The 116,415-nt window shown below is 41.7% G+C and overlaps 1 protein-coding gene across 1 annotated transcript; it reads left to right on the forward strand.

Moving 5' to 3' along the window:
* The first annotated feature begins 12,054 nt into the window (after window positions 1-12,054).
* LANCL3 (LanC like family member 3) lies at window positions 12,055-106,873 on the forward strand. The gene is made up of 5 exons (XM_058713149.1): window positions 12,055-12,918; window positions 88,637-88,760; window positions 91,991-92,188; window positions 98,662-98,869; window positions 105,732-106,873. Exons 1-5 carry the CDS (start codon window positions 12,346-12,348, stop codon window positions 105,889-105,891), a joined length of 1,263 nt encoding a protein of 420 aa, XP_058569132.1. The 5' UTR covers window positions 12,055-12,345; the 3' UTR covers window positions 105,892-106,873.
* The last annotated feature ends 9,542 nt before the right edge of the window (window positions 106,874-116,415 follow it).

The raw sequence follows: 116,415 nt of genomic DNA on the forward strand, positions 1-116,415 counted from the left end.
TGAACTCCCTCAGCTTTTATTTATCTGGGAAATTCATTTAATTTTAAATGGTGGTGTGGCAAAAAATAAAAAATAAAAAAAAAATAAAGGGAACATTTTGCCAGATAGAGTATTCTTGTTTGGCAGCTTTTTCTTTCAGCACTTTGCACTCCTGGACTGCAAGGTTTCTGCTGAGAAATCCACTGATATTCTTATAGGGTTCCCTTGCATGTGATGAGCCACTTTTTTTCTTGCTGCTTTCAAAACTTTGTCTTTGACTTTTGATAATCTCATTATAATGTATCTCAGTTTGAAATCCTTTAGTTTCCTCTTATTTTGTATCTGTTGGGCTTCCTGAATTTGGAAGTTCATTTTCTTACCCATTATTTGTGAAGTTTTCAGTCATTATATCTTGAAATAAGCTTTCTGCCCTTTTCTCTCTCTCTCTCTCTTCTCCTCCTAGGACTCTAGTAAAACACAGATTGGTCCTTTTTTTGATGTCCCGTAATTTCTTTAGGTTTTCTTCACCTTTTTTTTTTCCTCATTTGACTGGATAATTTCAAATAATCTTTTCTTCAAATTTGCAAGTTCTTTCTTATGCTTGTTCATGTCTGGTGTTGAATCTAAGGAACTTTTCAATTCAATTATTGCATTCTTCAGATTCAAAATTTTTGTTTGCTTTTTTTATATTTTCTATTTGTTGAACTTCTCATTTTGTTCATTCATGATTTCCTGAGATCCTTGACCATCCTTATGACAGCTGTTTTGAATTCTTTGGCACGTAATTCATATACCTTTGTTTCTTTAGGGTCAGTTCCTGGAGATATGTTTTGTTCCTTTGGGCCGTTTTCCCTTGTTTCTTTATGTTCCTTATAACTTTGTGTTGGTATTTGCACATTTGAAAAAATAGTCAACTCTCTCATTCCTTACAGACTGACTTCATAACAGAGAAATACCTTCACCAATCAGCTGAGCTAGAGATTCTGGGGGCCTCTAACCCTTTTTTTGTGATGTTTTCTTGGATTTGTGCATGTAGATTCCTAGAGAGATTTTTTTTTTCCAGGAGCTTGTAATCTCTTGCTCCCTCTGGTGTATATCTTCTATACTGTTGGTCCTCTGAAGCAGCAGCATGTTGCCCAGCTCTTTTTTTGTTCTCTGCAGCCCCAAGGCATCTAGAGTATGTATGCCAGTTCCTGTCTGTTTTCGGAGACAAGTGAGACGGAAATGCCAGAATGTCACATGCATACTCCACTCCACTCCTCTCCAACTGAGGGAGAGGCCACCAAACTATATTAGCCTTTGTCTGCTGGGCCATGGGCCTTCTCGAACAGCAGCATGCCACACAGTTCCTTTTTGTTCATAGTGGCCCTGAGGCATCTAGTGTATGCTGGGCCCATCCACACTCTGAGATAGGCAAGGTAGAAGCCAGTCCCTCAGGGAGCCCCCCAAAATCCAGAATGGTGGAGACATGTTCCAGTCTTCTCTTCCCCCACTAAAAGAGAGGCTGCTGAGTTATGTCATCTCTGTCTATTGTACTGTAGTTCCCTAGGGCTTTAGCATGCTCCAGCTCATTTTTGTTCTCAGCAACCTCCAGGCACCTAGACTATGCCAGTTTCCCATCAGTGTTCCAAGACAGGTGAAACAGAAGCCAGTCCCTTGGGCAGGCTCCTAAAAGTCAGAATGTTGGATGTATGGTTTAGTCTTCTCTTTCACTTCCTAGGTAAACCTGGAGCTAGGAGTTTGCTGCATATTGCGTGGCACTGTGCCAGGGAGAGGGGCTGTGGCCAGAGCGTACCACAAATGCTCCTATGGACTTCAGTGTCACTGGTTTCATGCTTGTCCTTGGGTGCAAAAACCTCTTAACTGGCTTTCTGAGTTCTCACACGGGGAATTGGTTCATATATTGTTGTGGAATCTATTTCCCTGGGAGGGAGGAAGGTCTGGGGCTTCTATTCTAGTATCTTATTGACATCACTCTGTATCTGTGAGTCTTTTAATAGGTGAGAGAAATTACTGTGCCTAAGTTTTAACATATTTTTCTTCTTAAGCAGCTAAATCTAATCCTAATGGATGCAGATAGATGCCTACTTTAGGTGGTAGGTAATATTATACAAAGTCTTAAAGCCTTATAAACATAGGATGATATAAATCTAAGATTCAAAGTATTTTTCTTCTCACAAATATTTTATGAAAAAGAAGTTTAAAAGAACAATGAAAATACATAAAAGTGCAGTTCTCAGGAAAGCAAATCCTCCTCTTTGATTTATTTTTGTTTTTACCCATAGGAAAACAATGGCTCTCATGCTGTTTTGGTTAATTAGGAAGAAAAGAACAGACATCCAGATGTTAATCCTTTAGCCAGCCTCAAACTCCACATTTTTTTGTGGGGTGGGGGGAGGGTCTGGATACTTAGTCTGCACCACAAACCAGAAGGAGCTTATACTAGATAAATGGCTTCATTTTATTTATATTTAATCATTTGGTAAATGAAATAAAGCCCTTATAAGAGATAATAGACCTCAGATTTAAAAATAAATATTGAGACTAGATAAATATCTCTGCTTTTTCATGACATTTATCTGGCAGCAAGAACCTATTAGACTGTCATGATGTTCTATTCCATTGACTGATCTTCGGGCTCCCTTTTATAGAAGGCCAATCTTTTGGATGCCTTTACACTCATCATTTATATGTACTTACCTACTTATCTCTCCTGAATCCACTAGTATTCTATATCTGAATTCCAATTTTGTATGTCTCAGGCAAAACACAAAATCCAAATGCACAGTGGTTTTGACAAAAAGAGGCTAGGTGTCACCATCTGAATAAAAACCAATTTTACCGAGTAGTGGTGGCCTAGAGCTTCAGTTATGTGAAGGTTCTAGTTGTGAATTTCAAGTAACTATGGTAAGCTACTTACCTGCATGTTAAATACAGAGATAACATTAACAACTTTCTGAAACATCTTAATTGAAAGAGAAAATATAATTAAGAGACTGAATAGACTTACTTTTTTCTTTTTTCACTAAGTTTGGGTTGTACAACTTCTAGCCAAGAATAAACTGAATTTCTCTGTCAGTCTTTTCCGAAGTAGTTCAAATAACCAAAGCAACCAAAGACATCTTAGGGTTGTTTCAAAGTTGTGAGAGTTTGGGGAAGTAGGGAGAAAGTTTGAAAAGCTTCCATTGTACTTAAAAGATTGAAAACCAATGAGTCAAACATCCCCCTCATACAGCGCCCGCTTATCCTCCTTTGCACATCTGCTCTCCTCCATGGCTTTATGTCATATGTTTTTACTTTCCTGCCTACTCTTAGCCCTGCAGAACCAGATAGCTTTCAAAAAGATTAATTTTATTCTGTCTTATGCATCAGCAACAAAATTTGTCAACTTGAATCTTTATTATTAGCAATCACATCAAAGCTGAAAAAACACAGCATGATTTCTTTTTCTACCTTAGAAGTTGAATTTGTCACACTAAAAAAAAAAAAAGAAATCTTTAGGCTTCTAAATGGAACATGTTTGACTTAGGAATCATTGAGAAAGAATAGGCAGGCAGAACAAATAAACAAACAAACCCTCCCCCAGCAACTCTTTTCTAAGGAGAATCAACTTAGAAAAAGAGGAAGATACAAGAGGTTAGGTGGTAATCAGGCAGCAGGAACCCACTTCTTGAAGCAACTGCATGCAGAATAATAATGATTTTGGACAAATGCTAACATTTATTCAGAGCTAGACATCAAGATAAACCCTTTATAGGCATTATCCTAACCATCCTATGAGACAGGTTCTCTTATTGTCACCAACTTATAGATAAGAGAACTGATGGTAAGGAAAGTTAAATTACTTTCTCAAAGTCACACAGTAAGATTTGGTGGAGCAGGAATTTGACATCAGGTCTCATTTCAACACCTCCACTCATTCATTGCTGAAGAGCTGTTCTCAGTCAGTTCTTGTTCTCAACCATTCCTCCAAACATGACTTCTAACAACCTTTCTAAACATTTTTCTTGCTTCCCTCCCTGCCTACCCAACTTCTCTAAACAAGTCAAAGCAAACTACTTTAAATTATCAAAAACCCCAATTAGTCCAGACTCCTTTCTTTTGTGACAGACACCCACTTGAGCAAAAGGAACATATGGGATCCCATAACTAAACAGTTCTCCAGGTGAAGCCAGGCACAGGTGTACCAACAGTGTCATTAGGTCACACTTTTGATCTATGGCCCACTTTTTATCTACTGCTTTCCTCAGTGTGGCTTTAGGCTCAGCCTGCATTCTCCTTGCATTCATAGCATGGCCACAAGCAGCTGTAAATTTAATCCTACTTTGGCAATCCCAGCTTTCCCGATGGTTCTAGCCTCCCATAATTGCTTCTCTGTGGGCAGGCCTAGGATATATGCTCACCCTTGGGGACACGGGAATGGCTTAGCTCCCTTCAAACTACATGTTATGGGAATGAGGGATGGCTGTTTCTCAAAGGAAACTCAACATATTACGGTATCATTGATTAAAGAAGGGAATGGAAGCTGGGTTGGCAAGCACAACAGACCTTGCTCTGAAGTCTAGCTGCATGCCTTTTCCCATATTTTCACTATATGAACCCATTTCCAAAGCTTACTCTCCACCTCTCTCATAAGACTGAAAGCCATACTCAAAAGTTTTAAAACTGAATTATCCACTGGTCTCCTTCTCATACCTCATATCTGTTCTACTACCTATGTCCTTTGACCTGGTGTACAGCACCTCCATTGGCCCAATTGGCCAGAGCAGAAACCAGCCATAATCACTGATTTTCTTTCATTTTTCTTCCTTACTCCCACATCCAGTCAGTCACCAAAGCCTGTAAATCCTACCTGCTTAATATATCATGACTCCTTCTAAGTCTCTCCATCCTTCCTGCAACTGACCTAGCTCAGATTTCCTCACTTCTTGATTATTCGGCTTATCATTCTGATAAATCTTCCACTTTTCAAATATAGCCTATAAATTCCTAGAAAAAAAATCGTTCTTTTTTTAAAATTGTTTTTATGTTTGTTTATTTTTGAGAGTATGCACATGAGAGCAGGGGAGGGGCAGAGAAAGAGGGAGACAGAGGATCAGAAGCAGGCTCTGTGCTGGGCTCAAACTCACAAACTGTGAGATCACGACCTGAGCCAAAGTCAGATGCTTAACCAACTGAGCCACCCAGGCACCCCAAAAATTGATCTTTCTAAAGCACAGATATGATCCCATCACTCCTCCTTCCAATCATTCAGTGACTCCCTATTGTATGACTGCCATGGTCCCCAGTTTCCTCATTGTTAGAGGAAAGGATTAAATTGATGATTTCTTGGATCTTTTCAGCTTCACTATTCTGTTCATCTTTGCTAACCCAAAGCACTTAGCTTTCTTTGGTTATCTGGTAATGGATTTTTCTGCCTTTTGGACTATAGGCTAGGACCCCAGTTCTTTCTGGATATCACTCTTAATTATATCTCATGAGAATGCTGGGCCAAGTTATATTGAGAAGTCATTTCACATTGAGGACAACTGGAAAAGTGTGAGCGTGAGAATTCCAGAGTCATAATCAGTTATCAATTATCTAAGACATATCTGATCTTTTAACTACCACTTCTGCGTTCATGCAAATGTTTAGCAATTTTATCAGAGAAAAACTCTATATTTCTAACATCAGAACTTCTTTCAACAATAAGAACTATAGATGTAGAAGTAGAAATATTTTTTATCACAAGACAAAAAGCAGGAGTATTAATTAATACATTATTCATTACCAGGTCATATTTGACACCTGTTGAACTATACCACCATAGGGGTTCTCAATCACTCCTCTCCTCCTAATCCTGAATATTAGAGGAAACCTTAAAAATGACTACATGGGGGCGCTTGGGTGGCTCAGTCGGTTAAGGTCCGACTTCAGCTCAGGTCATGATTTCGCGGTCCGTGAGTTCAAGCCCTGCATCAGGCTCTGTGCTGACTGCTCAGAGCCTGGAGCCTGTTTCAGATTCTGTGTCTCCCTCTCTCTCTGACCCTCCCCTGTTCATGCTCTGTCTCTGTCTCAAAAATAAATAAACGTTAAAAAAATTAAAAAAAAATGACTACATGTAGGAAACTGTTAAAATTTTCAAGTTAAAAAATTTACTCTGGCCAAAGGAACACCCCTATCTTCACTTGCCAATTTAAGGTAACTTTACAGAGATTCATCAGTTTAAAATAGAAGCATTTGTGTTTTAGTACTGCCCTGCACAGCAATAATTGATTATAGTGCATTCTAATCACATATCCACACACATACATTATAGTACCCAACGGTATAATTGACACGTATTTTTCTCATATCCAGTAAGGTAGGGTGTACATTATTACTTGTTCTTGACCAATGTGACTGATCACACTGGGCTGTCCCTCCTTCAGATAGAGTGATAGGTGACAGTTTACTTACTTGTGCCTGGTTCCTAATCTGCCATTACATTGTGTACTGGCAATCATGTTTGACATACAATAGCTAAAAAATGCTTAAAATGGATAATGCTGGATGTAGAGAAAAAGAGACAAGAAAGAAAATCAAATCTCATGTTAAAAATGCACATTTTTTAGGGCTGCTTGTAAGAGGAGCACTATCGAGAAATTGATCAAGAAAGCAGACAGCAAAGCTTAGCCATGAATTAGGGATTGGTGGAAGTTTTTGACATTAAGAAGGGTATCACAGACATCAATAAATACTTACTGTGCAAATATTGTGTGCCAGGCATTAATCTAGGTGCTGGGGATAAAGCAGGGAACAGAGACAGAAATTCTTGTCCTTCTGGGGATTACATTCTAGTAGAGGGAGAGATACAATAAACAACATAAATCAGTAAAAATATATAGTTAGTAGATACTAATGGTTGGAGCAAAGGGCTGTAATTTACACGATAAGTTATAGGGGTGCCTGGGTGGCTTAGCTGGTTAAGCATTGACTTTGGCTCAGGTCATGATCTCAAGGTTTTTGAGTTCCAGTCCCACACAGGGCTCTCTGCTGTGAGCACAGAGCCTGATTTGGATATTCTCTCTCTCTCTCTCTCTCTCTCTCTCTCTCTCTCTGCTCCTCTCCTGCTCATGCTCTACCTCTCTCTCAAAAATAAATCAACATTAAAAAATTTTAAATAATAAGTTGCAGAAGACTTCATTAACAGAGAGGTGAAGGGGCAAGTATATCTTTTGAAGAGAATTCCAGGAAAAGAAAACTGCAAAGAAAACTTTCAAAGTTTAGACTCGTACTAGTTAGTAGGTTTGAGGGCTATCAAGGCAGCCAGTGCGGCTGGAACTGAAGGAACAAGGGGAAGAAGAATAAGAGGGTAAGTCAGAGAAGTAACAAGGGACAGATGGCAGTGGACCTTTTGGGCTGTCATACAGGCTCTGGAGTTTACTTTGAGGGACGGGTACAACATTGACATCAATCAGAAGATAGGATCTGACTTGTATTATTCCAGCTGCTATTTTGAGAAGGGGCTCTAGGGGGCAAAAGAACAGAAGCAGAAGTCTCTAAGGTTTAGGTAGCTGAAAAATCAGAGATGCATTTCCAAAGAGAAAGTAGTATAATGACTAGACATAGCATTGACTCAGTTATCTAAACCATTTCCATGATGCACCCTTTGAGCAAAACTTTGGAAAACTTTCCGAAATTTTTTTTAATGTTAATTTATTTTTGGAACAGACAGAGAGAGACAGAGAGCGAGCAGGGGAGGGGCAGAGAGGAGACACAGAATCTGAAGCAGGCTGCAGGCTCCAAGCCGTCAGCACAGCTGACAGGGCTCGAGTCCATGAACCCCAAGATCATGACCTGAGCCAAAGTTGGCTGCTCAACCAACTGAGCCACCTAAGCACCCCATCCGAAAGTGTTTTTAAGGTGGTTTATACCCTAAGATGTACTAAACTTTAAGTGTTGAGATCTGACAGTTATAAAATTACTGATGTTTTTTCATATTCACCCTTAGACGGCAATGATTTGCATAAGATAAACCCTTTGATTTTAATATTTTCTTTCTGGATAGTTCTGCATCATTTTTATGTGATTTTCTTGACAAACCCACTAAAACTATTTTTCCATCCAGAGTTTTGCATAATCTGAATAAGGAAATCCTGAGGAAGCACTAGGAACTGGGCAATTCAGCAAGATCACAGAAACCATGTGTTGGGAGCTGCTCGTCAGCAAATGCTGCCAGAGATTCTGTAAAGATCGGGACAAATCTCGCAGATAAGGGCAAAATAATTGTCTTTGGCAAGATTTTGTATAGGCTGCATATTTCTTTGTGGGGTCACCGCTACTTCTAAAGAACCCAACTCAAATTATTATTTTGGGACACAATTTTCTGTGTGCCTGAATATTTCCTGTCTCCCTGTCCAGAGTTCCCCCAAATATTCCTCTCCCTAACTATCTGCTGCCCTGTTGCATGAGCACTATTGATTACAGGGGACTTTATGGCATTGGACAATGGGAAGCTAGCAAGATACTCTGGTTACCATTGCCGCATAACAAATTACCCTAAAACTTGGCAGCTTAAAACAACTATTTTATTTTGCTCCTACTATTGTGGGCCAGGAATTCTGGAAGGGCTTGGGATGGTGGTTCTCATGGAGCTTCTGTCATCTGAAGGTTCAACTAGACTGCACATCCAAGGTAGCTCACTCACCTAGGGTGGCTGGCAACCCTGGAACCTGTAAGTGGCCTCTTCATGTTATCTGCGCTTCCTCACAACATGGCAGCCTCAGAATAGTCAGATTCTTACAAGGCAGTTCAAGGCTCCAAATAGGAGTGCTCCAACACAGAAGATGGAAGCTGCATCTTTTTTTTTTTCAGCTTTGGATGTCATGTAGTATAGTTTCCATCACATTCTGTGATGGAATCTACACACTCAGATTCAAGAAGAGGGGGCACATACCCTACCTCCTAATGAAAGGAATGGCAGGGTCACATTGCAGAGGAGCACATGGCAGAGGAGATGTTGCTAAGGGCCATATCTGGAAGATGTAACCTCCGACACAGAGTTAGTAAAACCAGATTGTGTGAAGTCACTGGAAAGTGTACCGGCCACCAGACCGTGGAGAGACAAAGAAAGGAGGTAGAAACTGCAGAATGTTTACATTCTTACATTCATAACAGCAAAAAGGAGCCAAGAAAACAATGGGGGGGGGGTTAATCAAATCAGGGTAAACTTTCAATAAAGGCTTCATTCTGCATTCTATACTCCAGGTTACCTTGCTATGATGCTCTCATAGTAATTCGTTTACCATTTCACAAACTATTATTGAGTGCCCACTACATGTGCCAAGGACTGTTGTAGGCTCTTGGTGCATATGAGTAAATCAATGTAACAAAAAGCCGTATGCTCATGGAGAGTGTTTTCTAGTGGAGTCATGATATGAAAATAAAAACTACTGCTTACAAATCAAGTAAGTGGCAATTGGAGGCAAGGCCTCATGTGGCCTAAAGAGCTAGCTCTACCCTGAAGGATGCCCTGGACTGAAGTTTTGCCGGGTACAACAGACCAAGTGGTGAGGTCTTTGGGAAAGACATTTGTAGGTAAAAGGGTTAATGTGTCCTGTGAGTTTAAGAGGACTTCCGGATGCCACTAGCTTCCTGCTTCTCCCAAATCATGCTGTTTCACATCCATCTTGTGCCCTTTGTTCTACTTGTTGGCATCACTGTCCAAACACCTAGGAACCCCAACACTTCACCCCACCCTGTAAACACACCCGTTGTCATGTACTTTGGAGTTCCATACAGACACCCTGTATTTTTCATGTGATTTGCTAATAAATTAAGGCAGGTAAGAATGTGCCAGTCCTAAGACCAGACCTAAAGAAGTCTTGCATGTTTTCACTTGTGCTCTTGCCCCGGTGCCACTGCCATGTAGGCATGCTGGGGTTGGCTGGAGGATGAGAGACATGTGAACTAGACAGAGCCCAGTTACACCAATCACCCCAGGCAACAGCCAGCCCGCCCCCAGACACATGAACGAGCCCAGCCAAAATCCCAGATGCATGAGCAATGAACTTATTGTTACAGGCTGTAAGAGCTTGTGGTTGCTTGCCATGCAGCATTTTGGGGCAACAGAGGAGGTGATGCAACTGGGAAAAGGCAGAGCTCCCTCTCGTGGAGGTCTGCTTACAGTTCTATTTTGAAGTCAGGCAGCACGAATCCCTGCCATTGCTGCCGGGATGTATAAAAGGATAATCAAAGTCAAAGTTAACAGAGTTGCCTCTAGATTCATGGCAAGGGGGAAGCGTGGAGAAATGAAGTGGAATAAGGCTTCATTTCTGCCTGTGAAGGTTTTCATTTTATGTCTCCTTGTCTGAAGGAACGAAAGTCACTCCTAAATGCTTCCTACGCCTGAGGGATGAGGAAGAAGCCCCACGGAGAAACTGAACATTCCAGTTGCTTCTTTGATACCTTTAACTCCGCAAGCTCCCTGCCTAAAAGTGGACTTAGCTTTTTTATTGTTATAATTAAAAATAAAACCTGTTGGGGCGCCTGGGTGGCTCAGTGGGTTAAGTAGCCCACTTTGGCTTAGGTCATGATCTTTTGGTTCGGGAGTTCAAGCCTTGAGTCAGGCTCTGTGCTGACAGCTCAGAGCCTGGAGCCTGCTTCCGATTCTGTGTCTCCCTCTCTCACTGCCCCTCCCCTGCTCATGCTCTGTCTCTCAAAAATGAATACACGGTAAAAAAAAATTTTTTTTAATAAATAAAAATAAAACCTGTTTTGGCAGCGTTTTATAGGATGGATGGAGGCCATACCATCCACTGTGTGGACGCGTCAGTCCTGGCAGTAATCCTGGCACACAGAGCTCCTTTTCCAGAATGCATCAAGCAAGGACAGAGGGCCAGGCCATTTAATCTCTGCTTCCAGATCATTGTGACAATGAGCACTTTTGAGGAAAAAATTGCCTCCAAACAAAAACTGGCCTTTCAAGTAAGTTGCTCTCCCCACAAAGTGTCAGGAACGTTTCTACCAGTACCGGGAGACACTTATTCTTTTGTGTCCTGCACAGTCCCTATCCAAATGCAAATACCCCTGGGAGAGGAAACCTTTGGCCTTCACTTGTCAACACTTTGGGAAAGGAAGATTTTAAAACAGCTGAGCAAAAGAAAGGCAACTTGTTTGTGTAAGTGCTCATCTTCTTTCTCAGCGGACTACAAGCTCCAAGAGGCCTAGGACCATCTCTACATTGTTTATCCATCTAGTTCCACAGTCCAGGACACATAGGAGACCCTCAATGACGCCTGGTGGAAGGAGAGCAGGAGGGAAGAAACACAGGGAGGAAGGGAGGAAAGAGGTACCTAAGAACACGCAGAAAAGGGTGAAAAGGCCTAATTCAGATTCTCCCGCAGCATTTGCCTTTATATCACCTAGTTACTGACGCTTACTATGCATGCATGGGAAGGAGGGGTCTCTAGAGTAGGAGAAAGACAGAACCCCCCCTCTCTTACCTTAGCCTGGTGTGGGTCTTTGCATTTTTACTCCTGTACGCTCCGAGAAAGGCCACGCGACAACCAAGGCCAACGGGGTTTTCCTATGGGGGCCTTCCACCGATTCCATGCTTGAAACGTGATGGCCCCAGCCTTTGGGATTGAAACATTCAGAATGAGAACTCCAAAGTGACCAAGATGAAAAAACAACTTTCAGGAGGGCGCTCCGTTTTTTCCTAGTTCCCCCCCTCCCCCAGCTCAGTGGCTTCTCAACCTTTACTGTGCGTGTGAATCACCTGGGCTCCTCCTAAATATGCTGATTTTGATTCAATAGGTTTGGGACGAAGTCTGAGCATTTTTAACACGCTCCCAGGTGGTGCCGATCTGCTGACTCGAGGACCACGCTTTGAGTATACTGGGGACTCGAGGTCTTTCACCTCCACCGCCAGGTGCGTGTGTACGCCCAGCCTCAGCGTTCCGGATCCGTGTCCCGCGCGTCCCTGGCCTTCCGCCGGGAAGGGAGGAGCCGGGGGCGGAGCGGGAGGAGTGGCGCGGGCCCCGCGTGGGTCCTGCCGGAGATCACCTCGGCCCCTTGGAGAGGCGGCCGAGCTGCGGCGGCGCAGGAGGGGGCGGGTTCGGCGAGGGCGCGGCCTCTCGGAGGGGGGCGTACGACGCGCATCCCCCGCGGCCGCCTGGGCCACTCGGGAGCTTCGCGGCAGCCGGGTGCCCCACTTGGCAACCCGCTCCGTGCTTCTTCCTCGCGCCCGCCTCCTCTTGTCACCTCCCGTCTCAGCCTCCTTGCTCCATCCCCGCCGCATCAACCGCCGGCCGAGCGCCTCCGAGAGCCAGAGGTGGTGCGCGGGGCTGCAGGGCGCGCCCTCAGGCGGACCTCGGCCCGGCATTGGGGGGCACGGGCGGCAGCATGGACACCAAGCGCTGCTTCGCCAACCGCTTCGATGACTACCAGGGCAGTCTGCTGGCGGGCCAGTGCGAGGAGGCGGTGGCGCCCTTGGTCACCGCCACCATCGAGCGCATCCTTCAGGAGCTGCCCCCGCTCGGGGGCGGCCCTGAGGCCCGGGGGGCGGCGGCCGCGGCCAGCAGCTGCCAGGGAGGGCTGTACGGCGGCGTGGCCGGGGTGGCCTACATGCTCTACCACGTCTCGCAGAGCCCGCTCTTTGCCGGGGCCCGGGAGCGCTACCTGCGCTCGGCCAAGCGCCTCATAGACGCGTGCGCCCGCGCGGAGGAGTGGGGCGAGCCGGACGCCGACACCCGCGCCGCCTTCCTGCTTGGGGGAGCGGGCGTGTATGCCGTGGCCACGCTCGTGTACCACGCCCTGGGACGGTCCGACTACGTGCAGCCGTTGGGCAAGTTCCGGGCTCTGTGCGCCGTCTGCGCGCCGGTCTCCTTCCTGGAGTGCGGCTCCGACGAGCTGTTCGTGGGCCGCGCGGGCTACCTGTGCGCCGCGCTGGTGCTCAAGCAGAAACTCGCCCAGGAGGTAAGAGGCAGCCCCGGCCGCGGGGGGGCGCTCGCCGCCGGCCCGGCCCTTCCCGGGACTCCTGGCGGCGGGAGCAGCGCTCCCTGGCTCTTGGTCACTCTGGCGCTGTCATTTCCTTAGTCTACAGAGGTTCATCTCCGGTGTTTGTCTTCCCTTCTCTCTCCTTCAGTCTCTCATTTGTTGGGATTCCGCGCCTCTGCGCTTTGTTCGTGTTTTGCGCCGAATGCGGTGGCCTCCCCAGGTGCCTCTTTGCTCAACAGCTTCAGGGAGGCCCTTTGAAGTGAGAAAAGAAAAACTCGAAAATGAAAGGGATATCCCTTTCTTTGACCCTCCTGCCAAAAAAGCTGAAGCACCCTCGAACCTTAAGAGGGCTAGCAAAGTACTGGAAGTTTTGGGGGCTGGATATGCTATCATTGTTTGTATCGCTAACGTGGAGGTAAATTGCTTTGGCGACCGATCTCCCCCATTCCCTGCGCCCCGGGTCTGTAATTCAGAATTCCTGCCCAGCTGCGGGTCTCCTGTGCTTACTGTTTGCTTACTATTCAGTTCATCTAAGGGCTCTTTGAAAATGTATATCTGATGGGGCTGTCCTCTTTTAAATACATAAATGCAAACAGAATTCTACCCCATTATAATAGAATGTGCATTTTTTTCATTTTAAAACGCGTAGTTAGGATTGTCAAGACAACAGCATACTTGACAGGGCAGGTTTTCTTAATGAAATAGCTTTGCAGTGGCTTCTTGAAGTGAATTAGATCTCACAACTACATATGGGTTTTTTTTTTTCTGGATCCACTTTGAATACAGCATGTAACTATTAGAAAAGAATGTGCCAGTTCCTGTGGTGTAGGGGGAAAAAAATCCTCCAAAGGATCATAGTAACTAGAACGGAAAGAGGCATTTCATTCATAATCCACTGGAGCCAAATATTGTTTTAGGGAGGAAGTGACACATTTAACTTTATTTGGGTGAAACAGGCGTTTGAAGAAAACTTAAAGGTGCACAGAGTGTTTTAAAAGTGTAATTAGATAACTTCCAAGATAACAGGAAGACTTGATATTTTTTTGTTTATTTATAGCAGGTGAGGTTGATCCAAGTGAGAAAAAAAATCACTAAAGACTGTGCACTGTGCTAGCAGGGCAGCAAAGATCTGTGTGACAAAGTTGTCTTGAAATAGTTCACTCTGCTTCTGAGTCACTGTTATCTGCTAGCAGTTCCCTAAGGGCCCTTCCAATTGTATGAAACCTTTCGGAAGGCCACGGGGCTATTTACATATCATTTGCATCACATTTGCATCTGCGCCTCAGACCTTGCAGTCTGGTGGTAGGCAATTTTCAAATTCGTTTTTTGCTTCTTTCCTTTGCATGCCTTGGGGCCTTCTCTCCAGAATGGAGTGACAGAGTGGGAGACCCATCAGGTCATACAGGTGGAAACAGACCAACAAGGACTCCTTGCCCCAAAACTGGTGACCCAGGGCCAGTCTGAAACGCTGATCCAAAAAGACATTTATTAAGACCTCTCTTCTGCCTTCCTGCCAAGCCAGATGTATCTTTTTATACTAATCAATTTGAGGTGCTTTGGCCCCTGCTCCCAGGAGATAGAACAAGCTCTGAGGGTTAACATATACACACACACACACACACACACACACACACACACAAGCGCGCGCTCTTAACCTGAGCAAGGAAGCCAGTCTCCGTGCCAGCCTCAGCTGCAGTAATCTGAGAAATTCAGGCTTGAAAGGTGCAGGGCAGGGGCTAAGCATGCCTGGCTTGAAGCCCTTATGAGGGGAAAATAGAAATCTTCTGTCCCATCCCCACTCGCGCGTCCTAGCCAGCATATGGCTTTGCCCTCAGTAGATGATCCATAAACCTTGATTAAATTGAGTTGCGGACTTCTGTCATTTCTCTCTAAAGAATCTGTTCTTCTATCCTGGGTTTCCTTCTTTTCAATGTCATTTATATGCACTTTCCTCTGGCAGTTCCCTCAGTTCTCACCCTAGTCTAGATCCTCCCCACACTACTTGGCACAGCCCTGGCACCTAATAAATAGTTGAACAAATGAATCCCCATTTACTAGGATTAGTGCAGTGTACTCTGGGCTGGATTCTCTCAAGAAATTGCATGTACCTCTGAGAAACCAATCTTAAAAGTACTTCATCATGTTATTTCGCCATTCAACATCCTGCGGTGGCTCCCTATTACCTTTTCTCCAGTGGCTTCTCATCTTTTTTAGAGCTAAGACACTTAAAATGGCTGACAGGGTCCCACATGATCTCGCCCCCCTGCATACCTCTTCCACTTTTGCTCACTCTGCTTCGACCACACTGGCCTTCTTGCTGTTTCAGGCATTTATTGTCTCATGATATTTGTACTCGCTGTTCCCTTTGCGTGGAATACTCTTCCCCTAGCTATTTTTATAGCTAGCTCTCTGACCTTGTATAGGTCATTCCCTCATCAGTGAGGCTTTCCCTGTTCACCCTGCTTAAAACTGCAACCTCGTCCCCTGATTTCTGCCCTTTTCTTGTTTCATTTTGTTTATGTTCTTTCCCAATTAGAATATAAGCTCCGTAAGTGTGGAGAGTTTTTGTATTATTGCTATATTCCCATATTAAGGTGGCGCCTGGTACATATTTAGTTACCTCAACTTTTCTTCTGGTATTATTGCAAATATTGTTTACTCTGTGGCTTGCTTTGCCACTCATTTTTGATGGTGACCCATTTATCAATATTTTCCTTTATGGTGGTGGCTTTTGGTGTTCCATTGATAGGAATCCTTTCCTACCACCAAGGTCTCAGCAAATCTGTGTTGACTGAATAAGTGAATACTGGTCTGTTAGAAATTTTTTTGGCGTAACCTTTAGACCAGTGTTTGTTGAACTTTAATGTTCAGAGGAATCACCTGCAGATCCTGTCAATAAAATACAGACTGATTCAGCAGGCCTGGCATTGGACCTGAGATTCGGCATTTCTACCAGGTCCCAGGTGCTCCTGCTGGTCCAGGGACCACGCTTCGAATAGCAAGGCAGTCCAGTGCTGCATAGGTTTTGGCGTTATATCAGTCATGCCTGCTAAGAGATAGCATAAGATACCTTTCTCTGAAGCTTGATCTATTTTTTTTAAGGTTGTAGTTGAGAATACTGATTACTGTCTCCTATCATGCTCTTGTTGTAAGGATCCACAAGGGGAATTTCTCTCAGTACTTAGACACAGGAATAGTTGTGCTCTTCCTGGAAATTGATTGAATTTTTTAATTTTCAGAATATGTCACATAACTGACATGTTCCTCGCTTGATGGTGGCTACTGGGAGGCATATGGCAAGAATTGTCCACATAAGCTTGGGTAAAGTGCCTCATCACATGTACTTTTGTATGCTAGTGTTTACCCAGGGGTTTATAATTTTTTTCTTAGTTTACCCTTTTCTGAATTTTCTTTCTTACATTTGATTTTATTGTTGGCTTTTATAAGATTCAGAGAGAAGAAAAAAATGTGTGTATATGCATGTAGGGAAAGACAGCAAAAGGAAGTGTCACTCTTACCAGGTAAGATATTTTTGTTCAATTTAGCTCTCCTGGAAATACTCAAGGGAAGTAGCTTTGATGGTTTGTTAGGCAGATATCCTTGAGTGATGGGACACTAAAGTCCTGTGAAATCACACCATAAAAATTTGTACTGGGTCCACTATGCTTTCCAGATTGGTGAAAATGTAGCAGGGAAAGGGAAGTTAGAAAAAAACGGTGGAGGGATAAAGGGAAGGCCTAGGGGCCACAGTTAAAATAATTTTGCCACTGGAGACCTTGGACAAATAATTTGACATCTCTGAGCCTCAATTTCCTTACTTGTAAAATGGATAAATGATAGCTTCGTCATTAACTTATTCTGTCGTTTATTCCTTCATTCCGTGAATGTCAGGTTTCTACATGTTCCAGGCACCTTGCTGGATGCCAGGAGTTAGTAGTGAACAAAAATCAATGTAATTATGTTATCGCAAGTGCTCTGAAAGAACTTAACAGAAAATAACTGGGGGCGGGGCAGGAGAGGGGAGGGGTGCTGCTTGGCAGACATTAGCCAGGAAGATTTCTCTGTGGAGGCGATGTCCTGGCTCATCACTGAAGCATGAGAATGAAGTGGCTGCTTTAAGAGCAGGCATTCCATGCAGAGGAGACAGCAAGGACGAAGTCCCCAAGGTGGGAATCCGCTTGGAGATTTCACAGAAATGGAAGGCTGCCAGCATAGTGGGAGCAGAGCGAACAAGGACTAGAGGGATGGGAGAGCTCCAGACCAGGTAGGGGTGGGGAGCAGGGTCAAATCAGATCCTGCAGGGCCAGGTCAGTCAGGAGTTAGCACATGCTTCAGGTGTAAACGGTAATGTCTGTATCTTCGTTACCTTTGAAAAAGATCTCCCTAGTTTTCTGTATGGATAGTGGATTGAACAGTATTAAGAACAGTCATAAAGGGGACTGGTTACAGGGGTCCAAACCCCTTTTGTGCCAAGGACTCCTTTATAAATTTGGTGAAGCCTTAGCATTTTAGATGGATAAAATTAACACGTAGGACTACAAAGGAAACCAATTACATTGACATCCAGTTACCAAAACATTTTTAAAATTGTGATGCAGTAGCGTATGTGTTTCTTTATTAGCACATTAAATAACAATATTTTGCAGCAAGCCTAAGGATTGTGGTACCTTTGAAACAGTGATGAGGGTCAACGATGTTTCGAGCTGCCTTCAACAGCTGCGGTGTGACAGGAATATATCTGTGATTTTATAGGTGGCAGAGTCACAAGTACTTTGGTAGTTTGTGGTCTTCATTTGTAACGAAAAAAAATGCTAAATTGTTTAAATGGGATTTGAGAAAACCCAGATGTGATTTTATTTCCCCAACCAAAGGGAACTGTTCGGGAAGTTGCTGTGGTGACTCACTTTATGTAAAGTGCCTAGTGTAGTGCTGGGTGTATAGTAGCTGTTTAATGAAATCAATGTTACTCCCTCTCGTGTCTACTAACAGAAAATCGAAAGTGATTCTGAATAGCCCATAGAAAATTACACGCAGTAATTTGAAGGAATCTATCTTCTTGCCATGATTTAAAAATATATATATGTATATTGCTGGATTGTTAATTGGGTCCTTGGCTCACTCCTAAGGCAGGTGGTTGGCAGCTGTGTAAGTGGGGATGCTTTTAGCTGCAGATAATAGAATGTCCAGTAAAAAGTGATCTAAATAATGGAGACATTTATTACCTCACTTTCTTGTTTTTTAATTTTTTTTAACATTTTATTTTTTTGAGAGAGAGAGAGAGAGAGAGCGAGCATGATCAAGGGAGGGGCAGAGAGAGAGGGAGACACAAATCCGAATCAGGCTCCAGGCTCTGAGCTGTCAGCACAGAGCCCGAAGCGGGGCTCAAACTCACGAACCGAGAGATCATGACCTGAGCCGAAGTCAGATGCTTAACCGAGTGAGCCACCCAGGCGCCCCTATTATCTCACTTTCTAAAGGGTGTCAAGCTAGGCCATTTCAGATTGGTCCAGCAACTGGAGAAAGTCATCAGAACTCCAGCCCTTTCCAACCTTTTTCTCTGCAGTTCTCAGCGTCTGAGCTATCTCTCTAGGGTTGTAAGATAGTTACTATCATTCCAAACATTATGTTCCCTTACACCTGAAGTAGAAAGGAAGGATCTGAGGCTTTTTTCTTTTTTCTTTTTTTTTTCATTGTATAAAACGTTTTATACTTGAAGAATTTCCCTTCTGTCTCATTGTCCAGCACTGGCCACTTCTGGTTTCAGGGGAGGCTGGGAAGACTAGTGTCCTCCATTTCTAACTTCTGTCATTGGATGAAAGTTCTGACCAGAAAGAAGAAAGGCAAGGGAAATGGCTGTTGAGTGGTTACCAAAATGTCTACCTCTTGACACCCCTCGGCAAGGTCTGTCTTATCACCTCCCGCTTCCTTGGCTATTGTGGATAGTGTTGTAGTGAACATGGGGATGCATGCATCTTTTTGAGACCCTGTTTTCATTTCCTTTGGATAAATACCTAAAAGTGGAATTGCTTGATCGTCTGGTAGTTCTATTTTTAGTTTTTTGAAGCACCTGTTTTCCATACTGACTGTATCAATTCACATTCTCACCAACAATGCACAAGGGTTTCCTTTTCTCCACATCCTTGCCAACACTTGTTGTTTCTTGTCTTTCTGATAATAGCCATTCTAACAGGGGTGAGGTAAGATACCATAGTGGTTTTGATTTGCATCTCCCTGATGATTAATGATGTTGAGCACGTTTTCATGTACCCATTTTGGCTATTGGTATGTCTTCTTCGGAAAAATGTCTATGCAATTCCTCTGCCCATTTTTAAATCAAGTTTATTGAATTGCTAGGAGCTGTTTATATATTTTGGGTATTAACTCCTTCTTCAACATATGGTTTGCAGATATTCTATTCCATAGGTTGCCTTTTCATTTTGTTGATGATTTCCTTTGCTGTGCAGAAGCTTTTCAGTTTGATAGAGTCCCACTTACTGATTTTTGCTTTTGTTGCTAGTGCTTTTGGTGTCGTATCCAGAAAATCATTGCCAACACCAATGTCAAGGAGCTTTTTCTTTCTTTCATGTTTTACAGCTTCAGGTCTTTTGTTTAAGTCTTTAATCCATTTTGAGTTAGTTTTTTTTATTTTTTTATTTTTTTATTTTTGGGACAGAAAGAGACAGAGCATGAACGGGGGAGGGGCAGAGAGAGAGGGAGACACAGAATCGGAAACAGGCTCCAGGCTCCGAGCCATCAGCCCAGAGCCTGACGCGGGGCTCGAACTCACGGACCGCGAGATCGTGACCTGGCTGAAGTCGGACGCTTAACCGACTGCGCCACCCAGGCGCCCCTTGAGTTAGTTTTTATGAGTGGTGTAAGATAGAAGTCCAGTTTCATTCTTCTGCATGTGGTTATTCAGTTTTCCTAGCACCATGTATTGAAGAAACTATCCTTTCTCCATTGAATAGTCTTGTTCCCATGTCCGATATTAGTTGACCATGTATGTGTGAATTTTTTCTGGGCTTTTGATTCTGTTTCGTTGGTCTGTATGTCTGTTTTTATGCCAGTACCAGACTCTTCTGATTACCATAGCTTCATAATCAGGAAGTGTGATGCTTCCAGCAGTGTTGTTCTTCCTCAAGATTGCTTTGGCTATTTAGGGTCTTTTGTGATTTCATATGTATTTTAGGATTCTGTTTTTTAGTACCATGTTGACTAGCAGTGGTGAGCATGAGCACCCTTGTGTCTTGTTCCTGATCTTAGAAGAAAAGCATTCAACCTTTTATCATTGAGTATGATGTTAGCTGTGGGCTTCTCTTATATGGCCTTTATTATGTTGAGGTATGTTCCTTCTATACCTAGTTTGTTGAGAGTTTTTATCATAACTGGATGTTGAATTTTGTCAACTGCTTTTTTTCTGCATCTGTTGAGATAATTGTTTGATTTTTGTGTCCTATTAACGTGCTCTATCACATTTATTGATTAGCATGTGTTGAACCATCCTTGCATCCCAGGGATGAATCTCTTTTGGTTATGTTGTATGATCCTTTTGATGTGTTGTTGAATTTCGTTTTCTAGTATTCTGTCGCAAATGTTTGCATCTTTATTCATTAGGGATATTGGACTGTAGTGTCTTTATCTGGCTTTGGTATCAGGGTAATATTCCTTCTTTTCAGTTTTTTGAAAGTGTTCAGGAAGGACTGATGTTAATTATTTTTTAATCAGCTTGGTTGAATTCTTTAGAACCAGTTGGTCCTGGCCTTTATTTGATGGAGGTTTTCAATTACTGATTCCATCTCCTTACTCCTTATTGGTTTGTTCAGATTTTCTATTTTTTCATGATTCAGTCTTGGTAGATTGTATGTTTCTGTGATTTCATCCATTTCTTCTAGATTGTCCATTTTGTTGGTGTATAATTGTTCACAGTAGTCTCTTATCCTTTGTATTTGGGTGGTGTCATTTATAATGTCTCTTTCTTTCCGATTTTATTTATTGGAGTCTTCTCTTTTTCCTTGGTCTAGCTAAAGGTTTGCCAGTTTTGTTTATCTTTTCAAAAAAACAATTCTTAGTTGATCTTTTCTGTTGTATTCCTAGTGTCAGTTTTGTTTCAGCTCTAAACTTTATCACTTCCTTCCCTCTAACTTTGGGCTTTGTTTTTTTTCTTCTTTCTCTAATTCCTGGAGGTTAGATTGTTTGAGATCTTTTCCCCCCTGGTTTTTCTTAAAAATTATTACTGTCCTCTGGGCATCTGTGTGGCTCAGTCGGTTAAGTGTCTGACTTTGGCTCAGGTCATGTTCTCATGGTTTGTGAGTTCAAGCCCCATGTCAGGCTCTGTGCCGACAGCTTAGAGCCTGGAGCCTGCTTCGCGTTCTGTGTCTCCCTGTCTCTCTGCCCCTCCCCGACTTGTGCTCTGCCTCTCTCTCTCTCAAAAGTAAATACACATTAAAAAAAATATTACTGTCCTCATACTCACAAGGTAAAACCAAACAATTAGAGGATACAGAAGGATACATAACAAAATGAACATCATTGTTAATGATTTTTTCTTTTTTAGACACATTCAATGTAAAATACCTATATCTTTATCCATCTACACAAATGATCATATTATATATATTCTAGAGTTTATTTTCTTAACGTACCTTGGACATCTTTACACATGACTGCATAGAGAGAGGTCTCATTCTTTATACTGGTTTGATTACATGGCTATACCATAATATAACCATTATTGATGGACATGAAATGGATTTAAGTTTTTTTATTTTTTTGCTGTCGAAACCAATGCTGTAAAGAACATACACAGATAACAAGCATCTATACATACACGATACTTACATGTAATGTGCACCTACATACATGTCTTTTTATACATGTATCTTTGCCTTCCGTTGTGCATGTAGGTTAAAATTTTTAAAACACAATTGCTCAGAGTTTACAGATACTTTTCATTTGCTAGAGATTATCAGAGCTGCTTTCCAGAAAGATTTCATCAATTTCCTTTCCCTCCGTGAGTGTTTGGGAGTGCTGGTGTTTTCCTCATTATTTTTGACGTTGGGTTTTATCAGACTTTTAGTCTATGACAGACTGATGGGTGGAAAATGAGGATGGAAGTTTCTAGGGTAGAAAATGAGTCCCCTTATTGTTCCCTTCGACCCCCACCAAACAGAATACATAGGCAAGATTTCACTCAGTCTGGATGTGAGTGGTCTCTGTTTGTAAGCAGCTGTGTACTGCACCCCACATCAGCAAACCCCTGAAGTCTGGCTCGATATGACGGCAAGTTGGGGAATGTGGATTTTTGTAGGCTGAGTCCAGTTCCTAATCGCCTGATCACAGACTGCCTAGGAAGTGGGGCACTTCTGTGGATTATAGCTTAGATCTTTTGTTACTCTTGAGCCAGAACCCTGTAACTGCTAAAAGGATGTAAGAACAGTGATGGATCACTTACTGCTTATGCTGTTGTAAGCACTTTACATATTTTATGTTATTTTATACTATCAGCAATGTTATGACTTAGGTACCATTACACTCTCCATCGTACCCAGTCAGGAACCTGAGGCACAGAGAAGTTGTGGAAGTTGTTCCAGGTTACACAGCTGGTCAGCGGCAGAAATAGGGTTCTACCCTCTACAGGCTGATTATCAAATCTGTGCTATCAATTAGTGCTTCTCACACTTTATTTTTTTATTATTTTTATTTTAGAGCCCAAATCTAGAGGGAAGAGAGAGAGAATATCTTAAGCAGGCTCCACACTCAGCTCTGAGCCTGATGCAGGGCTTGATCCCACAACCCTGGGATCATGACCTGAGTAGAAATCAAGAGTCAGACACTCCACCGACTGAGCCACCCAGGCGCCCCTTTGTTGTGCAGACTTTCATGTGCACACAGATCTCCTGGGGATCTTGTTAAAAATCAAGTTTTGATTCAGCAGGTCTGGGGTAAGGCCCTAGATACTGCATCTCTATCAGGCTCCCAGGTGGTATTGCTGCTGGCTCATTAAGCAGACTTGAGGAAAAGCTCCAACTCACTGTTTTTCTTCCAATTTTATGGGATTGCCTATGAACAGATTTGACCGAGTCCCCCAAAACTTCATGATTTTCATCATTTGTCTTTTGTACTGAAGATGATTTCCATAAATGCCAGAATATTAGCTTTTCAGTTCGCAGTTAATGCTTAAGGAAAAATACCCTGCCTTGGCCCATCCCCTTGCAGGTTTAAGGACTCTGTTAACATCTGTGAATGAATGCATGGATTTCCTTTTTTTTTTTTTTTCTGGTAATTATACTTTCATACTATTTTCTTAGAATTCCTTTAAAGGCTCAAATAGACCAAATTCCAGCAGTTTTAAATTATTTCATAGTAATAGAAAAGATACTTTATTACAACATTTCCAGATGAGATAGAAAATATGATCTTGATGCTCATGGAACCACTCCCATTTTAGAACCATCCAATGTAATTTACCCATGTGATGTATTGCTGCCCTACTCTAGTTCACATGGAAAATGCTAGACCTTTTCCTGTTTATTTTTTACGATACAGTGATTTAACAAACCTCAGTAATGCAGATTTCCTTAGATAGAATTTATTCTTAGCTTTCATCTATTAATCCACATGCCACTAAAACCTAAAATTTCCGTTTGTATTGTAATTATTTGGCAAGAGCATGGTTTGTAATTTTCTTATTAATGAATACATTGGGGAAAATGTGCACAGTAAAAATTCTTTTAAATGTATTGAATTATTCATTTGGCCAATAACTTAACCTCTCTGTTCTCTGAGGAGGTTGTTTCTATGGAATTTCACTATATTGATTGGCCTCTGAATGTGAAAGTGATAGATTGTATTAATTTTTTATTAACTTGGCTGTTTTCATTCTTGCTGGTTAATTTAATGAGTGATGTTTGTCATGTGACTGGCTCCTACAAAACACACAGTAGATTTCTTTTGAGTGTCAGGGAGTTCCTTTAATATCTCCACATGGTGATGGTCTCTTGGCAAACTGGCCAACAATCCATGATGTGGTCAAGTTAGTGTTTTTCTTCATGATTCACTTGTACTGACTGATCTCTGACCTGTATTCATTAATTAAGTACACCTCGGATGTGTGGTTTGTCCCAGAGAAAAAAAACATGTTCTCGTGCATTATTTGTATATGTCTAAGTCCACTTATCTTCTCCTAATTGTTTTCTTTATGGATTTAGTTACTAGGGAAACCTACCAAGTTAACAGACTCATTACTCTTGGGGTGCTAGTCACTTGGACAAATTAAATTTTCAGGAAGTTATTTGATCCATCTTTTAGCAAGCTGAACAAAGAATTTGTTCTGTGTAAGATCATATTTCCTTTTCTGAATAGCTTTACCCATTCAACAGCCCAAAAATATAGGACTTTGACACATTCAAGTGCGAGTATTGCTACCTGGCCCATAAAGAAGCTGTTTCTCAGATGAGAGGCAGTCTTACATACTTCATGGGTGAGAACATCATCTAAATTAGAGGTGGCAAAACAAATATTGGTCATAGCACTATGTGCAGTTACCTGTCACTGTGCCCATCTGCTGGCTCCATTGCTTTGCATGGAATGTATTTCCCTGTGCTCAGTGGTGTGTTGAAATCTAGTGTCCATGGCAACTAAAACACATTACCAGTCTCAAAGCAAGCACTGTGGGGACCAGCTGAATCTCCACTTATACAATGACTTTAGGAGGGAGCTACATTCCTAGCAGACTTTACAGCTATCTAAGGCTGAATAGATCCAGTGCTCAACCAGAAAGGAAGTATTATTCTCATGCACGTTCCAAAAATATAATCTTACTATTTGAAATGTTCTTTTCTTCATGAAGCAAAGAGAAGTGCACATGCATCACGAATCACAACTGCTGAAGTAGGTTGGTCTCTCAATGAAGGCATTAGAACATAGTGGTCAAGGGCAGCCCTTTCAGAGTCCAATAGCTGTGGGATTGAAGCCTGGCTCCACCACAGTACTTGGTTGATCTTAGCCAAGTTTCTTTGAGCCTGAATTTCCTCATCTGCAAAATGCGATCCAAGCAGCACTCACCTTGCAGGTATGTTATGAAGATCCATGGCGGGGGGCACCTGGGTGGCTCAGTAGGTTAAGCATCCAACTCTTGATTTGGGGCTCAGTTCATGATCTCAGGGTCATGAGATTGACCTCTGTGGTGGGCTCCATGCTGAGAATTCCCCGCCCCCACTCTCTGCCTTTCTCCTGTACTCACTGGCTCATCTCCCCCTTCTCTCTCTCTCTCTCTCTCTCTCTCTCTCAAAAAGATCCACTGAGAATGTGCATGTAATATGCTTAGAGGGTCTGTTAGGCACAGAGTAAAGACTGTAAGTCAGCCATTATTAGTATTTTGAGTATTATCATCATCATTGTGAAGTGATACTCTGTGTTGGCTAAATAACATAGGTATGCTTTTTGGACATTGAGCCAGTCTGTCTAATATTCCCTGTGGTGGCATTCAGAGCCGCTGTGCCCCTCCTCCCCCGCCCCCAGTCACAGCAACAGACCTTTGAGATCTTCATACAGAGGCCATAAAGGGCTGGAGGGATATCTCTGCCATGCCATGCAGGATTAAGCTGAGCAGCTCAGAGAAATTGTGTGTCAAAGTAAATTGAGTGGCTGGTCATCACCCCTAAGACCCGAACTTATGTGTGCTGCCCTCTGCACTTTACTTTCTCTGGGAAAAGGGCTGTCCTTTTCTTAAAATTTCAGGCTCTTTGTGGACTTATTCTAGGAATTGGCTTTCTTGTGTCTCTGATGTGTACTCCTCAGAGTAAATCACCTAATTGGCTTTCATCGAGTGGAAATTGCTATGCAAGTGATGTTGGAATATTTCTTGGTCTGTTCCCCTAGAATCTGAGTAGCAGATTCAGGGAACTCTCTCTTGCTCTTAAGTTCTCTTCTTCTAAAGATCATTTGCTTGCATGGCACTAATTCAGAATTTGAGACGAATTTCAATAGTTGAATCTGGTGAAGTGACATCAAATGAGTTTCCTCAGCAAATGTTCCAGATCGTATATATTTGGTAGCTTGTTTCAGAAAAGGATTAATACAATTAAGGATTCTTTCAAGTGTTTCTTAAGCTTCTGGGCCCAGAAATTACGTTTTTCTTGCATTAATGCACTTTTCTATTTGCGTTTCAACACCACATCACATAGGCTCACTGTCAATTCTACGAACTTAAATCAACCTTTTTCTCCTTAGCTCCCAACTCCTGTTTATATTCATTTATAACATAGTCTTAATATTTACATTGCTCTAAGAATAAAAGTATGACTTCCTCCTATCCCTGATCATCGAGTGGTTATGTATGTTCATTAGTGGTGCTTACAATCTTCACTACTACCAACTGGCTCTAGGTCTTGGACTTCATCTTTATGGAGGTCTGTTATATTTTTCTCTGATCTGTGGCCTTAGGTCAGTATTTCTCACATTGAGCATGTATTAGCACCCCTGGAGGGCGTGTTCTAACACACATGGTTGGGCTCCATCCCACTTTCTGATTCTGTAGGTCTGGAGTAGGGCCTGAGACTTTGCACTGTTAACAACTTCTAGATGCTGCTGCTCATTTGGAGACCACATATTTAGAACCACCGCCTTAGACTATTCCCATAACCTTGAGCAGACCTCTCAGAAATGTGGGAACTAGGTGAAGGCGTAGGGTGATAGCACCCCAAACCTTTAATCACGACCAGAAAATAACCCAAGGACAGGACTTACTATATGACAGGCACTGTGATCAGCATATTTTATCCATTTTAGGGGAAAAAAAATATGACTGAGGGAGGTTCAGTAACTTGCCTGTCATCACACAGCTGGTAAAGTTGTTGAACCCATGTTTGTCTGACTGTAGAGCTACTTCACTTCCAGGGCTTTAAGTCAGGTAAGACTTGTGCATGTTTTTCTACTGAAGAGGAGAGTGAGTTGTACCCAAACATTTGGAAGAATAGACTCTACGAAGCTGAAGTTGTTACTGAAGTTTAACTTAGAATTGAATAAAAATGGGGGCGCCTGGATGGCTCAGTCGGTTAAGCGTCCGACTTCGGCTCAGGTCATGATCTCGCAGTCCATGAGTTCGAGCCCCGCATCGGGCTCTGTGCTGAAAGCTCAGAGCCTGGAGCCTGTTTCGGATTCTGTGTCTCCCTCTCTCTCTGACCCTCCCCCGTTCATGCTCTGTCTCTCTCTGTCTCAAAAATAAATACATGTTAAAAAAAATTTTTTTTTAAGAATTGAATAAAAATGGCAGTACAAGAAGGTGTTCTACAATTGTCACAAACTTCCAGAAGCCTCAGCTTTCTGGAACACTAGAAAGGTTCAGGAATGGGAGGTTCTCAAAACCCATGGTGGTAGTGTGGGGGCTTGAGTCAGGTCTGAAATAGAACTAGCTGCAAGTAGCATAGCATGGTTAGATCTCTGGATCCTTTCCCAAACCCAAGCAACTAGATTATGGTCTTGGGCTAGTTCTCCAAGAGCTGACTCTGGGATGTAGATTGATGTGGAAGTGCTTCATCAAGAAAGTGTGTCTAGGAGAATCTAGCATGGGGGGGAATGGGGGGTGAGAGTGAAGGACAGGAAGCCAAGCAAAGGTGTGATTTAGCTTAAGTCCCAGCTCTGTCTCCTCCTGTAGAGGAGCTCTGAAGTGTAAGTTACATCACAGAGTTTGTCCTGATTAGAGGCCCACTCTTAAACCAGAAATTCACTGCAGCTGGGGATGTGGGCTGGAATCTTCACAGGTATGTCCATTCTGTTGGCATATGGCCAATGTGGCTCTTGTAGCCTAAAAGTTGAACCCTGGAAGAAGGCTGCAGGTGAGGGTTGTTAGAAGCAAAACACGTGGACCCTGGGGGCGGGGGTGGATTCATAGATTCAGTGGAAAGGATCTGAGGGGATCTGGTAGGAACACACAGTTCCAGACCTCAGTAGAAGGCTTGATATTCACGTTCTTGACAGATTGAATTAGAGAACTCTAGGCTTTGAGGCCCAGGTCACAGTCAAGGGCAGAGATGAGGTACTTCACTGAAAATAGCAACATTACATGCTGAATGGTGAGACATCTCCCCTGCCCCCCACAACACGCACGCACACACACACACACACACCCTAGCCTCTTCCTTAACCCCCAGAACACTAGGAGACATGCCCACCAAGTGGCAGACTGAAGGAGGGCTTATGGTTGTCAAATAGATTCAGCAAAAAAGAACCACAGATATTGGCATCTGTAGATGTATCCCCTCCCAATGACAAAGCAGTTACACTGCCTTGTCACCCTACAGTAAATCCCACCAATTGGCTCTCATTCTTCCCCATCCAGAGTTCCCAGTTAGCTTTTTAGGTTGAGGCTCTTAAATAGAACCTGTCAGAAGACCTTTGAAGAAAGCATCTGATGTGAAAGACAGTGATCATAACAGGAAAACCAAACTTGGAGTAAATAGTTAATATTGGGAGCAGAAGAAAATTTCCTGAGTGCCCAAATCTATAATTAATACTGTCAGAGAGGAAAGCGATCACATGTATGAAGTAAAGGCAGGATGTTATTGAAAGCAGTATTCAGAGGACAGAAAAAAAACTCTTTGAAATTAAAAATATGATCGCAGAAGTAAAAATAATTCAGTAGAAAGAGTAGAATATTAAATTGGGGAAATGTTCCTTAAAGTTCAGCCAAAAGACAATGAGATTGATAAAAAGAGCAAAGACTGATTAGAGGAAGTCCAGCCTCTGTCTAGTAGTCCCAATAAAATAGAACAAAGTAAATGAAAGGGAAAGATGATGAAAAAGACTCAAAAATAGTTTCAAGTGCAAGACCTGAGTTGTCAGATTTAAGGGGCCCGACAACATGTTGAATGGAAAAAGAAGAAAGAGCTGCTTTTTTTAAAAATGTAATTTATTGTCAAATTGGCTAACATACAGTGTGAAAAGTGTGCTCTTATTTTCGGGGGTAGATTCCCATGGTTCATTGCTTACATACAACTACCCAGTGCTCATCCCAACAGGTGTTCTCCTCAATGTCCATCACCCATTTTCCCCTCTCCCCCATCCCCCCCATCCACCTTCATATGGTTCTCTGTATTTAAGAGTCTCTTATGGTTTGCCTCCTCCCCTCTGTGTTTGTAACTGTTTTTTTCCCCTTCTCTTCCCCCCATGATAAAGAAGAAAGAGATTCTAAAGACTTCGAAGGAGAAAAAAACAAAACTGGTTCTGTAAAAGGATTAGCATTGGGCTTTGAATAGCAATTGAGGAAGCTACAAGACAATGGAGCAAGGCCTCCAAAATTCACAGAGAAAATTACTTATCAGCCAGAATTCTATAGCAGCCAAAATGATCAAGTGTGAGAGTAGAAAAAAAAACATTTGCAAGGTCTCAAAAACAATTAAAATATTTTTTCTTTCAAAAGCAATTTTTTTTCTTTCAAAAACATAAGACCTAAGTACTCTAGGCTCACAGAATATATGTTAAAAGAATTTAGAGGCCAGAGGTTCCAAATAAACCAGCCACCATCTGGAACACTGCAACAAATTTTTAACTGGTAAAAAAAAAAAATATTTTTGATCCATTGCAAAGGAGGACTGAACCAAGAAATAGGACAATATGGGAATCTCAAAACCTGGAGCCCCGATGCAGGTGGAATCATAGGAAGCTCCCAGAGTGATGGTAAAGACAGCCCAAGATGACAGCTGGGCTTGAAGGCAGCCAGTGAGTACTGAAGCAGGGCTAGAGCTGGAATGTTGACAAGAGGGGGAAAAATTAGGTGGCCTACCTGATGTGTTTCCATATACCTAAGGGAGTTTTGTAGGTCAGTTGGAAAGTTCGGGCATGAATTTGTTACAGGCAGAAAACCCAACAACAATAGAAAAAGAAAAGACCATTATTAACCCTGAGGTGGGACCAAGTAGGAGAAAAGAAATGGTAATCACTGTACCTAGTTTTGCTCAGTGAGTGTCGATTGAACCAAATATTGTTTTGGCAAAAAATGTAATAAAACTATTTTGGGTGTTTGAGAAAGGAAATGTATGTATGGAGAGATAAGAGAGCTAAATCTTCACCTTCCATGTTAGGAGATTAATAGCACCTAAAATGGAAAATTCAGGAAATAGCTGTATAAGAAGAAATATGAAGATAAATAGGTAGCAAAAATACAGGTAAGTGTTTGAAGTTTTTGCCTCAGAGGAGCAGAATATGGATGGAGAGGGGCGGGGCAGGAGCCTGCTAACTCCTTTTTAAAGCAATGCACGTGTATTCTTTTTTTTTTTTTTTTTGAGAACTCTCAATACCAAGAAAATAACTCTTTTTAAAATTAACCTTGTGTTTTGAGTTGTGATCTCTCCATATTCTGTTCTGTTCTTCACATTTATGCTGTTCCTGCTCAGTGATTCAAAAATGTGCTGAGAGACCATTTATGGAATGTTACCTAGTAACCGAAATAATGTCATTTATAGGTAAATTTCGTCAACAAATATTTCCTCGTCAAAAATCTGGCTTGATCTATCCCTTATATCCTTAGAAGTCCTACTAAATTAAGAAATAATGGTATTTCATTAGTTTGAATGGTCAAATAGCTTTGTGTCCGTTAAAATCTTCATGTGGTTCATGGGGCGCCTGGGTGGCGCAGTCGGTTAAGCGTCCGACTTCAGCCAGGTCACGATCTCGCGGTCCATGAGTTCGAGCCCCGCGTCAGGCTCTGGGCTGATGGCTCGGAGCCTGGAGCCTGTTTCCGATTCTGTGTCTCCCTCTCTCTCTGCCCCTCCCCCGTTCATGCTCTGTCTCTCTCTGTCCCAAAAAAAATGAATAAAAAACGTTGAAAAAAAAAAAAATCTTCATGTGGTTCAATTTAAATAGTCGTGCCTTCCTTAAGCCTAAAGTATTGGCTTTATTAAGGACCAGAGCTACATTTGAGCTTGTATCCAGGAAGGAGGAGGAGAGAGCCCAGTTAAAATAATTACAAGTGAAAAGATGATTAGAATATGATAAAGACTGGTTGAAACACTTATGTAAAGCAGAACAAGAATAAAGTGCTTCCAAGTCATTGCAACCAATAGTAACTAATAATTATATAGACCATTAAGTCTGCTCAGTACTTTTCACATAAGCTATCCCATTTAGTTCTCACAATATCTCTTTAAGTTAGGTATTATTACTACTACCATTTTCAGAATAGAAAACATTGCAGAGAGGTTAAGTAGACTTCTCAAGGATATAAGGTTGATAAGTAGGATAAAGATAACATTTCCAAGTCCAATACTTTTGATAGGAACCAACCACTTGGAAAGAGACAAGAGATATAATCAGAGTTTACCTATAGGACTTGCGGCTCCCAATAGATAATGGACTGAATCTAGTCTGGAACTCATGTTCTCCTCTGAGGTCATTGTCTGCTGCTGTGGGCTGGCGGTACCATTAATGATGTTAAAATTCCCCATTCCCTAAATATACTAATCACTGTTCACTGAATGGCAGATCATCATTTCCATTCATGGAGAGAACCCTTGAAGGAGTTGGCAGAGCCCCTAAATCGGCCCTGGGGATCCAGGACTGAATTAGTTGCTCATTCCCACCCCCGGTTCCTCACAGCAGCTTGAAAAGTCAGAGACAGGAGGTGTCTGGAAGGCGTTCAGGTGCCAGTGAGACGTGCCCAAATAGAGCATAGTCCAAGAACTGGTAGTATGATGTTGAAGACCAGCATGGACAATAACGGGTGAGGATGGAACGTAGATGGCAAATTGTGAGATAAATCATCCCTAGCGGAAAGTTTCTAACACCACATTTGTTATTTTTCTGAGTTTCTTTTGTTATTTTTCTCACAAGCCCTTTTTCTTAATCATTCCCTTTCCGTGGCATGTCTGGCTGCCCTTTTGGGTGTACCGTTCACTGCACATTTCATGTTTGTTTTCATCTTACACGTTTCCGAGGGAACCTTCCCTGCAGCATACCTGGGGCAACTCCGAGCCGTTAATCTCCACTCCCTTCTTTCTACTACTGAGCCGAATAATAAGCACAATCCTGGCAAACAGAGGATTCTTAATACTTATTTACTGAAGGAAGGAAGTAATGCAGACGAAATGTTTTTAATTTCATAAAAGTAATAACCTCCTTTATTTGAAGCTTAGGAAGGAAGAACCCATGTTTTAAAAGCAGCTCTTACCTAAATGTGTTGTAGCTTTTATGGGTCTGACAGCAGAGCCACTTAGGATTAAATATTTGATGGACAGGATACTTGGTTACTCGTGAATATTGTCATATTTTCTCTCACAATCAGCTTTGTGACAGCCAGAGGATGGTAAAATTCTACCACTTTCACATTACAAAATGAGAAATTTACCCAGCTTGTGACAGTTCGGAATGATCCACTTCGGCATTTCTGGGCTGACACATAGTACTCTCTGATTGTTAACATTAGAGAGACCTTTTAGGAAACTATAATTTTGGACTTGTACAGTACCTGACATCTAAAAAGGTTTCTCTTTTGCTTTTTAAAATAATCTACTTTTATATTCATGTGGGCGATAAAACCTTCTGTATGTTTCTCAACCTTTATCTCCCCCTGTTATAAGTTTGCTTTGTGCTTGGTAACCACTGACAGATGTAGACACCTGATCAGCTATTAGAATGTCTTTTTTGTTTGTTTTGAAGGACTTAAGCTTTTCCTGTAAAGAAGAAAATAACTTACAGCAGAGAACTGTCACTTTAATTGCATATGAAAATACTGTTACTTAAGCAGTTGTTAAATATTTATGAACCATGTATGTATAAGAGTGGAAGAGTGCAGGCACTTTCTGTAAGTATACTTTTACTATAGCTGAGAAATGAATGCCTCATCAAATCCTTGCATAGTGAATCAACAGATAGCTGAAGAGATCATTGAATCTGAGAAATTAGAAGGAAATAGGAACCTGATTTTTTATACAGCATCCTATGACTTAATATTTCTCTTCAGCTTTGTGTGAGCTTTTAATGAGCAAGATGGTACCCGGTACGGCACAGCTGTTTCTGATTTCTGCTGTTGAATATAGACCAACGTGTAACTAACTCCCCATCAGCATTCGCAGCAGAGAAAAACCCTCAGCTCTTCCTCTTGGTGCTTGCGACTTCTTAGAGATTCTAAGTAAAATTGTGTCAAAATGGCTCTTGGGTATATATCTAGGAATAAAATTTCTCAGTCAAATGGTAACTTTAACATTTTATGAAACTGACAGCCTGTTTTTCTAAAGCAGCCGCACCATTTTCTATCAACACCAGCAATGTATGAGGGTTCTAGGTTCTCTACAGTCTTGCTAACACTTGTTATTATCAGATTTTTTTTTGGTAGCCACGTCAAGTGGGTGTGAAGTGATATATAATTGTGGCTTTGATATATATTTTCCTGGTGACTGTGATTTTAAACATCTTTTCATCTGCTTATTGGCCATTTGCAAATCTTTGGAGAAATGTCTTTTGGCCCGTTTTTAATTTGTAATTGAATTATTTTTTATTAGCGAGTTGTAAAAGTTGTTACATATGTTTGTGTTGTATATATATGTATATACATACATATGTATATATATATTTTTTTTTTTTTTTGAGGGAGTGTCAGCGCATGACCATGGGAAGGGCAGAGGGAGGGAGAGAATCTTAAGCAGGCTCCATGACCAGTGCAGAGCCTGATGTGGGGCTAGATCTCATGACCATGACATCATGACTGTGAGATTGTGACCTGAGCCAAAATCAAGAGTCAGACGCTTGACCAACTGAGCCACATAGGCCCCCTGATTATATATTTTGAATACAAATACCTCATCAGAAATAGGATTTGCAAATATGTTCTCCCATTGTGTGGGTTGTCTTTTAACTGTATTGATGAAGCACAGAAGTTTTAATTTTATAGAGCCCAATGTATCTACTTTTTCATTTGTCACTTGTGCTTTTGGTGTTCTAAGATGAATACCTTGAGTTCACGATGCTCCCCATTTTTTTGATATCGGGGCTTCTCTACCTTGGCTGCACATTGGAATCACCTGGGGAACTTAAAAATTCCTGAAGCTCAGGCTGTGCTCTAGAACAATTAAATGAGACTCTCCTGGAGTGGGGCCTAGGCATCAATAGTTTTATAGTTCCACAGGTGATTCCAGTGTGCAACCAAGGTAGAGAACCAGGGCTCTGTATCCCTCTGGGATCGGAATGGACATACAATACCTTTTGTATCACTTCATATTGCTTATCCTTTCTTTTACATTTGCCATTTAGTTATTTCTCTGTGTTACATTCTAGGCAACCTCTTCAAATCTATCTTCCAGTTCACCCGTTCTCTTGAGCAACATTTCACCTGTTTCGCCCATCCATTCAGTTTTATGTATGTCAATTTTGTTTTTCTTTTTTGTAAGTTCCAGGTGAGCCTTTCTTAAGATTTCATGTTGCTTGTTAAGTTTTGTGATTTTACTTTTTTTTAGAGTTTTTTTTTCTATTTTATTTTATTGATATAATTTAATGTCAAACTGGCTAACATACAGTGTGTAAAATGTGCTCTTGGTTCCTGGGATAGATTCCCATGGTTCATTGCTTATATACAACACCCAGTGCTCCCAGCAATAGCACTACGTGGAGCTTTTTTTTTTTTTTTTTAAAGTTTATTTATTTAGCGTGAGAGAGAAAGAATGTGAGAGTAGGGCAGGAGCAGAAAGAGGAGGAGAAAGAGAATCCCAAGCAGACTCCGTGCTATCCACACTGAGCTCCATCTTATGAACTGTGAGATCATGACCTGAGCTGAAATCAAGAGTCTGATGCTCAACCGACTGAGCCACCCAGGAGCCCCAACCTTTTTATGGAGCATTTAATGCATTGTTTGGTATATAGTATCCGTTAATTTAACTATTGGAAATCTTTGGTGGTCTAATTTTCTTGTTTGTTGTTTCTGCATATTGTCACTCGTGGTGGCTTGTTTCCTTGGGTTTTTACTCTTTTACCATGCACACATATTTGGTTGATTTTAATAAGTGGTGCCTAAACAGGATGCTTTCTTACAGAGATTTGTGTTTGTTCTTTCTGGGATTCAGGAATACCCCCAGCCTGGAACCACTTTGGCCTTTTTCCTGAGTTCCCAGCTTAATACAAGAGATATCAACATTTGCCCTCAGGGCAACCTTCCCTTGCTTATCACATATACTTCAGCTCATGTTTTTTGTTTTGTTTCACATTTTTAAGGGGGACCTTGGGATTTCCCCTTATTGTATTTGAGCCTAACTATGTATTGGTAAATAGGTCTTGTGAAGGATATACAGTATTAAATCGATTATAAGACTTTGCCATTTATATGATGCATTTTTCTCATGTACCAGTGAGAAAGAGCAAAAACAGTCCATTAAACTGACACAATACTTTTTTATTTCTTAAAGAGTTCTTTTTAGAGTCATTTTAACATTGACTTTTATCATAGATCACTCTTGTGTACATCTAGAAAAATATAAGCAAAATAAATTTGTTACGGTATTCATAAAACTTTCTCACATTCACACTCCAACAGGTCTGAATTGCTATCTCCTTTGACTCGCTGATGTCTGTGATTTTTCAGCAAATACAGTCCCCTGTGCCATCAAAAGCATTGCAATGCAACATTTCTTAAAAGAGTGTTCTACTGGCATTTTTTTCCAAATAGTTGACATCCATTTTGGATGTTTTGATGCACATGCACAGACCACGTGAGCCAAGTCCTACTGCCTCCAGACAGAGAGTGATTTGGAGATACATTCTGATTTCAGAGATGTTAAAATGTAGAAAATAGGTGCATCTTAGAATTGATGAAATTACGTTGTTCCTTTATTAAAAGGAAAGGCCTTTCTGAGTATTTAGACCAGTGCCACTCAAAGAGTATCTTGTAGGCCAGTGCCATTCTGCAAATGTGTTACTGGTCTAAAAGGGTATAAGTACAGAAATTGAGAGTAAGCACTTAGGGACTTCTTTAGTAATTACACCAAAAACTTTTGTCGGTTGGATCTAATAATAAAAAAAAATGGACTTGTATTTAATATGTATTGTAATTTAATTTTCTGGCAGTGGATCAGTATGTTATTTTTTTAATTTTTAATTTTTTTAAATGTTTTATTTTTTTTAATTTTTTACATTTATTTATTTTTGATAGGCAGAGAGAGACAGAGCACAAGTGGGGGAGGGGCAGAGAGAGAGAAGGAGACACAGAATCCAAAGCAGGCTCCAGGCTCCAGGCTCCAGGCTCCAGGCTCCCAGCTGTCAGTACAGAGCCCAATGCGGGGCTCGAACTCACAAATTGCGAGATCATGACCAGAGCTGAAGTTGGACGCTTAACTGACTGAGCCACCCAGGCACCCCAAATGTTTTATTTATTTTTGAGAGAGGGAGACAGAGTGCAAGCAGGGGAAGGGTAGAGAGAGGGAGACACAGAATCCGAAGCTGGCTCCAGGCTCTGAGCTGTCAGCACAGAGCCTGATGCGAGACTCAAACGCACGAACCGTGAGATCATGACCTGAGCCATAGTCGGACACTTAACCAACTGAGCCACCCAGGCACCGACGTATGTTACTTTAGAAATAGAAAAGCAAAATCGGTCCTTCACCACTGATACTCTGAATGGCATTGATCTTAATAGTTCTCAAAGTTTAGCTTCCAGCAAAATCACCTGGAGAGCTTGTTAAAAGACAAGTCTCTGTGCCTTGGGTTAAGTGTGGGATGGGATGTGAGAATTTGTAATTCTACCAAGTTCCCAGTTGATGCTGCTGCTGCTGCTGCTCTAGGAACCTCACTTCCGGAAACACTGCCTTGGACCACCACACTGCTAGAAGCAGAAATATTTCCAGCTCGGTTTATAGGGCAAGAAATCCTGATGTTCTCTTGGAAAATGCCTGCTTCCGGTGAACACTCTTAATGAATTTAAAATAAGCTCTCTCAACTCGAGTTTCATCTCCTTTCCTTGATACACTGTCAAGAACACCACTGACTTGCAGGGCTGACACAATCCATGGAGGCTGCGGGGTACATGTGATTTTATTTGATTAGATGATCACACTCTTAGTAGAGCAAAATGTGCCTTTTACTTTTTAAGCAAAGTGGTACCATGATTTGGGTGTACATAAGCTCCCAGTTCTTAAATAATGCTGCGGACGATCTGTCAAAGCATTCTAGGGTCTGACCAAGTAGCACAAGTGCCTAGGATAACCCTTCGTGGTGGCATAGTGGCATAAACCAGACAGCACACCAGGCTTCTGGGATATTTGTGTTGCTCTGTTGAAGTGACAGGAGGAAGCATCTTTATGAGACGCCTGTCTTGCATATCCACAGCATAGCTCCTGGCAACAAGTGTCATCTTGAAGAATGTGTATTAACCTTAGAGACCTTGATAAATGACCTTTTAGGGGAAAATTAATATCTTCAGACCAGTTGAATATATTAATCATTGGTGCCATGGGCAGAGTAAATTTTTTTTCTGGCTGCCATGGCAAATACTATAAATTTTTGCAGTGTCCACAGGCAACATTTATGGCCCACTGAATGTTAGACGCTGCCTGCCATTCGCTGGCATGGGAATACTTTACATCCCCTGAGTTCTGGTGTTGTAACATGCTAGCAACGTTCTTAGAGTTTTAAACCAGTGTTTCTCCAACTTCGATGCATCTGAATCACCTAGATAACCTATTAAAGATCTAGGACAGGACCTGAGATTCTGCACTTCGTAGAAGCTTCCAGTGATGCCATTGTTCCTGCTCTGAAGACCACACTTTGAGTGGCAAGATGCTAAACGCTTTTGAACCACCTCCTTTCAGAAGGGTACCCCTTCTTTCAAACTAGCAAGTGGGGTCCTGGCATAGCTCTTCACCCAGAACGTTAGCCTCCTCACCCAAACTAGTCATTGCCCACATCCTTCTGTTCACTTAGAACATTCTGCTTACTCTGTGGACAGTCTTCTCATCAGGAGCCACTCCTTTTATGTCTGTGTCCTTTAAGGTCTTTTTGCTTTGGTCATTAAAGATGTCAACTTTATTCCCATCAGAAAATGCTGTTGAGCCAAGAGTTGTGATGAGTGTCACCCTGAAGGTAACCCCACAGCATCATATCCAAGGAACAAACCCCCAAGTCCCAAGGAGAAGTGTAGGATGCAGGCTGTGTGCTGTGCCACCTGATGACGTCCTCAGAAGGCTATAGTTTTCACGTGCAAATCCAACTTAGTGATCAGTGGTGCATGGAAGTGAGTACCGCTTTAATAACATATTTTCATTGCTTGCTTTGGTCTTGAGGGGGGAATAGAAGTGATGAGAAGAGATATTATTAGAGTCTATGTGCAGCCATTGCTCACTGTGAGGCCCTCGTATGCTTCTGTTCCCAAGGAGCAAAGGACAGTATTCTAACAGGGATTATCTCAAACAAGGAAATCTACTCAGATCTGAACGTGAAAGCTGGATTCCTCTCCTGGCGGAATGTATCGGTGATGCATTTAGTTGTGGTAGCAAACCTGACTCACGGTGGCTTAGGCAGATGGGGTTTTTATTCTACCATGCAAACAAGTCTGCAGTTAGGTGGCTGCTGGCATGCGTGCGAGAGTTGGTGGCATACCTCTTTGCCTTTCCCACCTGAAGGTTGCAGGGTCTGTGGTGAAGCTCCAGATACAATGTCTGTGTTCAAGGCAGGAAGCAGAGGGAAGGCTGTCCTATGTCTGGACCCACCAGGGAAGCAAAATCTGTCCACGAAATCTCCAGCAAATTTCCCCGTCTGTCTGTTGACCAGAACTGTTGGCATGGCCACACAGAGGGGCCTGGGAAAGCTCGCGTTTATCTGGGCCACCTTAAAAGCTGTTGGGGTTCTGTTAGGGGGAAACAGACATTGGGTAGGCAACTAACCATATGCCATACCTAACGTAACCAGAAGCAAAATTTTTCTGCCCTCTGTGACTAAACTTTGTTCTTTTCTTAGAATCCGATATTCATTACTAGGAAATAGGGGAAGTGTATGCTGGGGGGAGGCTTGGTACAGGGAAGAAGCAGCCTTTCGACACCCAAACTTGATTCCTTCTGAGTCAGATACATATGCACATTGGGTTTTGAAGGAACAAATTACACCTAAAATTGAAAGGAATGGTAAATGGACATTGTGCACACAAAGTAGCTTGGAAATTCAAAAACAGAATTTCCAAAGTCATAAATATGGCAGTACCCCTTATCCTACACTTTTATTAGCAAGTTCAAGTATTAAACAGCTTGTGTTGTCAGCTTAATGAATCCCTAATGACTCTGAAAGAAAACCTTGTACTATTAATTATAATTAGAATGCCTCTTGGGACCCTTCAAGATTCACTTCTTGATAAGGAGCAATCAATAAGGTGTTTGGATAAAGAATAAAGCAACCTGGAACATGAAAATTGTGAGAGTATATTCCTTTTAAAAATGTTCCTTGGACACTGATTCTTAAATAATAAACATCTTACCAGTGATGTTACTGTGTTTGCTGTTGATTTTTAGACAACATTTTGTATCAAGTAGAGTTAATTAGACCTGTGTGAGATTATGATTTTCCACACTTTTGAGCTGGGTAACTGCCTTTTCCCCCCTCTCCTTCTTCATTTAACCTTATTAAAATAATTTAGTTGCTAGAAGTTAACTCTTCTTTTGAAGATGAAGAAAAATGCAATTTTGGGGAGAGGGCGATGTATTTCTCTTGATTAAAAACATGGTGCGTATGGTCAAGATCAGGCTTTTCAGGTTGGCTTTGTAACATTTTGAAGGTGATTGCCTTGTTTAATCCCCTTTCTCCGTGCTTTCTGGCTCTGAATTAGCTCAGACATTTTTGTCTGTAGCCTGGTCACTGGATGAAAGGGAATGATGATTTCTGTCTTGTGCAGATTTTAGAATTTGGAGGAGAATAGTGAAATAAAAGGCAACGTTTAATTTTATTTTACTCATCTAGAGGAAATAGAAGTGTTTCACAGGCTCCTGTACAAAGTCTGGCAAGAGATGGTGATTGTGAAAAGATATGGGTGGGGCCTCCTTTACTCTGTCTCGAATCCGGAGATTAGTTCTTAGAGAGAATTCCCTTTCCTGCTTCCAAAAAGAGTATAAAATAGTTCGTGTCCAGGTCTAAAGGAGGGGCAGGGTCTCGGTAGGATTATGTGGCGGAGATAGAACAAAGGAGAATTTCAGAGTTTTTCATGTACTCCTCTGAGTGAATGAACAAGACTCCAGGTCTCTGGGAGCTATGAACAGTGGGAGGCTGGGCTCTAATTTCACATCACATTGGCTCATCTGCCCTTTTGACATACTTGTAAGTGTTACCCCCTCTTTCGTGTTTGCACAGAACTTGGAAACTGCTTCCACCATGGCACTTGGCACTTTGGGTCCTGAGCGGTGCCAGGGCTGAGAGCTCCTCGTGGGCAGACCCAAGAACTCAAACTCTAGGGGGCAAGGAGTCTGTGCTGTCTTATTTTCTGTCTTCCTTGGCACCAAATAAATAGATGCATGAATGGGGACGCCTGGGTGGCTCAGTCAGCTGAGTGTCCGATTTCAGCTCAGGTCATGATCGTGGTTTGTGGATTTGAGTCCTGCGTCAGGCTCTGCGCTGAGAGCTCAGAGCCTGGAGCCTGCTTCAGATTCTGTGTCTCCCTTTCTCTCTGTCCCCACCTGCTCGCTTGCGCGCGCGCTCTCTATCTCTCTCTCTCTCTCTCAAAAATAAACATTAAAAAATTAAAAAAATAAATAGATGCATGAATGCAGAACTCCACTGTGATTGTTAGTTTTTATGTCATTTTATGATCCACATTTTCATTGGAAAGTCGGGCCTGCTTTCACTGTACTTATTCAACTTGTTTTGAGAGAATTCTCGGTATGACTTTGAAGGGTACTTGAAATATCTTGACCTTTTCTTTTCAGAGCACAGTGATTAGAGGGGATACCTTGTGCAGCAGTCAAGGGAAAAAATGGAGTTGAAGAGAATGAAAAAGGCGTTGAGGTTGATGGGCACGGACACATTCAGGTTTTGAATTAACCTTACACGTTGCCGCCTAAGAAACATGCAGTAAAATGGGCAGCTCTGTTGTTCTTGGGAGATGAAAATATTCTCTCAGCTCTGCACAACGAGGCTGTAACATTGAAATGCTGCCAGCCTCCCCACCGGGCAGCCTGCCCACGCTTCACCCAGGCACTGAGTTCTTTCTCAGCTGCTCTGGCGTCTGTGCCCTTCCTGCCGTTCCCTGCTTTGCCAAAGGCCAGCCTCCCTGAGCCATGCGAGAATCTGCCCTTTGTTGTACTTGAGCAGAGATCGTTTCCAACGTTTCAATTGCTCTTCCCCTGGCCAGCCAGAGAGAGAGAAGCAGTGTGACAGCTGTTGGACTCCAAAGTCCAAATGGAAGGGCTTTTGGAAGTTAAGCATCCCATCCTGGACGTGAGTGGCCTCCCTCCAGGTCCTCCTGGCTTCAAAGTGGTAGTCGGGTGGGCCTTTGTCCTAAGCGATACTACGAGAGATTCCGCAGTGCTTTTAGCAGTGGAGCTCCTGTTCTGAGTCATCTGGAGAATTCTTTCAGAGACACTCAAGCTTGGGCACGTGTGTCAGTTACCAATGCAAAACAAAACTACTTCACAACTTAGTGGTTTCTGTTTCGTTTCGTTTGTTATTGCTCCCCAGTCTATCTGACAGTTCTGATCTGGGCTGCACTCGGCTGATGGTGCTGATATATCTGGAGTTAGCCGAAAACATGTATGTACTCTGATATATCTGGAGTTAGCAGCTAGAACTGGCTGGTGGGGGATGGCTTCACCTGTGTGCCTTTCTGTTGGCTGGAGCTATAGGGGTGACTGGATTCCAGGAGTGGGAGTAGAAACATGCGAGGCCTCTTGAGGCTTAGGGTCGAAAGTGGTGCTTCATCACTTCCGCTGCGCGTTGACTAAAGCAGGTCAACCGGTCACATGACCGGTCCACTTTCAAAAGGTAGACTGTTGGACTCCCTTCCCCCATTGCTGAGAGGAACTACAAAGGAAAATTGCAAGGGCGTGGATGCAGAGAGGGAAAGGCTTGGTGTCAGGCTTTGTAGTCTGTCACAGTGTGTGATAAGAGAGGCAGCGTGAAGCAGTGTGTTGCGCCTGCATGTGTGGATGTGGTTTCTAAGGCTTCTAGACTTCTGGGAGGCACAGGCAGGTGTGTGTGACAGAGAGGGTGTGGGGCAGGTGCTGAGTTTTCCACACACCCCCACAACCCCTTTTCCCTTAACAGGTCTCATTGAGGCTGCCACAGGTAATCACAAATACCTTTCTTCACCTCACAGGTATCGGACCCTTGATCCCTCTGCCCCTCTACATGGCCAGTGCGAGGTATTAAATGTATATAACTGCAAGGTGAGGCCTGAATGATGCGGTGGTGCTCAGTGACGTGCCTTTGCTGCTCACATGAAAAACAAAAAAGAGATAGCAGGTTTTTGTTTTTTTAGAAAAAGTATCTCTAGTTTTAATTTTTTTTTAATTTTAATTTATTTTCAAAGAGTGAACACAAGTAGGGAAGAGGGGCAGAGGGGGAGAAAGAAAATCCCAAGCAGGCTCCACACTAAGCGCATGGCCTGGTGTGGGGCTCGATCCTATGACCCTGGGTTCATGACCTGAGCCGAAATCAAGAGTCAGATGCTCAACCACCTGAGCCACCCAGGCACCCCTGGATAGCAATTATTAATCCCAATTATTAAGCTATTATATGGTGCTTTGGACATAATTCTTACCTTAAGATTGAAATACAGTGACTCAACACCTGAGATTTTCCTTCTCAGACCAATATAAATGCACATCCCACTTAATTAGCTATGCACATCCCTGGTGTGTGTATTTTTGTATATTCACCTCACCCTTGACTTCCTCTTAGCTATCCTACTCTAATTTTTATTTCTGTTACCCTCATGATGGCCTATGAGGCCCTGTATAATGGGCATCCTCCCTTCCTGGCCTCACCTCTCTGACCTCATCTCCTCCCTCCCTCCCCCGGCTATCACTACTGTAGACACACCAGCCTCCTTCTGTTTCTCAAACACCTGGGCACACTGCCATGTCAGGGTCTTTGTGTGAGCTGTACCCTCATCTAGAAAGTTCTTCTCTCACACATCACTTTGGTTAATATCCTTACCTCCTTCAGGTCTTTGATTAGATGCCACCTTTTCAATGAAACCTACACTGACCCTCCCGTTCAATACAGTATGCTCAGCCCCTTCACCACAACATCCAATCCTCCTTCCCTGCTCTACATTTTCTTCTTTCCTTAACACCAAGCACCTTGTAGTACACTAGATAATTCAGCCATCTATAGTATTAATTGCATAGTGTCTGAACTTCCTCCTCTTGGGTGTTGGGCATCCCCAAGACCACCCCAGGACCAATGATTCACTGGGAAAACTCAGAGGACTCAGTGTAATAGTTATAACCATGGCTATGATATATTGTAGCAAAAGGACACAAAGCAAAATCAGCAAAGAGAAAAGGGGCCTGGAGTGAAGTCTGGAGGGGGAAACTGGATGCAAGTTTCCAAGGATCCTCTCTCAGTCGATCCAAAGGACATGCTTAATTTCCCTAGCAGAGAGTTGTGACAACACGTGTGAAGTGTTGCCCATCAGGGAAGCCCATTAGAGACCAAGCGCCCAGGGTTTTCACTAGGGGCTGGTCATGTAGGCACGCTCTTCCTGGCATGTCCCCAAACTCTAGCCTCCCAGAAGGAAAGCAAGTGTTCCCAAATAAACTGTATTGCTTGCTTGCACAAATAGTTTAGGCAGAGCAAGACACTCTTACTAGTCCTGGGAATGGTTGCCCAGAAATCCAAGTTCCCAAACGCCAAATGAGGGCCAGTCTTGGAAGCAGTCCTTTCTAATGATGGCAGTCTCAGGCCTGCTGTGATAACTCTTCTGTCCACACCATGCAAGAATATGAGCTCCTTGAGGACAGAGATCTTTGTTTTGTTCCATAATGTATCCCCTGGAACAGTGTTTGACACATAGTAAGTGCTCAATAAATCTTTACCAAATGAAGAGATGGAACCCAGACGCTTGAGTGGACTTTCTCTCCTGATGTACCCTAGTGAGGCTTTACCCGAACCGGCCGATGCCTATAATCCCACCCAAGGCAACTCCCTGTCCGGGAGGCTTGAAATACACTGAGCTTCCACATCCTAATCGAATTCTCTTGTTTCACATGTAAGTCCATCTCCTCCACAAAGTGTCATTCTTATGATGGGCTCCTGCAGCATAGGAGCTGGAAAGGACCTTTTCCCCCCACGAGTCCATCTGTGCAGGAGCAATGCGTGCAAAGCAGCCTGGTTAGTTGCTTAGTGAAGACGCTGGTCTCTTGATCCCATTTTGCCCCTTTAACCACATCTGCTTTTTTTCGGTAGCACAGTGCTAAGTAAATGTTATATTGTCCTCAAACATTGTTAGCTGGTTTGGACAAAACAGTGGCCCGGGTTGACCATTTGACTTGTGTCCAGCTGTGACATTTATGCAAGTAATGTCTTAGTTTCTTCTCTTAATGTTTATCCTTAAACGCAGAAGTGCCACGTTAAAGGACTTTTCCCCCCACACCATATACGTATCCTTGCTTTTCTGTGTTTCCAGATCCCGAAACCATTTTTCACTGTGACTCTGTAAGCTCTGTAGTTTACCTATTATCACAGACTCTTCAGGTAAAAACCTCATTTTTCATTTCCCGTTCCCTCAGTAATAGAAAGATTAAGCTAATTTCAAAACTACTTGTGTCAGGATTTCATCCCACCTGAAAAATCTATTTCATCAGAAGCTTGCTTGTCACATTCCGAAGTTTGACAAATGGATGGAATGAATCATTTCTTGAGATTCAGCAAGAGGCTCCCAGCCCACGTTCTGTGTCTCCACTTAGGATTGGTCTCGGCTCAGAAATACCGAACTGAATTTATTAGCAGGAAAAGATGAAAGGTTTTCAAAAGGAGTATCATGGTACCCTCTTGCCATATAAATCGTACGTAACATTTGCTATCAAAATTAAGTTTTGATATTATTGCAAGAATGTGTTGAAATACCATTCCTACTGAGAGAATATGCCAGGTTGGCATCTTAATAACAATCCTACCGAATGCTGAGTCACTTTTGTACAGGAAAATATTCTTCTGAATGGAAGGGGAATTATGAATCTATTTTTAGGACAAATAAAAAATAATTGCACATCAAGGTTCCTGGACTGATCAGATGAATTAATATTTCTGGCTAAGAAATGATAAATTCTGAGGGAGATAAACTGTCAAGGAGCATTCACCAGCAACTTTAACAAATGACTTGATCTTGACAGAAACGTTTTAAATACTGCTTCTAGCTGTTTAAAGTATTTAGTCATTTTGACAAGATTGGGTTAGCCTTATCCTGAAACTTTAAAAAATCTGACATGAAAAAGAAATGGAATCATATGCCATGACATTACAGTACTTGGCTAGTGCTCTTGAAGGCAGTGACCTTGTTACTTTCTACAAGTGGTAAGGACCTTAAAAGAAGTTCTGTCCCAAGTTCTTCATTCTAAAGGTGAGAAAACTGAGGTCTGGAGAGGTGCAGTGTCTTGACGAAGGCCACACAGTAAACTAATAGCAGAGTACAGAACAGGACTCAGGTCCTTTCAATTTCAGGTAACTGTACCATTCTGATCCAATTTTATGTTCTAAAGCAGTGGTTCTCACAACCCAGCAGGCCTCCAAATCACCTGGAGGGCTTGTTCATACACAGGTTGCTGGGCCTACTACAGAGTATCTATTTCCAGAGGTCTGGGCTAGGGGCAGGGAATTTGTATTTTTGTCAAGTTCTCAGGTGATGTTTGATGGTCCTGATGCCGTGACCATACTTGGAGGACCACTGAGTTAAGCGGTAGAGGGAATGGTCAGGAAACTAAGAATAAATGCAAAATTTTCTTGGGGTCGGGGCGGGGTGGGGGGGGGGGGGAGAGGAATGATCGATTTTAGCTAGTCCGGAGTATCTTTTTACTCAGACAATGGAAGATCTGTTAGTAATTTTATTTTTCTCATTGCACTTGTAATTATTATTAAATAAGGTTTCTACTGTTTGCACAAATAGCTGGTAAATTGCTTACCTGACTTAGAATTATGATGCACTGGGTGCCTGGATAATGGGTGAAAGGGACCATAGGAAACCAATGCCAAGGAAAAGAAAATACCTAAGATCTATCTTAAAATATGGAATGATGGCTAATTGTAAACAACTCTTCAGAATCTAAGTCCTCACCAGGAAATCCTCAAATTGTCTTTATTCATGTTGAATATTCACATTCATGTCGGAAAAAAGAGAGCCAGAAGTGATGACTGAAAACAAACAAAATCAGGTAATTGAGTTGACAGAGGGAATTGAACTTAAAGCAGAAATTGGATCAAATTGCCAGAAATGCGCTTTAGGTGTTCCTCGGTGCTACAGAATGGGAAGTCTTCCGAATATTAAGATTAAATCTAAAAACTACATTCGCTCAATAGATTCTAAGACACATCTTTTCATTAACAAAGGTTCTTTACTTATTTCCTGTTTTTATCTTTTTGTTGCTATTCATTAGCTAGTTAGATTTAAATGGATGCTTTATAATATATTGAGACAAAATCAATTTTGGTGGTAGCATCCTTCCCTCCCACCTTCTTCCAGAAACCTTCTCCCTGCCAAAAAGAAACACATATTTCTCTGCCCAGAATCCCCCTTTATTGTCCCTCTAACCTTCCTTGAGTGGGTAAAAATTACTCCTTGCTGACCTAGAGGCTAAATCAAGGTTTGGGGAGAAGGGGAGAGAAAAGAGAGCGGGGGGTGGAAAGGAAACCAAGCAGATTCTGGGACTTAAGAAATCTTTGGTGTATAAAATGTTCTGAAGCAGCTGGAATGGACAAAGGGATTGGAGAATGGGGAAGGGGTTTGAGGAAGTATTACTGAGGGTTATGAATGGATTTCTATTATTGTACTTTGAAAGACAAGTAAAGAAAGGAGCTGCTTTTTGATGATCTGTAGCTGCCAAAAGAGACGTGGCTCCAGGATTGGACCACATGGGTCCTTGGATTTATTAGGTTTACCCAAAGTACCTAAGACTCAATCTCTGCTCTAATAAAATTTGTTTGCAAGAGGGAATCCAGGGAATCCACAGAAAATTAGGTTTCCAAGGAAACTGGCCTGGACAGGATGAGGGGAACACTATGCCTGTCTCTTGGCTGACAAATATTTACAGTCACGTGGAAGCTCTTGGCTCTTGGCGAGATGGGAAGCTTTCCCTATTGCTCTAGCAGAACTGGTGAAAGAGGTAGAGGTCTGGAGGTCCAGGAGAACACTTGAGACTGCAAGCTTCAGAATGGGGAAGATCTACTCTGGCTTTCAAAAAAGGGTTTTGATTAAACACTCTGAGTTAGCTTTCCATTCTTGGGAAACTATATCAGTTATCTACTGCTGCCTAACAAACTGCCTCACGAGACTCAGTAGTTCAGAACAATAATCATTTGTTTTGCTCAAAAATCCGAAATTTGGGTAGGGTTCATCTCAGTAGAGATGGCTTGTTTGTTCTGTTATCAGCTGGGAGGGCTCAACTTCGGACTAAGGGAACCATTATTCAAGATGGCGCACTCACAGGGGTGGCAAGTTGGTGCTGGTTGTCTCTTGGGAGCTCATCTGGCGTTGGGAGCCTTGGTTCCTCTCCACATTGGCCTTTCCACAGACTGACTGCCTGGGCTTTCTTACACCATGGTGGCTGGATTAAGTGAGCACCCTGAGAATATGGCAGAAGTGCATGGCTGTTCATGAACTAGCCTTGGGTGTCATATAGCGTCACTGCTAAAGTACTCTGTTGGTCAGAGCAGTCACAGTGGGCATTGAGGCTCAAGGGGAAGGGGAATGAAAAGGTTCTGGAAAAGCATGTGGATGGGCTGTTGTGGACATTTCTGGGTAATGTAGCCTGCCACACAGGGGAACCTGAGACATGCTTTAGGCTTTAAATTAGTGTCTCCCTATTTCTCATCTTGTTTCTTTCCCCCCTTTTATCCCTGTAGACAGAATGCTTGGCCCTTACTAATAGTCTAATCCCAGAAACCGCCCCATTTTTTTTCTTGCATCTTTGTTTTAGAAGCCAGTTTTGGCCATTTTTAAATATTTTGGGCCACAGACCTGGAAAGGAGAGAATAAAAAAGAATTCAACAGGAAAAGCAGAAGTCGCAAGTGTTCATCAGTGGCTTTGCCAGCCAGCAGAGCCCCTCCTCACATGCCAAGAGGTCCATCAATTTGAGAACTTCACCTATAGTTGCCACTATATTTATTGTAAACACTCCTTGTCTTAGTTCAGGTTCCCCTAAAGTATACCCTGAGACAAGGATTTGGGAACAAGTAGTTTACATGGGAGGTGATCCCAAGAAGCATAGTGAGGGAGTACAAAGTGAGGTCAAGGGGAGAAAACCAACAAACTGTGTGATGATAAGCAGGTTACTTGTAGGCAGCTGGGGCACAATGCAATGGGGACCTTTCAGAGCTGGTGTAGAAACACACCCTAGCGTTGTCCCTTAGGAGGAGTGAGGAATGTGGCGTGTTTGTCTACCAGTTCCTGTCCCTTATTAGTTGGGTGCATTAACTCTAACACCTCCAGCCTACCCCATGTCCAGACCAAACACACCCATAAAGCCAGGGAAAGGCTTCAGGCAAAGAGCACTAGTCTTTACACGATCTCCCAGATGATCTGGCTGCTTCAGTCCAAGACAGAGAAACAGAGTGCTGGATGCCAAGTAGTTTTCTCCCCTCTTACCAGCGACCGCCCTGTCCCTTGGCCATCTCCTCTGCTCCGTGGCTGTGGCCTTGTCTTTATCGTCTCCCATCCCAAACCATGGTTTGAGATGTGTTTGCTTACCTGTCTTACCATGATTTGTGTTCTATTCCATCCTTCTCGTGGATATAGACCTAGTCGTCATTTTAAGCATGAGGATAGGCCCTGCGGTCCCCTTCTGATGTGGGAAATTTGAGAGTTCCCTAAATGGGCCAGGTCAAAGTAACAGTAGTTCTAGATAGAGGGTGCAGGAATTGAAGGAAAAGACTGTGTTTTTAAGCCCGTGTTTAACGATGGGGCTCCCAGACCACCAGCATAACTGGCTGTGAGTTCATACCGGAGGGCAGTTAACTGAGGAGCCTCACTGCATAGGCTTTGGATCGAGTGCCCGTGTTTGAATCTCAGAGCTACTCACTCGTGTGTTCCTAGGCAAGTTACTGGAGCCTTCTGTGCCTTATTTTCCTCATCTGCAAAGTGTGTCATAGGATTGTTTTGTGGATTAGATGAGATAGGACATGAAATGCATTTAAAATGATGCCCAGCAATCACTAAGCATTCAGTAACGTTGTTGTTTTTTTATTCTGGCCCATATCTCAGACCTAGTGAATCATAATCTCTGAGGATGGAGCCTGGAAACCTGAATTTCCCACCAGCCCCTGAAGTTTGAACACCACTGCTCCAGGCTGAGAGGTAGAGAGAGATCAGGTGATGTCAAGACAAGATTGATTAGCACAGTAACACCTCATTTCCCTAGAAGCTTTGGGAAATGAGGAGTTTCCTGTGAGTTCTCCAGATGGCTGATACTTTTCTCTTGCTTTAAACACGCAGTCTTAAAAGTTAAAGCTTGATGTGTTATTCATTCCGAAGTCTAAATTCTATTACATGCTTACGCAGAGAATTCTGTAAATAGTAATGTTGTAGCAATATTTTGGGGGTGACTCAACTTCATCAGACAGCCAGGCAGATAGTAAATATGTACTGACCACTGTGCTATGTCCCTTTGTTGTAGCAGGTACCGGGGATACAATGACAGGCAGGACCAAATCCCTGCCCTCAAAATGCTCACTGTATAGTGGAGGAGAGGGCTGGCAATGGCAATGATACCGTGAGAGACGTGATAGACCAGAAGGTTGTTTTGAGCTTTATCACAAGGATGTCCTAAAGGCTAATGAAGTGGGAAGGTCTGTGGCCCTCACGCTGGGTCATCTGAGTGCTTGGACCTGCTGGTGGACAACTCCTGCATCCCTGCCTTATTGTCAGTTGACACTCTTTGCTCTGTCACTTTGTCTGCCTTCAAATGATGTTCCCGTCCTCATCTAATGCACTGCTTCTAATCTGCTATGAGGTGGAAACCAGATACCTTAAACTTGCTGGAGTGTAGACCTCTCAGAAAGGCCTTCTCTGACCTTGCCATCGAAAATAGCATGCCCCATCCCCCCCGCCCCGCTCCCACCCCCCACCCCCCCACACACACACTGCAGCCCCCTTACCCTGCTTGATTCTTCTTCGTGGTATTTATCACAATCCCAACCTGATGACCTATCACACGTATTTGTTTATGTTCTGTGGTGTGCATTTTCACTAGAATATAAGTGCCATGAGGGCAGGGGCCCTGTCAGTTTAGTGCACTTCTGTATCCAGCACCTAGAACATGGCCAGGCTCAGACGAGGCCTTCGGTAAATACTTCTTGAGTGAGTAATAATAGCAAGTGAGTTTTTCTTTATTAAGGTATACCTTGCATACAGTAAAGTGTGCCCATCTTCCGTATTCAACTCCGTGACCAGTGTCTACATGTGCACACGTTATAATGCCACCCAGACCAAGATACAGAGCATTTCCAGCACCCACCCAGCAGGCTCCCTCAGGCCCCTCCCAGTCAGTGCCTTCTCTAAAAGATAACAGCTCTACTACATTCTCTCACCATTGACTGTTTTTCTCCATTCTTGACTTTCATATAAATGTAGTCATGTAGCTTGTGCTTCTAATGTGTCAGCCTTCTCAACATTATGTCTGTGAGATTCACCCATGTTGCTAAGTGTAGTGGCAGTTCATGCTGTATTTCATTGCTCGTGATATTCAGAATAAATTTATTGCAATATATTTAACCTGGTCGGCTCACATGAGGGTTGTTTCCAGGTTTGGCTGATAGGGAAAATGAGTTTGAGGAATGGTCCTTGCAAAGTTTTGAGCAAAGGCCATAGGTTTTATGGCAGTTGTTTTGGATGGTTTCCTCCTTACCCTATTTGTCAGTCCTACGTTTGTGCATCTGTCCCCTTTTCCCCTCCTACTTCAAGATTCTGATTTCTGCTTGGACCTGTGATGAACGTCTAGTACTAAATCACATCTGCGAAACCTCCAGTTGGCCTGGTAGAGAAAAAGCCACATTTCTGGTGGTTCATCCCAAGACATAGAAACAGAATGCTGATGATCCCTTCTGATAGCCTTCTCTTTCTCTGTCTTTTGTCCTTGATCCTTGTTCACTTTCTGCTGATTCCTTCCACTAACTGGGGGCACCTTTGGGCCTGATGTGTTTTATAGCAGTGTGTCTCAACCATGGCTGCACGTTATAACCACTTGGGGAACTTTAAAAATAATACCCATGCCTGAGCTTTACTCCAAAGCAATTAAATCTGTATCTCTGAGAGTAGAGCCTGGGTTTTAGATTTTTGGAAAAGCTCTCCAGACGATTCTCAGGCAGCCAAGTTTAAGAACCATTGCAGGACACACCTTGTCCTAGGAAATAGTGTAGATGTATAGCATCAGGTGAGCCCCTTTCCCCCAGTCGGGCAGAAGCGACTTGTTTCCACAAAACTTACCAGATCGTGCTCTTGTGAATGCTGTTCCCTTTATAAATCTTGGGGAGCAACATAGGAGAACTTCTTAAAAATGAGGAAGCCAAGGAACGTGGCTTTTTCTTCCACTATATTAGCCACTCCATGGTGTCCAGAGCAGTCTTAACTCAAGTTTGGCTCGTGAATTATAATTTAGATCAATCGTTTAAACTCCAGGCTGTGGCATGGATGCCTTGACTACCATTGAATGGGTGCTTCAGAAAGACTGTTACTGTGATTTTTTTTTTTTAAATGAGTATCATCTGTAAACAGAATTAGTACCAATAGGTCCTAAGTGTCATGAGGTCAAGGTCTAGTTTTAAATCCTGTTTCCTGACAACACCCAACAGTATATTGTCCACTACAGCTAATATTTACCAAGTACTTTCTATTTATTTACTGCCCTCAGCATTTACAACTCAATCCTCACTGTAACAATAGTCTTACTGAATACTTCTGTGCTGTGTCCTTTTATAAGCTCTTCACGCATATTCATTCATTTACTTTTCTCAACAGAGAGTTGTTTTTTTTTTATTATCCCTATTTTACAGGTTAGGAAACAGAGGTAGAAATTGGTTAAGTGCTGTTTTAAAGAGTCACAGATAGTAACTGGTAGAGCTAGGATTCAGGCAGTTTGAGCTCAAGAGACTGTTTTCTTTCTCTGTTTTTGGTTGTTTGTTTAACATATTTATGAAATTTGTCCAAAAACGTGGATTGAAGAAAAAAAATTACATTAAGAAGGACCTTGGAAACTCAGCCTGTGATTTAGAGACGTTTAGATTTATTTTAATTCCAGTATTGTTAACATAGTATGAGTTTCAGTTGTACAAAACTTCCATACAGCATACCCAGTGTTCATCACACTGAGTGCATCCTTAATCTCCATCACCGATCCCACTCATCCCCCTGCCCACCTCCCCTCTGGTAACCATCAGTTTGTTCTCTGTAAAGAGTCTGCTTCTTGGTTTCTCTCTCTCTCTCTCTCTCTCTCTCTCTCTCTCTCTCTCTTTTGTTTGCTCATTTGTTTCTTAAAACCTGCATATGAGTGAAATCATATTGTACTTCTTTCTCTGGATGACTTATTTCACTTAACATTATACTCTCTAGCTCCATCCATGTCATTGCAGATGGCAAGATTTCATTCTTTTTGATGACTAATATTCTTGTGTGTGTGTGTATGTATGTGTGTGTGTCTATGTGTGTGTGTATGTATATGTATACACACACACACACCACATCTTCTTTATTCATCAGTTGATGGACACTGGACTGCTTCCATAATCTGGCTATTGTAAGTAATGTACCCCTATAGATATAGGGGTACATGTGCCCCTTTGAATTCGCGTTTTTGTGGTTTTTGTGTGAATATCCAGTCATGTGATTACTGGATCTTAGGGTAGTTCTATTTTTAACTTTTTGAGGAGCCTCCATATTGTTTTCCACAGTGCCTGCACCAGTTTGCATTCCCACCAACAGTGCACAAGAGTTCTTTTTTGTCCCCATCCTTGCCAACACTTGTTGTTTCTTGTGATTTTGATTTTAGCCTCTGATAGGTGTGAGGTGATAGCTCATTTTAGTTTTGTTGTTCCTTTCCTTGATGATGAGTGATGTTGAACAAACAGTCCTAAAATTAATGTGGAATCACAAAAAAAGCTCAAATAGCCAAAGCCATTTTGAAAAAGAAAAGCAAAGCTGGAGGTATCACGATTGCAGACTTCTAGTTATGTTACAAAGCTGCAGTAATCACAACAGTATGGGACTGGCACAAAAATAGACACATAGATCAATAGAACAGGATAGAAAACCTAGAAACGAACCCACAGTTTTATGGTCAACTAATCTTCGATAAAGTAGGAAAGAATATCCAGTGGGAAAAAGGCAGTCTCTTCAACAAATGGTATGGGGAAAACTGGTCAGCTACACGCAAAAGAATGAAACTAGACCACTTTCTTACACCATACACAAAAATTCAAAATAGGCTAAGGGACTAAATGTGAGACCTGAAACCATAAAAATCGTAGAAGAGAGCTCAGGCAGAAATGTCTTGGACATTGGCCCCAGCAACATTTTTCTAGATATGTCTCCCGAAGCAAGGGAATCAAAAGCAAAAATGAACTATTGGGGCTACATCAAAATAAAAGCTTCTGTACAGTGAAGGAAACAGTCAACAAAACTAAAAGGCAACTTAGTGGATGGGAGAAAATGTTTGCAAATGACATATCCAGTAAAGGGTTAGTATTCAAAATATATGAAGAACTGATATAACTCAACACCCAAAAAACAAACAATCCAATTAAAAATTGGGCAGAAGACACGAACAGACAGTCTCCAGAGACTGTTTTCTTTATCCAGTGCTTGTCAAATTTTAACATGCATAGAAATCAGTTGGGGATCTTGTTAAAATGCAGATTCTGGGGGCGCCTGGGTGGCTCAGTCGGTTAAGCGGCCGGCTTCGGCTCAGGTCATGATCTTGCGGTCCGTGAGCTCGAGCCCCGCGTCGGGCTCTGTGCTGACGGCTCAGAGCCTGGAGCCTGTTTCGGATTCTGTGTCTCCCTCTTCCTCTGACCCTCCCCTGTTCATTCTCTCTCTCTCTCTCTCTCTCTCTCTCTCTCTCTCTCTCTCTGTCTCAAAAATAAATAAATGTTAAAAAAAAATGCAGATTCTGGCTCACTCGATCTGGGGTGGTGGCTAAAATTCCACAGTTCTTACAAACTCCCAGTGGTGTTGATGCTGCAGGTTCATGGTCCACACTTTGAGGAGCAAGGACATACTCTATGAGATCATTTCTATTACTGTCTCCATTTTCAGGTGATCACTCTGAGGCTCAGAGATGATAGTGGTTTCACCAGCTTAGCAAATACACAGTGAAGCTGTAATTAGAATTCACACAGTGGGTTCTCAAAGGTGATTGTTAACCACTGAGCTGGGGTATTCAGTAAGTGGTTCTTGAATGAATAAGTAAACTGACGTTGGGTGCTGGCTCCAACAGATCACCCCTGTAAATTCAGAGGCTAGAATGTATTAAATAGAGCCCAGGTAATTTGTCTTATGTCGGTACTTTTTAAAACTTGGAAATGAATCTATCAGCTTTTATCTTGACTACATTTTCTTCGTACGGCCCAAACAGGTCAGTTCACCACTTCCCTGTTAACAAAGAGGAAACAGCACAACAAATTTTCATTGGGGATATCTTTCTGTGGGACTTTTTAATTTTTTTTACCATTGACTTTGCTTTTGAAAAAGTGACATAAACCTGGCATCCTGCTGACAGGAATATTTCTTATTCAACTGTCTGAATGGCTTTATCCATTCAAAAATAATGCTGTTATTTAAGGTTTGGTCATCAGCAAAGAGATTATTTTCCACTTTGTGGATGAAAGGAAATATTTCCTTCAGTAGCCTTGGCCCCCACACTCAGTGCAATTGTGTGGTGGATGAGATTCAGGCTCCCCCCACCCACCCCCCGCCGACTCTGTCCTAACACCATAGATTTTCTTCTTCATGAGGGGCCTTCTGAGAACCAGGCCCATCAGAAAACAAAATAAGAATCAAATTTAATGTTCCTTGCGACGATTTAACCATTACAGGTTCCAGGAAGAACTCTCTCTGCACTCCCACCATTCTGGATAATGTTTTCTAACCAGATAATGCATATATGTGACAAAGAGGTTTTGCCTGGAGGCAAATTTATTTACTTATTAGATTATTTTAAGTGGCACTTCTAGGCTCAGAGAACCAGAGGGAACAAAGCGTATAATATAAAATTGATAACTCCTAAAAATACGTGACCTCAAGCAACAGAAACCGGGTGAAGTTCTAGCATCTCTACATTGTAATGGGGTCCAGGGTTAAGAAAAGGACTCTTGACTGCATTTTACTGACTAGAATTCTGAACCTGGGCAGAAATGTCAGTTGAGGCAGTAACTTGTCTCATATTTATCACTGTTGGGAATAAGAAAGGTTAGGAAGCTGTATTCACTTCACTCATTCACTCCAGTTACTCCGTAAAGCTTGTAAGCTAGGTACTCTGGAGGTACCAAGGAGCATGAAACATGATCCCTGCCCTCAAGGAGTTTACAGAGTTACTGGGGATACAATACAAAAAGAGGTTAACAGAGGGTGTGTGACAAGGATAATAGAAATAGTATTCCGTGTCTTACAGCAGTGCTTCCTCAAACGGTGGTCCTGGACCGCACATCTCCATCATTTGAGAACTTGTTTGAGATGCATATTCTTGAGCCCCACCCCAGAACCACTGAATCAGATGCTCTGTGGTTGGGGCTGAGGGATCTGCATTTCTAACAAGATCCTAAGGTGATTTATATGCCCATTGAAAAAAAGAAAAGCTGTTTTTAATGCTCAACATTTCCTAATCATCTGAGAAATGCAAATCCAAACTATAATGAGATGTCACCCCCCCCCCACACACACACACACACCTCACATTCTAGTCACAATGGCTGGAATCGAAAAGACAAGAAACACCCAGTGTTGGAGAGGATGTGGAGAAAAAGGAACACTCATGCACTGTTGGTGGGAATGTAAACTGGTGTAGCCACTGTGGAAAACAGTATAGAGGTTCCTCCAGAAATTAAAAAAAAAAAAAAACTACCATATGATCCAGTAATTTCACTACTGGGTATTTACCCAAAGAAAACCAAAACACTGATTTGAAAAGATATATGCATGCTATATTTATTGCAGTATTATTTTACAATAGCCATGTTATTAGAAGCAACTTAAGTATCCATCGATAGACAAATGTATAAAGAAGATGTATATATGTGTGTGTACATGTATTGTGTGTGTGTATATATATATACACACACACATATATATATGTATGTATAACGAAACATAACTCAGCCATAAATAAGGATGAGATCTTGGCATTTGCAATAGCATGGATGGGGCTAGAGGGTATAATCCTGGGTGAAAGAAGTCAGGCTGAGAAAGACGAATACATGTGATTTTGTTCATATGTGGAATCTAAAAAACGAATAAACAGAAACACACCCATAAATACAGAGAACAAACTGGTGGTTGCTAGAGGGGAGGGCATGGGGGGGATGGGCAAAATGGGTGAAGGGGAGAGGGAGGTACAGGCTTCCAGTTATGGAATGAATAAGTCATGGAGATGAAAGGCACAGCATAAGAAGTGTAGTAAATGATGTCATAAAGCATTGTACAGTGACAGACGGTAGCTACCCTTGTGGTGAGCATAATATGGAGACTTGTCAAATCACTCTTGTACCCATGAAACTAAGGTAACATTGTGTGTCAATTAAAAATTTTAGAAGCACTGTTTTAAAAGACCACTTCTATCAGAGGAGGAACACATTAAGGTCTTGTCCTCATGGGCCTATAATTTAAGAGAGAAATAAAATTTGAATATGAATAATCAAATGTGATAAGGAACATTAACAGCTGTGACTGTAGGCACAAAGAAGATGGAAGTCGAGAAAAATTTTGCCTGGTTGGCATGTGGAGAGATCTCTCCGTGTTTCCTGGAAGAGGCTTGGGAGGATGGGCAACCTATGTTAGGAGAGCATTTGGCTATTACAGATAACCTGATTGGCAGTGAATTGAAGACGAGGGTTTCTTACACAAGAAGTAGTCTGGAGGTGGGTGGCCTCCAGTGCTGATTCAGGTATTCAAGGATGTCAGGGTTCAGGGTTTTAAATTAAGGTATAATTACCAGATAACTTTTTTAGGTGTACACCATGAGGATCTAAATTGGTATATATTTCAAAATGGTCATGATAAGTCCAGTTTATATCCATCATCATACAGAGTTACAATTTTTTCCTTGTGATAATTTTTTAAGATTTACTTTATTAGCAAAGCTTTCAAGTATACAATACAGTATTATTAACTATAGATGCCATGCTGTATGTTACATCTCCATGACTTACTTATTTTACAACTGAAGGTTTGTAGATTTGACGCCCTTCACCCATTTTGCCCACTTCCCATACCCTACTTCTGACAACTACTATTCTGTCTCTGTATCTGCTTTTTGTTTTTGTTTTTTAGGGGGTGGTGGTTAAAGATTCTACATATAAGTGAGATCACATGATATTTTTCTCTTATTTCACTTAGCATACTATATCCCCAAGGTGCATCTTGTTGCAAAAGTGTAGGTCTCTTTTTTTTCCCCTTGTGATCCCAAGATGGCTGTTCTAGCTGAGAATCACATCCTTATTCAACTGTATTCAAATGCAAGAAGCTGGGGTTTGGGTGTGGGGGAGATGGGACAAAGAATTCTCCTGATTTCCTATCAAGGAGGCAACTGCTTCCTTGGGCTTCTCAACCAACCTCCCCTTTGCCTCATTGACCAGAATTGGGGCCTATGACCACCCTCACCAGGGGCTGGTCTACCTTCTATGGTGTTTAGGAGTTCTAGCTCAATATTAAAGTAGAATTGGACTTCTTTTTGCGGGGAACAAGTATTTTTAAGTGGCAAAGCTTTTGGGTAGTCCAGCAACACCCTGTGGCACAGGAGAACATTAGTTGGTGGAATCCGGAGTAAAGGCATTCCCAGGAGAGGGAAAGACATTAAGGCAAGGAGGGCCAAGTGTGTATGAAGAATGGTAACTAGATAAGCTTCACTGAAGGGGTCTTACAAAGGCATTTCAAGGCATTTATCTTTAATCTGTGGAACCCTTTGTTTAATTGGAATCATATGTGGCAACCCTATTCGGAAAGGAGAGAAAAAGAGAAAAGTGTGGCTGCTTTGGTCAGAAGTAGGATGGGAGACTGGAGCCAGCCTGCTCAGCCTCTGGCCTACTCCAGCTGAGAGCTCCGCTCCCCCCCCCCCACCTTTTTTTTTTTTTTTAAACTGAGATGTAATTGACATACAGCGCTATATAAGTTTAAGGTATACAGATAAGGGTTTGACTTACATATATTGTGAAATGATTACCATGGTAACTGTAGTTAACATCATCTCATGTAGATACAGAAAAAAAAAAAGGAAAAAATGTGTTTTTTTTCCCCTTGTGGTGAGAACTTTTAGGATCTATTCTCTTAGCAACTTGCAAATATACCATATAGCGGTGTTAACTCTAGTGATCATGTTGTACCAAAAGGGCTTTTTGAAGGCCAAACTGAAGAACAATGCCCCAGACACTGCTACTTTGACCCTACCACACCCAGGGTTCTCTGGGGCCCTCTGTCTCCTTGGAGGAGGAGGCCATGATGCATTCAGCGAGGTCACCATTTGGCCTCAGGCTGGAACTTCACAGGTATCTATGCAAAATATAGCGACCCAGGCTGGGGATGTGTATTTAATGGTATTGCTCTTTGCAAATACCACAGGTGGCCCTGCACCTCTCAATCCTATTCCTGATACTGAATCGCTACAACAGAAGTTAAGGAGAACATCATGGGAAAACAACCAGTGGAAGGGGAGTACTATTCCTTGTAAGAAGTGCTTCTGCTCACCTCTTGCCTTTACCACCCTGTATTCATTTCCTAGGGCTGTTGTAACAAAGTACCATGAACTTGGCTTTATAAACAACAGAAATTTATTGCCTCATAGTTCAGGAATCCAGAGTCTAAGATCAAGGCATCAACAGAGTTGTTTCCTTCTGATGGCTGTGAGGTCTGATCTGTTCCAAGCCCTTCCCCTACCTTCTGGTGGTTTGCTGCCAGTCCTTGGCATTGCTTGGCCCCACAGATCTCTACCTTTATCTTCACGTGGTGTATTCCCTCTGTGCCTTCACACTGTCTTCCCCGTGTGCATGCCTGTGTCCAAATTTCCACTTACTGTGCAGACACGGTCATGGTGGATCGAGACCCACCCTGGTGGCCGCAACTTAATCATCCATTTCTATATAAGGTCACATTCACAGGTACTGGGGGTTAGGACTTCAAACATCTCTTTTTGGAGGGATACAGTTTAACCTGTAACACATCCCATATTCCAGACCTTCCACTTCTCTTTCTCTGGGGACTCTCCCTCCCCTTCTTGATCCCGGTGGCCACAGTCCAGTCATTTATTCTTATACCCATGGAATTTACTAGGGAAGGTGGGCTCTTGCAAGGAATATTTCATCCTCTTCTGTTTGAAGAGATAATTGTGTAAGATTAATGCATGAAAAGAGACACTGGGGCTAAATTATATACCTATATTCAATCTTGTGCATGGGATCCTAACTTTGAATTAAAAAAAAAAGTAGAACCGAAAGACTCAATAATTATAATTATTACCACTATTATCATTTATAGAGTGCTTTCACACAGATTCTTATTTGGAACTACGTTCCTTTCTGCCAATGATGAAAATCCCCTTTTCCCATCCACTTTTACTCTATAATAAGTTATCCTCGAGAGTATTTTCTGACAGGATTGTCTGCAGAAAACCCTTTACTTAGAGATGTAACCGGATCTGCCTAAATTTAGCAGAGTTCATGCAACACTGAGTTGAAGCCCAAGTAAGGGAAAATGGAGAGAGATAGTAAATGAGACACTGAAGAAATAAAAAGTGGAATTAAAAAAATCATTATTCTTTTTTTTTTTTTAAAGGGCACTGACACGGGATTAAAATTTGGCTGAGCCATTTTTAGATTATATGGTTCTATTTGGTAACGTACGTTATTATTAAATCTTGAAACTTGCTAATTAAATACTAGTTATTAGTGACAAAATCTGCCCTTGATCAAGGAAGCAAAAAGGAGAACTTACTCTGCAGCCTGTGGTCTCTGCACTTTCTTGCATTCAACCGTGTTGTCAGATGCTCTGACCATTTCCTCTTACTCAGTGGAGATTTCCTGCCATTCCATTTTTCCTGGAAATGGAAGACAGCTGAACAGAACCTCCATTCACCCCTCCCTGTACTCAGACTCTCATTGTGTCATTAAGTCTTCTCTCTCTTTTACCCCAGTCTATCAACACACTCCGTTCATTTCTCTTCTTCAGAGTACTTTAAGCATGACACTTGGCCATTGCTCACACTGTCATTCCCACCTAGAATGCTTTTCCCTCTTCATTTATATATCCCTTCTTCTGTCAAGATTTAGCCAAGGAGAGAGCTCTGGAGCAAATAGAAAAAGGCATAAAATAGGGATGTCTTCAGGGTGCCTGTGTGGCTCAGTCACTTCAGTGTCTGACTTCAGCTGGGGTTCATGACCTCCCAGTTCATGGGTTGGGCCCCCATGTTGGGCCCCATATCGGGTTGCACGCTGGCAGTGTGGAGCCTGCTTGGTTTTCTCTCTTTCCCTCTCTGTCTGCCCCTCCCCTGCTTGTGCTGTCTCTCAAAAAAAAAAAAAACCAACTTAGAAAATGGAGGGGGGGGGGCGCCTGGGTGGCTCAGTCTGTTAAGCCTCCCACTTTAGCTTGGGTCATGATCTCATGGTTCATGAGTTTGAGCCCCACATTGGGCTCTGCACTGACAGGATGAAGCCTGCTTGGGATCTTCTGTCTCCCTCTCTCTCTGCCTGCCTCTCTCTGTCTCTCTTTCACTCAAAATAAATAAATGTTAAAAAAAAAAATGGGGATGCCTCCAGAAAGGCAAGTAAACAGATCCTTAGGTGACACAGCTTGGTTGCCTTCTCTTTTTCTCTGTAGCCCTCCTATTCAGCCATGCCTGAAGTGCTCATCATTATTGACCAGTTGGAGTTTTCTGGAACTCTGCTCTCCTAAGACCCAGCTAACTGCTCGGGTGAAATACAGAGTGTGGGAGTCTGCAAAGGATGACAGTCTAAGGCAAAGGAGCAGATGACTCTTGAGGTGTCTGATGTGGAACGATCACTACAACCAACAGGAGCACACATGTAGATTTGGGTACTACTTGGGCTACTGGAGGATAGAATCCTTCCTAAAAAAAAGAGGAGGCAGATATTTGGGCCTGTGATGGAGTCAGTGATTTCATCCCCCCACTTCCCATCAGGTCTAGGGAAATGAACACTATCTCCAGTCTCCCTAGACCACTTTGGTGGTCTCACTGAAGCTAGGACACGTTGATCTTCTTGCCTGGCCTGTGCGGATCTTAATTGCTGGTGGCCCCACGTCCAGAACCACAAATCCCAGCATTATTATGGCTCTCTTACTTTCCACTGCCACTGGGAATTTGCAAATGGGGCCAAGACTGTAGGAATAACCATGAGACCATGGCCAATATGGACAGATTTAGCTATATTCCCTATACCTTTAGACCAGTGACAATAGCTGTTGAAATGTGACAAATGAGCTTTTGTGTCCAGAACAATCATTTGGATCCTTGGTTATTCTTTAACATCGAACCCCACATGCCTGACTTAAAGGAGTGTCCTTGTCAAAGCTGAGAGGCCCTTGCCATCATGTGCACTCTTCTAGTACATTCCTGGAATGACCCAAAAGGCTGAGGAGGTGACGGCAAACTCTTAGCTCACAACTTTCTAATGCTGATCCCCACCACTCACAACCTTGTTTCTGTCACATCAGTCACTCCCCCATCTCATTTAAATCCAGATTAAGGAAAGCTTTTAATACAAGATTTCAACATTTCTAAATTAGACCGAGCTGGCTTTAGATATCTCAGTAACAAGTACTTTTGTCTTTTTCCTCTCCGTTATTTTGCTCCTCAGACGATGTCTGCAGCTCTGGTAGGTATTTGCATAGCCCTCAGCCTCTCGTCCAGTTATACATCCTTTGAGGTCATGCGCTGTGTCTCTTATTATTTTTGTAGAGATGCTACACAGGGCTTGATACTGCTTTTGCAGAACATGCATATACTGTTGCTTGACAAATAAATTTAAGATATCTGGTTGATTCTGAAGATCAGTTATGTAGTCTCTCTCTAGCTGTAGGCATTAAGTTCCACAAAACCCCTCTGCTGAAGGAATTTCTGGGTGAAGGTCACCTTCATGGTGGATCGATAGCAGCCTATAACAAATATTTTCACATTCCCTGAAATCAAACATTAAAAGCAGCTTTCTAAACGGAATACCAATAACATTTTATCACCTTAAATTAGTATTTGGTGGGTTTTTTTCTATTTACCTCAGCTCACTTGAGAACTATGTTTTTGTCCCTCCAATGTCAATAAAGTGATTTGTTTCAATTTGTTGCAGAAAATACTCATTTGTTAAGACAGCTTTGGACCGAGTCTAGTCCTATGTCCAGAATTTCTGATTTTATGACTTGAAATTGTTGACTTTGAACTATCCCAGCAATAGGGAGGCACTTGGAAACTTGAGATGGGAAAAGTGATCGTGGTGTGGATCCAGCTCAAACCCTGTCCCCACTCCCCCCTTCACTGCCTTACCACGTGATAACAGATGATCAGCCGAGGGGAGGAAGGGAGGGTCCTGGTCCTTGGACCCATAGTTCAGGCCAAAGCCGTCCTATCAGCTCCTCTCACACTTGTCTCTCAGGTGCCCCATGAGGATGGTTTACAGTTCGGAGGCCTAGGCTGATTCTCCTCTTCCTTTGTCTTCCCCAAGACATCCTTGCCAAGCTTCTGCTCCTCTTTACCATCTGTTTTACCTCCTGCTTCTCAGTTCCCTCTTTATTCGAGGAGCCCCCCCCCCCCCGAACAGCATTGACCTCCCAATAAGAATTTCCTAATATCATACTTCTTAGAGCAGTGAAGAGGTGTCATAATTCTATGTATGGAAAAGGAACTTCAGTTGGAGGGAAACCTGTGTAGTCATAAAGGAGAGTTTATGTTAAGTGTGTAGACCTTGTACAAGTCCTCACCCTGCTTCTTTGGTCTGAAAGCAGGAGAGGTTCCCTGTTGCCTCTGTGTCCTTTCCCAAACAGAGTGTGATACTGGAGATCGTGCAAAAATATGGGCTTTGGGTCAAATATTTTCTTTGCAAACTCTAACCCATTCTTGGAGATTCATACTGTGCCGAGAAATCGTATGTTGGGGGGAAAACAAACCTTTTTTAACCTAATATTTAGGTTATCTCATATATGCTTTAAGTTTATTTTGAGAGAGTGAGAGAGAGCATGAGTGGGGGAGGGACAGAGAGAGAGAGAGAGAGAGAGGGAGTGAGTGAGAGAACCCCAAGCAGGCTCCGTGCTCTCAGTACAGAGCCCGATGTGGGGCCCGAACTCACGAACCATGAGATCATGATCTGAGCCAAAATCAAGAGGTGGGTGCTCAACTGACTAAGCCACCCATGCACCCCAGTTATCTCAAATATTTAACTGCAAGGGCCAGGACCCTCCCTTTCTCCCCTCTGCTGATCATCTGTTATCACATGGTAAGGCAGAATTTTGGAAGCACGTGGGTAACACATGAATTGCACACTTCTGCATGGCTTCCAGGCCTGCTGCAAAGTGGACTGAGCTTCTCTGTTCAACCTGAATGTTCTCTCTCTGTCTTTAACAGCATGGGGCGCTATTCCACTGGTGTCCGTTTTCTCAATTTGCTGGCACTCCACCTCTGTGCCTTTGCTCACGCTATTTTACTTACCTGGATACTCTTACCTTTAGGCATAGCTTATGTTCCAAATCCTGTGTAAAGCCTTCTCTGGCTTCTTTTTTCTCCAAATGCCGGGAACTTTGCCTTCAGTACTGCATCAATTAAAACCCAACTTTGTCTCCACAACAAAACTGTACATTCCCATAAGGCATGCCCATATCACATCCAACTGCACTATTTCTCCTTAGCTGCTTTTAAGGATGTAAGAAATGCACTAAATGCCTCGTCATTGATTGACAGGTGATGAGGATATTCATTTGACCATGGAAGTAGCACCTTTTAATAGGCAGGTTTTGTGCTGTCTTCTGTTGTTTTGATTTTTTGGGGGTTTGTTTTGTTTTGTTTTTTACATTGAGTGCACTTTCCTTACCCACGTACAGTGGAGCTATTCTGCATTTACCCCCAAAAAGGCCCCCCACACACTTCCATTGTATTTTAAGGAGAATGATTGTTAGGGGTTTTTTCACCCAATTTGACAGAAGGGATTGCTTTCAAATTTCATAATGGCTCAGTGCCTCAGAAACACTTTAATCCTCCTGGACCAGTCATGCCATAGGTGTGACTCGAGGGTCTTTTCCCTTCGGCCTCTCTGCAGAAGATGAGCCATGAAGATAATGCAGACCTCATCTTTCCTGTGTCCTGTTATGTAAATAACCGTACCTCCCTTACTGACTGAAAAACTGTCATTAGTTTCGTTTTCAGGTCATTCTCTGTTACTGAATGAAATTCAATAGTCCTTGAAGAGTCAGCCTTCCACAGTCTAATCACTAGATCATTGTTAAAAAAAGTTTTTGCATTGATTTTTCTAGAGTAATAGGAAGGTTATTAGGCTTTCTTTTCCCTGTGAACCTTTAGGGACTGTTCAGTTATTCCATTTATCTGTATTAACTAGACTTTCATTTTAAAAAGTATTGCATGCATTTGGTACACACACACACACACACACACACACACACACCCAAGTGTAAAAGGGGGTGTATAAAATGAGAGAAAAGTCTTCCTCTCATCTCAGACTGCCAGTCTCCAGTTCTCATCCCCAGGTGCAAACAGTGTTACCTCTTTCTTGTGAATCTTCCCAGAAATACTCTGAACATCTCCACACAGATGGATGTGTGAGTAGAGGATGCTACGAACATTGACATACACCCTACTTTTTAAAAACTTATTTATTTATTTTGAGAGATAGAGAATCCCAAGCAGGCTCTGTGCTCTCAGTGCAGAACCCAACCTGGGGCTCGAACTCATGAACTGTGAGATTATGAGCTGAGCCAAAATCCAGAGTTGGACGCTTAATTGACCGAGCCACCCAGGTGCCCCATGCACCCTACTGTTTTAATCCAACCATGTATGTTGAAGAACTTTTCATGTTAACACATACAGATCTACTTTGTACCTTTCGTGGCTCAACAGTATTTCATTGTATGTGTGGTACCACACTTCACTAACTGTACCCTCTTAACAGGCATTTTGGTCGTTTCTAGTCTTTTGCCTTTGCATATAGTGGTGTAGTGTATTATACCTATATCTTTGCACGCCTATAGCTAAGACAGTTTTTCCCCAATGTTTTATTTTTTCCAGTTTTATTGAGATATAATTGACACACATCACAGTATTAGTGTAGGATATACAGGGGTGCCTCGGTGGCCTAGTTGGTTAAGTGTCTGACTTCAGCTCAGGTCATAATCTCGCAGTTTGTGAGTTCAAGCCCTGCATTGGGCTCTGGGCTGACAGTTTATAGCCTGCTTCGGATCCTCTGTCTCCCTCTCTCTCTGACTCTCCTCTACTCGCGTGTGCGTGTTCTCACTCTCTCTCAAAAATAAACATTTTAAAAATTAGAATATACAGTATAGTAGTTTGACTTACATATACTGTGACGTGATTATCACAATGTTTAATTAGCATCCGTCATGTCTTATTGATACAAGAAAAAGAATAAAAAAAGAAAAAAGAATTTTCTCTGTCTTAAGAGCTCTTAGGATTTACTCACTTAACAACTGTCCTGTATATCCTACAGCAGTGTTAGCTATAGTCGTTACACTGCACATTTCATCCCTAGTACTTATTTATCTTCTAACCCCCTTCCTCCAGGTCCCCCACACCCTCCTCTGGTAACCACAAATCTGATCCCCTTTTCTATGGAGTTTGTGGGGGGGGGTTGTTTTTTTGCAGGGTGGGGGTTACATTCCACATGTAAGTGAAATCACACAGCATTTATCTCTATCTGACTTACTCCCATAGCTTAATACTCTCAAGGTCCACCCATGTTGTCACAAATGGCAGGATTTCCTTGATTTTTACGGCTGAATAATATTCCGGTGTCTATACCATATACCACAACTTCTTTACTATTCATCTGTCAGTGGACTTTTAGGTTGTCTCTGTGCGCTAAGACAGTTTTTGATCAGTGTTGCCAAATTCCCTTTCAGAGAGGTATCACGTATTTACCTCCCGCCTCGGTAGCGTATGGAGTGCTTGTCTCCCCGCCAGTTACCTATGCTATAAATTTATTTACTCGTTCCTGCCACTCTGCTAGATTAAAAATGGTATCTAATTATAATTTGCATCTTTCTAATTGGAAGATAATTTCTGCATAAGTTGGAAGTCTTTTGCATATCATTATATGCAGATTCCTTTTTTATGTCCTTTTCTGTTTTTCCTTTGAATTGTTGCTCTTTCTCGGTTTGTAAAATTTAAAATATTAGTATCGTCTGTCGTATATTTGGCAACGTCTATGAAATACTTCCTATGCATTTTCTTCTACCACTTTTATGATTACTTTCTAAGTATTTAAGTATCTTATCCATCTGGAAAGTATTATAAGCAATGATTGCCAAAAAAATTCTATGTACATCATCACAAGTTCCAGGAGAACAGAGGCAGAGGTTTTTATTAGCTGTTGCACACCTAGTGTCTGACACCTGTATTTAGTATCAGCTGTGGCCACAATATAACGGTAGCACATTTCTGGCATTTTCTTTGTTCTTATCGACTGTCTCTGACCTGAAGTTCATTTTCTTTGTTCTTCTTATCAAAAGATTTCTCTGACCTGAAGTTTAGGAGAGTAAGTGTTCATACCACACTTTATTGAGGTATTAACAGTTGGGCAGCAACAGTATAGGTAATGGTGGCGGCGAGGGAGTCATTGTCAACCTTGTCTCTATTGCTTCCTCCTTCAGAGTGCGCAGGGCTGGGGGTACCCTAACAAGTGTATCAGCCTACATATAGCACCTTCTTGGCATTGCCATGTGAGGATTGGTCCCGTTTGAACTGCCTCTGGAGGAGAACCCACTCTACCATATAGCAGTCAAACTGAGTGCACTGGGGAGAAAGGGCTGTCCTAGTAGATTCTTTGGAATGCTCTTAGTAACTACCTGGGAGTACCATGTGCAGATACCCCTGGGTAGTCACAAATGGAAGTTCACTTCTACCATTAGCTTCGAGTCTGGACTTGATAGCCAGGTAGGGCTGGGTAAATTTCAACACACTATTATTTAAAAATACGCAACAGGCACCTTTAAATCTCAGTGGGTTGCGACAACGAACATTGGTTTGTCCTCACTCGTGGGGTGGTTCCGTGTGGGTTCCGGTTGGCTCCATGTGTGTCCTCATTCTGTTGGGGTTATTGGTTGCCTGGAGGGTGATCTCATGGCACGAGCAGAAGTGCAAAAGGGCAAGCCAAATCATGCCACCATACTGGGCTCACCAAGATCAAGTTGAAGGGACTTCCACGTAGCTTCTGCCTATGTATAGATAGAACACAACATAGGGTACTAGTAAAGATAATGGACTTTGGAGCCTGACACCACTGGGATGGCAGATATTGTTGAATGGCTATTCACAAACCCTTTATCTCCTTTTTCTTCCAGGATGGTGGACCCTCGTCTCCACAGTAGAGGCTCATAATGTCAGATACTTTTCCAGCCTCGCTTGTAGTGTAGGAAGCCATGTTACATGCTTCTGGCCAATGAGACATCAGGAGAGTTCTTCTGCCCCTGGGAAATTACTTTCCTGTTTGAGTAAGCCATTTCTCAATACCCTAGTATTCTCATCTGCAGGCAGGGGCTAGCTATAGTTCGCATTGTTGTATTATTAGTCCAATTTACTTTGTAACAAACAATCCCAAATTTCAGCAGCCTACAATAACAAATACTGATTTTTCTTGCGGATGATCTGCAGGAGGTGGAGTGGATCTGCTTCAGGCTATGGGTAGGGTTCAGCCCAACTCCATGTATTTCAGGACAAGACAAACTACAGGAGCATGTGTGAAGCTTCTACTACGTCACTAAGATCCCTTTGACCAAAGCAGTTCACCTGGCCAAGCGCATCAGTAGGACAGGGAAATATGCCCCACCCACCATGAGAAATACTGCAGTTACATAACAAAGGTATGGATGTATAATCCTACTACAATAGAACAAGGATTTAGAACAAGAATCCAACCTTCCCCCCTTCTTAGGTGTGTGAGCATAGACAAATCACTAGTTTCTGAGAACCTTAGTTTCCTCATCTCAGGATGGCACGGGGCTCTTTTCTCTGGGAGGCTGTGAAGGTTAAAGGTAAACCATGTGCTACAGGAGGCCCTTAGCCAAAGTTAGCCCAGCCCCCCCCCACCCCCCCCACCAAACTCAGTTTATGAAATGGGTTCCTCCCAGAACACAAGTGTATGATTGAATGCTGGTGTTCCATGAGGTTGATGCATGGATGAGAAGTCACCAAAACAAAAAGCTCCCTGAGGGAGGCAGCAAAGTGTTCACTCGTTAAATAAACATTCATTGAACCCCTGAAGTCATTATCTCAAGGTCATTGTCATGCTTTCATGCTTCAGTAAACTGTAACTTTTTCTTTTTCTTTTCTTTTTTTTTTTTGTGCGAGGTGAGGGGGGCAAATGACCCTTCACTGCCTCTGACAAGAACATATGACCATTGTAATTCAGGGTTGATTTTGGCCGTTTCATAGGCTCCCTCTGCTGGAGTAAAACGGCATCTTTTTTTCTTAAGATGAAGTCCCTTTCCCTTTAATTGAAAGCAAATGTAATAAGCAATTTGCTGCATCGCTCGACTGGCTTTTCATATAGTGTTTCTGCTGCCATGTCCTAAATTTACCTGCCACAGAGCTGTAACACCAACCGGCGCTTCTTGCCTTTTCAAAACAGAGCCTTACAGAAACCACTGATTTTAAAGAATTTGCCAGAAATGTGAATTGTTAATAATCAGGTTCGGATTTCCTGTGAGTAATGCCCTTGTTACTTCCATTCTAACCTTCTCAGTTCTAGAACATCTGGGAGTATTATGGGAAGGCTGTGACGGGCCTATTTGGAGGTGCTTGCTAAAAGGAAATTAGCCTGAGTCACCAGGTTCATTATGTAGGTAGACTATAATTTTCTAGAGAAAAAGTGAGGATTGATGCAAAACCAACACCTTCCCTGGCAGGGGTAGCCACCCTGTCTTGGGACACGCATGTTTTCAGGGCTATCAAAATGAGATTTTATGTGACTTTATTTTTAGGAAGCCATTATTCATTGCTTAATGTTTACAGAGTTTCACTTTATTTCTGGCTTGGCAGTGTGCCAAATAGGCTCCTTTGCCTTTGTCACCTCTTTATCTTTTTAGAGTCACTTTGGGGATTTAAATGATGTAGTAGGGTATTCAGTGAGTTCTGAATTGATTGATTAAAAGCAGCTTCTATGTGGTGGTGTAGAGGGGAGTCTTACAGTAGATGCTGACTCTAACGTACAGGAGGTGGTTTTGGCACATCCATTGCTACCGTAGCCCAAACCAGTGTTCCCTTACAGCTTTGAAACCCAAAGTATGGTCTGGCATCACGTGTGGACAGATTGGTTAAAAACGTAAAATATCAAGCCTTATCCCAGACCTGCTGAATCTGACTCTGCACCTGTCAAGATCTCCAGGGGATTCTTATGCACATTAAAATTTGAGGAGCACTGGGGCGCCTGGGTGGCGCAGTCGGTTAAGCGTCCGACTTCAGCCAGGTCACGATCTCGCGGTCTGTGAGTTCGAGCCCCGCGTCGGGCTCTGGGCTGATGGCTCGGAGCCTGGAGCCTGTTTCCAATTCTGTGTGTCTCCCTCTCTCTCTGCCCCTTCCCCGTTCATGCTCTGTCTCTCTCTGTCCCAAAAAAAAAAAAAAAAAAAAAAAAAAAAAATTTGAGGAGCACTGGCCTAGAGTAAGGGGAAATCGCACAGTAATGCCACCCCTGAGGTATGCAAGATAGTGCTGGCACCTCAGAATCGGCCATAGCCAGAGACAACCTTACTCCTGCACTCCACTGAGGTCTGTGACTAACACCCACGGGCCTGGAGCCAGCTCCGCTCACTAGCTCTATAGTGCCGGGCAGTGAGCCCACAACCCCTGCCCTGCAGTCAGCATTTACTGTCCTTGTTGATTGGTGCTTGCAGACTTTGACCTCATGGACTCTGACTTCCGGGACCTACCCCTCTCCCTTCCACTGACTTAGCTGACTTTCCTAGTGATTTATCACAGGTCTTCTTTGGCCCAAACTCCTACTTCCCAGCTGGGATGTCGCCAGGCCTAAGTGATGACACATGTTGTTGTTGAAACCGTATTAAAAGACCCCATGAGTCATCAACTAAACCCTTAAATTAGTCATAACTTTAAAAATCTCTGACGATCGAAATTCAACTTGAAGTACCTTACTTTTAAAAGAGGGGCACCAATAGGGATCACATACCATGCCATGATGTCTGGGATATTCCTGCTCCAAATGCATACCTCGAATCTGATCATGAGGAACACTGTGCACATCCTAATTGAGGGATATGCAATAAAATAAATTGCTTGTACTCTTTAAAAATGTCAAAGTCAAGAAAGACAAAGGCTGAGGATCTGTTCCAGATAATGAAGTCTAAAGGACATGACAGTCAATGCAATGTGTGATTCTGGATTGGATCCTGTAACAGGAAAAAAAAAATCCTTAAGGGGAATTATGTGGGAGTATTAGAAAAATTTACACATGGGCTGTAGATTAATAGCATTGTATCAGTGTTCGATTTCGTGATTTTGCTAGTTACACTGTGGTCAGATAAGAGAATGTCCTTGTTTATGGGAAATATACACTCAAGTACTTTTTTTTTTTTAATGTTTTTTTTTTTTTTTTTTTTTTTTTATTTTTGGGACAGAGAGAGACAGAGCATGAACGGGGGAGGGGCAGAGAGAGAGGGAGACACAGAATCGGAAACAGGCTCCAGGCTCCGAGCCATCAGCCCAGAGCCTGACGCGGGGCTCGAACTCACGGACCGCGAGATCGTGACCTGGCTGAAGTCGGACGCTTAACCGACTGCGCCACCCAGGCGCCCCTACACTCAAGTACTTTGAGGTAAAGGGGCATCATCTCTGCAACTTACTCTAAAGTGCCCCCTCAAGAAACAGAACGAAAAAGCAAACATGACAAAATGTTAACAAAACATGACTGCGCATAAATAGTATATGTGAAATTTTGTACTATTCTCATAATCTTTTGGAATTCTCTACTAAAAGTTTACAAAAATAAAAGGGAGTTTTACCAACAGAATACTGGGGGACTTCACAGAATTAAAGGAAGATATGTAAGACTCGGGGCAGCACGGGTACCTTCAGAACCAGAGGTGAAGACTTGATGCCAGCGGAGCAAACTCTGATCTGGACCACCTTCTTTAACAGGGTAATGGAAACCTGGAAATTCAGAGTAAGAAAAGGGCTTTTAAGGTCCTTTAATATCTCCCATTTCATGGATGAGAAAACCGAGATCCAGACAGCAAAAGTGTCTCGCCCAAGGATTGGCAGAAAATTAACAATTGCCAACTGCAGGCATTTACAACTCCTTTTCTTATTGGTTGATAAATGGATCCCTAAAGTTTGTGCTTCTCCTCATACTTTTAAGTTAGAACACGTTGAAGCAAGAACAAGAATAACATAAATGAAACTTGCACTGTATGTGAATTTATGTTCTATGAACAAACATCTAAACAAGATTCCCCCTCACGTGTTTAACCTCTCCCCCCAATTTTACCTTTAAATGTGTTTATGATATTTAAACATAAAAAGCAGTGGTAATAGTCTTTTAACACATTTTATTTATATGTCAAAATCAGCCAGAAGATTTGAATTTCTCCACTTATCATGTGGGTGAGTACATTCTGTCCTTTTCCATGGCATTTTTCTCACCTCATAGAATACGTCATCTTCCGGTTGAAAAATAACACTAATCTAGACTCGGTTCTTGGAAATGTCCCCGTGATTTGGAGAAACTCTGATTGCAGTCCATTTGGAAAGGATAATCTCAGGCATGTAGGGACACGTAAAAGCCATCTAGTCCCACCCATTCCTCCTAAAGGTGAAAACTGCCTGCAGTTGGTAACTCAGAGACTCTCTCCCTTCACTTCCTGCACCTGCTTCACACTAAGGAACGGATTTAAAATGGAATAGTATCTATTTATGTATATTGAAATAATTATCTTCGACATCACTTCTGAAATAGCGGTATAGTTAGAGAAAACAGAGCTCCTTTAATCATCCTTCCTATAATCCTGTATTATCTGTATAGAAGAGGCATTTGTGTAGTGGCTGGATAATGAGTCTGGGAGCCGATAAACCTGCCTTGACCAATTACCTCCATGACAGCTTTTGAAATAGAATTCAAATCCTAGCTGAAGGATCCTACGTGATGGAGTGCAAAATTGAATATATGTGTGAATACATACAGTGGCTTAGTGTGTGGTGAGAAGCAATGAATTAAAACAGAATTAAGTATGCTTTCCATCACCTGTGTTCAGACACGATCATGAATGGCTAACATAAATTTTTCAGAGAATATGGATTCCAAAATTCACTATGGTGACAGACACTGTTGCCTACTAGATATCCATTTTCCACACCATCCTTACTAACAGAACTGTAATCTTGTTTGACGTAGCATTGTTCTCAGATAATTACTTGATTTTCCAACCTCTCTGTCAAGGTTGGAAGGCTAAATCAAGGCTAAATCAAACAGTACTAGCTAATAATATGTCAATGTAAGTCTACTCGGGAGTTCTGGGAAACCTTTCCCTTCCCTGATTATTTATATATATATAAAGAAGAATGGATACGAGTGGTGCCGCCCTTCCCCATTTCTTCCTGCTTTGGATATAAACATGGTGTCTGGAGTTACAGCAGCCATTTTGTACCTTTGGGCCAACATGGGGGAAGGAAGAAAGAATTGGGACATTCTGGCTAATTCCCAGTAATCACTGATTCACAAATCACTGATCACAAATCACTGAATAGTATCAGCAGCCCACCACTTCCAGACTTTGTTATATGAGAAAAATAACCTTTTATTTGATGAAGGCACTGGAAGTCAGGTTTTCTAAAAAATTAACTTAAATACATCACTGATACAAGTATTGTAGATCCTTCTGAGGAAGTCTAGCTAGCTCAAAATAACCCCAGTTCTCTGTGAAAACCCTGTCCTGCCCCCTCTCTGACTGGACTTTTGCACCCATGTTGAGGCAGTTGGGGTAAATGTACCTGGCCGAGGCTGAGCCAATCACATTCTCTCTCAGGAATTTGAAATGGGTTTCATTGGTTCTACTTGATCTTGCAGTGTGGCTAAATTTGAGGAACGTTATAAAACTAGGAAGCCGGTATGTGTTATGGTATGATGGGAGGTCATCGTCAGCCATAGAGAGGTGGAAAAATGGGTCTGTGGAAAGTGAAAGAGCGAGGCAGAGACCAATGTCACCAAGACGGAGAACACTACCTGGGGCCTGGTGCACTTCTGGGTCCAAGTATTAGTCCCTTCATAGGTTTGGCTGCCTATTCCAGGAGCGGCTCCAGCTTCCTTCCAGAGAGCCAAGCAGCCCTTGGAGAAAGAAGTGAAATCCAGCCTCCACATTTTGGTCAGTAAGCCTTGACTGGGGGTTGCATCATCCCAGAGATAATGTGCTTCTTTATGCAATTCGTTTGCCAGAAGGGAGCACACCATTTTTAATTTCATACAAGATTTAAGAAAGCCCTTCTTCAGGATAGCTAGTAAGGTTAGTGTCTTATAATCAAAGGATCTTGACATTCAGACAAAATGTATTAACAAAAAGCTAAACCATTTGTTCTAGTGTTGGGCAAATATGTTCATTGTTCAATACCCTGATTTATTTTGCTTTTTAAAATGAAAGCATAGGGGCACCTGGGTGGCTTAGGTGGTTAAGCGGCCGACTTCGGCTCAGGTCATGATCTCGCGGTCTGTGAGTTTAAGCCCTGCGTCGGGCTCTGTGCTGACAGCTCAGGGCCTGGAGCCTGCTTCAGATTCTGTGTCTCCCTCTCTCTGACCCTCCCCCGTTCATGCTCTGTCTCTCTCTGTCTCAAAAATAAATAAAAACGTTAAAAAAAATAAAAAAAAATAAAATGAAAGCGTAGTTTCCATATAGCAACGTGTACAAATCCTAAGTGCATAGTTCAATGATTTCACTGTATAACTCGCATACTCACTACCCAGGTTAAGAAAAGGAACATTTCCATCATCCCAGAAAGTTCCTCTATCCCAGTCAGTACCACTTGTCCCCCCCCCCCACAACATACACACAAAGGACACAGGGAGGTAACCACTCATCTGTATCACTGTAATTTGTTTTGTCTCTTCTTGAACTTCATATAAATGGAATCATACAGCAAGTACTCTCTTGTTCAACATGTTCATGAGATCCATCCATGTTGTTGCATGTATCAATAATTTGTTCTCTTTTTGTGGAGTAGCATTCCATAGTGTGAACATACAATTTATTCATTCATTTTAGGATGTTTCCAGGCAGGTCTTATGAATACAGCTTATGAGAGGCGCCTGGGTGGCTCAGTCGGTTAAGTGTCTGACTTCGGCTCAGGTCATGATCTCACGATTCGTGAGTTCAAGCCCCACACTGGAGTCTCTGCTGTCAGCACAGCACTCTCTCTCACAAGTATCAAACATTAAAAAAAATGACTAAAGCTTATGAATAAACTCTTATGAAGAAAGCTGTTGTGGACATTCTTATACAAGTGGACCTGGATACTTATTTCCCTCCGACACTGATGTACTATAGAAGAAGTCCAAGTTATACATCTTACATGGTAAATATATCTATTTACATAGATCTGTAGATACATATCTCACATGCATGCACCTGAATAAATTTTGTCTCTAGTTGTTCCTTTATAGTGTAATTGGGAAACCTTATTTTGTAAGTACCTCTTCATAATTATATTTTAATGTACCTACCCACTTTACATATTAAACATGGGGCTACACTCTTAGTATTATGGGGATTCATGCTTTTTATTTAAAAATTGCTAGGGGTGCCTGGGTGGTTCAGTCAGTTAAGCGTCCCACTTTGGCTGAGGCCATGATCTTACGGTTCATGAGTTCAAGCCCTGCATTGGGCTCTGTGCTGACAACTCAGATTGTTGGAGCCTGTTTCAGATTCTCTCTCTCTCTCTCTCTCTCTCTCTCTCTCTCTCCCTCTCTCTGCCCTTTCCCTGCTCACACTGTCTCCCTCTCAAAAATAAACATGAAAAAAAATTTAAAAATTGCTAAATGGTCAGTAGGATTTTGTGTTACAACTAATGAAACAAATTTATGGGGAGGGTACCTGGCATTAAACTTATAATTAAAAGTCTAGTCTGCGACCAGGTATAAATACAGCAAAGCTACGTGAACCACGTAAGACAGTTCTTTGTTCCAAACACCTGTGCAATTTGCAATACTGAATAGTACTGGATTTGCAATGCAAAGCCCTATAAGGCAGTGCCTGTGTCCCAGCATCATGAGTGGGGCTTTTTACAAAATGGGAGTGTCCAGTCGTACCCCACCTCCCATAAAATCTTGGTCTGAAGTGGGGGCTCTGTTTTTAAATCCCTTCATATAATTATATGCTATATAGTAGCTGACCAGCTCGCCATTTCTTTCCTATGTCCATCCTTAATTCTGGTGATTACCCTCAGTTGAACATCGGTGACTGTGAATGGCTTTCATTTCCTGTTACACTTTCCCCAGGCAACATGAGATGAGGCACACAATTTACTAAAGATATTTCTTTATGAAGACAGCCACATTAAAATAATAACAAATGATGGAGAGTGGCCGAATAAGACCCGTTTGGGTTAATATAGAGCACATAATTTATTCAGACTAGAATATCATCTCCACTGATGGCAGGGAGTTTTCTCTCTTGTTCACTGATATTCTTCTGGTGAGCCATAGGAGGGCTCAATAAATATTTACAGAATAAACCCTGTATAAAGCAAGGATCTTAGTTCCTAACTTATGAGGTTATATATCCTGCTTTGCTTAGTACTGGTCATATATCCCAGCTGCTCACCCCAGCTCCGTTAAGGACCAGGAAAAAGCCTCCCTAGGTCTGTTGATTAGGCAGCAACCCACTTGGAATTTGTGGGAGCTCAAATCTAACGAAGAGGACTTGGGGACCTTCTTGTCCTTAACAGAGGAAAGATGTCGATTTACTTCATTCTTCTCTCTTCATCCACAGAGCCAGCTCCTCCTAAGATTCTATATTCCTTCTCCTTCCTTTAGGAGTAAAATGAAAATCGAAACTAACCACGGAGACTCTTTTCTTTATCATGGCCACCTGATCCCTAACCAGGGATGATGGTGGCAGCTCCCTTCATGCCCAGGTCACCCAAAAGGTCCTTTTTCAATGTATCGTTTATGTAGAAAGTGATTCTAACGGAATTTTATAGTCTAGCTCTCCTAAGATTGCTGGCTAAAACTTTCTGACTGGAAACCAGAAAACAATAAACCAGAATCACTTTCCCTTTCAAGTACCTGAAAACACAATGTCAACATAACAAAAATACTTTGGACATGATCGCACAAAGGGTTCTCTACCGAAGTGAACACAAAGGGAAGAAGGAAAGTTCTACACATATGTATAAATCATACAAATCATGAACCAGAAAGGTTGTGAGTCAGTAATGTCGTTTTATAGATGAAAACCATGAAGCAAGAGAAGTTAAATCACTTGCTCAGGGCCATATAATGACAAAGGCAGAAATTCTGAATTTCCCAGCCATGGTCAGACACCCCACCTCACCCCCACCACACCGGCTTTAGGTTTCATTTTTGTATACAGAGATGGTAGCACTTATGGTCAAACCCCCACTGCATCACACTGGTTCCTTTAGCCCCAAGGAACAGATTTACTAAAATGTATTTTAAGGTATTGGGGGAAAAAAGAAAAAAAGATCTAAGCAATTTTAAAGAACTCTGCCTTCCCTCCCCTGTTTCTCTGACCTTCAGGGCACCCATCACTCCTGCGGGCCCACGTCAAAAAGCTTGGGGAAGGAAACCTTTTTAGCTTGTTCTGTCAAAAGCATCTAGGTAAAAGAGTGATTGAGCCCTAAAATGTCACAAATTGTTCAGATACTGTTCTTCTAAGGCCATTTTTGTGAACAGCTCTCTAAAGGGACAAGGTAGGCAGTAATCACTTAAGTTGAGGTGACAATGGTTCCTGGAAAAGAAGATAATTGCTTCACAGCACTTGTTGCTAAGGCTCTCATGCACTTCCTCCCTGTCTTCCCGAATCGACCTTGAGGATTGGGGGACCTGCTGTCATGGTGGTGGATTGGAGAGTGCCCATTGTCTCTGATCTGGAGCAGGATACGTTGAAGGAGAAGGGAGATCGCCCAGGACAATGGTAGCAAAGGTGACCGTTTGTTTTCCAGGCCTGACCTCTGGGCTCTAGGACAGCACTTAAGAAAGATCAATCACACCTTTGTGAGCGCAGCCAGAACTGGAAGCTGCATTTGCATTTGTCAACTTAGACAGCCTCACTTTAAAGAGCTGCGTGGCCAGGGCTTCTGTAGAAACAGAGGTACACGTGGGCAAAAATTGCTTCGCCAGGAAATGGATGCTAGCAATGCTGTTAGGTTGGCACTTTATGGCTACCCAGTTGATGGGAGTGTGGCCGTTAAGTCACCCAATGAACAGTGACTTAAAAAGGGAATAATTTTTCCATCCTGACAAGAGTCTGGAGACAGGTAGTCCTGGTTGTGGTACAGATGCTCAATGATTTCCAGAAACTGCAGGATCTTTTCTCCTCCTCCATCATTCTTTGCATGTTGGCCTTTGATCCATGTGATCGTTGCCTCAGGATGCAAAATGGTTGCTGTAGTTCTAGGCCTCACACAAACATCCAAAGCACCAAAAAAAGGAGAGGCAGGTAACAGCCAAGTCCATCCACTTTATTTTCATTTATCACAAAATAATAAGCTTTCTAGGAAGCTCTTGCCCCAGCAGATATCCCCATTGATCAAAATGAGGCTACATAGCCAACCCTAGCTTCAGGGAAGGCTGAGAACTGAGTATCTGGCAAGAGACAAAAGGATTGAGATGATTGGCTGAGGCTGTTCACTATTTATAACCTGAAGCTAAATACAGTTGTCACTCTAATAAAATTGAGATCTAGTTATCAAGGAACAAGGGGGAGAATGGATGCTGAGTAGCTAACTAATGGTGGAAGGCACAAATATGTAATCAGAATTTCCTATTTGGAAAGGCATTTACTACATACTATTACTATATACTATATACTATACTATTACTATTTACTATATACCTGATTACACTCAACTACTCATCTCTATTTTCTGTACTCTCTAGCACAGTGTCGTGCACCCAGCAAGTACTTGAAAAAATGTCTGTTGAACCATGATTTGAGAATATTGCAATGATATATTCATTCAGCAGTGGCTTAGAGAAGGGTGTGATGTGAAATGTCAACTATGCATCCAGCCTTAATAACATATGTATGTATTTAGGTGATCTCTACACCCAATGTGGGGCTCGAACTCACAGCCCTGAGATCAAGTGTCCTGTGCTCTTCCGACTGAGCCAGCCACGTGCCCGTCATTCACTTTAGAGGCATCAAGAGGCCAGAGACTATAATATTCAAGTAATCAGTGCCAAGAGGCTAAAACAATTTCTAGTTCTTTAAGCTTTCTACTTAGGAAGAAAGTACATAAGAGAATATGCATCTTGATAACATACCTAGGATAGAGGACAGGTTAAACATGCATTAAGATCTCACTGCAAAGGACCTTTGGCCTAGCCTATAAGAAATGAAACCACTGAAACATACCATCTCATCCACATCCCAGAATTAGAGCCCAAATAAGTATAGATAAATTTGTAAATAGTTGTCATGAATCACAAAATAACAAAATTCTATTGCCAAAAGCACATTAAAGACCATTTTGGAGCGCCTGGGTGGCTCAGTCAGTTAAGCGTTTGACTCTTGATTTTGGCTCAGGTCATGATCTCAGGGTCGTGAGATCGATCCCGGTGTTGGGCTTTGCGATGGGCGTGGAGCCTGCTTGGGATTCTTTCTGTCCCTCTGCCCCTCCACCACTTGCACACGTGCACTTTCTCCCACTCAAAAACAAAAACCAAACCACCAGCTTAACTCCTTATTTTTTCACATGAGGAAACTGAGGTCCAGAGAGGTTACATGATTGGTCTAAAGTCACATAGTTAGTGAGAGACTTGTCTAGAAACCAGATTAACTTGAGAGGTATTTTACAGAAGCAAAGAAACATGGTTTGGGGTAAGTGGGACCCTGTAAGCTCAAAGTTTGGGGATGAGAAAAATAAATACACACACATGAAGGGCCATCCATTACTAGCATATCAATTATAAATTACAACAACTTAGGGATGTGAGCTGACACAAGCTGGTCCTTGGGTGGAGCCTGGGGCTGAGTGGTGAGCAACAGCAGGGTTATTTTATGATACAGATCCTGAGCACAGACCCCCCCCCCCAGGCCTATGGTACTGAATGGTGGGAGTTGAGTCACTAATTAAACTTTGGATGTCTGTTTCAACTATAGCTTATGTATCAGCTATAGCTTATAGCTTATAGCCTGTTTCAATTTATAGCTTATGTATCGTGCATATGCTTAATGCCAGAAATTGTGCTAAGGGTCTTTTGTGGAGTCCTTGTAGCAATGCAGTGAGATGGGTAGGTCTTACTTTTGCTGCTTTTTCCAAACGAGTAAACTGAGGCTTAGAAAGTACAGCAGCCCCCCCGCCCCCACTTATCCACAGGGTATACATTTTAAGACTCCCCAGTGGATGCCTGAAACCATAGATAGTACTGACCCCTATATGTACTATGCTTTTTCCCATACATACATACCTATGATGAAGTTTAATTTATAAATTAGGCACAGAAAGAGATCAATGACAAAACTAACAATAAAATAGAATTAAAACAATACATTGTAATAAAACGTATGTGAATGTGGTCTTTCTCAAAATATCTTACTGTACTGTACTCTTGTGCTGATGTGAGATGATAAACTGCCTACATGATGAGCTGAAGAGAGGTGAATGACACAATCGTTGGGCGTCTGGGTGGCACAGTCGGTTAAGCATTCGACTTTGGCTCAGGTCATGATCTCATGGTTCTTGGGTTCGAGCCCCGCATCAGGCTCTGTGCTGACAGCTCAGAGCCTGCTTTGATTCTGTGTCTCCCTCTCTCTCTCTCTTTGCCCCTCGTCTGTCTCTTTCTTAAAAATAAATTCACATTAAAAAATAAATTAAGGTGGGGCGCCTGGGTGGCTCAGTCGGTTGAGCGTCCGACTTCGGCTCAGGTCATGATCTCGCGGTCCGTGAGTTCGAGCCCCGAGTCAGGCTCTGGGCTGATGGCTCAGAGCCTGGAGCCTGCTTCTGATTCTGTGTCTCCCTCTCTCTCTGCCCCTCCCCCATTCATGCTCTATCTCTCTCTGTCTCAAAAATAAATAAATGTTAAAAAAATTTAATTATAAAAAATAAATTAAGGAAGTTAGGGGCGCCTGGGTGGCTCAGTCAGTTGAGCATCCAACTTCGGCTCAGGTCATGATCTCATGGTTTGTGAGTTCGAGCCCCGCATCTGGCTCTGTGCTGACAGCTCAGAGCCTGGGGCCTGCTTCAGATTCTGTGTCTCCCTCTATCTCTGCCCCTCCCCCACTTGCTCTCTCTCTCTCTCTCTCTCTCTCTCTCTCTCCCTATCAAAAATAGACATTAAATTTTTTTTTTTTAAATGACACAGGCATTGTGACTTAGCAATAGGCTACTATTGACCTGATGACTCATCAGAAGGAGGATCACTTCTTCGGGACTGAGTTTGCCCAAGGGTAACTGAAACCACAGGAAACAAAAGCTCAGATACAGAGAGCCTGCTGCGGAAGTAACTTGCTTAAACCCACCATGCTAGAAAGTGCTGAAGCTAAGTCTGGAACTCTGGTCTGTCTGATCTGAAAGCCCCTATGTTTTCTTATCATGCTGTGCTCCTTCTTTTGGCTCAAGAGCCAGACCCCTTCAATGCCTCGGGAACCAGAGTCTGGAATCCTGAGGAACCTTAGAGGCCACCTAGTACAGTGCTGTTCACTGGGTTGTTTCCAGACCAGCAGCATGCCCACTACCTGAGAACTTGTTAAGAATATAAGATCTCACTGGGGCACCTGGGTGGCTCAGTCTGTTAAGCGTCCGACTTCAGCTCAGGTCATGATCTCACAGTTCGTGAGTTCGAGCCCCACGTCGGGCTCTGTGCTGACAGCTCAGAGCCTGGAGCCTACTTCACATTCTGTGTCTCCCTCTCTCTCTGCCCCTTCCCTGCTCATGCTGTGTCTCTCTCTGTCTCAAAAATAAATAAACATTAAAAAAAAATTTTTTTAAAAAAAGAATATAAGATCTCAGGCCCCAGTCCACAGCTGTTGAGTCAGAATGTCTGCGGGTAGGGCCCAGGAGGCTCTGTTTTAGCTAGCTAGCTCACTAGGTGATTTTTAAGGCACACTAAAATTTAAGAAGCACTGGGTTAGTAGACAGATTCTAGTCCAGTCTCTTTATGTTAAAGATGAGGAAACAGAGTTGTGCTGACTTAACCATGGTCACTGTAGCAGAGTTGGATCTCAAGCCCAGACCTCCTGAATCCTAGTCCAGTGTGCTGTCTGCTGTGTTCTTTAGTTTCTCTATTACTGTCCCACAATATGTGCATTGGTTCCTGTCTTGGAAACACCGGATGAGGTTCAGTAGACCTCTGACCTGAACTAGCATATCCACTCATGTGGCATATCTGGTTTCTCCCTTCCACTCCTCCGTGATTCAGACCAAAGGTGTTTATCCAGACCTGGAACTATCTTCTGTTTGGGAAGTCTTTTCCTCTTCTTCCCTTTAGCTCTTCTCCTGTCCTCCTTTTCCTTCTTCATCATGTATTATTATTATTATTATTATTATTATTATTACCTTGCTTTTGAAAACCATTTTGCATTCATTCAATATTTCATAGCAGTGATTCTCAAATTTTACCATACTTTGGAATCACCCAGGGAGCTTTAAAAATACTGATGCCTGAGTCTCACATCCAGACAGTCTGATGTAATTGGTTGGGGGTGTGGCCAGGCCTTCATGATTTTTAAAAGCTCCCCAGGTGATTGCAGTGTGCAGCCAACCACTGGCAACTGCTTTTTTAGGAGTCTCACCATGACTGGAGGAGGTAGGTGGGGCAAGTGTTTGTGATCCCCTTTCCATAGATAAGGAAGCTCAGGCTCTGAGACATCTGGTGTCTTGCCGAAAACAATGAAATCACCTAGTGACACTTGGTGGCTTACCAGGTACTTATAATAAATCTTTAAAGCCAGCTGTCAGTCTGCAAGAATGGGGTAAAACCTGTTTTTCTTTTCTGGTTCCCAGTGTTTTTTGGGCTTGTGTTTCCTGACATGAGAAGGGAAAAGACACAACTTTGCAATGGCATCTGGGACCAAATGGTTATAACTGAAATTCCCTGCTCAATGCCTTTAATAACTCGAAGATAATCATGAACTAGAGCACCTCCCCATCCCCCCTGCCGTTCATCACCCAACATAATAATGGTCAGAGAACATCAGGAAAACCAGATGGAAGAGACTTGCTCATTCTGCACCAGCACATGTGCCCCATTTGGAGACCAATTAAGAAAATAACAAACCTGGCCACATTGGCTAAGGGAACTCTCCACTGGGGTTTGCAAATTTGAGCACGTGTTTCCCATGCATGGTATATTGGAAGAGAATTTCCCTTTGGTGTTTGCTTCTCTTTTCTGGGTATCCTGATCATTTAAATTATGGTGTGCAGTGTTCTTGGCTGGTGCTCGCTTTTATTTCCCTGGACGTCTCTGGGAACTTCCTATAGTTCCTTCAGTCTAATTTCTCACCCTTCCCAGGAGAGATCGTCTGCTGCAACCAGCCTCTCTGTTCCCATAATGCCTTGCTCCTTCAGGTGTGTTCCCTGCACCAGCAGCCACAGCAACAACATTACCACCTGGGAGCTTATTAGAAATGTAGAATCCCGGTCCCATCCCAGACCCACTGACTCAGAATCTGCGTTTTAACAAGAACACCCGAGTAATTGGCACGTGGTGGTTTAAGAGGCGTTGCCCTAATACCCAGAGTTTTTCCCCCATCATCCCACAGTTTAAAATGCTCTCCCTCCTGGCTACTTTCATTTATCCACTTCCTAATTGTCCTTCAAAGCTTAGCTTGGATCCCTCTCCATCTGTGAGTCCCCCAATATTTATTCCCTCCACCTTACTGCTATAGGTCATGACTTTTAGAATTTGAACCAATATTGAATGTTTCGTTATTTAAATAGTTCGGGTATTATTAGCCTAATTATTAAGATTACTTCTCCCCCCGAAGTGCCTTGCACAGGCTTTGCACAAACGAATTGTTCGGTTCATCAAGATCTATTTCCTGCTTGAAAGCTGTCCTTAGCCCTATCCTTTCTCTTTAAGCTCCTTCTACCTTAAAGGAGCTTCCCTGAGTTTTTGTCCCCTCAGCACCTGAAGTAAATCTCCACCCACTCCAGAGATTTTGTGAAGCCCTGGCTCTTCTCTGTAACCTACTGGGTTCCAACCAAACCACAACTCCAAAAAGTCATAAAAAGTAAAAAACAAACCAAAAAAAAAAAAAAAAAAACAAAAACCTAACCAATTGTGGATATTGACTTTCTCCAGAAAAGTTTCCCTAACTTTTTCATTTGAAATTATTTGGACTGGGCATTTTTAAAAAGAAGTTTCCTTTTGGGGTTGAGGTATTTTTCCTGCCTTACGATGGTGCCCATGGGAAACTTAGGATTGTCTCTGGCTCTCTCGTGGGATGTGCCATGAAGTGTTCTCTCTTTTACTGGCCCCAGACCCTGAGGCAAGAGACACATCTTTGAGACTACCATCTCCCCAAATTGCAGGAGGGAGCAGGGGGCACGTATCCTAGCTACCTATAAATCCCAAGACCTATCCTGGGGATTGTAGGCTCTCTCCTGAGGCTTGGCACAAGGGGTGTAGGAAGGAGAGCAGGAGCTCCAAACGAACTTTGAACTTCCTGGTTTCCTTTCTGCGTCAACTTTTCCTACCGTGAACAGCTTTTAGTTCCATCTTGACCTTATATGTCTTTCAAATCTACTGTTTATGGTATCAACTTAAAGTTCAAAAATACCCAGGTTCTAACAACTCAAAAACCTTTTCCTCAAAGCTGTGGTCCATGGTTATCAAGGCCTTTTAATGTTCACAGGTGGTCAAATGGCTTGTTTCTTTTCTCTGGGAAGAAGCCTCTGCCAGCACATATGGTAGTCAAAGGACTGGAGTCAGATAAATTGCTGATGAAAACACCAAAATTAATATAAGATTTAGTCTGTTACATATTGGTGTGATATAGGAGTGGCTTTCTGCATTCCATGTAGATGGGCAGTCACACACTCAGGACGTTTTGGACTGTTGGTTACTGACATTGGCACTGGCTGATCTCTAGCTATAGTAGGACTGCCACTTCAGAGGGCCTGTGGGTAGGACACTTGCCCTGGAAAGATATGTGTGGTGAAGGAAGCTTTCTATGGCTTGGTTCATCTCATGGATTTCCTTAATGAAAATCTCTCCTCCACATGGAGGTGGTTCAACCACTGCACAACCTTCAGGTCGGGTCAGGAAACATAGCCTTATTGTTCTCTGTCTCCTCAATCTCAGAGTCCAGCCCAACAGCACTAGTTCACAACAGACACTTGTTTGAAAGCCAGTGAAGGGCATCAGCTAAACTAATGAAACTGCTTAAATCAAACCACAGCTGACTTGCTTTGTAGTTTTGAGATATTGTAATTTATTTTAATTCAGTGTAAAAAACAATTAAAGAACCAAATCCATCCAAGATATCAGTACACACACAGGCCTTAGGTGCTACAAATACAGGAGAGGGAGTTTGGGTTTATTTTGGTAAATGCCTAATGGGCAGGGAGCCCCTTTTCTTCCATCCTGTCACTCCCCCTCCCCCCACCGCCCCACCCCACCCCGAAATGTCACTTCCTCATTCCGGGGCCTCTGCATCTCAGAAGCACAGTGGCCATCTTCTCAGAGGTAGAATGTGTGCTCACGTGGGTGTTCCTGTGTGCCAGGTGCAGGGATGGAAGAATGCCGGAGGAAGCAGACAGATGCGGTCACGTCTCTTCTTTCTGTGCTGTTTGCTCAGGGGGAAGAAAAAGAGCACACTCTTCATCTGTGTTCCTCCTCCACACACCTTTAATGAGCACTGTTTTCAGTTTTTATTTGCTCATCAATAAACCCAAGGGTAGGTCTTGTCTGTTCCCAGAGATAAAGAACTGCATGCATAACTGGTCTTTATCCAGCCAAACAAGCACAGTTTCTCTTTGTTTGTCACAGTGTTTCAGGGAGATAAGAGGAAACCACCCAAACATGATGCACAGACCCAGGAGGTTTTGAAATCCTTTGTAAACTCATGCTCTATTCTGAGCTGTGGATTAGTGATGGAAAGAAAGGAAGAGGGCATCACATATAACCTAAGTTGATTTTGCTCCTAGGTTTAAAACAAGCAGGTGAATCCCCCCACCGCCCCCCCACACACACACAAAGAGAGAGAGGGGAGAGAGGAGGGGGAAATCATTAATAAATGTTCAACTGAGGAAAGAATAAGCTGATTCAATTATTAGCACAGAAGTAAAAATAGGGAGAATTCAAATGAGAATATACCCCGAAAATAGTGGACCTTTTTCCTATCACAAAAACTTTCTGTCTTATGGATTCAGACCAATATTGGCAGACAGGATCTAAGTTCAGTTGAAGAGCCACATATATTGCCAAGAAAACGTGGGCTGGGACGAGGTTAGAATCCTATTTTAAATTTTTTTCTAATGTTTATTCATTTTTGAGAGATCAAGAGAGACAGAGAGTGAGTGGGGGAGAGACAGAGAGAGAGAGGGAGACACAGACTCTGAAGCAGGCTCCAGGCTCTTAGCTGTCAGCACAGAGCCCAATGCAAGGTTCGAACCCATGAACTTCAAGATCATGACCTAAGCTGAAGTTGGACACTTAACCGACTGAGCTACCCAGGTGCCCCAAGGTTAGAGTCCTATTAAGTCCATGCCTTTTGAGGCTCTTGCAGGTTTCTGAGAGCAAGGCAGCCTAGAGGGGTTGATGTGAGACTGGTGATGGAAGCTATTAAGTAGAGTAACACTAATAATAAACATAAGATCAGTTGGCACCGATAGAAGGGCACAAAGGAAAAGATGTTTTTAATAGCAAGTGAAAATTTGGGGTAGCAATTTGAGTAGATGCAGGAAATCTCCTAGGAAATCATCTAGGAGAAATTTGCTATTGAGCTCTGGAAAAACCCAAGGTTGAGCCCTGAAATGATGGTGGGAGTGCCTGGGAGGATAGAATCGTCAGGAATTTAAGGCAGAAAGGAGAATACCCAAGAGACAAAGATAGGTAGCTAATGGAAGGAAAACTTAAGTTGAAAGCCACAACACCATTGCTTCAGAGCAACCAGGTAGAAAATGAGGAGATAGTGAAGTCTTAGTGAAGCTGAATGGTGCTTCATGGTCTGTGACACATATTCTGCATTACTGTCTCTTTCCACCCTTAGGCTCATGAACTTAAATTGCCCTATGGTAGACTTTTGACTATATCTCATCTCCAGTTCTGGATAGTGAATTCCCTGTAGGGAAAAGATATGTCCCAGGCTTTCTAGAATTTCCCCTATAATACCGAGTATGGGGCCTCACTGGAATAGTAGCTCAGTAAGTGTTAATTGGCAGAATTAGTTAATGAACAGCCTCCTCTTTAAGAAATTAATTAGGTAATCCCAAATTAAATGCTAGATTTGAGGAGCCAAAACCTGGATTATATGTTACCCTTCTCATGTTGAGTAAGTCAGAGGAGCAAAACCCTGCAGAAGGAAAGGGAGAGAGGAAGAGAGAAAGGAAGGAAAGAAGAGAGGGAGGAAGGAAGAAAGGAAGGAAGGAAGGAAAAGAAAGAAATCATTAGTACTTTATTTCAGAAGGAATCGGTGAGTATAATGCTAGATATCGGGCAAAAAGATTTGAGGTGTGAGTCTTAGGAGAGAGGCCAAAATGGAATGGACTTTTCCTTGATCCTTGATTCATTCAATCAGGCCAAGGCTGAACTTTAGGTGATTTTTGGAGGGGTGGGTGTGGAGGTGGACAGTGGCCATGGTTACTCTGGCTAGTAATTTTCTGCTGCAGGTTTGTGTTTTTGGAAGGTTGACTTTGTGAAAGCAGAGGTCTTGTCTACCTTGTTCGCTGTCATACCTCCAGCATCCAGAACAGCTCTCTTGCCATATAGTAGGGACTTAAGAAATAATTGGGGAAAGAAGGGAAAAAGGGAGGGCTCTGCTTTCATGCAAGTAAACCTGGTACTTACTCGCTCCCTTATGGGTTACCAAAGTCCCCCTCAGGTTCTGTGTTAGCAATCAAAGATACCAAAAAGGTGAGATGCCACAGTCTTTGCCCCCAAATAAGTGATCGTCTAGTGGAGAGAGAGGGAGGGAGAGACAGAGAGAAACATACCAGGTGGTAAGTGCTCCTCCAAAGAGTCATGGTTAAAGATAGAGTGGGCCAAAGGGAGCAGGGAGCATCTCATCTGCCCTGAGGAAGAGTGGGCGGCAGAAAACATCTCAATCCTGAGCAGAATCCTAATAAACTCAACGAGGCTTTGTAGGCTTGAGAACGTTTTAATCTCTATAGTCCTAAAACGGACTGTGGGTATATTGAGTCAACTATGGAAGATGGCGAGTCATTGCATTTTAGCCATTGTCTATTCAGGGTCATTTTGCTACTGAAAGTTATTTTGCCTTGGTGCCCACTGGACTTTGGTTTCATTCCGGGAATGCAAAGGCTACAGTGAGTCTGTCATGCGGCAGCGTCTCATAGAATTGTGGCTTTATAAGCGCAGTCTAAATGACACAGACCGAAGGCCCATTGTCTGGTCCAGACCTGCACCACACACTGGGAGTAACAGCTTTGTTAAGCATGATGGGTTAGGCCCAGTCTTTGTTCTTTTCTGAGCACTCTCTCGTTCCTATGACAAGGATTAATGATACAACCACTGTAAAGTGGTCTTTGCATTTTATAAAAGCCTTTAGCAATAAAAGTGCGTGTTTCCCCATCAACACAGCAAATTTTCTGAAGAGGGTGGATAAACTTGACAACAGCAAGAGCATCAGTTGTTTGAAAAAAAGTTCTGGCTGGCTAAGCTTATTTACACAAAGGAAAAGGATGTGTGGGGTGGGGGGTGGATATGCTGATGAACTCTTTAACAAGAAAATCCAGGGTCTGAGGAAAAAAGAAGATCCTGATTGGACTTCTGCTTCTTGATTTCCTTACACAGGTACTGAGCCCAGCACAGATCAAATCAATTTGCCAGGCGATTCTGGACTCTGGGAAGCAGTACGCCATGAAAAAAAGGAAGCCATTCCCTCTGATGTACTCTTACTATGGAACTGAATACTTGGGTGAGTGAAGGTGTTGTTGGCAAAGTCCTGTAGGAAGAAGGGAGTCCCTGATACCCGCACTGACTACAAACTAGATTTTTTTTTGGGGGGGGGGCATAGGTCATTCCTCTTCATTTCACTAGAAACACTTTAAAATGCCACTTGAAAACAAATATTGATAGATACTACAAATCACAATTGAATGTTTGTTTTCATAGCTTGACAGAAAGGCAGCTATTGTAATGATTACTTTTACTAAAGACTAAAATCCTTATTCTAGATCGTGAGTTCATTGGCTGAATTTCACTGAAAGTTTGTGAACAGTTTATACACTCATTGCCAATAGTGCCAATGCACAGGGACACACGATGAAGCCAGTAACAGTTTCAAGTGTTTAATGCTAGTGGGTTACTAACAGACTGCTTACTGAATCACAATGGCCCCTTTTGAGCTAGAAGGCATGTAAAGTGAAAATTACTTACTCCCCTTTTGAATCTTTCAGTGGCTCCCTGAAAGAGAGTCCTGAGCATGACTCGCAAGGCCCTTTGTAGATTCCTGTTCCCTTCTCCAAACTCAGGCTTTATCTCCCTCCCTTTTCTCGGTCTGTGCAGCGTAATCTCCTCCAAGCCAAGTGTTCTCATAGCTTCAGAATCTCTGTGCCTCTTCCTTTTGCCTAGAAGGCCCAGCCTCCTCCAACCCCTTCAATTCTCTGTAATACTTCTACACAGACTTCAAGACTGATCAGACATCACCAGAGCTATTGAGAAACTTGGTGCTTTTGGAAAATGGGTCTATTGAATCCTCTCTGGAAAAACATTCACATGTTTCAGGTTTTGCCCTGAAGCAAAATTGGGCTGCCAAGTGTGGTCACCCTGCCACACTTATATTGGAGCCCTTATCACATCACACTCTATTTAGTGGCTTACCTGTCCGACCGCCTCAGCCGGCTTTGTGCACCTTCAGGATGTGGACTTTTGCTTACTTATCCTTGTGATCCCTGGTCGTTTACCAAGAACCTGTGCCTAATGAGGGTACCCAAATGAATGAGTGAATAGCTGATGAACAACTTCAGCAGTGAGCATATAGACTGGGAGTTCTCTGAGAGACTTCTCAAAGAACCTTTAAGTTCCTGACTGAGTTTCTCTAGAATCAGACCTTGAGACAAGGATTTGGATATAAATGGCTTGACCCTAGAAAGTGTTGATAGAGGAATGAGGAAGTGAGAGTACAGAAAAAGGTTAATAGAGGATGTAATAGTGAGCAACTGTGGGTAACTCAGGCTTGGTCCCACTGGGGTCCCTGAAGGCTGTATAGAATGTACCTCGGAATTATCCCACCTAAATAATGAGGAAACTGGAGTATTCATCCACCAACTCCCTGCTTCATGGGTTGAGGGGCTGCTCCCACACCTGCTAATTCCCTAGGACTTCCACCCTGCTCCTGTGGGCTGGGCATACCCCTGTGGCCAGAGAAAGCCTCAGGCAGAATGATCAATGCTTCAGGTGGAAGGTGAGGAAGAGGATAGGTGCACCAGAATGGCGAGTGTAGACGAGGTGATGGGCAGGACACTGACAGTGTCTGCTAGAGTTCCATAATAGAACTATTCTTTTCATTTTTTCATCTTTTTTAGAGAAATTAACATTCTAGACATTTACATGTATAGCACAAACCAGATGGCTATCTGATGAATAATTATTTTCCTGGAAAGTAAGCTTTTTTTTCCCTAACAATTTAAAAGCCATTGAAAGAAAGGCACCTTCAAGTATTACAACTGAATTTTAAGAAGAATCATCTTTGACAGGATAAAACTGTAAGGCCTTTTTTGGGCAGTCAAGAGTTCCGAGGGCCTGAGTGCAAAGAAAAAGCTTCACAGTTACAGAGTTGAGTTTAAAGAACAAGCCCTCCGAATATATTGAACCCAGCACCTCCCACCAACCAGCATTCTATTCATTAGGAATGAGTGAAAACCCCTGCAGGGCTGGGCTGACTTTTACCTTTGGTGAGCTAGCTCCTTCTCTGAAAGCAGGCTCAGGCCTTTGCTAGTACAGTACCCTATGCTGGAACTCCTAGGAATTCTTCAAGACTTGCTCAGATGACACTACCTGTGTAGACAGAACCTCAAGTGCCCCCTCAGATCCTCCCATGGTTCTGTTAGCTCCTGGTACACATCTCTCATAACAGCATTTATCACTTCATATTCTATTTGTCTATTTATGAGTCTGGCTTTCTCACTGTACCATATGGGGAGGTCTTCAAGAATCAGACCAAGTCACATGCATCTGCGTACCCCCAGGGTTTAGTGCCCGATATACAGTGCTAAATGTGAAGGATTAAGTAACTTAATACCTGTTATTAGTGTTTAACTTTACAGAAGAAGGGATTTAGTCTGTTTTGTTCATTCATTTATCTTCAACACCGAGAACAGTGTCTGGTACGTATTAGGTGCTTAATTCTGATGTGTTGAGTGAATGAATGAATGTTTAGATACCTAGAACAAATTATTTTTAAGCACTGTAGGAGGATTTTCATAAAAGCTATTGGTATGTTAATTACAAAGTTTAAATTTTTTTAATGTTTATTTATTTTTGAGAGAGAGAAAGACAGAATGCGAGCAGGGGAGGGGCAGAGAGAGAGACACCCAGAGGATCTGAGGCAGGCTCCAGGCTCCAAGCTGTCGGCACAGAGCCTGACGCAGAGCTCGAACTCAGGAACCGTGAGATCATGACCTGAGCCGAAGTAGGATGCCTAACTGACTAAGCCACCCAGGTGCCCCACCTTTCTTTAAAAAATTTTTTAAATTACATTTTATTTTTTTATGTTAATTGAAAAGTTTATAAAAAAATCTTTTCTCTAAAACAGGGGTTGTCACTAACTATTTTTCTATAAAGGGATAGACAATAAAGATTTTAGGCTTTGTGGGCTATATGTCTCTGTCACAAACACAGCTCTGCCACTGTAGCACAAAAGGAGCCATAGATAACACACAAATGAATGAACGTGGCTCTATTTCAATGAATCTTTATTTACAAAAACAGGCAGTGAGTCAGATGCGGCCTGCAGGCTGTAGTGTGCTGATCCCTGTTCTAACATATGCTCCCCAGAAGCCTAGTTCTTAGGAGCTTTATTATTATATGACTGTGTGTGCTTCACGTAATATTGCCATTCATTTTTTTATACTCTGTCCTTTCACTAAACCAAATGGGCTCTCTTCCCAACTGTGTGAATTAATTATGCTTTGTGTGTTGATATAGGAGCGGCTCATGGCCTGTCGTCCATTCTCCAGATGCTTCTTTCTTACCACGAGCACCTCAAGCCCTCTGATCAGGAGCTGGTATGGCAGAGTGTGGACTTCCTCATGGAGCAGGAGCAGAACTGCAACTGGCCACCTGAGCTTGGCGAGGCCATCGAGAGGGAGAATGAGCTGGTGCACTGGTGCCATGGCGCCCCAGGTCTCACCCACGCTATTATCTGAAAACATTGCCTTTCACTGGGCTTAGCCAAAGAGAGGTGTTTTTCTCTGAGAAGTGACGGTATTTCTCATCTATGCGATGACTACATGAGATTGAAAGGTCAAGATGAAACTTGTCAGAGCTAAAAAAGTCTTGATCCGTAAAGGATCTCCAGGACTGATCCTGTAGTTTTAAGGATACATGATCAGTGTCTATTTGTATATAAATTAAACTAGCACTGTCCAATAAAATATAAGATGAGCCACATATGAAATTAAATTTTTAGTAGCCTCATTAAAATGTAAAAAGACACAGGTGAAACGAATCTCAGTAAGATATATTTTATAACCCAACATACCCCAAGTATGATTTCAACATGCAAACAATTTAAAAATTAAGCTGTTTTATACCTTTTTCATACTAAAGTCTTGGAAACCCAGTGCATATCTTATAGTGATACCCCATCGCAATTCCGACTAGCCACATAGAAAGTACTTAATAGGTACATTGGACAGTGTGGATCTGGAGGCTGGTAGTTCAAAATGTGGTCCCTGGACCAGTGGCATGGGCAACATGGAGCTGGTTAGAAATGCAGAGCTTCAGGCCCCACCCCAGACCCACTGAATCAGAATCTGCACGTTCACAAGATCCCTGCGTAATCTATATGTGCATTAAAGTTTGAGATGCACCATTCTATAATTCTTCAAATGAGGATTTTCATCATTACCTCGTAAAAAGTCTAGAGAACTGAGAAGCCATTTGCAGTGAATTCTCTGGAATTGAGCCTAGAAACTTATCAGACTCCATCTTTTCTTTCTCTTTTTTAAACAAAATCCCATTACACTGTTAGGCCTTCTGAGAAGGGGCAGTTTGAAATAAGTTAAGTTCAAATAAATCAATTAATTTTGGTCGAGTGGCCGGGGGAGAGATTTAAAATAGCAAAATAACACAAAAAGTTTGGATTAGGAACAGATTTAATTTTCAAGGCTATGCTTCAATGCCGTGAGCACAACTGTAGAATATATTAGATTTCTCTGTAGTTTGTTACCTGATTTTTATTACTTCCTTTCCCCTCCTTCTCTAATTAATGTTCTTTAATCCCACTGTAATTCGGTTTTTTTCTTTGGTCCTGTCTCAGTTCAATAATAACATAAGTTTTGGCTCATTGGCCAGATTCTCTCTGCCGGCCGCATTCACCTAAGGAAGGGACTTCAAAGGCTCCTGTGTGTGCTTGTACCAGCGCCAGGCATTGTGCATTATGTCCAAGCTAATTCCCGCTGGTGGTAATTTGAGTCCATTTCTTCTTGCTTTGAACTTTTTGGAGAAAAACACGGTTGCTGACCATTCTGGAAATGCTCTCTCTTCATGTTACACTCAGCACCCCACTTCCCATTTCTCGTGAATCATTTTGAGTGATGGTTTGAGTGATGGCGGATACGCCAAGCACCCCCCGAAATCCTTGAATTTCGGAGGTGTCCCAAGTTAAATATAGAGTATTTTAAAGGGACTCAATGTGCTGGTAAGAGCCCTATGAAGCATGGGAAGATAATCCATTAAAACAAGTGACTGGGTCAGTTCACTGATGTGGGTGTCTTACAGGGCACTTATTTTGTCCTCTTTATATGCCACATGACTTCTGTCTTTGTAAATCCTGTGCTGTAACAGTATAGCGTAGGATTCATCACCTTGGGGACTTTATTTGTCCTCATATATCATTCACGTTCAGTGTCTTGGTAAGATTAAATATAGGCTGCAGAGCAAAATCATTTAACCCACGTTTTCACTGGACTGCCCCAAATAAACCAAGTCACAAATGAATAAAGAACCAAATGGGGCCCGTTATTTATGCCAACCTGCACTCCCAATCAAGGGTATTAGTCTTCCTTTTATGAAATGTGCCCAAAACAGCATAAGAATGATTATAAATCTGATAAGTACAGGTTAAAAACCATCATGATTTTTCTGAATTCAGCAACAGTAAGCTCTCCCAAAATTCTAAACCAGATGACTTAGAAAAATAATTTTCACTTGTTCGAGGAAAATATTTTTGAGGCTAGATTTGTGAACAGCACAGATGGTTTGGGGCAGCAGACTGATTCTGTGATTAAAAACCTGCCAGAGATAATCCAAATGTGGAATTTCATCAGTGATACCTTATCTCCCCCTATAATTGTTTCCTATTGACTGTCCTTCACCCCACCTCTACAGGTGACAGACAGCCTTAGTTACCATGTATGCGGTGTGGAAGTAGTTCTTGACTCGAAGTGAATAACCTTGGGTTCTAATTGTAGCTCCAACACTAACCACTAAATGACCTTGAGAAAACGCTTTGTGCCTTTTGTGCCTCTGTTTCTTCATCTGTGAAATGAGTCTGTTGAGATTCCTATGACCTCTTCATAGCCTTAATGATTCTGAAATGCAGGATGAGAGTCATTTACAAAATCATTCAAATAAATGCTGTGGCTAAAATAAACTCTGGATTGCATTATGTTATGTCACTACTGTGGTGGCACTGACAGTGCATTTCCTTTACTCTGTGTGAAACACAGGTGTGGCTCATTTTTAACATCATTTCACAAGGGCTCCTGAGTATGTGACCTTGAATGGAGAACAAGGGCTTGTGCAGTGCACGTGTCTTTGGTCACTAAACCTTGTCGTGCACTGTATAATGCACACCTCTGTGCAATTACGGACTGCACAGCGGACTTGGGTGGTGATTCTCCAATGTGTTGAAACTATGCATGCCAAGTCGAGCTGTCACAGGGCTCTGCTAGATTGCACGCTTGCACAGGTTTGGCTTCTCAAGCCATATTTCTTAAGTAATGGTTTCTCCCCCCCCACCCCAACTTGTGTTTGGTAAACACATAATCGTTGCTGACTTAGGTTTCTTATCAGTGCTCTGGCGACAAAATGACACGGTTCCTATCAAAAGCAAAGAAACCCAACATCCTTCCTTTTAGATTAAGCAGCCTTATTGTGGATTTCAATGGGGTCAGGTTAGAATATGTTTAGAAGTCTTCTAAGGTCCCTTCCATGTACCATTCTGTGATCCAGGCTGCAGGAAGAGGCCCTTTGTCTCTTGCCAGAACCATAGAATCAATGGCTATTAAGCTGCCTTGGGCTAATACATCCGTTGGACCGTATCAGCCCTTCTTGTTTCCACACCTCATTTCCGATTCAGGGTTGGCCTGTACCGGGGTGGGAAATGAGACGTTCTAAGGTCAGCAGACATTTATGGAGCCCCTGCCATGTCAAATGCCATGCCACAGACTAGGGGAGCAAAAACGGATGGGATGGAGTTCCCGCCCTTGGGTGGTTTGCACTATCCTAGGGGAGCCAGGCATATAAACAGGTAATTTTAATATGATATAGTGTAAGTGCTAAGATTTGTATAGGGAATGATGGGAACTCAGGAGAGGGATTCCTGGTGCCCCTCCAGGTTTAGGGAAGGCTTCCAGGAGGCAGTGATGCCTGAGGTAAGTTGGCCAAGCCAGGAAAGTTGGGAAGTGTGTTCCAAGAAGAGTCATTTAGAGGCTCGGAACCACATAGTGAAGGAAGGGGAACTGTGGGTGGTTTGGTTTTACTGAAGTGAAGAGCTTCAAGTAGGTAATGGAGGAGAAGAGGAAGAACAGAGTCACAAAGCTCAGTCACAAAGGGCTTTCTGTGTCTCACCTGGATACCAGCTTCACCTGGTCCTGAGGGGAAGCTGAGAAGCACAGATTACACCACAGAGTTGGTCCATCTTGAGGCAGGAGAGCTGACCTTTGGTATCCCTGGGTCAGCCAGTCATTGGCTGAAATCTGTGGGGCTGGTGGGCATATAGCATAGCCTCCCATTTGACTGAGGGCAAATCTCCCAGGAAGAGGGCAGCTGTGAGCTTTATTAGGGGCCAACTCCTAGCAACTGGGAGATGGGGCGCATGCCAGTAAGGTCAAGGGGATCCAGCAGAACACCCAGGGCTTTCAGTTCACCTGGCTAATACCTCCTCATCTTTGGTAGTCAGGCTAGATTGTGTCCCTCCCCCTAGTGGGCCTTTCCTGCCTCTAGGTGTGGGTTAGGAGCCTCCCTGTGTGCTTCCCCTCACATAACCTAATGGATGCCTCCAGTTAGGTTATAAACACTATGAAGGCAGGGGCTATTTAAAACCTGGGACACCTACTCCTGTACCTGGCATATGGTAGCTACTCAGTATCTTAACAGCCACCAAGTCCTGTGAGCCTTTCATTATTTAGCCTCTTTGCCATCTTTCTGCCAACATGATCAGCTCGTAGCTACCCCATTGTACTTCTGGAGGTCTCTCGACACCACTGTGGGACATTTTGTCTGTAATGCTAATCCTGTCATTAAAAATAAAAACCAGCCAATCCCTAACAAAACACTGCACCACTGGTCTTCATGTGGGTTTTTTGTCCTGGCTCCAAACCTTTGCCTTGTTGATCTCGATGCCTAGAATGCTCTAACTCATGTTGGGCCTGGAGTTGCCTATGCATCCTACAAAGTCCTGAAGAAAACCCTACTTCTTTTTTTTTTTTTTTTTTTTTTTTAGTTTTATTATTTAGAGAGAGAGAGCACAAGCAGGGTAGGGGCAGAGAGAGAGGAGAGAGAGAATCCCAAGCAGGCTCCGTGCTGCCAGCGTAGAGCCAGACTCAGGACTTGAAGTCACGAACCATGAGATCATGACCTGAGCTGAAATCAAGAGTCAGATGCTTAACTGACTGAGCCACCCAGGTGCCCTGAAAACCCGACTTTTATCCTAGGCCTCACCCAACTGTCTCCCTCAGGGAACTTCTACTTTTCTGATCCCAGTAGTGTTATTAACAGCATCATTCATTTTATGCTCCAACAGCATCATGAACTACATGTCCTATTATGTGTTAGTCACATGTACAAATTTTTCTCTCCCTTTCTAGACAGTGCCTTCCTGAAGGTCAGGAATCTTGTTTACCATTTATTTTATATTACCCGGGGCCAGGACTGGCTACATAATTTGGAGGGCCCAGTACAAAGTGAAAATGCAGCCAACTTTTAAAAAATGATTATTCATTTCAAGGTGGTAACATGCCCATGAAGCAAGCCCTGCCTGGGGCTATATATACAGTAATCAATGAACACTTACAAATGAATGGATACAAAAAATGAATAGACGTATAAATAAGCTCAGTTCTTTCAAAATCATCTTTCAGCTGGTGGGAGACACTTTGTTCCTAGAACTGAAGAAACACAATGCTATAGGTGACCATTGTCAGTGATTGACTGGCAAGCCTTGGCTGAGGAGAGCCTGTTGTTATATGCTAAACATAAGAAGTGTTGAAGGATAATTTCTAAAAAGAGATTGAAATCATGACTCCTACAAATATAAAATAAACCTATATCAATGATTTTATTTAGCTCATTAATTAATGAGGGAACCAGAAACGTGTTACAGTTGGTTTCAAAGGAAAATCCAAGGAGCAGATGTACTTCTGCCTATTAGGAATGCTGACATGAATTTGCTTACTAGATGCCAAGCTGGCTGCTTCTGAGGGAAGTCAATCCAACCTCTACCAGACGGAATGTGATTTCTAGGAATAGGAATTATTTACATTGCTATCAGTTTTCTACAAGGTAATTTCTAACTCCGCAGAGTTGTAAAATAGCCTAGTCAAAATGCAATGAAAAGCAGAGATAACCCTAGTTGAGATACCTGCGAAATTCTAGGCTTTCTCACTTTATGTAGGAGAAAGGTAGAGGCCATTCAGGAGAGAGAGTGATCTTGCGTTACTAATCTCCTCTCTGAATATGAGCACCTGGAACTTGGGGGAAATCGTTTCTATTAATAGCTGTCACTTCTCTTGTTTCTGTTCCTGCCCGTGTAATTGAGATTGCCTTTGTTGAGGAGTTTTGAAGGCAAGTGTCTTCCTTTGGAACAATTGAGTAGGGAAGGACTGGCTTCACAGCTGGAGTAGAAGTCTTAGCCAAGTCGTTTGGAATCATTATTGTTTCTGGAAGGACTCCCAGTTTTGTCTTAAGAAAAGGTGTATAGTTATAAGTACTTTAACATTACAAATTCTGAACCCCTGTGGGGGAACAGCAGACTGTATAAACACTTAGCCATTTCAAATAGCCAGCTTTACATAATGCTTACCAGAGTATGCATCATTAAATATTAATCCATTTGTAAATTACAGATTTTATCACTCTATGTACTTGTTGCTCTTTCTCCAGGGGCCAATACCACAATACCGTTCAAACAACTTAAACTAAATCTTACAGGTAAAATAGGTTCTAGAAGGTTCTATAGCATTGCTACTCAAAATGTGGTTCCTAGAAGGGCATTTGTTAGAAATGTGGTATCTCAGGCCCCTCACTTCAGACCTACCAGATTAGGATGGGTATTATGCACTGGTGATTTGTAAGCCTTTTATAGTTTGAGAAGTTCTGCTCAATAGCATCAAGCCCAAAAGTCACCTCTGATGTCTTTGATGTTTTCACAGGAATTGCCTACCTGTTTGCCAAAGCTTATCTCGTTTCCAAAAAACCACAGTACCTGGACACATGTATCCGGTGTGGAGAACTTACGTGGCAGAAGGGCCTGCTAAAGAAGGGGCCTGGCATTTGCCACGGTGTGGCTGGCAGTGCCTATGTCTTCTTGCTGCTATACCGGCTCACAGGAAACTCTAAATACATCTACCGAGCCCAAAGGTCAGCTTCTCTGCACATGTATTTTTTTTTTTTCTAAATGACATGTATTTTTTTTCTAAATTTTAATCTAATTCATGTTCTGAATAGGTAATAGCGTCACATAGTTTGAGAAGCGAAAAAAGAAATACATCAACTGTGCACTCCAGCAACTCGGTTCACTTCCCAGGTGACCATCAGTGTTACCAGTTTCTTAATGATCTTCTCAGAGATATTCTGTGTATATATATAAGCGAATAGGTGTACTATATATAGAGTTTTGTCTTTTTTTTATACCAGTGGTAGCACCTTGCTATCTTAGCGATTACCCTAAGTACATAAACGACTCTTCATTTTTTTTGTTGCATAATATTACATCATACGATGAACCAGAATTTAGTCACTGGGTCCCATGGAGAGGGATATGTGGATTATTTCCAATCTTTTGCATTACAAATAATGCTATCATGAGTAACCTTGTGTTTATATCATTTTGCATGTGTATGGGTATATCTGAAAGATAAAGCCCTAGAAGTGGAATCACTGGGCCAAAGGGTGTGTATATTTGTGCTTGCTTTTTTATTACGGTAAGAACATTTCACATGACATCTATCCTCTTAGCATATTTTTAAGTATATGATACCATATTGTTAGCAATTGGCACAGCGTTGCAGAACAGATCTCTAGAACTCATTCACCTTGCATAGCTGAAACATTATGCCCATTGAACAATAATTTTCCACTTTCCCTCTGCCCCCAGCTCCTGGCAACCACCATTCTATGCTTCTGTGAGTTTGCCTATTTTAGATACCTCATATAAGTGTCATCATGCAGTATTTGTTTTTTGTTTTTTGTTTTTGTAACTGGCTTCTTTCACTTAGCCTAATGTCCTCATTTATCATTTAGAACGGTGTCTGACACATAACTGCAATGTAAGTGTTTGCTGTTATTATTACTAAGAATTAGAGTTCTATCATTCCAGATATTTCTCTATGCACAAATGCATGTTTGTATACCTGTGGATATCTACCTATCTATATATGTATATATTAATAAGATCCTACTATTATGTATGTATGATAATACTATACATACTGTTCATAGATTATAATTTTAAATGAACAATTTTTAAGGGATATCCTTTGTTTTGGTTTGTATAGATCTATATCTACCTCATTGTTTAAATGACTATATAGTTATTCATTAAAGATGTACCATGATTAATTTAACCAGTCTTTAAGTAATGGACACTTGGTACCTGTGCAATCTTTACTAATAGCAGACAAAATTGTCCCACGTATCTAGTGCATACATAGCTATGCACTTGTGCAAGCATTTTTTGTCAGAAAAATTTAAACATTGAAGTCATCAGACTCATAGGTCTCTCTAGCCTGTTTTTTTTATCTTTTGCCCATTTTTTCCTATTGTGATGCTTATATTGAGAATTGTAACTCTGTTACAATATATGCTGTAAATATTTTCCTACTTTGCCATTTGTCTTTCTACTTAGCTCATGATCTTTGGCCAGACCAAAATTTTAAATATTTTTCTTGTCAAACTTTCAAGATTTCTGGATTTTGTGTTAAAAAGACCTTTGCCACTCCAAGATTACAAAAATATTAATTTACATTGACTTTTAGTACCTTTGTGATTTTAACTTTTAAAAAATAAATGTATACCTCCTTCACCCATTTTCCCCACCCATTTAAAAGTTATCTTAACTTTCAAATCTTTGATTAATCTAGAGCTTACTTTTTTTTAATGGTGTTATCTGGGTATCTATCTTTGTGTTTTTTAATGAAAAAACAAAACTTTCCATTAATATCTGTTGGCCAATTACCTGAATGATTTGAAATGCCAATTTTATCGTAAACAAATTTATATAAACAAAAATTTATATAAATGTTTGTTTCTGGACTTGCCATATTTTATTATTCATTTGTTTCTAGTTTTTCTTAGCTATTTTCTCTCATTTTCTCTTCCAATTGTATTTTAGAATGAATTTTCAAATTTTAAAAACTCCTGTGTCAATTTGACTGGAATTTCAATAAATTTATAGTTTATTTAGTGAGAATTAACATCTTCAGGATGTTGTTTTTCTATCCAGGAATATGGTATGTTTTCCCTTTATTTAAGTTTTCAGAAATATCATTTGGTAAAGCTTTGATCTTATGAAGAAGGTCTTGCATGTTTCTTGTTAATTTTTATTCCTAGATATTTTCTGTTTCCAGGTTTGTGAGTAAAATCTTTTCCTGCATTATATTTTCAGGTCATTTATTACTGCTATTTATGAAAGCTTTTTAAAATATGCATATTATTGCAGTTTAGCAATCTAAGATACACTTCTTGCCTATAAATCTACATGTATCTTATAAACATCTTGGTTTATATATATAATGATATATCTGGCCACCTTTCTGAACTCCATTACTATTTCTATGAGATTTTCATTAGGGTCCATTGGGTTTTCTAAACAGACACACATATTTGCAAATAATTATAATTTTGTTACTTCCTTCCTCATTTGTATACTCCCCCTCCCACCTTTTTCTATTGCCTGGGTCAGAATCTCTATAACAGTGTTCATTAATAAGAGTGATAGTAATGCTGATTTTATTAGGAATGCTTCTGTGTTTCACCCTGACGTTCGAAATTTATCCTTAGGATGTTCATGTCAGATCATGACATTCCTCTGTTCAGGATAATCCAGTGGCTTCTCATATGCCTTAGAGTAAAAGCCAAAGTGTGTCCTCTGAACGAACAGCATTATAGGATCTCGCCTCCCATTACCTCTGTGAGATTATCCTCTACTCTTTTCTTTCTGGTTCTTTCCACGGTGGCTTCCTTGTGATTCTTTTAAGATACCAGGTGCAACCCACCTTGTGGTCTTCCAAGTGTCAGTTCCCTCCACCTGTAATGCTCACTTTCTACATTTATCTCCCATCCCCCTCACTTCATTCAAACCTTCACTCTAAAGTCGTTTTCTCAGAAAGGCCTTCCCAAGCCAACTTACTTAATATTCAGTGTTAAAAAACATGATATATTGGGGTGCCTGGGTGGCTCAGTTTGTTAAGCGTCCAGCTCTTGATCTCGGCTCAGGTCATGTTCTCATGGTTCATGAGTTCAAGCCCCACATCGGGCTCTGCGCTGACGGTGCAGAGCCTGTTTGGAATTCCGTCTCTCCCTCTCTCTGCCCCTTCCCCACTTGCTCTCTATCTCTCTCTCAAAATAAATAAATAAACTGTGAAAAAAAACCCATAAAATATCCTCTATGATATTTGCCTGTATGCACTGAGGGAAAAATACTAACGTATGTCAGTCCTCCATTTGAAGCTTCATTGTTCAGGAATTCTGTTAACATATTTTGATTCATGGCTGCCTAATCTGTTTGGTTGCAGCCTGACCCTTTATTTCCTAAATGTAGAAAAAGAAAGTGATTTGGGACTCTGTCTAGACTAATGCAATATCACCTTTGGGATAGATTTCATCAGAGATTTTCATGCCCTAGAAAGCCTATTAAAAAGGGCCAGAATGGGGCATCAGGGTGGCTAAGTTGGTTAAGCATCCAACTCTTGATTTCAGCTCAGGTCATGATCTCAGGGTTGTGGGATCAAGGCCTGTGTCATGCTCCACGCTGAGTGTGGAGCCTGCTTAAGATTCTCTTTCTCCTCCTGCCTCTCTCCCCTGCTTGTGTTCTCTATCCCTCCCCGAAATAGTAATAAATAATAATACTAATAATAATAAGGGCCAGAAGAACCCCTCTATTTTTCTGGTAGACCAGTCCCAGCTTACAGAGTCTTAGTTATAAGGTTCTGGGGTCCAGGGCCCTTCAGACAGCTTCCATTTCTCACTTATAGGTAGAGCCTGAAAATGTGCAGGTAATATCTGAATATTTGGGGGTCACTGCATTTAATGCTTTAGTGTACTGAAATTTCCACGTCATTATAATTCAAAGTTAAATATGTCATGGCCCAAATTGGGGAAACTTGCCTAATTTTGGCAGTTCCTAAAACAGTAATGTCAAACAATATGTACCTTTCTTTAATAAACATTACTTGGTCATCAGTTGAAATTTATAGTTGCAAAAAAATAGTTGATAATGATTTCAGATTTTTCTATCATTATTTAATTATTCAGGTTTTCTACCTCTTCTTGAATTAATTTTGGTAGTGAAGATATCTCTATGAAAATACTTAGTTCATATGGATTTTCAAATGTTTTATGTAAAGCTTTAACAGTAGAGTTCCATGGTATTTTAAATTTCCCATATCTGTGATTCTATGCCCTTTTGCATTCCTAATGCCTTTCCTTTCTGGTCAGACACCAGCGTTTTGTCTATGTTGTTCATCCTTTCAAGGAACTGAGTTTTGGTTTTATTTATTGATTCTTTTTGTTTTTCTTTCACTGCTTATTTCATTACTTTCTGCTTTTATTTTGATTTTTCTAGTGTTCTTTTCCTTTATTTTCTACAGTCAAAAAGGTTAATTAGAATACCTTACACCTTTCTAATAATAGCAATAATAATAATAAAATCCTCACGTGAATGAATTTTCCCGAGTTCAATTTTTGTCATAATCAATAGGTTTTGATATGTAATGTTCTCAGTGCCTATACTTCTTTTTAGTTCTATAATTACCATTATGACTTATATTTTCACAGAATTTTTTTAGAAAAATGAATTTGTTATTTTGAATTTTGCATCAGTGTGTAGATTTTGAAACAGTCATTATCATTTTAATATGATAACGCACGATACCGGTCAGAACACACTGAAACTGCTACTCTCATACATTTCTGGTACTCTTATAAATTGCTATAAGGCATTTAGGAATTATTTTGAAAAGCACAAAAATGTTTATCATATTATTTTTAAGTAAAAAAATGTAGGAGACTAAATATTGTACCGACTATAATTTCAATAATAAATAAATCAAAGCTGAGGGGAAAAAAGGTCAGAAGGAGAAAGAGAAAAATTAAAGTATGGTGGAACGATAGTCTCTGTTTTATAAATATTCTGCTATGTTTATGTGAAGAACGATATATCGAATGCTTGTCATATGCTCGGAGCCTAATATATGGTATCTTTAATCTTGGCCAAGAATCTTTTTTTTTTTAATTTTTTTTATTTATTTTTTTTAATATATGAAATTTATTGTCATATTGGTTTCCATACAACACCCAGTTCTTGGCCAAGAATCTTATAGAATTCTGCAACTTCACCATTTTAAAGTCAGATTAAGAAATTTGCCAAAGGCCGTATAACATGAAATTGTCAGGATTGGGTATCTCAACCCCAAATGCTTCCTCTTTCTTAGTCTAGGGTTTGTGAATTTACTTGAGAAAGTATTATGTGTCGAACTGAAATGTCGCATTGTCTTCAACTCTGAATGTGTGTAGTAAGCCACAGGAGAATTAGCAGTGGCTGTGACTCTCACCAGTAGAAGTCATAGATATTCTCACATCATATGACTCTTGTTGCAGATATTATTAAATATATTTGACTCTCATTGCTACTTGGAAATGTCAGCAACTATTAGACCTACTACTAGATCTTGTTATTTAATGTGTTAATAAAGAACACATATATTATTGTTCCACAAATTTGCTTTAAAAACTTCTGCTAACTGTGCCTTAATATAATGAATTTCCTTGGGGATCCTATGCATTTTATTTTCTGAATTTGAAGACTTTCTTCTGGAAGGAGTCCAGACTGCAAAATGATCCGTGGCACTGTAAAGGTTATGATTCCTTAAAGCTATACTTTGAAGTTTCATTGCATAATTACAAATTTTGAATTAACTCTTAAGAGGTGTCGTTATTCTACTGTTTAAAATCTTGAACCCCATTTAAAAAGTACATACTCAGGAAAACAGTTGATAGAAAAATTGTACCAAACAGAATTGCAATGTGTTTCTTGCTGATTTATTTTAAGCTGCTCTTGATAATTCCAAGAGCCCTAAAAAAGATCAAATAAGTAATTATGCTTTGCAGGCCCCCCCCCTTACATAGTAGCAATAATCTAAATTTATGGCAGTTTCAGCTCTCAGGCCTTACCAACCCGTGAGTTCCAGCCTCTGAATCGGTGATTGTTTGTGTTGTTGACAGAAACCAATAGAGCAGGTCCCTAAAGAGATGACACAGGTCACAGCATTTTCAAAGCTGTAAACTACTAAAAATGTTACTCATTATAAATAATTTGGATAGGATTTGTGGCAAATACAGGTAGCAGAAAAAGGATCTTTCATGGAGAATCTAGAGGCCAGTGATTTAGTTTTAAGGCACATGTCCTAAAAATAATCTATCTTGTAGCTGAGTTTGCTATTTGATGTCATGATTATAAAATGTTGCTTGCCTTTTCCCATTTTTCTTACTCCTTTGTTTGCCCAAAGCACAGATTGTATAAAATCTTGCCCATTTATTTTCACAGCCTCTGCTCTCTGTCACATATAAATGAAACCCAGCTCAGAAATGATATGCCTGCAGAAGCACAGCGTATTTACTCTTTTAAAGGAACAGTCATATATCAGCTTGCTTCTATTCAAGATAAATAAAAAATATGGCTATTTATCTGTCTCTTTTACTTTTCACTATTGGATGACAGAAGGAATGAAGTCCTCAGAAAATACCAAACTGCTCTGCTTTGCAAACTCTGACAATAGTTGAATTTGCTTGTCAAGATAATTTATTGTGAAACATACACAGTGATATAATGGATCCTCTTTAAAAAAACAAAAAACAAAAAACAAAAAAAAAAAAAAGCTTTCTTGAAATATTATACAGTTCCAGAAAGAAAATGGTGCTAAAACTTTAACTTAGCAGAGAGGAGGAAGAAGCAATCCAAAACTATTAATATGTTAAAAGTGTTCATATTTTCTTCTTCTCTTAGGTTTGCTGAGTTTTTATTTACCGAGGAATTCAAGGCTGGTTCTCGGGTCCTTGAAAGTATATACAGCTTGTATGAAGGCTTCTCCGGGACGGTGTGCTTTCTGATCGATCTGCTGCAACCCAATCAGGCGGAGTTCCCTCTCTTCAGCGTCTTTGTCTAGAAGGCTCCATCTCCCACTGTGGCCCTGCAGAAGGTCCCTGAGATTTCCCAAGCCTACCCGAGGCAGTTTCCACATAAGCCACATTCAATGGTATCACAACCATGAGCCTTAACATTGCCGCCCGGAAGGAAGGGAGGGAGAGAGGGAGAAGGCAGGTGAAGGCAACATGATGCTAGACTTAAGGGAGAACGGTTTGAGAACCTGCAAAATAAAGACACCACAAGTCCTCTAAAAACCGTAGAGATTTAACATTTCAGGGAGTAGATGTGAAACCTGAGATCAGAGGAAAAAGGGAAAGAGAAATCATGGTTTTCAGTTATGGCATAGAAAACAAAACTGAAATGTGGACTGGGGTAATAAAATGGCAATACCTTTGCAATTGGAAAGAGAATTTGACCATTTGTGGGTGCCTTCCACCCCTAAATTCAGAAATAAACACAACCGAAAGCTAAAATAATTGCCCAGCTGAAAATTGCTAGCTAGGAGGGATGAAATGTCAGGTTGCTGAAGGACAAAAAAGGAAACTCCTGGTTGTTCAATCCCTTTACTTGTTGACATTCATGATTTTTACTGAATGGAGAAGTTTGCATATGAATCTCTATTTTTAATCACTACCCTGATCACTTTAAGGGAAACATATCATAACTTTTTTTAAGATTTTATTTTTAAATAATATCTACACCCAACACGGGGCTCAAACTCACAACCCCAAGATCAAGAGTTGCACGCTCTTCCGACTGAGCCAGCTGGCCACCCTGAAATATATCATCACTTAGTTTAAATCTTGAAATTCGAAGTTTCTTTAGGCCTTGCATCTCTTTTCCTGGTTCCTTTTTCTTTCCTAAAGCTCAATTAGAATAGTAAAACTCATAGGCTAGCAAATACTGTGACAAGTGTTGCTGTCGAGTGTTTTTCTCAATTTGAAGCCTGAGCTGTGTATTGTCTATTGTTAATCAATGTTAAAATGCTTATGCAATCCCTATGAAGCTATCAGCTGAATTGTAAAATACCCTCGTGGTAAAAATCACTCACTCGTCTCAAAGGTCAGGGTAGCCACTACAAAGGTATGTCGTTTCTGCCTTTGAAGGAATACTGTGTCCCCTGGGACAGGCAGACCCTGGCTGAAGAAGGGACCTGGTGATGGTGAAAAAACATTGCTAAAGTTTCTGCTATTAGATTAACACATGAGTAAACTCCCTGGCTAATCACCTTACTTTCCAAGACACAGGCTCCACTAGAAACTGTCTACAGTACCCACTGAGCCAAGTTGCCATATTAAATCCAACCCTCCTGTAAACACACAGAAGTTGTAAAACTACTTCAGGTAAATAGGGGTTTGCAGAACACTGTAGAAGCATTTGTCAGATGAGAACACACACTGACCCTTTCCTAATATTTGGCCACTGGCAATTTCATATATCAGAGGAGGGAATTGTGTACTGTATAAGATTTAAGAATTATTGAAATAGTCATTAAATATTTGCATATGTGATAGATGTAAAAAATATATATACATATTCTACATCTATCTCCATGTAAACCTAAACACTAAGCTCAATTGTTCCTAACTTCTTGATTTATAAACTGAGAGGAGTTGGGGATATTCTGTTGCCTAAGAATATGTGTGTGTGTGTGTGTGTGTGTGTGTGTGTGTGTGAGCACGCGCTGGCATGTGTGTGTGTGTGTGTGCTGTGCGTGTGTGCACGCTCATTTTTCTGGGAAGAGGTTCTCTAACATTCATAAGATTCTCAAAGAATCTGTGGCTGAAGAAAGGTAGGAAGTACCTTTGTATATTTTAAGACTGAATGTTTACACTCAGTCAGAACAAGGTTGGACAAAATGGTTCGAAAAGCATGCACCTTTTTTGTTTATTGTTTCCTTTTCATATCCTCAGATATAAATATATAAAATTGGCCGCAGATGTTCATTTTTGAAGATACTCAGGTTGGAGCAGCACCACATAAATAACAGCTTTCAGATGACTCCCAAAGTTGGGTTCTAGAGGTTCTTTCCTGAATAGTCAAGGCCTCTCAGAAAGCCTTACGTCAAAATGCCTTGTATGGTATGAAGTAGTCTCCTTTTGAAAGGATGGTGGTATTTGCTTTTTAGCATCTGTTTTTTTTAATGTTTATTTATTTTTGAGAGAGAGAGAGAGACAGAGACAGAGACAGAGTACAAGCAGGGGAGGGGCAGAGAGAGAGGGAGACACAGAATCTGAAGCAGGCTCCAGGCTCTGAGATGTCAGCACACAGCCTGACACAGGGCTCAAACTCACGAGCGGTGAGATCGTGACTTGAGCCAAAGTCGGATGCCCAACCGACTGAGCCACCCAGGCGCCCCTCAGCATCTGGTTTTAAATTCATTTCCTTTGGCTGGAAGTAATAAGCATCCTATATACAGGGCTTAATGGAAAACATGCTTTTTTCATCATCCAATAACCCCTTGAGGTGATTTAGGTCATTGATCCAAAATCTCACAGCCAGGAAGGGGCAGAATGAGGATTCACATCCAGGGTTTCACTTCACAAGTGTATTTATTCAGTATCCTAGACTAGAATCTGGGGATATAGCAATGAACAAAAGTACCCCTGGAAGGTACCTTCTGTTTCTGTTTGCTGACCCTTCTACTATTCATCCGTGAGACCTTAAACCTAAAGCACTCAGAAGTGATCATCTAGTTCAACATATCAGTTTCATTGCTAGGAACTTCAGAACAATTGGACCCATTCCTGCCCACCCACCCTTTTAAGGTCTAGCAGGGTAACTATGACATTGTGCAGACCCTTATGAAATGACAACCCTTTCAGGTGTCGAATCCAAGCAAAGGCCATGTTCGAGTGTGTCTTTATCAATTGACACCTTGGTAATTTAGAAACAAGGGTAAGCTTGTTTAGCACTTAAACATGCTGAAAGTTTTCATTTTCCTGAAAGAGTAGAATTGTAGGTTTAGGAAGATCCTCTTCTATCTTGTTTTCCCAAGAAGTGGGGAAAAGACCTTTAAGTGTTGCTGTTGAAAGCATGACATGGCACTTCTTATTTAATTAACTAATTTATTCCCTTCTTTTTTATTATTTTTTTAAAATTTTAAAAATTTATTTTATATATATATATATATATATATATAGAGAGAGAGAGAGAGAGAGAGAGAGAGAGCGCGCATGTGATGGGGCGGGGTGGTGGGGGGACGACAGGGGCAGAGGTGGGGAGAGAGAGAATCCCAAGCAGGCTCCACACTCAGCCCAGAACCTGATGCAGGGCTCCATCCCATGACCCTGGGATCATGACCTGAGCCAAAATCCAGAGTCTGACACTCAACCAACTGAACCACCCTGGTGCCCCCAATTTATTCCCTTCTAAGCAGTAACACCCTTTTTTGAATAAGTGCTTAGGCAGGTTGCCTCGTGAAGGCTACAGGGACATTTTCACCACCACTAATGTAACTTTAATATTAGTCATTATATGTGGCATGGACAATTGTAAACCCAGAAGGTAACAGTGGAAATATTTGAGGATAGATTGAAAGAATCTCTCAGCAATGGGGAGACTGCATTATACTTTAAGAGTAGGAAGTTTTGAAAAATATTACAACTCTGTGTATTTTGTTTCATCAACACAATTACGTACCTTCTCTTCCACACATACCCCCAAATAGATATTTTGCCCAATCCCATTTCAGTCATCAGTTTTTACTTTTTTGCTCTGTTTATAACCTAATAACTGAGGTTTGACAAACAGGTTTTTCAGCATTTACACCCCTGTGATTCTTGAGGTAACTGACTGCGCTATTAAGATAATAGTATTAACTTTCTGATAATTCGAGAAACAGTCATTTTCTTGGTCTGTGTTAAATTGGAAACTCTTTCATGGCAATTTATAACCTTAACTTTCTTTGACACACTAAGATTGTAATCAAGGTAGCACTCAAATTGTTTCAATTTCTGTAGAGAGCAAATCTCAATAATTTCAATGCAACCAATGTAAGCTTGTGATTTATAACCATGTTAAGGAAACGAATAAAAGGAAAAACATTAGTAATGCAAAGAGCCCTCTCCACCTCACAGGATTCTCATGAGAGGTGTCGGTGATAAAACAAATATCAGAGAGTTTTGTAATAGGCAGTTAATTTGTATATTTTAAAGGGAAGCTGTATTTTCAGTACTTACTATGTGCATAGAAAATCGTGCTCAATTTTGACTTCAAGTAAGCATGTCAGCCACATGGAATCTCCCCATGGATGCAGTGCTTGGGGTCTGGATCACATGATGGGTAAAAATGAAGTGCATGTTTTTTATATTCTAGAACCAATCCTGACTATAGTATTCATGCCTCAGTAGGTTCTGGTTCACTGGGGCTTAGTAAATAGGAATAGGCTGGTTTAGCTCCGGAGCTCCTTTTAATGCAAATATTTATTTTGCTTGCTGGAAGCAAAGGATTACAGTGCCAGAAAGGAGCTGACAGGCTAACTCAGCAGAGCAAAAGTGAACTGGAAAATAAAGTATTTTTGGTGGAGTTTGGTCTGCAGTGTAATTCAGGACTCAGAACTGTGCAGCATATAGCGATAGAAATATACTCTCAATTACATATAAGGCCTTCCTTTGGGGATCTGGGTTATTTATTCAACACAGTCCTGGATTAATAGCTAAATGACCAGCCTCAGATTAGCCAAGGCCATGTTATCTTGGCATAAACTTGGCAAGGAAAACAAATGATAGGGCAGCCTAGGGGTGGGTGGGGAAGGCTTGCTGGAGCCGGGCATCTCAAGTGTGAGTTGCAGATGTACTTTTAATGCTAAGAACCAGTCATCTTACTGGTTCTATTGCTGCTGGGTTACTGGTGGGTTCATCTTACTGGTGGGCTCTATCGCTTCCTGGGACCTCTACACACCCCCACCTCGATCTTGATTCAGCAACTTCTTGTTCTCCCTTTGGTCTTTAAATAGTATGTTCTGATGTTTATTTTTTCCTGTGTGTGCTTAATCACGTGACCTCCTTTTGCCTGGGAGGGCAGGCTTTCTCCTTATCTCTTCCATCCATGTCAGTCAGTTCGTAGTTAAAAGCTCCACGCTGAATAAAGCTGGACTCCCCTCTGGACAGAAGGGGAGGCTTCTGACCTTAAGGTCAGCCACAGCAGGAGTTGGGCCCACTGTGCAGTCAGGTCACAGGTCCAGGACAGCTCACCCTAAGTGCAGCTGTGCAGGAGAATAGAACGGCAGCCGCATTTATCCTGCTTCTCCTCCATAAAGAAGCCTGGTCATTTTATTTGTACTGTTGTGAAAAATGCCATAGTTGATGCTACATTAAGTATCTGGGCCTCGTGCATTATCCTAAATCTCATGGCGGGAGGGCGGCTCTCTCTCCTGTTTCTTTAACAGAAAGTACTACTGAATTGAGTGGATAATGTCTTTAGGGTTAAAAAATAATTTAAAAAAATTAAAAAAAAATTTTTTTTAATTTGCTTCAAATACTGAACCTTGTCATTTCCACCTAGATTAGACTCTTCCACAAACGGCAAAGTCCCTTATCTGCAGAAATTCCTGCATCTTCCTTTGCCTTTGTACCTGTTACTTAACACCTCTGAACTGAATTTGGAAAATCACTTAAAATGAAAACCAAATCCTAGTTTTGTTCTTTGGAGGGGTTTGTCGGTGAATAGTATGGTCAAAAGAGCAGACTATCCTTTCTTTTGTTGTCTTTCTTCTCCCCGTACAGTATTGAGGAAGAAGGGAGAGAGGAAAAAAAGATACAGGAGGCGAGGCTTGACTGTCAAGGACTGTGAAAACCCGGTTTACAAGCCCTTCCTGTTTGTTTCCTCTTTGGTTTTTCTTAGTTGTACGTGGGTGTGGGTGTAGGTGTGTGTGTATGTGTGGGGGGGGGGGGAGGGGGACGAGAGGGAGACTGACTTAGGGAGAGTCAGTGTCACATATGATATAAAACCCAACAGTTAGCCGTTAACTGCCTTCTAATAAATTAACACATAATTAACGAGGGCGCTAGTTATAGTTCTCATTGTCTATTTTAAGCATTCATTTTCATTAAAACTTCTGCCAGGTTAAAGCCATTAGTAGCCAACTGTAGAAGATAACAGGAGTTTCACAAGTAGAGCCGCAAATGTGAGTTACACGTAATTTTAAAGTTGTCTAGTGGCCACATGAAAAAAGTAAAAACAAAAAGATGAAATTAATTTTAACAATGTAGTTAATTTACCCCAGTAGATCCAAAATATTATCATCTCAACCCAGAATCAGTGTGCAATTAGTAATGGGATATTTGACTTTTCTTGTATGGAGTCCTCAAAATCTGGCATGTATTTTATGCTTACTGCATGTCTCGAATCAGACCAGCCACATTTCAAGTGCTCAAGAGCCACATGGCCACGTGTGGGTTGGCTACCGTATTGGACAGTGCAGGGCTGGCATCCCACCTCTGTTTCAGGATATTGAAAAAGTCTCCCTGCAGCTTATGTATGTTTTTGTTGTTAGGAGAGAAAAGTGGAAACAAAACCCTGCACTGCATGTTGTTTGAGTACTGTCGTGTTTCCTCAAATTTGGGACACTAGTACCAAGAGCTGCCCTGGGAGAATGGATTCTGTGATTAAATGTTAGGAAAGTTCTATTCTTCTACCCCCTTTTGGAGATTTATATGGTGCATTAACATATCACAGACTGAGAAAACTCTCTGTTGCCCAGCCGTCACTATGAAAACGTGGTTAGTCTGGCATGGTACGTTTATGGTATACTTATAAATTTTCTTCTTTCTACGGAGGAGTTTTAATACTCTTCCCCACCCCCTGGCCCATTAAAGATACCAGAACAATGCTTCTGTCCCAGACTATTAATCCCTATTAATTATCTTGCCCTCACAAAGACCTGAGGTCATTCTTTACTACACTTTGGAGGACAAGAATTCTGGAAATTGCCACAAGTGTCTCTACATAGGAAAAAATTTGTGTCTTCCCCTCCTTTTCCACTCTTCTTGGAGCCTATCTCTACTTATTCTTTGAATTTAGAATCACCTGAGAGCCAAGATATATCTTGTTCTAGAACCACCTACTAAAATTGAAACCAGCAGATGGCTTTAATGTCTTGCACATGGACCTAGATCTTCAGAGGGTACCCAAATACACACCTTCCTCTCATTCTCTCAATTATGAACCCTCTAAAAAGATGAGGGTAGAAACATCTGAATGTGAATATGTGTAAACACAGAATACAGTTTCGTAAGTAGAGGAATACCGTTCCTGCTATTGCTTTCTTTTTCTATTTTGTGTGTGATGTTCATTTACATGCTTTAATGTGTACTGTTTTTGTAAAGTGTGTAAAGTAGCTGTTAGTAGTCAGTTTAAAGAACATGTAGACTATACTTAACAGCTGTCAATCCTCAGCAAATTATCTTCTTGCCTTTGTTTTAGTGGGACCTCTGATGCCACCCCATAGGTTTCGTTTTACTATCTGTGCTTACGTGGCAATTACCAATTATTAACTTCTGTGGCTGAATTTGGTCCAAATTGCAGTAACTCTTACAATGTCGATGTATTCAAATAAGATTGATTTTAATGATCAATTTTGTCTCTGTTTCTTAGGACGTTAGTATTTCAATATGAGAAATGTCTTCTGAAGTTTTATATAGACTCTCCAGGAGTAGGAGTGGAACATTCGAAATGCAACCGTTTGGTTTTAGAATCTGTCTGATAGAAGGACAGCCCCTTCTCTAAAAGGGTAACAGGTTTCCCAACTTTGAACATCTGGGGGAGCTCTAGTTGGAAAGGAAGTCTGAATTTTAATCTCATGGATTTAATGGCGCTAAATTAACATTTTTAAAATGGATTTTGTAGAATCCAATTATTAAGGGAAACACTTTGCAAAGCCATATAATGGGGGAATAGTCAAGCACCACATGTTAGTTTTGGAGTGTGTGTTTACCAAGTGAATAGAATTTATTTCACCAAAAAGATCTTTTGCACAATTCACAACACTTACAGAAATATGATTGTATCATTGGAGGAAAAATTCTCACCCTCCTAATGATACATTTCACATTCTCTAGTAAACTAGCGCAATTCCTTATTATTTTAGGGGATACAAAAGAATAATCTGTCACTAGACTATAACTGCTTATTCCTAATAGTATCTAGGAAGGAATACATACTATTATTTAAAGTAGTATTGAATTTTAAAGAACTGATCAATAAATTATTATTAATAAAAGTGTACTCTTTGCAATACATTTGCCTCAGCACAAATGCAAAGTTAACATAAAATTATAAAAAATACACCAAATAATATAGATTAGTTGTTATCACTTTAAACTCCTAATTTCTATTAACATTAAATCCAAGTTATCTGTTGTATATAACTAAAATTTTGGAAGTCTTGCACACAAAATGAGAGGCTTCTTAAAAAATGCGTTTTTGGGGGCGCCTGGGTGGCGCAGTCGGTTAAGCGTCCGACTTCAGCCAGGTCACGATCTCGCGGTCCGTGAGTTCGAGCCCCGCGTCAGGCTCTGGGCCGATGGCTCGGAGCCTGGAGCCTGTTTCCGATTCTGTGTGTCTCCCTCTCTCTCTGCCCCTCCCCCGTTCATGCTCTGTCTCTCTCTGTCCCAAAAATAAATAAAAAATGTTGAAAAAAAAAAAAAATGCGTTTTTGCCAAAACAGGTTCTACGACCTCTTGCTAATTATTATATTTCTTTAGGGGTACTTTGAGGCGCTTTCAAAGACATATCTTTAGCAGATAGGTCTAAATTTAGAGCAGAACATTCTGTTAGATATTTTACTATATCACAAAATGTTGTAGTACTGTATTTTATAATGAAACCAAATTCTCGAGTATTCTGGTATGTTACATATTATTATACCAAAAAAAAAAAAAACCCGCTTTCTATAAGACTATTATTATGTACATAGTATTTTTAAAAATGGGTAGTTCAGTCCCAGGAAGAAAGTAATGCAATACATGACATTAAATTGATCTTTAGTCAAAATCCATTTAGGTATTACAGGGAAAGAGCAATCATAAGCTCGAATGTATACATTATTCTCAAGGACAAAATGGTAACTGATAATGCATAAAGACACAGTCACTGGGGCAAGTTAGCTGGTGTGCACGCTGAGAAGAATCAACTTGCAAATGCTCATCAGATTTTAGCTTTTCGTATTGGTTGTTCCTGGAGGGGGAAGTTCGGTTGATGTTGCCTCCCCTTTACGTGGGGGGTTTTCTCACAGCTGCTGCATGGTATAATGAAATCTCTTTAGAAACAAGATTGAGTCAGAAGCTTAGAGATGCACCTTACTGTTTTAAAAACTGCTGTTACAATGTTCTAAACACTGTGATCTTTCCAAATGTGTTTTCTGTATTAGTTTTGTACTGTAGACAATAGTTCATCATAAACTGGACCCTATAGTGTTTAAAGCAATGTTATTTATTGGCTTATCCTTCCCCATATTTATGTACAGTCTACTTAATCATATGAAACCTGTGATAATCCTTTGCCTTAAAATAAAATCCAATCCTAAATATTGAGTGCGCTCGAATTAATAATTCTAAGCTACAAATTAACTTCTCCTTTAAAGCTTAAGACAGTGTCAAATAAAATATTACACAAATATTCTGCGGAGTGTTGCTGTCTATTCTGTATTTGTGACTGTGTATGTATCTTGATCCAGGGCATGGTGGCCTGCTGGGTTCTATAAATAGATATTAGTAATCCTTTTAGAGAATGGGCCTGCTACCTCTCAGCTGTCGGCTGAATCTTCCTCTTAACCCTTGTAAATAGATTTTCCTATGCCACACAAGAATGAAGAAAAACAGTCCTGTGTGTTCTCTCCCTCTACCATTTTTGTCTTGATTTCTTCTGAATGTTCATATTCTATTTGTGTTGACAACATTTTCCTAAGTAGAAAAATGCCAGATATGCCTTATGATTGATGGAATCACCTAATTTCAGCAGGGAAAGGAACCTTCTCATTATTAAGGTCTGATCCCTTATAGAACAGGTTAGGACCGGAGTTCCAGAGAGATTTAGCGGGTTGCTTAAACTCTGAGGGACAAGGGTGGGCTGAGCCCATCCCGACATTCACAAGGTTGTCACAAGCTCAGTGAGTGAAAAGGAATTATGTTAGTCCCGGCCTGGCACACACTAGCAAGCAGAGGTATGCCTTGGGCTAGAAAACCATTTCCTTATTAGGTCCTGGTTTTCACTCTGTGTTAGTCATAGTTAGAAAGGAATACATTTGGTAGGCAGTTTTTCTGGGAGAGAAGGTAGTGGCTTCAAAGGATTGTCTGATGCTCCTTCACCACTGGATGCAATGTTTTACACCACTGTGTCTGGAAGACTGAAGGGCACGCTTATTCGGCCCATTGAAATGGTGAATCCTGGGTACATGACTTTACACTTGTACTTTGAAAAGCATCTCTGTGGTCTGGTTATTTTTAAGTGACCGGAAACGCTGGTCCTTTGAGGAATTAGGCGTTCCCCAGGCCCACAAAATAGAGACTGGGATGTAAAGGCGTCTGGGCCCCATTGGTTGCAG

The sequence above is a fragment of the Neofelis nebulosa genome, chromosome X (assembly GCF_028018385.1).
Source record: "Neofelis nebulosa isolate mNeoNeb1 chromosome X, mNeoNeb1.pri, whole genome shotgun sequence".
Lineage (NCBI taxonomy): Eukaryota > Metazoa > Chordata > Mammalia > Carnivora > Felidae > Neofelis > Neofelis nebulosa.

Bases quoted from the DNA above. Each gene is read 5' to 3' on its own strand.
- LANCL3 (XM_058713149.1), top strand. From the start codon at position 12,346: ATGGACACCAAGCGCTGCTTCGCCAACCGCTTCGATGACTACCAGGGC. The intron at 92,189-98,661 runs GTCTCACCCACG...ATGTTTTCACAG, and splicing joins CTGGTGCCATGGCGCCCCAG to GAATTGCCTACCTGTTTGCC. The intron at 98,870-105,731 runs GTCAGCTTCTCT...TTCTTCTCTTAG, and splicing joins TACATCTACCGAGCCCAAAG to GTTTGCTGAGTTTTTATTTA.